The following is a 144179-nucleotide window of genomic DNA, read 5'->3' on the forward strand; positions in this document are numbered from 1 at the left end:
CAAAACACAAGCAAGAAATTAAAACATACTATTAGAATAATTCACTTAACCATTTAAAAAAGTATAAGAGAAGGAGAAAAAACTACAACAAAATTAGAAAATGAATTACATAATGGATGTAGTAATCTTACCTACCAATAATTACCTTGAATGTAAATACATTAAATTATCTAATTAAATGACAGAGTGATGGACTGGATTAAAACAACAACAACAACAACAAAACCCATTTGTTCCTTACAAGAAAACCACTTCACTCTAAGGACACACATAGTCTGAAAGTTAAGAGATGAATCAAATATTTCATTAAAATGGAAGGTAAAAAAAAGTGGGAGTTTTCATACTAATGTCAGATAATATAGACTTTAAAAGCAGTGAAAAAGAGACAAAGAAGGTCATTACAAGATGATAAAGTGATAAATTCAGAAAGAGGAAATAATAATTCTAAATACACAGACACCCAAAATTCGAGCACCTGATTGTATAAAACAAGTATTAATAGACCTAAAGGAAGAGATAGACTCCAATCCAATAAAAATTTGACACTATAACACCCCACTTTTGGCAATGGACTGATAATCCAGATAGAAAGTCAATAAAGAAACTTCAAAGTTAAATTGTATCTTTGACCAAATAGACCTAACAGATATAAACAGAACATTCCACACACAGCTGCTCATCAGTACATGGAATATTCTTTAGGATACTAACATGACAGGCCACAAAATAAGTTTCAATAAATTAAAAAATTGAAATCACATTAGGTATCTTTTCTGAGCACAAAGCAGTTAAGCTAGAAATCAATAACAAGTAAAAGTTTTTACAATATAAAAATACATGGAAATTAAACAACTGACTTTTGAACAACCAATGAATCAAAGAGGAAATCAAGAAATAAATTTAAAAAGTTTTAAGACAAATGAAAATTTATACACAACATATTAAAACCTATGAGGTAAAGCAAAAGAGGTTCTAAGAGGGAAGTTATAGCAATTAATGCCCTCATCACAAAAGTAGAAATAACTCAAATAAATAACCTACTGCTGCATCTAAAGGAACTGGAAAAACAAGAACAAACTAAATGAAAGATTAGTAGAAGGAAAGAAATAATAAATATCAGAGTAGAAATAACATCTTCAAAAAGATAAGCAAAATTGACACACTCTTACTAGACTAAGAAAAGGATAGGAAGACTAAAAAATTGGAGATGAAAAAGGAAACATTACAACTGATACTACACAATGCAAAAGACCATTAGAGATTATTATGAGCAACTATATGCCAATGAATTTGATAATCTAGAAGAAATAGAAAAAATTCTAAACACATATACCTTACAAAGATTGAATCACAAAGAAATAGAAAGTCCAAATGGATAAATGACAAGCAACATGGTTAAATCAGTGATAAAGAGATTTCCATCAAAGAAAATCCCAGGACCAGCTGGCCTCCCTGTATTCTATCAAATATTTAAAGAAGAACTAATACCAATTCTTGTTAATTACTCCAGAAAATATAAGAAGAAGGAATTGTTCCAAACACATTCTCTTAGGCCAGCATTACCCTGCTATCCAAACCAGACAAGGCCACACCCACAAAAAAGAAAACTGCAAGCCTTTCCTGATGAACACAAATGCAAAAAGGCAAACATGCTTAACAAAATCCTATCAAGCTGAATCCAACAGCACAATAAAAAATATTATTTACCCTAATAAAGTGGGATTCATCTCAGGAATGCAAGGATGGTTCAATATATGCTAATCAATGAACATGATGCACCATATCAGCAGCATGAAGGACAAAAATGAAGGTTGTCTCCATTGATGCAGAAAAAGCATTTGATAAAATTTAGCATCCTTCATGATGAAAACACTGAACAACAAGGCACAGAAGGAATGTACCTCAACATAAAGGCCATCTATGATAAGCCAACAGCTAACATTATATGAAATGGGAAAAATCCTGAAAGCTTTCTAAGATTTAGAACAGGACAATGATGCCCACTTTCATAACTTTTATTCACCAAAGAGCTGGAAGTCCCAGCCAGACTAATTAAGCAAGAGGACATCTAAATTGGGGGAGGGGGATAGGAAAGGTCAAATTGTCACTGTTTGCAGATAACATATCTTATATATAGAAAATCACAAAAGTGACACCAAAGAAAACAGCAACTAAAACTAATCAATGAGTCCAGCAAAGATGTACTATGCAAATTGGATATCCATATACAGAAAAATGAAGCTACACCTTTACCTCTCAGCAGTTACAAAAATTAACTCAAAATGGATTGATTGAAAACTTACATGTAAGACCTGGAATTATGAAACAACTAGAAGAGAATATCGGGCAAATTCTTCAGGACATTGGTGTGGGCACATATTTTTTGGGACAATCTCCCAAAGCACAAAAAAATCCAAAGTGAAAATAGACAAATGGGATTGCAAAAAATTAAAAAGCCTATGTATAGCAAATGAAGCAATCAACAGAATGAAAAGACCATCTACAGAACTAGAACAAAATATTTGCAAACTATACTTTAAAAAAGGGGTTGATACACAGACTATATAAGGAACTACAAAACTCAATAGCAAAAACCCATAAAAAATCTGATTAAAAACTGGGCAAATGCCTGAAAGAGACATTTCTCACAATAAAACATTCAAATGGTCAACAGGTACTTTAAAAAAATACTCGACATTACTAATCATCAGGGAAATACAAAACAAAAACCACAATGGGATATTACTTCATCCCAGTGAGAATGAGTAGTTTCAAAAAGACAAAAGATAACAAGGGCTGGTGAGGTGTAGAAAAAAATTTAATTTTGATGGGTATGTAAATTAATATATCCATTATGGAGAACTATATGGAGATTCCTCAAAAAATTAAAATTAGAACTACTCTATGATCCAGCAATCTCACCACTGGGTATATAGCAAAAGAAAATGAAATCATTATGTCAAAGAGGATCAACTCCCCCCACCCTCATGTTCACCACAGCACTATTCACAAAAACCAAGAAATTGAAACAACTTAAAAGTCCCTCAACTGATAAACAAATAAAAACAATGTGGAACCTATAGAAAATTGAATACTATTCAACCATGAAAAAAAGAACAAAATCCTTTCATTTGCAACAACATGTATGGAACTAGACATCATCATGCTAAGTGAAATAAGTCAGGCACAGAAGGCCAAGTAGCATGTGGTCTCACTCATATGTGGAATCTAAAAAGTTTGATGTCATAGAAGTTGATAGTAGAATAGTGGTTACCAGAGGGTGGCCATAGAAGCAAATATGAGAGATGAGGAAAGGTTGATTGAGAAGTATTAGGTTCTAATTAGATAGGAGCAAAATGTTCTGGTGTGCTTTGCATAGTATGGTGTCTATAAAGAAAGAATAGTGTATTGTACATTTCAAAGAACTAGAAAAAAGCATTTTGAGAGTTTTCACCCTAAAGAAATGGTAAATATTTGAGGAGATAAATATATTTAACTTGATTTAAATATTTTGAGATATGTACAGGTATGGTCCTCTGTTAATAGGTAAAACTGATGCTTCATGTATTAGTTAAAAATAAAAGTTTAAAATATTCAGAAATGTACAACTGATTAAAATTTCCTTTTGTTTTAATTGCTGATAGGTCTACACTAAATCTAATATTCACTTAAATTTTGGGTCCGTTAGTTTTCAACTTTCTGGTGTGTGATTTTCACTTTGAATTTCAATTCACACTCCCATGGTGTATTTTTTTAAATTTAACAGCATTACCAATATTTTGCTTTGTGTAGCCGGTATAGAAAATTATCATTGAAAACCCATGCCACAAGCCAAATATTATAAATAAAATGTAAAAATAGCCGTGTTCTCTTGTAGAATATTCCACGTAATTTCCTTTCTTTTCTATCTGGGATCATCTGACAAGATTTTAAAACTTTTAAAATGTACCTTTGGAGCTGACTATTATGAATAACCATGACCTATCCAGGTTGTGAGATTTTAAAGGTAGGTTCAAGTTAAGGAAACTCATTTTCTTCCCTCATTTAGTCTTGTGGAAACTTAATACCTCCCGCAGAAGTTCCTCAGTGAAGCAGTTACTGGCTGCTACCTCAGGGACCCTGGGAAGACACAGGACCCATGCCCACCCATCAATCTCCTCAGACAGGCCTGAAAATGCCCACTCATGGAAACAGGAGCCTCTCATACAAGGACCTCAGGAGCTTTATAAGAAGGAGAGGGAAATATGAAGGCAGTCAGAGTTGGATCGTAAGAACTCGGCCAGAGGAAAATCAATAAAAATGAATAATGGGCCCTGAGATTCAAAATACCAGACGTTTTAAAGTGAGACTCCAGAGAACAGAGCCAGCTCCCACTCGGTATTGAGCACTACATGATAAAAGGCCTATTTTTAAAAATGGAAAAGGAAAAAAAATCTAAACCTAAAAGAATGTTCAAACTGTTAAATGGCTCACTGTCTCTTCCTGATAAACATCCAACACATCTTCCTTCAGTTCTAGGTGCTTTGGAGCTGAGTTATAAGAAATCCTCTGACCTTCAGGGGACATCCCAGGGTGAGTTCACTCCTGTTGACAGGATGCTTCTTTGAGTTTCTTGATATGTGAAATGACTCTGGATGTCCTGTCCTGTGGCTTTCCATTTAAGGTGTTCTTCTTACCCACCTGCTCCCCAAGTGAAGATTCAACTCTTGGTCAGATGTGGTAGTCATGGCTTCTCCCCACTGGGCCCTCGTAGTGACAACTGCAGAAGGCAGACTCCAGCTCTGGAGGAACTGCCCCCTTGATCGTGCCTCCACCTGTATTGGAGGGAAGTTGCTTGACTATCCAGTAAGAGACAGGTCCAGTTCCCAGATGGTGGCAGTAGCCAGCAGAAGCTGCTAGGAGAAGTTGCTTGAGTACCTCAGGAAGCTTCCTGGGAAGGTACCCAGATTGCCACCATAGCCAGAGGGAGGTCAGTCAGTGCTCCCAGCCTGACCTGAGTCACAACTGGTGTTTTAGTCAGCCTTTTCACTGCTGTGACTAAAAGACCTGACCAGAACAACTGTAGAGAAGAAAATGTTTATTTAAGGGCTCATGGTTTCAGAAGTCTCAATCTAATGACAGCAGGCTCCATTCCTTGGAGCTTGAGGTGGAGGCAGAATGTCATGATGGCAGAGTGTGGCAGAGGGAAGCAGCTCTCATGATTATCAGGAAGCAGAGAGAGATTCCACTCACCAGATACAAAGTCTATGCCCCAATGATCCAACTCCTCCAGCCACACCCTACCACTTCAGTTACCATTCAGTTAATCCCATCAGGAGACGAATTCACTGATTGGGTTAAGGCTCTCATAACCCAATCATTTTTTCTCCAAACTTTCTTGCATTGTCTCACAGATGAGCTTTTGGGGGACACCTCACATCCAAACCATAAAAGGTTTTTTTTTTTTCTTTCTACGAAGTAGATGGAGATAGAAAGTACAAACCAATGCCCAAGATTGTGCCCAGGCAGTGTGGCATAGAGATTAGGTTGCAGATTTGGGGGTTCGAATTCCAGGTTTGCCAACTGCTTAGAGTGTGATCTTCAGCAATTGGCTTCACCTCTTAAAGCCTTTGTTTCCTATCTGCCAAAAGGGGATAAAAACGTAGGCACTTCATTAAGATGTGGGGAGGAGTAAAAAACTGCAGCGTGTAGGATACTTAGCACAGTGCTCTGCACGTGGTATGTGCAGCTATAGTGATCATTAACACCACGAAATAAACGGAATATGAAAACTGGTTGTCCTGAACAAATGTATAGCCATCAGTCACAAATGTATGTAACACACACACACACGCACACACACACACACACACACATTCATACAGCAATTAGGTAGCATTATACAGCGGTGTGCTTAACTGTAAAGCTATCAAATAAAAAGCCATGAAAACTAATGTGAATTTTTAAAATAAGGACATTAATGTGAATGGCATAGAGAAAAGGTAATTGCAAACTGAGACTTGAGCTAGACTTTGAATGACTAGGACGGTTAGATGGGTGGACAGAACAGAGGAGGACATTCTGATATCAGGTATGTGGAAGTGAACATAGTGTGTAGTGAGAGAGACATAGAATGGCTTAGGCAGCCAGGGCAAGATGGCGAGAGAGGAGGTCAGGGGCAGGGCCCAAACAAAGGAGCATGGAGAGGGTCTTCTAACAAGGTCAACTTCCTGCTTGATGGAAGTGCTCATAGCCACAAGCCGGTACCCAATCAGACAGACAGTTCCAAACTTGTGCTCCTAAGCAAAGGACCTAATAGAAAAACTGAAACAGATTTGTGGACAGAGAGGGCACCAACGAATAATAGCAGGAAAAGCACTGACAGGGGAGGAGATAAGGAAAGGAAGAAATTCCAGAAACCATAAAAATTAGAAGCCAAAACTCCCTTACCTGATTCCCAGCTCTGGGGCCTCCCCTCTTCAGAGAAGTCTATTTCTCTTGCTTTTGCAATAAACCTTATGTTTGCTTGAGATCTCTGGGTCTTGCTCTTCAATTCTTTTTTTTTATTGGTTGTTCAAAACATTACAAAGCTCTTGACATAATCATATTTCATACATTTGATTCAAGTGGGTTATGAACTCCCATTTTTACCCCGTATACAGATTGCAGAATCACATCGGTTACACATCCTCGTTTTACATATTGCCATACTAGTGACTGTTGTATTCTGCTACCTTTCCTATCCTCTACTATCCCCCCTCCCCTCCCCTCCCATCTTCTCTCTCTAACCCAACTACTGTAATTCATTTCTCTCCCTTGTTTTGTTTTTCCCCCTTTCTCCTCACTTCCTCTTGTATGTAATTTTGTATAACATTGAGGGTTTCCTTTCATTTCCATGCAATTTCCCTTCTCTCTCCCTTTCCCTCCCACCTCTCATCCCTGTTTAATGTTAATCTTTTTCTCATGCTCTTCCTCCCTGCTCTGTTCTTAGTTGCTCTCCTTATATCAAAGAAGACATTTGGCATTTGTTTTTTAGGGATTGGCTAGCTTTACTTAGCATAATCTGCTCTAATGCCATCCATTTCCCTGCAAATGCCACAATTTTGTCATTTTTTAGTGCTGAGTATGTTCAAAACACTAGAAAAACTAGGGATAACAGGAACTTACCTCAACATTGTAAAAGCTATCTATGCTAAGCCTCAGGCTAACATCATTCTAAATGGAGAAAAACTGAAGGCTTTCCCTCTAAAATCTGGAACAAGACAGGGATGCCCTCTCTCACCACTTCTATTCAATATAGTTCTGGAAATACTGGCCAGAGCAATTAGACAGGCAAAAGAAATTAAAGACATTAAGATAGGAAAAGAAGAACTTAAATTATCACTGTTTGTGGATGATATGATCTTATACCTAGAAGACCCAAAAGGGTCTACTAAGAAACTACTAGAGCTAATAAATGAATTCAGCAAAGTGGTAGGATATAAAATCAACACGCATAAATCAAAGGCATTCCTGTATATCAGCAACAAATCTTCTGAGATGGAAATGAGGAAAACCACCCCATTCACAATATCCTCAAAAAAATAAAATAAAATACTTGGGAATCAACCTAACAAAAGAGGTAAAAGATTTATACAATGGAAACTACAGAACCCTAAAGAGAGAAATAGAAGAAGATCTTAGAAGATGGAAAAATATACCCTGTTCATGGATAGGCAGAACTAACATCATCAAAATGGTGATTTACCAAAAGTTCTCTATAGGTTCAATGCAATGCCAATCAAAATCCCAACAGCATTTCTTATAGAAATAGATAAAGCAATCATGAAATTCATATAGAAAAATAAAAGACCCAGAATAGCAAAAGCAATTCTAAGCAGGAAGTGTGAATCAGGAGGTATAGCGATACCAGATTTCAAACTATACTTCAGAGCAATAGTAACAAAAACAGCATGTTACTGGTACCAAAACAGGCGGGTGGACCAATGGTACAGAATAGAGGACACTGAGACCAATCCACAAAATTACAACTATCTTATATTTGATAAAGGGGCTAAATGCATGCAATGGAGGAAGGATAGCATCTTCAACAAATGGTGCTGGGAAAACTGGAAATCCATATGCAACAAAACGAAACTGAATCCCTTTCTCTCACCATGTACAAAAGTTAACTCAAAATGGATCAAGGAGCTTGATATCAAATCAGAGACTCTGCATCTGATAAAAGAAAAAGTTGGCTCCGATCTACATATTATGGGGTCAGGCTCCAAATTCCTTAATAGGACACCCATAGCACAAGAGTTAAAAACAAGAATCAACAAATGGGACTTACTCAAACTAAAAAGTTTTTTCTCAGCAAGAGAAACAATAAGAGAGGTAAATAGGGAGCCTACATCCTGCGAACAAATCTTTACTCCTCACACTTCAGATAGAGCCCTAATATCCAGAGTATACAAAGAACTCAAAAAATTAAACAATAAGAAAACAAATAACCCAATCAACAAATGGACCAAGGACCTGAACAGACACTTCTCAGAGGAGGACATACAATCAATCAACAAATACATGAAAAAATGCTCACCATCTCTAGCAGTCAGAGAAATGCAAATCAAAACCACCCCAAGATACCATCTCACTCCAGTAAGATTGGCAGCCATTATGAAGTCAAACAACAACAAGTTCTCTTCAATTCTTTGCTGAATGGAGACCTCAAACCCAGCACCCCTAGACTGCAATGGTAGAAGGGACACAAGAAATTTATCCCAAAGGACCAGATGTCTTACTTTGAGGCATATGCCGTGGCCAGCATGTGGTAGATGGTCCAGAAACATTATTGCACTGTAGCAGGAGATGAAATGATGGAGGGACTTGGGTGTGAAGTCAAGTATTTGAGCCTCATGTATAGCAAAAGGCAAGTCAAGAAGGTAACAATTTGAGAAGATTATCCTAAGGAGTTCAGCATGATAGACTAACCAAAAAAGAACCCAGAAACAGGGAGAAGACTTATAAAATTACTGTGATAATAAAGATTCCAAAAACTGAGTTTGGTGGTGCACACCTGTAATCCCAGCGGCTTGGGAGACTGAGGCAGGAGGATTGTGAGTTTCAACCTCAGCAACAGGGAGGCTCTAAGCAACTCAGTGAGACCCTATCTCTAAATAAAATACAAAATAAGGCTGGGGATGTGGCTCAGTGGTTGAGCACTCCTGAGTTCAATCCCAGGCACCCCCACCCCTCCAAAAAAAAGAAAAAAGAAAAAAAAAGATTCCAAGAGCTGAACCTCTCAGTGAGAACAGATAGAGGAAGGAATATCAATAGAACTAAGAGAAACAGTTCCCTGCAAACACTTTCTACCCCATTATCTTGTTCTACTGCCTTCAAAATACTTTCACAATCTGCAAGTCCTTTGTTGATATATGTGTTTGCTTGTTTTTTGACCGCCTTCTTTTGAATGTGCTTGGGAGAGCAGAGACCTAACTGCTCCAAGCACACCACTGGATGTGTGAGTTGTATCAAGCAGCTGCAAGGCAGGAAGCACTTTTAAGCTCTATAGAACTACAGTGGAGAGTAACAGAAGCAGAAAAAAAAATTGAGACAAACTGATTTGAGACAAAATGTGACAGTATCCATGGATCTACTCATCCTTTTAACTATGATAGCCACTCAGTACTGATGTGGAAATGAGGCAGATTGGTTGGTGGAGCCCAGAGTCTGACATTGGATGGCTTCCATTTGCAAACCCAGGATTGACCACTTTCTACCTTTGAAGGGACTTTGGGCAAGTTCCTCTGAATCTCAATCTTTACATCTGTACAATGGAGATCATAATAAAATCCACCTTACAGAGTTTATGTGAAAATTAATTGTAACATGCATGCTAAGTTCCTGACACAGTGCTTGGCATTACTAAGGACTCAATAAATGGGACATCTTGTCATTATCTTGTATCAGGCACTGTCCCACATGTGTGAGGTGGCAGAGAGACCTGCCAATGGAAACACTCCAGAAGCCCTCAGACGTGCAAGTCTGGCGGTTGAAATTAGATGTGAGAGCAAATTTGCTTTGACTTCATTCCCCATTGACTTGGGTTACTACTGGTGGCCACGTAACAGAGGAAGGAAGCAGTCTCTGTAGCTATTTCAGTTATATTTTCTGCAAGAGACCCAGGGTAGCAAAAGAAATTACCATCAAGAAATGAGACCTGTAATATAGTTCTTCCAGAAGGAATAATGGAACAAGTTGGACACTGCTTTTTTTTTCTTTTTGGAATTCAAGACAATGCTAGAAAATGTGAAATAATTTCAAAGACAAATGCTATTGGTGTTTTCTGACATAAAAAATTCACACATTTAAAATTCAGGTACTGTGTTCCGCAGGCTCTTCAAATTGAATGGGTACCTGTGTCAGGCAGCAGAGAAAACTAAATAAAGCTCCAGATATTGTGTAGACTAACCCTTCAAATATCCTTTATAACAACTCAGGATAATTTTTTTACTATCAAAAAGATTTTATAAAATATCAAAGAAAAAAAACCGAATTTCACTGCTAATGGTATTTCTTATTTAATGTCTTGATAATTACTTCATTTTAATGTATAAAATTTAATGAACAGGAAATAGATGAACTGGAACCATAACAATAGGACTTTGGGAGTGATTCGAATCTTATTATTCTGCAAATAATGGAACCCAGAGACTGAAGGAGTTTTCTTCAGGCTCACACAGCTTCCAGGGGGCAGATCTGGGACTGGAATCCATCTGCAGATCTTTTTCTCCTTCACCAGTTAGGTGTCCTATGGCAAAGGGGTAAATATCCAAATGTCCAAATTAAGTGACACTGTAAATTCGTGAAGCAAATGGCCATTGCATTTCCATGATGGTTCCTGTGATCTGCATTTATCTAGTCGAGTCTCGATCATTTAAGGGCCAATGTAACATTGAGACACAACCGAGTAACTTTAGCCCCAACATGGCTCTTTCACTCAGCAAGTGGCCAAGCAGGAACCTGAGCGTCATGAAGGTTTCTTTCTCCTCCCAGAACCAACATTCAATACATCTTTTGGTCTTCCTCTCCCACGGTGCTCCTTGACTCCTTCCTCCTCTCTCTACCTCTCTAAATGAGATCTCTCACCTGCAGGACTGCTACAGTCTAACAAGTCCCCCCTCTTCTCTCCATGTTCCCTCCCAGCTTCTTGCTCAGTCTATTCTTCACCTGTGGCAAAAATGACCACTCTAAAATAAAATCTGGTTATGTCAGAACTTTATCAATGACCCTTATTGTCCTCAAGATAAAATCCAAAATCCCCTCACTTGAATTAAAAAGTACTGCAAAAACTAACTCCTGAGGATCCCCCCAACCTCACTTTTTCCTCTCTTCTCTCCCTTAACTGCTTTTCTCATGTTGAATCTGTGCTGTAGCCATACCAAACTTTTTCCCCCAAAAAAATGCATCAAGCTTTCATGCATCTGGGTATTTGCATATGCTCTTCTCTCTGCCTTGAATATTTTCCCCTTATATCTTCACCTGGTTAATTTCTAATCCTCTTCTAGGTCTTTGCTTAGACATCACTTCTTCCAAATAACCCTTCCCTAACCACCTGAGCCATACATCTATCTGTGTAGAATCCTCCTCTCTGATCTAGTAGTATAGAACTTAACCATACTTTTTTTGTATGTCTATCTTTTGTTACTCTCCTTAGTCCATTATTTTCATGGGTTGAAAGTCCTGTACAAAATACTGGATAGAATCCCCAAAATTGTGGTTCCTGGTGGATAACCACAAATAGCTGGTAAGTGGGTGAAGGAGTTTGTCACTTTCTCAAATTACTCATGGTGTTAAGGAAGATTGAATTGAATTGAGGATGACTGAGGAAATGCATGGAGAGAAATATCTAAAAACAAAGTTGGGGAGGAGGCAATACATTTTTTGTTCTTCTCCTTATAATTTTAATAAAGAACAGGGCTGGGAACATAAAGGTGAATAGGATACTGTGTTAAGGATAAACTTGAAGGTCTATTGAGTAAGACTTTGAAGTTGGAGCGCTCTCCTTGTTAGAAATCGTTTACACTGTATTAATGACTTGTGATTACCTTATGAAAGTTCAAAATTCTCCATAATATAAAGTTTAAAAGACTCCTTTGTCTTTAATTCCAGAAAAATGAGAGGGGCAATCATTGGGTCACACGCAAATTGTGACATCTCACATAAAGAACTTGAGTATCTGAGGATTTTGGTGTCTGAGGTCTCAGGGACTTTGCCTGCACTTGGATGGCTAGGTTTGCCTTTTTGTGCATCAGGGATTCCTTGGGAGGACAACATGCTCCATACAGCAGCCTCTATTGTTTCAGACCAGGTCCCAAACTGAGAGACACAGAGCTGACCATGTGTCTCTGGCAATTGTTGATCCATGGAAGATAAGAGATAGGTAGAGCAGATCTGAACCTAACCTGCAACCTGGAATTGGAAGTCACAGTCCAACTTAACTCAGCCAAGTCATGGTCAGCCTGCTGCTAGCAAATGGGAGAACCCATAATTGGGTTTTCAAGTCAATGAGTTTCAGGGTGGCTCATTATTCAATGTTATTATGGCAATAACTGACTACAGGTCATCTCCAGAGACATTTTTCTAACTCCACCTAGTATAAAAATTTCCCCAAATATTCCTTTCCATAAATATCTTCAATAGTATTTGCAATGTAATTTGAATATTTTAAAGTTTTAGGGAAGAATTCTTTTCTCTGCATGGGAAGAACTGAATTGGTAAAAGGTGTTCTAAGTGATGTCTAGAGATGATATATATTGCTTTCTGTCTTCAAAAGATGTAAATGCTGACCATAAATTGTGCAATTGGAATTTGGGAATTTGATACTTATAGGAATTCTGAGAAGCAGCAGTAAATTATGTGTGAAGCTAGAAGTTTTCAGAAATGCTATGCCACTTTTAAATTTTCTTCTCTTGGGTTTGAGTAAACTTTTCACTCATGAGCTGTCTACTTTTCCAAGGAGAAAAAAAATCACATCACAAAGAATGCAAGTGTGAGGAGCAGTTAGTTCCAAACTGCCTGCTGCTTTTCAGCTAGGATTGTGTGCAGTTTATGTCAAAACACTTCAGCAAAGAAATACAAATACAGACTAATGTTTGACTTCTTTTGTTGTGTTGAACTGGAGCCAGCAAAAGTATTTATATATAAATCCACTTGTGAAATGCATAACCCTCTCAATGTGACTTATATGTTTAAGGCTTAAAGAGAATTCAGGTTGATTGACAGAAACTACTGCTCTTACAATGTCAAAATGTATGACTTTGCTTATGTGGAAACTTTTAAATTTGTTCTTTTCATTTAGGGATGTTTATCTTCTAATTAAGTGCTACTGCATTAGCCAGGAACATTTATTTGCCCTACTATGCGTATTGTAAAGCATAAACCTTCAATACACCCATCCTCATTCCTCTCTTTATAAACTTGAGGGAAACAAATCCCCCCAAGCTCCAAGTGTATGCCTAAAATATCTACTCAGACATTGCCTGAGGGCAAAATAAATGGCTTAGCTGTTTTAAACTCTTGAACATAATGTAGGTATAAAAGAAAGCCCTGTCATATCAAGTCAGATATTTTCCTCCTCTTTCTATTACTATACCTACAAAACCCTGTTTTCTTCTCCTTAATTCTGTGAGGAACTAAGACATGCTTTTTTGGAATCTATGATTTAGATGAGCTCCTGTGGATGGAATGAGCAGAAAAGAGCAGTAGCACATTGAATATCTTAGAGACCATGTAGGAATGCCATGTCTCCATTTTTCAAAAGCTGTATCCTCTTATTTTATTGAACTCTGGTACCTTGTTTAAATTTTTATTGCATTCCCACATAGTGTTATGCATAAGTATATAAGAAATGCCATAACGCATTAGGCCAATGGTCCATCTTGCTTGCCTCTGAGGGATGTTTTGTGGGGAGCCAAGGTTGTTTTTCTTGACATTGCTCTGAAATCATTAGGGATCCACAGAGCACATTCCTTACACTCCCTCAATATTCCATTATAGAAACAGCATCTGAGAATTTTCCCAAACCTTTTTTTTTTTTTAAAGAGAGAGTGAGAGAGGAGAGAGAGAGAGAGAGAGAGAGAATTTTTTAATATTTATTTCTTAGTTCTCGGCAGACACAACATCTTTGTTAGTATGTGGTGCTGAGGATCGAACCCGGGCTGCACGCATGCCAGGCGAGCGCGCTACCACTTGAGCCACATCCCCAGCCCTTTCCCAAACCTATTAAAACTTATAGTTTCACTTTTGTTATGCTTTTGGGACAATAAGATCACTTATTTATATGAAAAAAAATTGCTTCTTTCACATTTCCAAAAGACTAGTTTCCTGAGGCCTTGTGTTTTGAGATTTGATGAATAAGTCCCTGTTTACAAAACTCATATCTTCATGATTTCATAGAACTTAGTTATATGGTTAGCTTCTTCTAAAGTGACTCCCAATTTTCTCCAGACCCTGTTATTCATAAACCTATGTGAACTTTCCTCTGGTTGTGCCTGGGCAACCAGAGGAAACTGTCACTTCCATCTTGCCTGCATATTCTCTCTCTCTCTCTCTCTCTCTCTCTCTCTCTCTCTCTCTCTCTCTCTCTCTCTCTCTCCTTGCTTTGAAAAGATAAACTGCTACATTGTTAGCTGCCCTAAAGAGGATCCACATGGCAGAGACCTGAGGGCCTCTAGCCAACAGCCCTTGAGGAACGGGATCCTGCCAGCAGTCACATGGAGTTTGGAAGCTGATCCTCCCTGAGCTTTCAGGTGAAGCCGAAGACCCAGCTGACACCTCGATTGCAGCCTTGTAGAAGACCCTGAAGGGAAGTTGGGTGGTCACTGGGGAACGTTTTGAAAGTAGTCTACCACAATATAAACAGGGGCTATCAAGGTTCCTCTCTCAATATATTTTCATAGTATCTTGGGCACCAATCATTAGTTCTGCCTTGGGCACCAATCGTTTTCCACACTGGTCCTCTGAAAATATTTTGATTTTGGCAATCCTAAGGTGCACTCTCTCTCTCAAATCATTTACTGGCCTTAAAAAAAAAAAAGTTAAGCATGATCCTGGCAGTTGTTGATATGGTGGATGTATCACTTAGTTATTTCTAATAGACCACATAAAAACAATGGCTTTGAACAACAACTATTTAACTCCTGATTCTGCGGGTTGGCAGTTTAGGCTGGGCTCAGCTGGGTAGTTCTAATCTGGGCTGCACTCCTTTATGCCTCTGCCATTCGATGCCGGTCAGCTAGCAGGCTCTGCTGATCTTGGATAGACTCTCTCACATCTCTAGGCCTCAGCTGGGATTAATCAGCCAACCCAGTTGTGTTCCATGTAATGATCATCCAGCAGGCAATTCCAGACTTGTCCACATGGCAATGGCAGGGCCCCAAGAAAATGGACAGAAGCAAGGCCTCTTGAGTCCTAGGCACAGAACCAAAACATCTGTCACACTCAACACATTCCATTGGCCAAAGCAAGTCACAAGGCCAACCTAGATACATGGGGTAGGGAAACAGATTCTACCTCTTTGGATTAAAAAAAAAAAAAAAGATGCAAAGTCAATGGTAAAGAGTGTGAAGATGCAGGGAATAAATAATTGTGGCTTTTTTTTTGGAATCTACCAGTGGTCATGAGTTAATGTGGAGTCTCTTCCCATTACAACACAGAATGTCGTTGTGCTGAGTGTTATTAATACAACCCACATTTAATTCTTATTCCAGTTTTGCAGATTGCCATCTGTATGATTCTGTGTGTCAATTTATTTATCTTTGCATCAAGGCTATTGATAGATCCTACCTCCAAAGATCACTGTGAATATTTAATGAATTAATAGACATAGGGATCTTTAGCTTAGTAATCACTAAAAAAATTGTTGACTCTTATTATTGAGATTGTTGCATTGAAACAATTGTTTACCTTCATATTTGTTTTTCTGCTTGGCCTAGACTCATTGAGGGAGGGAGCTCTCATGCATTTAATCTTTCATTAAAAATTATTGAGCATCAGTTCCATGCCAAGAGTTAGGAGCTGGGGCATAAATGACCCCAGTGGGACATGAATCTGCACCCGCGTTGCTTTCAGGACCACATATTTTCATTTCAGTATCTACCTTCCTCAAACTCCTATCTTTCATTGTCATTGTTTTCTTTCTTTCCCTTTTTGTTTTTGTGATTTAGATCTCTGGAATATTTTCAAACATTTTTGGTGATCTCAGTTATATCCACTGATTTATTCTGTATGCCATTCTAGACTTGCAAACGATATTAGATTAATAAGGCTTTGACTTCTGCTTCTGTATTTCCAAGGACTCTGTTTATATCCTTTGAATCCAAATAATACAGAAAATTGGTTGTCAGAATAGAATTGGGAAGAATTTAACATGATATTCCAATGATATAGAATTTGTGTGATTGACCCAAATGATGGTATCCTCTGTCTTTTCCTTCTCTTTGTGAATGAAGGTAGTCAATATCCATCTGGAGGAAGATACTATCATTTTAGGCAGGGAGCAGGGTTCCTCTAGGCCTCCATATTTCCCTTTGCTTATTGGAAATAGTTTTTTACCTATTGGTTGATAGTAAAAATCAAATTAAAGTAGAAACAAAGCAAGTTAGAAAATGTCCTAACAGGGCTGGGGTTGTTACTCAGTGGTAGAGCACTTGCTTGGCATGTGTGAGGCCATCTGTATAATAAATTAAATAAATTAAATAAAGGTCCGTCAACAACTAAAAAAATATTTTTTAAAAAAGAAAATATCTTAACAATATCTGTCATGGGAATGATCCCAACATTAATTAGGGGGACAACACTAGCTAGACCAATGGAGTTGAGAAATTGGCAAAGATCCCATCAATTCTAGGGACTTCAGCAATCTTGTATCCGTCTAAAGATTTTTGAAAAATAAGTATACAATTTTAGTTAATATTATGGCTCCATTCCTTTTCCATCTTTCCCAACTTTTTTTTCTTCTGCATCTTGAATCTAAATCAAGACTGAAAATGAAAGCTTCTGTATGATGTAAAATTACTGTTGTAGTAACTATAAAATGTCGCATGTACTTCATTTCTGTAAGTACAATGTGTCTGCTTCACTTTTATTTTACTCTATTAGGTATGCAGCCTATTTGCCAGAGTGAGTTATCTCCTCTTAGAGTTTGGTTATATACCTAGTCTATTTTGTAAACAGAATTTCCATTAAAAATGAATTAGTTTTCTTTCTAGCTTATTGATGGGGCTGACACATGGCTAAATTTCTTTTCTGAGCCAAGATTTGTCACCCTGATCAAAAGTTGGCAGAAGGCAGTTCATGATCATTCAAAAGGTACAAGTGGTTGTATGTGCTACAAAAGATTTTCTTAGAGGTACACTTGCCCTTGAATTTCATCTTTAAAGCAATTACCCGGCAGCAACAAAGAAATAGCAACTCCATGCTATGATTCCTCATATAATCTTGGCATTCACTAGAAACACTTTTCTTCATTTAGAGAGACGTGTTCTTCTGACAGACAGTCTGGAACAACGTGTGCATACACACACACACACACACACACACACACACACACACAATGAGTCAAGAGTTGGAATGTAAAAAGAAGAGACCCCAAACAGTAAGCTAAAAATGTGTTATTGGATGCTTGTCAGAAAGATTATATTGTCAGCCTTCTGAGATCCAGCCCATGACACAGATAAGCATGGCTGCCATTAGCAGTCACTCTCCAATACAACCAGAGAAGGATCCGTCTGGTGAGATTGTCTGTCTATGTTCAATTATGTCTGAGTTTTTCAAAAGGGATTTTGTTTTCAATTGTAAAAGTAATACAGGCTCATAATTTTAAAAATGAGAAAAATTAGTTGTGAGAGTAGAATTGGGACGAATTTAGCATGATAGTCCAGTTGTGTTTATTTCTGAGTACAGAGGCCGATTGTTTGTTCAACATATTTAATGACTTAGGTATTGCAAGTCCTTTAATGGTGGAATAAGATGATTTCTATGGCCTCCAAGGAAACAAAAAGATTTTTTTTAGTTGAGTATTTACCCCATTTTTCCAAATGAATTAACATTTACACTATACTAAGCTTCATCTTCATAGCATTTTCCACACACACACCCACCTCCCTTTAGTTTCTCAAAATGAAATCACATTAGGAAAGAGAAAGCCATATGGAATAGGTAAAGAAAAAAAAATGAATGTTCTGAGATGAGTTGGGGAGGTTTGTTTTCACAGAAATGAGGGGGTCAAGATCAGTGAGACTTGGGCTGAATGTGTTGATTTGCAGAAGGAAAAAATGAAAACCTTTTTAATGTTGCACATCAGTAATGATGAGTAGGTTTCTAGAACAAACTCAAGCTGTGCAAAGTTGAGAGTAGGTCTGTAAAATAAAGAGCCTCCTGGGAACCAAGAAAAGAAAACCTTCTTGGTAACTTTGCTCCTCATTAAAAGAGAAGTGCTTAAACAATGATTGTTCACTGAGTGGGGGAGAGATGATCATGGTCCAATCTGCCATGGATGTGCAGCTAGGCCCCTCTTTGGATGGGGGAGGTCAGAGTCCAGTGACAATGAGTGGGAAAGCCACACAGCACAGCTCACAGGCTGTCCATAATGCCACACAGCTGAGGCTTGGGTGGGAGGAGGCTGGACTCCACTGCTCAACTAGAACTTAGAGGAATAGATACCAAAGACGCTAAGGGTAAGTGTTACTGTTCTGTTCCAGCCCTTTCCAAGCTTCAGAGAAAGTGATTTTGTATGTTCACCTACATGCATCTTTCCTTGTGCATTACAAAGTTCCACAAAGAATTTTGGTTCTTGTTCTCTGCCATTAGGATCAATAAAGGACATATATCAACTGTACTTGTTGTAATAGTAATAACGAGGGCAATATGTAATAGCTATCATTAGGGACTGATCACTACATGCAAAACATGCTAATGCTTTCCATGGATCATTTCATTGAATCCTAATATAACACTGTGAGCTATGACCTATTATTACTTCTGCTTTATTGATGAGGAGACTGAATCCTGAAGAGGTCCCCCAACTTGCCCATTGTCATTGAAATAGGTGGCAAAGCTAGGAAGTGGCCCTCTGCAGTTTGATTTCAGGCCCTGCACTTTATTGCTTACCCTAGAACTAAAAATAATATTCTCATATGTTCCCTGCATTTTCCAGGTGACATAAAGCATTCTATGCACCTCATCTTATTTAATCATGACAAAGCTGAAGAAGCAGGTATGAATATGATACCCTATTACAGACCACGGAGTAACTTACCTATGCCAGATGAGCAAGTGAGGTTCCTCCTCTGATTAGTTGAAAGGGTAAAGTTTCTAAGCTACAAGGCCTGAGATAAAAAGTGCTCTGGAAATTTTGCTGAGTTCTTAAAATAATCTCTTCTTGATTAGGAGAGAGACTTGTGTGTTACAATTAAGGTGGGAGTCTTTTGGGAACTACAGCATTACCCCCTTTGATGCTCATTATTTAATCCTCTAAGTCAAAGGGCATTATTATCTTCTTGGCTTAAAGCTTTATATAATGTAATATCATAGTAGTTGTTTCTCTTTTTTAAAAAGGAAACCTGCTTCTATTGTAGAACCACTAGTTTTAATGAAAAGAGGAAACAAACATGGAAGCAATACACAAGTTCAGAGCACAATCCATGCTATGTCAATTAAGCTTTTGAATCCACCAAGAAAAGGAAACCATCCTCCAAATAGTGAGCTTGGATCTCAACTGCAATGCCCTTTCAGGATTGAACTGGTACATGTGTTTGTTTTCTGATATTATTAACTATGTGTTTGATTGTTATCAGTCCTAGAGTCAAGACAAAACAAAGGACTCTGTATATGACAGAAGTAAGGGGTGGCAATGACAGTATAAGAGTGAAACAGTCCATTTTCCTTTTGGTTAGTATATCTTTCACCTTGTACATCCAACCCAGAGTGGCTGAAGCAGGGCTGATGTTTCCTCAAGCTTTGGGCACATTCAGGCTAGTCGGCTTCCAGAGTGACTTGAGCAGGGTTGGTGTCCTTCGGATCTTTGAGTTTCTCTGGTGTTTCCTTCTTCCTGATGCTCAGCTTAAGGGGTACAAATTAAGGAGGGAAAGCTGCAAAAGAATGTGCGTAAGAATAAGAGATTTTATTTTCAGGAGGTTCCAAAGCAGGCTAAAAGGAACAAAGTATTACATAATGTATATCTCTGCATATGTACATACATGCATTGACATATTTGGTGACACTCTAAAAATTAGAGTAAGGGATTGTAGATAGTGCTCTATGTGGGGGTGTGACAAGAGGTGGGGGATATCCCAGGAGGCTTGAACTATGTAGATCTAACTCAATGTAACTTTAAACAAATTTGAAAACAGCCTATAATTTCACAAGCCCAACCCAACATCGGCTTATGATCTTCCATATATTATTTTTTCATCTAAAAAATGAAGTCAATTCAACCGCCTGCTCACAGGTCAGTTGCCTTCCAAAGGTGCACCTCTAAGTGCGTTGACTTTAATCTCAGAATATATTTCTGCATGGAAATCATGTCAAATGCCTTCCTGGCTCCCAAAGTTTAGGTACTGCTCAACAGCTTAATTTTACCCCTGGCTTATCCTCCTCACCAACTTTACTTTACCAGATGCAAACCCAAGGTTGTACTTAGTTCTGCACCCTGGTCAAGGTCACCCAGTTAAGAGGGATTTAAATCCAGCTCTACCCAATCTGAAGTCTTTACTTCTCCTCACACCACCCCTTAGCCAGACAAACTTGCTTACTTATATTTTTCCTTTCTTGATAATCTCTTGGAAGAAGCCAGTGTTAGGCTAAATTTGGTAGATTTGGAGGGTATTTTCCTAATAGGCTATTTTTCCTACAAGTCCAGGTATGGCCAGTCTGGCTGTCCCCAGCCTGCTGCAATGTACTGGGGCCTCACAACACTGCCCAGAGACCCTGTGCCCAGATGACCCTATGTCCAGGACACAGAGTCTCCTCAGGGAAGAGTGGAGGAGTAGGAGAAGGAGACACCACGGAAAGTTCAGGAGAAAGGACCAGAAGGTTCTTCCAGGACTAGACTCCCAGAGCAGCCAAAGATCCCTCTCTATCTTGCCCTACAGGATCAGGTCTAGACCTTGCCAGCAGCTCCCAGGCTCTAACCCCACCCTCTCACCAGTGAGCTGGACCCACCTAGTCCCACCCACTGCCTGCTGTGAGGACTGCAGCCTTTATTTAGAGTGCTCACTTGTTTTTTTGGATGAGTTCTCTGAGTTAGAGCCACAACTCCTCAAGGGTCCTGAGGACTGGTGTCTGGTCCTGGGGTGACAAAAGGCAGGCAGCATGCAGTGGAACTTGGTGAGGTGACTGTAAGGGAGAATGATCAGTTTCCCAGCTCTTATACATCTTGAGCAGAGAAGCATCCTTGGGCTCAATTCACTGCAATGGCACCATCATGAAAAGGTGGCATATGGTGGCAAGAGCAGCATCCAGCTGTTTTGGGCATAGGGCATCAGGCGTCGAAAGTCAGGAGTCGAGTATTGGCGTGGGGTGGGGGTGACTGTGGTGGTGTCAGCATGCAGCTGTCACTTGGGAGATCCTTGATTCCTACTCATGGTGGCAGTGACAGTGAAACAATCCAGAAACAGTGGTTGTAACAACAGATGCATCCAGCCATGAGTGTTTTCATCTGCCATAGTGACAAGGGTTTGGCTGCATTTGCACTGAAGTGGGCACCAGTACTGAGTGTCACTGTCTAGTATCCATGTTAAAGTCTGGTGGCAGCAGGGTGGAGCTCCAGAGTCTGGCAGGGGCCGGAGCAACATGCAGCTGCATCAGGGGTCCATCCTCAGTAGCGGGGTCGGGCACCAGGTGTGGTGTAAAGTACGGTGACATTGGGGCCTTGGTGGGCATTGTTGGAGTCCATCTGGAGTTTGGAAGTTTGAGTGCTGCACAATGGTGGTGGCACCATAAGAGTTCAGAAGCAGGGGCAGCAACAACAGGCAGTGTCCAGCAGTGAGCATCTTCATCCTGCAGAAGTAACTGGGGTCCAGTTGCAGGACAGTGAAAGTGGCATCCAGTGGCCATGTGGGGAGTCTGGTTGGCTGCAGCGAAGAGTTCCAGGCTGGCAGGGCAACAAGGGCATGGGATAGTGGGTGTCAGAGTGATAAGGTAACCAGTAGCTGGGAAGTCCTCTGTGGTGGAGGCTCCAGGCCCTGGTCTTGTGCATGGTCGACTGGCCTGCTCAGGAAGAAGAATGCGGGAGGTGGTGGTACCCAGGCAGCTGCCCAGGACCTTCTGCTTCCCACAGCTGCCATGTTCGCTCTGTCTATGAGCCCACTGTGTGTGTCTGCTCACCCCATCGCCTGATATACCCTCTCTACTGAGGAAGGTTGTCTGCTAGGTTGGGCGGTCTTGAGAGAGAACCTCACCATCCCCAGCCACTTCCTGAGTGGACTGTGGGTGCAGAAAGCAGAGGTCCTAGGACATCTTCACCCCCAAAGTGCATTTCTGTGGCTGGGGGTGGCAGAAGACCAAGACAGAGAACTCGTTGCCCTTAGACTCCCACTGCCACCTGTGCCCTCCACCTTGTCCCAGCCCAGGGATGCACTTGGAGGGTGAGGATTTTCTAGGCCCCCCCACCTCCCACCTCTGCACTCTGCTACCCCAGCCCAGGGGAGATGTAGCTGGGGAGGGTGGGTGCCTTCTCCAAAGGCTGCCCCAGCTGGCAGCAGGCCTACTCATCCCTCAGAGGCTGCAACTCAGGGAGGGGCAGGGTGAACTCAAGGATTAGGTGAGCAGCCTGGTGGGCTCCAGGCCAATGCCAGGCATTGCTGGAATGGGCAGCATAAGGTCCTCAGCAGGTGTCTGGCTACCACCGCCTCCTGCGCCCTGCTTTGTGGGCAGGCAGGCCCTACAAGGAGCAATACCAGTTGCCTGGAGGAGCCACTGCAGAGGCCATCACAGCCTCCAGTCACCCTCTGACTCTGAGGCCTGCTGTCCCAAGCTGTCACCATCACCGCTAACAGAGCTCCACACTGAAGCCACTGGAGTCCCCACAGGGCCACCAGTGATGCCGCAGCCACCATCACTGCACTGGGACCAGACTCCTGCCACTGCCAGAGGATGAGAATGCAACTCTCTGGATGCCTGGCTTGACGTTGCCACCTACAGACTCCTCAGTTGCCTTTGCCACCACTGCCATAACTGAACTTCAGACACCAATACCTCAAGCACAACACATCTTCATCGAATAGCTTAGCAAGACCTTCTAGATAACTTGCAAGAGCTTCTCCATCAGCACTTGTTTTTTTGCCTTGCACGTTTTCTTTATGGAGAGGGGCTTCTTGGCAAAAACATAATGGACCAAACTCTGGCAGTTGCAATGAAGTTGGCCCCAGTACTGAGTGTCACTGTCTAGTATCCATGTTAAAGTCTGGTGGCAGCAGGGCGGAGCTCCAGGGTCTGGCAGGTGCAGGAGCAACATGCAGCTGCATCAGGGGTCCATCCTCAGTAGAGGGGTCGGGCACCAGGTGTGGTGTAAAGTACGGTGACATTGGGGCCTTGGTGGGCATTGTTGGAGTCCATCTGGAGTTTGGAAGTTTGAGTGCTGCACAATGGTGGTGGCACCATAAGAGTTCAGAAGCAGGGGCAGCAACAACAGGCAGTGTCCAGCAGTGAGCATCTTCATCCTGCAGAAGTAACTGGGGTCCAGCTGCAGGACAGTGAAAGTGGCATCCAGTGGCCATGTGGGGAGTCTGGTTGGCTGCAGCGAAGAGTTCCAGGCTGGCATGGCAGCAAGGGCATGGGATAGTGGGTGTCAGAGTGATAAGGTAACCAGTAGCTGGGATGTCCTCTGTGGTGGAGGCTCCAGGCCCTGGTCTTGTGCATGGTCGACTGGCCTGCTCAGGAAGAAGAATGCGGGAGGCGGTGGTACCCAGGCAGCTGCCCTGGACCTTATGCTTGCCACAGCTGCCATGTCTCCCTCTGTCCATGAGCCCACTGTGTGTCTGCTCACCCCATCGCCTGATATAGCCTCTCTACTGAGGAACTAGGTTGTCTGCTAGGTTGGGGCGGTCTTGAGAGAGAACCTCACCATCCCCAGCCACTTCCTGGGTGGACTGTGGGTGCAGAAAGCAGAGGTCCTAGGACATCTTCACCCCCAAAGTGCATTTCTGTGGCTGGGGGTGGCAGAAGACCAAGACAGAGAACTCGTTGCCCTTAGACTCCCACTGCCACCTGTGCCCTCCACCTTGTCCCAGCCCAGGGATGCACTTGGAGGGTGAGGATTTTCTAGGCCCCCCCACCTCCGACCTCTGCACTCTGCTACCCCAGCCCAGGGGAGATGTAGCTGGGGAGGGTGGGTGCCTTCTCCAAAGGCTGCCCCAGCTGGCAGCAGGCCTACTCATCCCTCAGAGGCTGCAACTCAGGGAGGGGCAGGGTGAACTCAAGGATTAGGTGAGCAGCCTGGTGGGCTCCAGGCCAATGCCAGGCATTGCTGGAATGGGCAGCATAAGGTCCTCAGCAGGTGTCTGGCTACCACCGCCTCCTGTGCCCTGCTTTGTGGGCAGGCAGGCCCTACAAGGAGCAATACCAGTTGCCTGGAGGAGCCACTGCAGAGGCCATCACAGCCTCCAGTCACCCTCTGACTCTGAGGCCTGCTGTCCCAAGCTGTCACCATCACCGCTAACAGAGCTCCACACTGAAGCCACTGGAGTCCCCACAGGGCCACCAGTGATGCCGCAGCCACCATCACTGCACTGGGACCAGACTCCTGCCACTGCCAGAGGATGAGAATGCAACTCTCTGGATGCCTGGCTTGACGTTGCCACCTACAGACTCCTCAGTTGCCTTTGCCACCACTGCCATAACTGAACTTCAGACACCAATACCTCAAGCACAACACATCTTCATCGAATAGCTTAGCAAGACCTTCTAGATAACTTGCAAGAGCTTCTCCATCAGCACTTGTTTTTTTGCCTTGCACGTTTTCTTTATGGAGAGGGGCTTCTTGGCAAAAACATAATGCACCAAACTCTGGCAGTTGCAATGAAGTTGGCCCCAGTAATGAGTGTCACTGTCTAGTATCCATGTTAAAGTCTGGTGGCAGCAGGGCGGAGCTCCAGGGTCTGGCAGGTGCAGGAGCAACATGCAGCTGCATCAGGGGTCCATCCTCAGTAGCGGGGTCGGGCACCAGGTGTGGTGTAAAGTACGATGACATTGGGGCCTTGGTGGGCATTGTTGGAGTCCATCTGGAGTTTGGAAGTTTGAGTGCTGCACAATGGTGGTGGCACCATAAGAGTTCAGAAGCAGGGGCAGCAACAACAGGCAGTGTCCAGCAGTGAGCATCTTCATCCTGCAGAAGTAACTGGGGTCCAGCTGCAGGACAGTGAAAGTGGCATCCAGTGGCCATGTGGGGAGTCTGGTTGGCTGCAGCGAAGAGTTCCAGGCTGGCATGGCAGCAAGGGCATGAGATAGTGGGTGTCAGAGTGATAAGGTAACCAGTAGCTGGGATGTCCTCTGTGGTGGAGGCTCCAGGCCCTGGTCTTGTGCATGGTCGACTGGCCTGCTCAGGAAGAAGAATGCGGGAGGTGGTGGTACCCACGCAGCTGCCCAGGACCTTCTGCTTCCCACAGCTGCCATGTCTCCCTCTGTCCATGAGCCCACTGTGTGTGTCTGCTCACCCCATCGCCTGATATACCCTCTCTACTGAGGAACTGGGTTGTCTGCTAGGTTGGGGCGGTCTTGAGAGAGAACCTCACCATCCCCAGCCACTTCCTGAGTGGACTGTGGGTGCAGAAAGCAGAGGTCCTAGGACATCTTCACCCCCAAAGTGCATTTCTGTGGCTGGGGGTGGCAGAAGACCAAGACAGAGAACTCGTTGCCCTTAGACTCCCACTGCCACCTGTGCACTCCACCTTGTCCCAGCCCAGGGATGCACTTGGAGGGTGAGGATTTTCTAGGCCCCCCCACCTCCGACCTCTGCACTCTGCTACCCCAGCCCAGGGGAGATGTAGCTGGGGAGGGTGGGTGCCTTCTCCAAAGGCTGCCCCAGCTGGCAGCAGGCCTACTCATCCCTCAGAGGCTGCAACTCAGGGAGGGGCAGGGTGAACTCAAGGATTAGGTGAGCAGCCTGGTGGGCTCCAGGCCAATGCCAGGCATTGCTGGAATGGGCAGCATAAGGTCCTCAGCAGGTGTCTGGCTACCACCGCCTCCTGCGCCCTGCTTTGTGGGCAGGCAGGCCCTTCAAGGAGCAATACCAGTTGCCTGGAGGAGCCACTGCAGAGGCCATCACAGCCTCCAGTCACCCTCTGACTCTGAGGCCTGCTGTCCCAAGCTGTCACCATCACCGCTAACAGAGCTCCACACTGAAGCCACTGGAGTCCCCACAGGGCCACCAGTGATGCCGCAGCCACCATCACTGCACTGGGACCAGACTCCTGCCACTGCCAGAGGATGAGAATGCAACTCTCTGGATGCCTGGCTTGACGTTGCCACCTACAGACTCCTCAGTTGCCTTTGCCACCACTGCCATAACTGAACTTCAGACACCAATACCTCAAGCACAACACATCTTCATCGAATAGCTTAGCAAGACCTTCTAGATAACTTGCAAGAGCTTCTCCATCAGCACTTGTTTTTTTGCCTTGCACGTTTTCTTTATGGAGAGGGGCTTCTTGGCAAAAACATAATGGACCAAACTCTGGCAGTTGCAATGAAGTGGGCACCAGTACTGAGTGTCACTGTCTAGTATCCATTTTAAAGTCTGGTGGCAGCAGGGCGGAGCTCCAGGGTCTGGCAGGTGCAGGAGCAACATGCAGCTGCATCAGGAGTCCATCCTCAGTAGAGGGGTCGGGCACCAGGTGTGGTGTAAAGTACGATGACATTGGGGCCTTGGTGGGCATTGTTGGAGTCCATCTGGAGTTTGGAAGTTTGAGTGCTGCACAATGGTGGTGGCACCATAAGAGTTCAGAAGCAGGGGCAGCAACAACAGGCAGTGTCCAGCAGTGAGCATCTTCATCCTGCAGAAGTAACTGGGGTCCAGCTGCAGGACAGTGAAAGTGGCATCCAGTGGCCATGTGGGGAGTCTGGTTGGCTGCAGCGAAGAGTTCCAGGCTGGCATGGCAGCAAGGGCATGGGATAGTGGGTGTCAGAGTGATAAGGTAACCAGTAGCTGGGATGTCCTCTGTGGTGGAGGCTCCAGGCCCTGGTCTTGTGCATGGTCGACTGGCCTGCTCAGGAAGAAGAATGCGGGAGGCGGTGGTACCCACGCAGCTGCCCTGGACCTTATGCTTGCCACAGCTGCCATGTCTCCCTCTGTCCATGAGCCCACTGTGTGTCTGCTCACCCCATCGCCTGATATAGCCTCTCTACTGAGGAACTAGGTTGTCTGCTAGGTTGGGGCGGTCTTGAGAGAGAACCTCACCATCCCCAGCCACTTCACCTTGCCCCTCCCTGAGTTGCAGCCTCTGAGGGATAAGTAGGCCTGCTGCCAGCTGGGGCAGCCTTTGGAGAAGGCACCCACCCTCCCCAGCTACATCTCCCCTGGGCTGGGGTAGCAGAGTGCAGAGGTCGGAGGTGGGGGGGCCTAGAAAATCCTCACCCTCCAAGTGCATCCCTGGGCTGGGACAAGGTGGAGGGCACAGGTGGCAGTGGGAGTCTAAGGGCAACGAGTTCTCTGTCTTGGTCTTCTGCCACCCCAGCCACAGAAATGCACTTTGGTTGCGTAGGTGTCCTAGGACCTCTGCTTTCTGCAACCACAGTCCACTCAGGAAGTGGTTGGGGATGGTGAGGTTCTCTCTCAAGACCGCCCAACCTAGCAGACAACCTTCCTCAGTAGAGAGGATATGTCAGGCGATGGGGTGAGCAGACACACACATTGGGTTCATAGACAGAGTGAACATGGCAGCTGTGGGAAGCATAAGTTCCTGGGTAGCTGCCTGGCTACCACTGCCTCCCGCATTCTTCTTCCTGAGCAGGCCAGTCGACCATGCACAAGACCAGGGCCGGGCGCCTCCACCTCAAAGGACATCCCAGCTACTGGTTACCTTATCACTCTGACACCCACTATCTCATGCCCTTGCTGCCATGCCAGCCTGGAACTCTTCGCTGCAGCCAACCAGACTCCCCACATGGCCACTGGATGCCACTTTCACTGTCCTGCAGCTGGACCCCAGTTACTTCTGCAGGATGAAGATGCTCACTGCTGGACACTGCCTGTTGTTGCTGCCCCTGCTTCTGAACTCTTATGGTGCCACCACCATTGTGCAGCACTCAAACTTCCAAACTCCAGATGGACTCCAACAATGCCCACCAAGGCCCCAATGTCATCGTACTTTACACCACACCTGGTGCCCGACCCCGCTACTGAGGATGGACCCCTGATGCAGCTGCATGTTGCTCCTGCACCTGCCAGACTCTGGAGCTCCGCCCTGCTGCCACCAGACTTTAACATGGATACTAGACAGTGACACTCATTACTGGGGCCAACTTCATTGCAACTGCCAGAGTTTGGTGCATTATGTTTTTGCCAAGAAGCCCCTCTCCATAAAGAAAACGTGCAAGGCAAAAAAACAAGTGCTGATGGAGAAGCTCTTGCAAGTTATCTAGAAGGTCTTGCTAAGCTATTCGATGAAGATGTGTTGTGCTTGAGGTATTGGTGTCTGAAGTTCAGTTATGGCAGTGGTGGCAAAGGCAACTGAGGAGTCTGTAGGTGGCAACGTCAAGCCAGGCATCCAGAGAGTTGCATTCTCATCCTCTGGCAGTGGCAGGAATCTGGTCCCAGTGCAGTGATGGTGGCTGCGGCATCACTGGTGGCCCTGTGGGGACTCCAGTGGCTTCAGTGTGGAGCTCTGTTAGCGGTGATGGTGACAGCTTGGGACAGCAGGCCTCAGAGTCAGAGGGTGACTGGAGGCTGTGATGGCCTCTGCAGTGGCTCCTCCAGGCAACTGGTATTGCTCCTTGTAGGGCCTGCCTGCCCACAAAGCAGGGCGCAGGAGGCGGTGGTAGCCAGACACCTGCTGAGGACCTTATGCTGCCCACAGCTGCCATGTCTCGCTCTGTCCATGAGCCCACTGTGTGTGTCTGCTCACCCCATCGCCTGATATAGCCTCTCTACTGAGGAACTAGGTTGTCTGCTAGGTTGGGGCGGTCTTGAGAGAGAACCTCACCATCCCCAGCCACTTCCTGAGTGGACTGTGGGTGCAGAAAGCAGAGGTCCTAGGACATCTTCACCCCCAAAGTGCATTTCTGTGGCTGGGGGTGGCAGAAGACCAAGACAGAGAACTCGTTGCCCTTAGACTCCCACTGCCACCTGTGCCCTCCACCTTGTCCCAGCCCAGGGATGCACTTGGAGGGTGAGGATTTTCTAGGCCCCCCCACCTCCGACCTCTGCACTCTGCTACCCCAGCCCAGGGGAGATGTAGCTGGGGAGGGTGGGTGCCTTCTCCAAAGGCTGCCCCAGCTGGCAGCAGGCCTACTCATCCCTCAGAGGCTGCAACTCAGGGAGGGGCAGGGTGAACTCAAGGATTAGGTGAGCAGCCTGGTGGGCTCCAGGCCAATGCCAGGCATTGCTGGAATGGGCAGCATAAGGTCCTCAGCAGGTGTCTGGCTACCACCGCCTCCTGTGCCCTTCCTCCAGAGCAGGCAGGCCCTACAAGGGGCAATACCAGTTGCCTCGAGGAGCCACTGCAGAGGCCATCACAGCCTCCCGTCACCCTCTGACTCTGAGGCCTGCTGTCCCAAGCTGTCACCATCACCGCTAACAGAGCTCCACACTGAAGCCACTGGAGTCCCCACAGGGCCACCAGTGATGCCGCAGCCACCATCACTGCACTGGGACCAGACTCCTGCCACTGCCAGAGGATGAGAATGCAACTCTCTGGATGCCTGGCTTGACGTTGCCACCTACAGACTCCTCAGTTGTCTTTGCCACCACTGCCATTAGTGAACTTCAGACTCCAATACCTCCACAGATTCCAAATGCCAAGTCTTCACTGCCCAGGCTCCTGCCCATTGTTGTCCTCCAAGCCTGAGTGCAAAACATAAGACTCTTCCTTTAATTTAAAGAGTACAGACCATTACTGAGTCATTAATGGTTCTAACTTCAATATTGTGTCTTGAAGAATAAGAGGATGGTGAGCCGTGATCTGTGGAGCAATAAGAATGTACATATTAAGGTTTTTATCTTATATGAGTGGGATTTGTAGTGCCACGTGACAGTTAAAATAGATCATAGTATGAGTTATAATGGCCTAAAATCTTCAACACTCATTAGTGAGTCCCTCCTGCTCCATAACTGGGGCATCTATCTCACCTCCTTCTGGATGGCCTGTTTGTATCCTCTCTCACAGAACCTATGAGCTCTGCATGGGCTCCATCAGCAGCTAAGCAGTACTGGTGGTGGCACAGCCTGGGGAATGGATTAAGCACTTTTAGGTCAACATAAAAGAATGCCACTAAAAATACTTACAATGCCATAAGAATTAGCATCACAAAAAATAAAATAGAAAAGGCGAAAGATTTTATGATCTGAAGAGAAATAAAATAGATGGTGCAGCCAATTTGGAAAGCAGTATGGAGATTCCTTGGAAAGCTGGGAATGGAACCACCATTTGACCCAGCTATTCCCCTTCTCAGTCTATTCCCTAAAAACCTAAAAAGAGCACACTACAGGGACACTGCTACATCGATGTTCATAGCAGCACAATTCACAATAGCAAGACTGTGGAACCCACCCAGATGCTCTTCAATAGACGAATGGATAACAAACAATGTGGCATTTATACACAATGGAGTATTACTCTGCATTAAAAAATGACAAAATCATAGAATTTGCAGGGAAATGGATGGCATTAGAGCAGATTATGCTAAGTGAAGCTAGCCAATCCCTACAAAACAAATGCCAAATGTCTTCTTTGATATAAGGACAGTAACTAAGAACAGAGTAGGGACGAAGAGCATGAGAAGAAGATTAACATTGAACAGGGATGAGAGGCGGGAGGGAAAGGGAGAGAGAAGGGAAATTGCATGGAAATGGAAGGAGACCCTCAGGGTTATACAACATTACATACAAGAGGAAGTGAGGGGAAAGGGAAAAAACACAAGGGGGAGAAATGAATTACAGTAGAGGGGGTAGAGAAAGAAGAGGGGAGGGGAGGGGAGGGGGGATAGTAGAGGATAGGAAAGGCAGCAGAATACAACAGACACTAGTATGGCAATATGTAAATCAATGGATGTGTAACCAATGTGATTCTGCAACCTGTATACGGGGTAAAAATGGGAGTTCATAACCCACTTGAATCAAAGTGTGAAGTATGATATATCAAGAACTATGTAATGTTTTGAATAACCAACAATAAAAATTTAAAAAATAAAATAAAATAGATAATCTCAGAGGGGAGGGAAAGGATAGCTGTGCTGGGGGTTCTGGCACTGGGTAATGCTCAGGAGCTCACATGTGGGAGATGCCTTTGAAAAGTTTAGAACTAGGGAAGTGAGGATACATTCTAGGAGATTGGAGGACTGTGGCCTAATAGTTTCTTGACCTCCTGCCTCTATTGTTTTGGAATTTATATTGCTGCCAGGAAAGATGGTTCTCTTTCAGAGGATGGGATGGCAGCTTGGAGCACCATATGTACCATACATATATACCAAGTGGAAGATAGTGTTCAATATCCACTGACTTGCTTATTGGCAGCTAAGCTTCCTCCTCTTCTTGAAGGTTCAGTGGCCACTGGTGGCTCCATATCTTCCTGTGTGGTCAATGCTGGTGTCGGACCAACCTCTGATTTTGAGGGCTATTTCTCCTCCTTCACAGGGAATGTGATGATATGCTCTTCCAAATGTGAGCAAGTAACTTGGGCCACAGCTGCTGGAGGCAATTATATCACTTGATATGGTGCTAGAGCTGCGGGAGAAAACATGACTGACTTTCCTTGGGCCTTTCCGAATTCACACGAGAACCCTGCCTCTGCGAATAGTCCTGGCCCTCCTCCACAATTGGCCATCTTCCCAGACTAGGTTCCACCAGCTGAAGGATGTCAGAGTTGTGTGTCTTGGGAACATATGGCAGATCCCAGGGGCACCAGCTGAGATTCCTCTGCACACACCTTCAGTCATCCGCCCCAGACCCCATCATCAGAGAGCTCAGACTTACAGGATCTGTGTTCTTCAGCTGGGGAAGCACATGGAAGTTCCCCTCTGATTCAGGCATAATGATCAACAGGAAGGTCCTGAGAAGCTTCAGGTTGTCCAAGTCTTGGGACCTCAAAAATATTCTGGATAGAGGTACAGCTGCATTTTGATGATGGAGCAGAGGGTGCTGTGGAATGTGGAGTGAAACAGGGAGTCATGATGGACAGGGCCTCTCTTTTAACTGGAACCTCCCAAGGTCCCTGCATCATGGGTTCCCAAAGAGTAGCCAGGCAAGTCCATGCACCAGATCAGAAGGGCAACCTGTGAGGCACATGTGTGGGGAAGGGGCTCCCCACACTTGCTCTCCGGTCTCTGTACAGAAAAGTAGTGGCAACCTGGGTTTGGATTGGCTGTGTTGGAAAGGGATCCCCACAGGGCTTGGCTCTGAGGCCCCAACCACTACTCTGTTCCTTTGGTGCCCAGAATCCAATGCAGAACAATGTGTTCTTTCTACAGGGTAAACCCCAGAGTTGAGTCCTCTGCAGGAAATCACACAGGGTGGAAATTGGGATTTGCCCAGCCATCATTTATAAGAGCTCCCCATGAAACAGGAGCCCTTATAACAGGATTTTGCGGGAGGATTTTGTGTCCACTCCTTATAACAGGAGTGGACACCTGGCAAATAGTAAGCCTGCAGGCAGCACTTAAGACCAAAGACAGGCACAGGGGCAAAATCAGCCACCTCTACTGCAAGGGGCTGTGCTCTAAATGCAGCTGCTCTCACCCCTTCAGTGGGGACATCTGTGGCTTGCCTGCTTGGCTTTCATCTCCCTGTCTCATCATTTACCCTTGAATATTTTTGGTGACTCTTTCTTTCTCTCGCACAATGATTCAGCCCCTCCAGGCTTGACCACTGAGATCAATCCATCCCACCATGATGGGCAGAAAGAAGCAGTGTCCCAGGCTGGCCCATGACCTTCACTATCATCATTAGGACACTGTCTTTTCCTCCAATGCCAAACTAGAAGATTGTGTCTCTAAAGCTGCTTGGCAGCATGCCACCACCCCCAGAGACAGGGTGGGCAAAGAAGGCAGTGTCAGGAGATGGAGAGAGGCAGTGTCCTGATGATGACACTGCAACCTCTGGATAAAGCTGTGCCTGAATCTGTAGTATTCAGCCCACAATTCCCAAACATGTGAACTAAAGCAACGCACTTGTCAGCCTTTCTTTCTCCTGTAAAGTTATGCTTGTTTACTTATTGATCTAGCTAACATTGTTAGGGTTTATCCAATTTGAAATGTGGACCGATGCTTTGCTGCTTCATAGCTGTCTGGCCTTGGCTCAAGTCCTTAAACCCTCAGAGCTTCAACTTCCTTGCTAATAAAGAGGAGTTGCTACTTTCACCTACACCGGAGGAAGTCAGCCTTGTGGATTATAGGAGACAAGGCAAAGCACTTAGGATTGGTGTTTGATGAACTGAAGATTCTATAATTCTAGTCTACTAATTAAGCATAATTGACTGAAGAATAACTACAGGGAATGCTTTCAAAGGCCCCAGTATCACTGAGTGTCTGACTCCTAGGGCCTCAGCTATCTGATTTTTCAATGTGGCCTCGGTATGGCAGCAACTGTTGCATTCCATAGAACACCCACAATCTGAGCTCCTAAAATATCAGGAACAGAAAAAGCATAAAAATATGTATCTTCCATCTTCTCATATCACTAAAAGAAAAACACAGTGACCCATCTGAATTTTCAACTCTGAAACCCCTCCCCCAAGGGCTCAGGACAACTCCATGGCAGGATCAGGAGGCTCCCCCCAAAGAGCTTGCCCCTTTGGATATCAAGAAATACCCCTTGCATTCAACGTATAGCACAGCTCTGGGGCCTGCAGCACCCCTACCAAGGGCTTATCCAGGTGATCAAGCTCATGCTCTGAGAGCATCTGCAAAGTCATCTGTAAGCAGAGGGCAGAAACTGACCCCCTGCAGCTGAGTCCATCTTGCTCCCACTGGAGTGAGCGAAGCAGTCCTTCCTGCATACAGATGGCACCACGAGAACAGGTCAGCAACACTGCTGCACAAGGGAAAAGAGACTGTCATTCCAGAGGTTCAGGTGCTACTAAATGGGCAGGACCACAATTTGAACCCAGGACTGTCTGATTCCAAACTCTGGCCCTTTGCCAACTCCAGCTCACACTCCCAGCATAGGTCACAACCACCTGTGGGCTGTTGGTTGCAGCTGCAGAGCAATGTAAAGCACGGTTTGCAGCCAGATCCCTGGGTGAACCACTCACTAGCTCTGTGACCTTAGGCAAGATACCTGCCATGTCCATGTCCCAGTTTTCTAATGCACCAGTGAAGGTGTGTTGTTCACTCCACAGAGCATGGGGGTGGTTAAATGAGATTGTCTATTGAACAGCTAGGTATCATATGGTAATTTTTTGTTTTGTTTGTTTGTTTTTATGCCTTTATTTACTCAGGATGTCTTTAACTGAATCCTGGGCTTCCTGGAGGGGAGCAAGCCTTATCAGCTGCTGTTTTATGATATCTTAAGTACAGCCTTGGCAAATTCCAGGGAGGACCGGTCACAGAGCATGGTGCCAGCTGGTGGCTAGAACCTAGGGCTCACCAGAGGTGGTGGTCAGCTCTAGAACCTCCTGTGCTTAGAAAGCAGGAACAGGGGGATGTGAGCAGGGACTTTTTAGGAATCACATGGTTGTTAGGGACAGAGGCCTGGGAACAAGGCTCAGGCCATGTCCTGTTGCATCAGGTGCCCGAAGCATTAGCAATTTTGCAGGCCCCTGGGGGTGACAAAAGTGCCCTTTCCTACTTGTTAACCCATGACAAAATCCTCGCCCAAGCTACTACAGCACCTCATGAGGCTTCTGCAGGGAGACCCAACAGCATGGCACAGGAGACACAAGCAAACAAGAAAGCCAGGCCCCTCTTGCCACTCTCACTATTGATAACCAGGAAGATCAAGGCTACCAGACACCCAACACTATCCAAAGCTCCCAGGAGCTGTGCTGCCAGAGTCCTGAAACAGCCTCAAAACACATCATATGGGTGGGACTGCATTATTCATGAGAAGCTCTGCCCCCATGAGCCTACACACAGGCTCAACTGAGTCAATCCTACAGGACTCAAGGGACCCAGAAATGTCCTTCTTGGAAGTTCTGTGCCCATTCAATGAACAAGGATTCTGCCAGCCTTACTCTGAATGCTGAAAAGTGAAGGCTGAGCCTGGGGTTCCCAGCTCAGAGGCAAAATTCTGCAAAGAATAGGCCGAAGTTTCCTCTTTGGCCTGACACCCTAGTGACCGTGCTTCCTTCCTACTGGTCCCTGATACTTCCATGTTCCTCCTCTGGTCCAAACTCCCCCAGAGCTCCCATCTTACCCAGGGTAAGGGCCAAACACCTCAGCAGCCACGAGACTCTGCAAGGTGGACCCTGTTCTTTCTCTGACCGCATCATCACTCTCCTTCACTCTGCTCTGGTTTCATTGGCCACCTTCCTACTCTGTCTTCCCAGCTCAAGATCTTGCAGGTGTTGATAATTCTGCCAGGAACACCCTTCCTGAACAAGCGTATGTTCTCCCTTCCTTCAACGCTCTGCTCAATCATTATCCCCTCAGCGAGGCCAAGCTGACCACCACCTCTGGTGAGCCCTTTCCCTGTCTTTCTGACCTTTATTTCTGCCATGGAACTTACTATTTATCTACCTGTCCTCAGACTGGATTGTACTCTCAATGAAAGCATGTGAGTAAGTGCTCAATTTGCATCTGCACGGGGAGGGGAGCCTCAGTGGTGCTCAGTTCGTCTACCACATGATGCCACCCCTAACACACACACACACACACACACACACACACACACACACACACAGACCAGACTGGCCCAAAATGTCTACACCATGCAAGATCTCGAGCTGACAGCTCACAAGATGCAAACATGGCTGCAAAGGGGTGCCAAGCTGAGCAATGGTGGGGGGTGACAAGAGAAGGGCAAATCTCACACATACATACACACACACACACACACACACACACACACAAATCATAGCCTTATTTATTCATATATACTCATGCATTACACTAAACAAACTCACAAACACAGTTCACACCGATTCACATGCAATGTCAGGAAATGCACTTGGACATCTGCAGACAGATGCACATACATTCTCTTGCTCACACACTGCAGCCCAAACTCCACACATATGCACACCACACACACACACATACACACACACAGCCATGTGTGTACCCATGCACACTCAGTCCAGACCTACAGATGCCATCCTCAGCCCCACCACTATAAATGTTCCCTACCTCTACAGGGACCTCAGAGGTGACTAGCTATAAATCCAGAGGCTGGACTAATCTCCACCATGGCCCAAGGGACAGTAAATGGGCAGCAGGGCAGCAGAAGTCTGTTTGTCATTCTCCTGTGTAAGGTGGTTAAGATGATGGGATGCTGCCTGCCAATGGAGCAGTCCACAGACCTGAGACCCCCAAGAAGTGGCCTCTGTCTCCTGGTGGTGGTGGCTCTGGGTACTGCGAATGTGTGCGTGCAGGAGGGAGTCTTTTTGTCCCCAAACTGAACCTCTTCTTTGCTGAACACTGGGCCCTTTTTGGCATGGTCCTCCCCAAACAGGCCTACCTGTCCCCAGGAGCTTGTCTCTCCTTTAAGGCCCCCTCACTGAGACCCACACAACTGTTCCTGCACAACAGGGGGTCCCAACCAGACACCTCAAGGTATGCCCCCAACCTGGAGGATCTTCACACTGCATCCACCCATGCACACAGCTTAAAGACACCACAGGTACCCCATACCTCCAGCCCCAGAACCCTAAACACATGGGTCACCCCTCCAGGCCTCCAGAGGTAGATGCTCATCCTGGGTGTGCCTGCCTACAGTGTGGCAGCTCCTGTCACCAGGGAGCACCCCTCCAGGAACCATTGGCCCCCACCCAAGTTGGCTGTGCCTTCCCAGATGTGCGGCCTGCACCTACCTTCTTCCTCAAGGTCAGCAGCAGCTTCAATACTCTACAGCAGCTTCTGCCTTATGCCAGGTCTTCATCTCTAGGGGACAAGCCGGTGGGCATGGGTGACCACATGGTAGGAGCATCCAGGGCTGTCCACTCCCCAGCCCACCTTGACCTTCCTTACCTGAGGGAGCAGCAGCCATGGCTCTCACAGCATCCTCTGAACAGAAAGGGATGGGGGACCCTTGGGAATATGTGCCTGGTAAGGGCAGTGTGTTTGGTGTGCTACCACTCAGGTGGGCATGGGTAGAGCCAGGGACTGCCAAATTCTGAACTCAGAGCCAGGTGCCTCCCACTACAGTTGGACCATTCACTAGGAGGGCACCATCACCTAAGATCAGCTTGGAAAGTGTTGGGAAATTTTCCTGGAGACCAAAGCCTTCCTCAGGATCTGAGGATCTCCTCACCTGATCCACGCTGTCCTCACATGGACTCATACCAGCATCACAGAGCAATGGTGCAGTAGCTTAACCACAAGAGGCCTCTGCTTCCTGCGGTGTCACTTCAGCGCCCTCTACTGAGGAAGCCGACAGCGTGCACTGTGTAAATGGGAAATGGTGTAAAAGCCAGGCTATGGTGGAGGAGCAAACACTGAAGGAAGGAAGGAAATAAAATCGGAGCCAACATTAATGAACTTGACAACAAACATAACAACACTAAGGACCAATGAAATCGTTGTTTCTTTAAAAAGGTAAACAAGATTGAAAAGCCCCCATGCTAAAATAACCAAGAAAAAAGCAGAGCCCCTTTCCATTCAATTTTCTACCAGTCTTGGGCATTTAGGTGAAGTCCATTGCCAATATTCAAAACAATATGGCCCTCAAATTGGGCCCACTATTTTTGGCAGCTCTTTCATTTTCAGTCTCTTTTGGACACAGAATTGGCACCCGAGTCACATCTTTTTTCTGTCATAAGCATTCCAATTCCTCAGAAGAGCTGTCTGGATAATTGCATACACATATCTGTTCCAAAATGAGATTTTTGAAGGGACAAAACCAATGTCCTTCAGTGCTCAAGAAAACCTCTTCTAGTGGTAGGCACTTCCCTACCAACTGCAGGAGGAAGTAGAGAGGCATGACCCACAGACCCTTCTGTCTACATCACACCACAGGAACACCAGAGGCTCCCCACTCTCTTGACAAACAGAGAACTCCACTCCTTCACACTGTGGAACTCAATGCCCAGGGTCAGTCCTCACTAGTCACAGCTAGAGATGCAACAAGGAATAGAGGCAATGGAGTGCATCTGGAGTGAAACTCAACACCACACACCAAACCATCCTTAGCTGACTGCACCAGGAGAAGGCAGATGATAAGAATGGATCCAAAACAAATGTGAGACACAACTGGGCATGGCAGTGCCTGCCTTTAATCCCAGAAGATGGGAGGCTGAGGTAGGAGGATTGAAATTTCAAATCCAGCCTCTGTAACATAGTGATGCCCTATTCAAATTAGTGATAGCCTCTCTCAAAATGAAAATGAAAAAAAGTGGCTAGCTCAGTGCTTAAGCTCCTCTGTGTTCCATCCTAGATTAAAAATATATAAATAAAGAAATAAATAGCAGAGACACATCCATCTCAGCGGCAGGGCAAATTTAGCACAAATACAAGAAATTTCACAATACAAGGAAACCTGACACGTCCTACATTCTATAACTTTCTTGGCACTGATGCCAAATATTTGAACTTGCCAGACAAACTATGCAAAACATTAATCTTTTAAAAATATCAATGGAATCTGAGAGAATTCAGCTGAAAGATTGAAGGGGTTTAAGGCAGAACATGAACCCAGAGAGAGAATGTTAGAAAAAGAACCAGACTTAAACAATGAGTCACAATGGCCGCCAGAAGGAACTTTGATTTGAAACCCTGACTGAATTGGACAATTTTTGTTGCTGGACAGGAAAGTGGGCAAAAACATTCAGGCTTTTTGAGATATGATCCTGTCCCCTTCCCTCTACTCTCTGCTCTGTCCTCCTCTCTGTTCTATCTGTTCTCCTGATCCAGTCTTCCTTGCTAGGAAAATCCCAAACTCCTTCCCATTGTTCTTCAACCTCTCTTTCCACATCCTCAGAACCACCCGAGCTGCTCTCAGCCCTACCTTACCTGTCTTCCCCCTCCCAATACACACCAATCTGCTCCTGCCACCCCTCTTACCCCTCCCACCCCTCCTCCTGCCACCACAGCTCCTCCTCCCTCGCTCCATACAACTCCCTCTTCTCCTGCAGCCAAGGCTCCTCTGCCCACCTCTTCTACTGACACAACCTTTCCCCTCCCCCTCCATCTCTCTCACCCCCCTCCTTCCTCCTCTCCTGAAGCCATGATTACCTCCAACCACTCACCCCTCTTTTCTCCTGTCAGTGTCCACACCCACTCCCACCAGACCCTCTTACCAGATAACCCAAAGTTCCTTTGTCCCTTCAGGGAAGTGGCTCATGCTGAAGGGATTGTCCAAGTACATGTCCCATTCTCACTTCAAGATCTTTCCCAGATTGAAGAGCATCTTGGGTCCTTCTCTGCTGACATTTCTACTTATATTTCAAAATGCCAATACCTCTCTCAGACTTATGATCTTATCTGGCATGACATCTCAGTTGTTCTGTCCTCCATCCTTACCCCCATGAGTGAGCCCACATCTAGCAGACTCAGTCAACCTATGATATCAGAAAAAAGCTCAAACAAGCTGAGGAGGGCCCTCAGAACCCTATCCAATATCTGGTGAAAATGGCCTTTAAAGTTTATAATGTCCAGGAGGAGTCAGCTGAACTAGCTAGGTAGGCTCAATTACAGGAAAAGGTAACACTTCAAACCCAGGCCTTACCAGAGCCCTGAGGCCTACAACTCAAGCAAGAGCTCCATGGAGGTTCCATCATTCCTCTACACCATGTACTTGCTTCAAATGTGGATGCAAAGGTCACTGAAATCACCAATGCCCAAAGCCACACCCTCCTTCCAGGCCATGCCCTATCTGTAAGCACACAGAACATTTGAAGACTGACTGCCCCATGGTTGGCCCTTCCTTGTTGCCTCTACATCGGAGTATGACCAGCTAGGTGGAGCCCAGGATAACAGTTCAGGTAGTGGTTAAGTCCACAACCATCCTTGTGGACACAGGGGCTACCTATTCGTTCGTGCCTGCCCACTCTGGGCCTGTGTTTTCTTCCAAGGACTCAGTTATGGAGATTGAAGGCAAACCCTCCTCCCCAAACTGAACTGCTCAGCTGATCTGTGCCCTGAAGGGACACCCATTCACAAACTCTTTTCTAGTCATTCCATCCTGTCCGATTCCTCTCCTAGGCAGAGGTGTTCTCAAATTACTAAGAGCCACGGTCCAAAATACATCCAGAGAATACTACCATCCATGTCCTTCTTCTGCCTCTAATCTTTACCTCTCTAATAACCAGACAGTATCTACTGTGCCATCGTCCCCTGATCTAGTCGATCTCCAGGACTGGGACATCTTCAAGCCGGTCATAGCCTCCCACCACAAGCCAGTACATATTTAGCTGAAACTGCAAACTAAACTTCCTTTATGTCCCCATTTTCCCATCTCCAAAACCTATAGGGAGCAATTTAAACCCATTATAGACTGCTTACTTGCCCAGGGACCCCGCTTTCCTACTGACTCCCCCTGCAACACTCCCATATTGCCAGGATGCAAACCCTCAGGAGCCTATCACTTAGTCCAGAATCTTCGCCTAATGAATGAGACAGTTATTCCCATCCACCTGGTGGTTCCCAACCCTGACACTCTTCTTTCTCATGTCCCCCCTTTGAGCACTCACTTTATGGCCTGGATCTTAAAGATGCCTTCTTTATAGTGTCCCTCCATCCTGACTCTTATTAGCTCTTTGCCTTCACATGGGAAGGTATCATCAGCTGACATGGACAGTCCTACCCCAAGGCTTCAGGGATAGTCCCTATCTCTTTGGGCAAGGCTTGGCATGGGATCTAACTGCTTGTGACTTAGGGGGCAGCACACTCTTACAATCTTACAATATGTGAATGACCTTCTATGCGATTCATCATTCAAGGCTTGTGAACTCACACTGCTCAGCTCCTCAATTTCCTGGGGTCCCTGGACTCTTGGGCCTCTCCAGCCAAAGCCCAGCTTACTACCTCTTCAGTTAACTATTTAGGTGCACTTCTCACTTCAACCTCTAAAAGCCTCACATCAGACAGAATTCAAGCTCTCCATGACCTACAACCACCCAAAACAGTGGAATACATCCTCTCTTTCCTGGGTCTGGCAGACTTTTTCAGGCATTGGGTTCCCCACTTTGCACTTCTTACCAACCCCTTATACAAGGCCACTAAGGAGACCCCTCATTGGACCCTCACCTCCCCTAAGCTAGTAGCCAATTCCTTTCAAAAGCTCAGGAATGCTCTTACATATTCTTACACTCTCTCTCTCTTCATAACCCTAAACACCCTTTCCACCTCATTATGGATGAAAGACAGGGTATCACCACTGGCTTGCTCACTCAGCCAACTGCACCCTCCTATAAGCCGATGGGATACCTCTTCAAGCAGCTTCACTCTATGGTTCATGATGACTACCGAGAAATGTTATAAAATTTTATGTTCTCCTGAGAAGACAACAAAGAGAGCCTAACTTATTTAAAGTTTAAAAATGTTTTACCTCTTTCCCTTAAGAGGGAATTAAAGGCTCTCTTACCTTGTCTGTTTCATGTTTCATATATAATGATAAATTACGTTCACTAGTTAATATTAATTTAAAAATACTGTATAATTTTTCATAAAATAATATTCAAGTAAAAAATTACGATTAGTTTCAAAATCAAAACATCTTGCCTAAGATTGAACAAGTGGTCACCATACCTAAGTTAAAATTCTTTCATATCATTCCAAGTTAAGACAATTATTCAAGTTTATTTAAAATTAAATTCAGAAGATAGGCTTTTGTTATAAAGATTACTCTATTCCTAAAGTAAACAAAAACACTATATATAAATAAGTAAATGTTTCAAATTATAAAAATTATATTCCTTAATTTATAACTATTATAAAATAGTAAATAAGTAAATGTTTCAAATTATAAAAATTATATTCCTTAACTTATAACTATTATAAAATTAAATCTTTTACTCTTATTAGTTTTATATTGTATTATCCTTACAAGTTTTAAAACTATTATCTCGTAAAAAGTTTCAAGATGGTGATATTAAAAGTCTCACTCCTGCTGAGTGACACATGGAGCTTCACTGGGGTGGATGCCCTGGCCAAATTGAATGCCCTCACAGGTCTTCAAGGGCTACAGCATGCCAGACTCACCATCCTATGGTGGAGGTGATAGGATGCCCAGTGGCCCCATGGAGTGGAGGCAGGGCCAGCTGAGGCGCAGCTGAGGGCAGCAGAGGACTGTTGGGATCTAGGCAGTGTCAGTCCTATCCTGGGTAGGGGGGCTGAAGGTGTTAAAGCCCAAGTGCATTCTTAGCGCTTTCTCACGCTTCTTGTTTCTCCACGTGGGCTGATGACCATGGCTCCAAAAGCAGAGATCAGATCTGGGAGCCAGTCTGGGCTCCCAGGGCTCACAGATGGAGTATGGGTGGACATCAAAGTAGAGGTTGGTTTTGAGGATGTGGTGCTGGTTCCCCCAGGAGAGCTTAAGCCTTTCTGTGTGGGCAGGCTTTGGGGGATGGCAGTAACTGTGGCCACACCAGAGGTTGCTTTCCCTGGGGTGTGCCTTGCATTCTGTCCCTTGGTCCCCATGGTGGTGCTCTGGCTAGGGGCACTGGAGGTGTTCTGTTGTAACTGTGCCCCATGTTGCTGCCGGTTGCTTGGGGTACCTCCTCTTTTGGAGGAGATACACAAGGCCTCAAAAGCTACAATGAGTTCAGGGAGCATGTCATGGCTCCCAGATCCTCTCGATGTCATTGGGACCAAAGGGTAACTAGAGGTATCTTTACTGGCTGTCCTGCTTGTCCCGCAAGGTGGGCCTAGGTGTTTCTGGGTGGGCAGGCTTTGAGGAATGGCAGTCAGGGTAGGAACATGAGTGTTTCCTTGCCCCTTTGTTCCCTTTTCTGTGTGTTTCCCCAGTGCCACGGTGGTACTGTGGCTAGGGGCACTGGAGGTGTTCTGTACCAACTGTGCCCCATGTTGCTGCCTGTTGCTTGGGGTACCTCCTCTTTGGGAGGAGATACACAAGGCCCCAAAAACTGTAATGAGTTCAGGGAGCAAGTCTTGGCTCCCTGATCCTCCTGATGTCATTTGGACCAAAGAGAAACTAGAGATACCCTTTGTAGTGCTTGTCTCCTGAGGTGAGTTTTGGTGTTTCTGGGTGAGCAGGCTTTGAGGGATGGCACTCAGGGTAGAAGTTCTACTGTTTCCTTGCCCCTTTTTAACCTCTTTTGTGTTTTTCCTGGGTGCCATGGTGGTACTCTGGCTAGGGGCACTGGAGGTTTTCCGTTCCAACCTTGCCCCATGTTGCTGCCTGTTGCTTGGGGATTCTCCTCTTTGGGAGGAGCTACACCAGGCCCCAAAGGCTGACATCATTTCAGGGAGCAAGTCTGGGCTCTCTGATCTCCTTGATGTCACAGGGGCCATAGGGAGACTAGAGATGCCCTTTTCAGTGGTAGTACTTGTCCCCTGAGGTGAGCTTAGGTATTTCTGGGTGGGCAGGCTTTGAGGGATGGCACTCGGGGTAGGAACTCCACTCTTTCCTTGCTCTTTTTTACCCTCTTTTGTGTGCCCTCTGGGTGCCATGGTGGTGCTCTGGCTAGGGGCACTGGAGAGGTTCTGTTCGAAACTTGCCCCATGTTGCTGCCTGGTGCTTGGGGTTTCTCCTCTTTGGGAGGAGCTACACCAGGCCCCAAAGGCTGACATGAGGTCAGAAAGCAAGTCTGGGCTCTCTGATCTCCTTGATGTCACAGGGACTGAAGACAAACTATAGGTACCCTTTTCAGTGGGAGTGCTTGTCCCCTGAGGTAAGCTTTGATGTTTCTGGGTGGGCAGGCTTTGAGGAATGGCACTCGGGGTAGGAACTCCACTCTTTCCTTGCCCTTTTTTACCCTTTTTTGTATATGTTCTGGGTGCCATGGTGGTGCTCTGGCTAGGGGCACTGGAGGTGTTCTGTTGTAACTGTGCCCCATGTTGCTGCCTGGTGCTTGGGGTTTCTCCTCTTTGGGAGGAGCTACACCAGGCCCCAAAGGCTGACATGAGGTCAGAAAGCAAGTCTGGGCTCTCTGATCTCCTTGATGTCCCAGGGACTGAAGACAAACTATAGGTACCCTTTTCAGTGGGAGTGCTTGTCCCCTGAGGTAAGCTTTGATGTTTCTGGGTGGGCAGGCTTTGAGGAATGGCACTCGGGGTAGGAACTCCACTCTTTCCTTGCCCTTTTTTACCCTTTTTTGTATATGTTCTGGGTGCCATGGTGGTGCTCTGGCTAGGGGCACTGGAGGTGTTCTGTTGTAACTGTGCCCCATGTTGCTGCCTGGTGCTTGGGGTTTCTCCTCTTTGGGAGGAGCTACACCAGGCCCCAAAGGCTGACATGAGGTCAGAAAGCAAGTCTGGGCTCTCTGATCTCCTTGATGTCCCAGGGACTGCAGGGCAACTAGAGATACCCTTCGTAGTACTTGTCCTTTGAGGTGAGCTTTGGTGTTTCTGGATGGGCAGGCTTTGAGGATTGGCACTCGGGGTAGGAACTCCACTCTTTCCTTGCCCTTTTTTACCCTCTTTTGGGTGTTTTCTGGGTGCCATGGTGGTGCTCTGGCTAGGGGCACTGGAGGTGTCATTTCCCAAACTTGCCCCACGGTGCTCTCTAGTTTTGGGGGTTTCTCTACTTTCTGAGCCTGATATTTGCTTGCGTGATGTCCGACCCAAGGACAAGTCTCTCCTCCCATCTGCCTTTGAGGTCACTGAATGTGTCTGGGTGCTGCCACGAGGACCCACAGTGGAGTTTCTATGCTGGTCAGACCCAAGGGCTGAGTAGTTTAGGCTGCCCACGGTTGTTGGGCCCACAGTCAAGGGTGGCATCGGAGCTGCCCCTGGACCTGGAGCTCCTACGTGTCCATGCTGACGACAGCTGACAAAGCTAGGGGCTCCAGGCTTCATCCCACCAGGAACCCCAGAACTGGGTGGGACGGTGGCTCCAGGGGTGAGAGGCTGCTTCCCCTGCAGAATGTGTCCTCGCACCCTTGGAGCTGGAGAGCTGGAGCTTGCTGCAGGTGAGGGCCTGTGAGTACAGTAGGGCTTTGGGCCCTGGTGAGAGCGCCGGAAGCTCCTACCCAAGGTGGAGGGAGGCCCCAGATGTGGGGGCTGTGGAGGCAGAGTGGCGTTGAAGGGTGTGACCCCAAAGGGGGCCACTGGCTGTGCAGCCAAGCCTGCCAATGTGCTGAGAGAGGGCCTGGGAGGAAGGGCCAAAGCAGCAATTGGCAGGCTGGGGGAGAGCGGTCCTGTGAGATTGGTGATGGGAGGATGGCTCTGGGAAGAGACAGCAGAGCTGACCCACACTGGGGTGTGGGCCACCATGGTTGTGCTGCTGGGGGGATGGGGAAAGGTCTGGCTGAGGCCCACTGATGCCAGAGGCCTGGCCCCTCCCGGTGGAGAGGGGACCCCCCCATGGGCTTGTGGGGCCATGGCACAGCTGTTCCCAATGGCCTGGGTCTCACCCATCAGAAGGCCGTTGATGCGCTGCAGAGCTTTCTTCTTCTCCCTGTCTAGGTCCTCAGCCGTCACTGCACAGGCCAGTAACAGAGGTGGTGGCAGCTTCAGAGGCTCCCCTCGGCGGCATTGCAGGAGAGGAAACTTGCGTTTCCGTGGCCTACTGGTGTCTCCCGTGGGTGAGGACTTCTTCTTGGGAAATGGGTGTCCCGCCCTGCCTTCTGCCACCTTCTCACCCTGGGCCTTCTTTGGGGGAATCCCTGGGGATGAAGAACATCCCAGGGGCGGCTCCCCGTTGGATGGGTCTGGAGCCCTCCTCTTCAGGGCTTGGAGACCTTGCGTGGAGCTGTAGGAGCTGCTGATGGGGTTTCTTTTGGGGCAGGAACTCATGCAGATGGCCCGGGAGCTCTCAGCTCTGTCTCGGGAGCTCTGGGTGCAGCGGTTACTCCACAGAGGCCCAGGCCTGGGCACAAAGGCAGCCACACAGCTATGGGTCCCCAGGGGCCTAAAAGCAGATGCTCTTCCAGTGACCTGAGGGCGCCCCCTCTGATGGTCTCTGTCTACAGGGTGCTCTGCTTGCTCAGCCACCACTTGGCCACTGTCTCCAGGGGCTGTGATCACAGTCCTCCCTGGGCAAGGTTCTTGGGCTGCTGGAAGCTGGCAAGGAGCCACTTCCTGCCCCTGCACCCTACAAGGCGGCTGTCTGAGTCTGCAGCCTGGGATGCAGGAATTCATGAAAGCTGCAGTTGACAGCAGCCTCCTCCTCAGGAGACCTGGCATGCGGAGGGAGGAGGCAATAGCCAAGTCTCCCAGAAAAGATCGCAGGGTCCGCAGGACCCTGGAAAAGCACCTAGCAGGCACATTGCGCAACCGCTGAGGAGCAGTTGCAGGATGGCGGCAAGATGACCTGCGAGTGCTGCCACCAGCCCAGGAAGCCCTTAGTAGCCAACGAGTATAGGGATGTCGTCGTCGGCACAGCCCATGACCAGGCTCCTGGTGGGACCCTTCTGGCATGTCTCTGCCCCTCAGCGCCAGGGGGCAGCGGTGAGCGACAATACTTGCTGTGAGAAGACTCCACGGCAGTCTCAGCGAAGGCGCTAGTGGGTAATTGTAGCCTTGATCTCAAGAAGGCCTTCTTCCTTTGCTCACGCAGCTTCAGGCGAAACGGCTGTCAGACCTGTTGCCAGGACGCAGCTGAGGAAGGAATGAGTGCAGAACGTGAGGAAAACCGTTAATACTGGACAAGAGGCAGGCTTGCGCCAGGAACGGTCGCGCGCGTGCAAATTCCGCGTGCATGCAAATTCCGCGTGCATGCAAATTCCGCGTGCATGCAAATTCCGCGTGCATGCAAATTCCGCGTGCATACAAATTCCGCGTGCATGCAAATTCCGCGTGAATGTGCAAAGTCTGCATGCACGTGCAAAGTCTGCATGCACGTGCAAAGTCCACGTCCTTGCACCAGATGCGGAAGAAATAGGCACAACCAATGGACGTGGGGGCAGTCAGAGGGCTGGGAAGGCTCTTGCTGCGGGTTGAGGGTAGCTCTTGGGGCGTGGAGCACTTGCGGACTAGGGTGATGAGCAGGTGTTTGGCTGGCAGTACCTGCGCCTCCGGTACAGGGACAGGTCGGTGCCTCTTCAGGAGTGCTCTTCTCTGATAAGGCTGGAAGTGCCATGGCCCCAATAGAAGCGCCCCCCATACCTCCAAGCTTGAAGCAGGGGGTAGCCTCCCTGGGCCTCTGAAGGGGAAAGCAATGTCATTAGATAGGCGGTGCACCAGCAGGTGAGCAAGTGGTGGTGGCATCTCCAGGATCTCGCTTGCTGAGGCTGGGAAGGACACCTTGTCCTCCCTTGAAGGTGTGAGCTAGTGTTTGTATCTAGCCTTGCTCTGGTGAGGGTGGGCGGGGCTTAGTTTGACAGCCAGGAGCTCTTGCAATGACAGGAAACCCTCAGCCCATGCCCCGCCCCTGAGCTGTCAGAGTTCTGTCTGCTCTCCTGCCTGGGCCAGGAACTGTCGCGCGCATGCAAATTCCGCGTGCATGTGCAAAGTCTGCATGCACGTGCAAAGTCTGCATGCACGTGCAAAGTCCACGTCCTTGCACCAGATGCGGACGAAATAGGCACAACCAATGGACGTGGGGGCAGTCAGAGGGCTGAGAAGGCTCTTGCGGCGGGTTGAGGGTAGCTCTTGGGGCGTGGAGCACTTGCGGACTAGGGTGATGAGCAGGTGTTTGGCTGGCAGTACCTGCACCTCCGGTACAGGGACAGGTCGGTGCCTCTTCAGGAGTGCTCTTCTCTGATAAGGCGGGAAGTGCCATGGCCCCAAAAGAAGCGCCCCCCATACCTCCAAGCTTGAAGCAGGGGGTAGCCTCCCTGGGCCTCTGAAGGGGAAAGCAATGTCATTAGATAGGCGGTGCACCAGCAGGTGAGCAAGTGGTGGTGGCATCTCCAGGATCTCGCTTGCTGAGGCTGGGAAGGACACCTTGTCCTCCCTTGAAGGTGTGAGCTAGTGTTTGTATCTAGCCTTGCTCTGGTGAGGGTGGGCGGGGCTTAGTTTGACAGCCAGGAGCTCTTGCAATGGCAGGAAACCCTCAGCCCATGCCCCGCCCCTGAGCTGTCAGAGTTCTGTCTGCTCTCCTGCCTGGGCCAGGAACTGTCGCGCGCATGCAAATTCCGCGTGCATGTGCAAAGTCTGCATGCACGTGCAAAGTCTGCATGCACGTGCAAAGTCCACGTCCTTGCACCAGATGCGGACGAAATAGGCACAACCAATGGACGTGGGGGCAGTCAGAGGGCTGAGAAGGCTCTTGCGGCGGGTTGAGGGTAGCTCTTGGGGCGTGGAGCACTTGCGGACTAGGGTGATGAGCAGGTGTTTGGCTGGCAGTACCTGCACCTCCGGTACAGGGACAGGTCGGTGCCTCTTCAGGAGTGCTCTTCTCTGAAAAGGCGGGAAGTGCCATGGCCCCAATAGAAGCGCCCCCCATACCTCCAAGCTTGAAGCAGGGGGTAGCCTCCCTGGGCCTCTGAAGGGGAAAGCAATGTCATTAGATAGGCGGTGCACCAGCAGGTGAGCAAGTGGTGGTGGCATCTCCAGGATCTCGCTTGCTGAGGCTGGGAAGGACACCTTGTCCTCCCTTGAAGGTGTGAGCTAGTGTTTGTATCTAGCCTTGCTCTGGTGAGGGTGGGCGGGGCTTAGTTTGACAGCCAGGAGCTCTTGCAATGGCAGGAATCCCTCAGCCCATGCCCCGCCCCTGAGCTGTCAGAGTTCTGTCTGCTCTCCTGCCTGGGCCAGGAACTGTCGCGCGCATGCAAATTCCGCGTGCATGTGCAAAGTCTGCATGCACGTGCAAAGTCTGCATGCACGTGCAAAGTCCACGTCCTTGCACCAGATGCGGACGAAATAGGCACAACCAATGGACGTGGGGGCAGCAGAGGGCTGAGAAGGCTCTTGCTGCGGGTTGAGGGTAGCTCTTGGGGCGTGGAGCACTTGCGGACTAGGGTGATGAGCAGGTGTTTGGCTGGCAGTACCTGCACCTCCGGTACAGGGACAGGTCGGTGCCTCTTCAGGAGTGCTCTTCTCTGAAAAGGCGGGAAGTGCCATGGCCCCAATAGAAGCGCCCCCCATACCTCCAAGCTTGAAGCAGGGGGTAGCCTCCCTGGGCCTCTGAAGGGGAAAGCAATGTCATTAGATAGGTGGTGCACCAGCAGGTGAGCAAGTGGTGGTGGCATCTCCAGGATCTCGCTTGCTGAGGCTGGGAAGGACACCTTGTCCTCCCTTGAAGGTGTGAGCTAGTGTTTGTATCTAGCCTTGCTCTGGTGAGGGTGGGCGGGGCTTAGTTTGACAGCCAGGAGCTCTTGCAATGGCAGGAATCCCTCAGCCCATGCCCCGCCCCTGAGCTGTCAGAGTTCTGTCTGCTCTCCTCCCTGGGCCAGGAACTGTTGCGCACGTGCAAATTCCGCGTGCATGCAAATTCTGCGTGCATGCAAATTCCGCGTGTATGTGCAAAGTCTGCATGCACGTGCAAAGTCTGCATGCACGTGCAAAGTCCATGTCCTTGCACCAGATGAGGAAGAAATAGGCACGTGCTGATGGGCTGAACTCCAATGGACATGGGGGCAGTCAGAGGGCTGGGAAGGCTCTTGCTGCGGGTTGAGGGTAGCTCTTGGGGCGTGGAGCACTTGCGGACTAGGGTGATGAGCAGGTGTTTGGCTGGCAGTACCTGCGCCTCCGGTACAGGGACAGGTCGGTGCCTCTTCAGGAGTGCTCTTCTCTGATAAGGCGGGAAGTGCCATGGCCCCAATAGAAGCGCCCCCCATACCTCCAAGCTTGAAGCAGGGGGTAGCCTCCCTGGGCCTCTGAAGGGGAAAGCAATGTCATTAGATAGGCGGTGCACCAGCAGGTGAGCAAGTGGTGGTGGCATCTCCAGGATCTCGCTTGCTGAGGCTGGGAAGGACACCTTGTCCTCCCTTGAAGGTGTGAGCTAGTGTTTGTATCTAGCCTTGCTCTGGTGAGGGTGGGCGGGGCTTAGTTTGACAGCCAGGAGCTCTTGCAATGGCAGGAAACCCTCAGCCCATGCCCCGCCCCTGAGCTGTCAGAGTTCTGTCTGCTCTCCTGCCTGGGCCAGGAACTGTCGCGCGCATGCAAATTCCGCGTGCATGTGCAAAGTCTGCATGCACGTGCAAAGTCTGCATGCACGTGCAAAGTCCACGTCCTTGCACCAGATGCGGACGAAATAGGCACAACCAATGGACATGGGGGCAGTCAGAGGGCTGGGAAGGCTCTTGCTGCGGGTTGAGGGTAGCTCTTGGGGCGTGGAGCACTTGCGGACTAGGGTGATGAGCAGGTGTTTGGCTGGCAGTACCTGCACCTCCGGTACAGGGACAGGTCGGTGCCTCTTCAGGAGTGCTCTTCTCTGATAAGGCGGGAAGTGCCATGGCCCCAATAGAAGCGCCCCCCATACCTCCAAGCTTGAAGCAGGGGGTAGCCTCCCTGGGCCTCTGAAGGGGAAAGCAATGTCATTAGATAGGCGGTGCACCAGCAGGTGAGCAAGTGGTGGTGGCATCTCCAGGATCTCGCTTGCTGAGGCTGGGAAGGACACCTTGTCCTCCCTTGAAGGTGTGAGCTAGTGTTTGTATCTAGCCTTGCTCTGGTGAGGGTGGGCGGGGCTTAGTTTGACAGCCAGGAGCTCTTGCAATGGCAGGAATCCCTCAGCCCATGCCCCGCCCCTGAGCTGTCAGAGTTCTGTCTGCTCTCCTGCCTGGGCCAGGAACTGTTGCGCACGTGCAAATTCCGCGTGCATGCAAATTCCGCGTGCATGCAAATTCCGCGTGTATGTGCAAAGTCTGCATGCACGTTCAAAGTCTGCATGCACGTGCAAAGTCCACGTCCTTGCACCAGATGCGGAAGAAATAGGCACGTGCTGATGGGCTGAACTCCAATGGACATGGGGGCAGTCAGAGGGCTGGGAAGGCTCTTGCTGCGGGTTGAGGGTAGCTCTTGGGGCGTGGAGCACTTGCGGACTAGGGTGATGAGCAGGTGTTTGGCTGGCAGTACCTGCACCTCCGGTACAGGGACAGGTCGGTGCCTCTTCAGGAGTGCTCTTCTCTGAAAAGGCGGGAAGTGCCATGGCCCCAATAGAAGCGCCCCCCATACCTCCAAGCTTGAAGCAGGGGGTAGCCTCCCTGGGCCTCTGAAGGGGAAAGCAATGTCATTGGATAGGCGGTGCACCAGCCGGTGAGCAAGTGGTGGTGGCATCTCCAGGATCTCGCTTGCTGAGGCTGGGAAGGACACCTTGTCCTCCCTTGAAGGTGTGAGCTAGTGTTTGTATCTAGCCTTGCTCTGGTGAGGGTGGGCGGGGCTTAGTTTGACAGCCAGGAGCTCTTGCAATGGCAGGAATCCCTCAGCCCATGCCCTGCCCCTGAGCTGTCAGAGTTCTGTCTGCTCTCCTGCCTGGGCCAGGAACTGTCGCGCGCGTGCAAATTCCGCGTGCATGCAAACTCCGCGTGCATGCAAATTCCGCGTGCATGTGCAAAGTCTGCATGCACGTGCAAAGTCTGCATGCACGTGCAAAGTCCACGTCCTTGCACCAGATGCGGACGAAATAGGCACAACCCATGGACGTGGGGGCAGTCAGAGGGCTGAGAAGGCTCTTGCTGCGGGTTGAGGGTAGCTCTTGGGGCGTGGAGAACTTGCGGACTAGGGTGATGAGCAGGTGTTTGGCTGGCAGTACCTGCACCTCCGGTACAGGGACAGGTCGGTGCCTCTTCAGGAGTGCTCTTCTCTGAAAAGGCGGGAAGTGCCATGGCCCCAATAGAAGCGCCCCCCATACCTCCAAGCTTGAAGCAGGGGGTAGCCTCCCTGGGTCTCTGAAGGGGAAAGCAATGTCATTAGATAGGCGGTGCACCAGCAGGTGAGCAAGTGGTGGTGGCATCTACAGGATCTTGCTTGCTGAGGCTGGGAAGGACACCTTGTCCTCCCTTGAAGGTGTGAGCTAGTGTTTGTATCTAGCCTTGCTCTGGTGAGGGTGGGCGGGGCTTAGTTTGACAGCCAGGAGCTCTTGCAATGGCAGGAATTCCTCAGCCCATGCCCCGCCCCTGAGCTGTCAGAGTTCTGTCTGCTCTCCTGCCTGGGCCAGGCCAGTCCGAAGGGGAACTGCTGGGGGGCAAGTTTCTTGGCTGAGCAGCATTTGCAGGTGGCGCCAGCTTTGGGATCATGGCCTGTGTGTCTTCCTGCACTTCCTTCTCGGAACAGTGGAGGGAACAGCTGCTGAGAATGCATTTAAGGCATCCCCCAGAGTCCAGCTGAGGGGTTCATCAGGGCAGGCTGGGAGGGAATGCTACCCTCTGTGCACAGTCCTTTCTCTTTGTGTGGAAACCAGAAAAACCCAGCCGTGTGCTCACAAAATCGAGTTTTATTCATATTTGGTTTGCTTTCTTTGAATTTTGGTTATCAAGATTCTCCAATTTTTAAATTTATTTTTTTTTTAGTTGTCAACAGGCCTTTATTCATTTCTGTGCAGTGCTGAGAATTGAACCCAGTGCCTCCCACGTGCTAGGCAAGCACTCTGCAAGTGAGCCACAACCCCAGCTCTCCAATTTTTTGACTGTCTTCATGCTTAGCTGTTCTGGGGACAATACTAGGCCTCCTACTGTTCCTAAAGTGTAAGATATGTTACCTTTCACCAGTCCAATCCAACACAGACACCTACAGACCCAGAGATCCACTCAGCATTCACTCTTTGGAGGTTCCAGTTGTCATGGGTCTTGGCTTTTCCTGGATGGAAGGGCACCCTGCCAGAGTTAGCTGTGAGGTTTCAAGCTCAAGCTTCCCATAACCCACTAAGCAGCCCTGCATGCTCCTCCATGCTCAGCTATTAAGAACTCTCCCTCCTCCCCACTGGTGGAGTTCTGGGCTTGCTTCTGAACTGGACAAAATATCAGTGAGTGGGGACCTGGAGGAGTGAGGTTGGAGGGAGCCTCACCTGGGACTGTTGTCCCAAGTGGGTGCTCCTTGGGCCCCTTCGATTGCCCATGGCCTTTTCTGGGTCCACTGGACCTTCAGTAATCAGTGAAGGCCGCTGGGTGAGGTTGTGGCAGTGCTCATCTCTCCTGGTGGGATAATTCCTGGCATGGTATCCTCCTGAACCCAGTTCGAGGTGCTACCCAGTAGGCTGCATTGGGAATCAGCGTTCTGGAAGTAATGGAATCACCTGATGGGCCAGTGCAGCACAGACTTGCAGTGGGTGACAAAGTTGGAGTTGGGTTGCCAAGAACATGGTCCTGGGGCTCAGTGTATAGGTCCTTCCTCATGCCACACTGCTGAATTGGCACTTATCTTGAACTTTCCTCTGGAGTGGCCAGAACCAGAAGCTCCTTCACTTCCCGAGTGTCATGAAATCATAGTGCTTTTGAGAAAATGGCTGGAAGATGGGTTTATGTCCCCCACCATAGGCCTCCCCACAGGCTTAAAGGCTGGGAAATTCTCAGTTTCCTCTTTCAGTCACCATTTCCTGCTGCATAGGGAGGAAAAATGGACACCCTCCTAGATCTTGCCTGCCTCTGGAGTCAGGGTACTGACTGCATTGATGGACAGGGTGACCACAAATCTGGGCCACACCTGAGTGGTACTGGAGTCTGAGGTTGGCCAAACTCTTTATTTTCTACTAACAAAGGTAAACACAGTCTTTATTTCTTGTTTTATTTCTTATTAAATCAGCAATTCATGCTTGGGTAGATCAGATAGAAAGTACAGATTGCTAAGATTCCTTGGAATGTGGCCTTGGGTTTGAGTCTATGCATAGTGTTGTGTACAGGTGTTGTTCAGTCATTTAAAAGGAATACACATTGTGGTGGTCGCAAACATACACCTGTAGGATGAACTTGCAAATATACTAAGCCACACGAAGGCCTCACTGTGGTTTGTCAAGATCATCCTGATTCACAAGGACCCGTCTTTCCCTCGCCTTAGAGGGAACAGAACCCAAGTCCTGGAAACTGCCTTTAAGACTCCAAATTTGTTTTGGAGAGGGTAAAAAAACACCAATGTTGGAGAGGACTATGATGAGTTTTAGTTAAAATTGATTTCTAAATGTGGAATCAGAATAAAGTAATACATGTATAATATAAGCATATATCGTTGTTTCTAAATTATCATGTTAAATTTCATGCGTATCTATTAGATCTCCTGAAAAGTTGATATCATCAGGAAAAAACTCCATTTTTATCCTCTTCCTGGGAAATATTTTCTATTCCCACACTGAAATTTTTTCTTAAACTTGGTTTCAGCTTTTATTTTGACACCTGTGTTTGTATATTCATTTTTTTAGATCGAGGATTACTTGTATATATCATCCAATCACCTGTTTTTAATTCAATGTAATCATACACACACACACACACACACACACAGACACACACACACATTGATCAGGAGTTATTACCATCCTTTTTCTTTATGAGGCAGCAGAAGCACAGAGAAGATACAGAATATGCCCAAGACTCCACAGTGCATTTCCTACTGAATGTTTGTGTCTCCTCCAAATTCATGTTGAAGCCCTAATGCCAATGTGATGGCATGAGAAGTGGGGCCATTTGGAGGTAACCAGATTTCGATAGGCCGGTGGTGGCGGGGGGGGGGGAGGCGCGGGGCATGTCTCCCAAGATGAGATTAGTTTTCTCAGAATTTCAAAAAGAGACCAGGGCTTACTTGCTCTCCACCAATTGAGAATACAGTGAGAGGCAGCCAGCTATGAGCAAAAAGAGGGCTCTTTCCAAGAATTCAATCTATCAGTACCTTGACCATGAACTTCCCACCCTCCCAAATGGGGAGAAATAAATGTTTCTTAAGCTTAGAGTATTTTGTTGTAGCAGCTAGAACTGACTAGGACAGTCAGTGAAAGGACTTTGTGAATATTCAATGAAATAATGTATGCAAAGTGGTCTATGAATATAAGCTATTGCATTATCACCTTCATCATCATTACCATTTTTCCTAACCAAATGGCATAGGAGCTATTTTTCACACCTAATTCAATTCCAAAAGAAGCCACTGATATTTCTCCAGCAGAAAGAGGTTATGACTGCTCCAGATGAGTTACTACCTAGATTTTCAGGTTGTTTGTGGCCATTTTATGGATCTACATAGACCTTTGGCTGCTCTGTAAATGAGTTTTCTGGCCCATCATGAGATGTATACCCCTGTGCCATCAATACCATCCCCTTTTAGGGTGTCCAATTATGACCAGTCATTTACATCTTGAGCCATTCTGAAATCCATGTGGATTTTCTCTTCCTCAGAGGTCTATAGAAACATGAATGACAGGTGATGTCACTGAACAACAAAGATGGGAGAGGACAGCTTGAAGAGCATGGAGAGGAGCCAAGCAATCAGAGAAAAAATAACACTAAGAGTGGAGGAGGCCAACCTCTGTCCAGAGGGCTCTGGGAAGAGCCAGCCTGATTTACTTCTGGGACCTGCTATTGGGCACTGGCCTGGGCAGGCACCAAGATGTGGTTTCACCAGACTGAGGTTCTGATGGACTTGGTGTCTGGTGCAAAACTTTAATTCAACTGTTAGCTCTAAAAACAGGAAAGCATATTTCTAATCAATAAAATTTTCCCTTTTTGACAATATTATGGTACAAAATTCTGATGTCTTTTTCAGATTCAAAAATGAAATAATATAATCTAATATTATTTCAGCATAATATTTAAAACAACACAAAATGTAAGCATGGCTTTAGATTTCTCACAAAACATATTTTCCCCCAGATTAAATTTTTATTCAAATATATCATTTATATATCTTTATGGGGTATATTATGGCAACTCAATAGACGTAGACAAGTTTTATCATGCAACTTTGATATTACATCCAGGAAGTCCCTATAATGAAACCTGAAATTAGATTCATTGTGATGAATTACTTTTTCTAGAATTCATACTGTGACAGAGTCTGAGAGACTGTCTCTTCAGGCCCTTCAAGAATTAGGACATTCTAGCATTTCAAGCAGGCATTGATGCAGGAAAGATGAGTCTGGACACCTGAGGAATTTGGAGGAAGCAGATTTATTTAAGCTGCAGCAACCCAGAAGGGATAACACCAAACAATCTCTGGACCCCAGGTCTGGAAATTCTCTAACATTGCAGTGGGTGGTTACACAGCACAATGTTTAATATAACTTAACTTTGTTCCACATTCATAGGTTAAACAGAGGTTTCACAATGTTTTACACAGAAAACAGAAATTTTCACACATCAAAAAACTTGATTGGAGACTATTTTTCTTTAGGATGTAGATGAGCACAATACCTTTATTTTTATGTGGTGCTGAGAATTGAACAAGGGGCCTCACATGTGCGAGGCAAGTGCTCTATCACTGAGCCACAACCCCAGCCCTGCAGGCCTAACTCTTACAAGAAAGAGAAACCTGGCCTTTACAACAAAAAGGAGCTCAAAGCACAATGAGTGCTCTGGAAATTTTGTTGACTTCTTAAAATAATCTCTTCTTGATTAGGAGAGAGACTTGTGTGTTACAATTAAGGTGGGAGTCTTTTGAAAACTACAGCATTACCCCCTTTGATGCTCATTATTTAATCCTCTAAGTCAAAGGGCATTATTATCTTCTTGGCTTAAAGTTTTATATAATGTAATATCATAGTTCTTGTTTCTCTTTTTTAAAAAGGAAACCTGCTTCTATTGTAGAACCACTAGTTTTAATGAAAAGAGGAAACAAACATGGAAGCAATACACAAGTTCAGAGCACAATCCATGCTATGTCAATTAAGCTTTTGAATCCACCAAGAAAAGGAAACCATCCTCCAAATAGTGAGCTTGGATCTCAACTGCAATGCCCTTTCAGGATTGAACTGGTACATGTGTTTGTTTTCTGATATTATTAACTATGTGTTTGATTGTTATCAGTCCTAGAGTCAAGACAAAACAAAGGACTCTGTATATGACAGAAGTAAGGGGTGGCAATGACAGGATAAGAGTGAAACAGTCCATTTTCCTTTTGGTTAGTATATCTTTCACCTTGTACATCCAACCCAGAGTGGCTGAAGCAGGGCTGATGTTTCCTCAAGCTTTGGGCACATTCAGGCTAGTCGGCTTCCAGAGTGACTTGAGCAGGGTTGGTGTCCTTCGGATCTTTGAGTTTCTCTGGTGTTTCCTTCTTCCTGATGCTCAGCTTAAGGGGTACAAATTAAGGAGGGAAAGCTGCAAAAGAATGTGCGTAAGAATAAGAGATTTTATTTTCAGGAGGTTCCAAAGCAGGCTAAAAGAAACAAAGTATTACATAATGTATATCTCTGCATATGTACATACATGCATTGACATATTTGGTGACACTCTAAAAATTAGAGTAAGGGATTGTAGATAGTGCTCTATGTGGGGGTGTGACAAGAGGTGGGGGATATCCCAGGAGGCTTGAACTATGTAGATCTAAGTCAATGTAACTTTAAACAAATTTGAAAACAGCCTATAATTTCACAAGCCCGACCCAACATCGGCTTATGATCTTCCATATATTATTTTTTCATCTAAAAAATGAAGTCAATTCAACCGCCTGCTCACAGGTCAGTTGCCTTCCAAAGGTGCACCTCTAAGTGCGTTGACTTTAATCTCAGAATATATTTCTGCATGGAAATCATGTCAAATGCCTTCCTGGCTCCCAAAGTTTAGGTACTGCTCAACAGCTTAATTTTACCCCTGGCTTATCCTCCTCACCAACTTTACCTTACCAGATGCAAACCCAAGGTTGTACTTAGTTCTGCACCCTGGTCAAGGTCACCCAGTTAAGAGGGATTTAAATCCAGCTCTACCCAATCTGAAGTCTTTACTTCTCCTCACACCACCCCTTAGCCAGACAAACTTGCTTACTTCTATTTTTCCTTTCTTGATAATCTCTTGGAAGAAGCCAGTGTTAGGCTAAATTTGGTAGATTTGGAGGGTATTTTCCTAATAGGCTATTTTGCCTACAAGTCCAGGTATGGCCAGTCTGGCTGTCCCCAGCCTGCTGCAATGTACTGGGGCCTCACACCACTGCCCCAGAGAACCTGTGCCCAGATGACCCTATGTCCAGGACACAGAGTCTCCTCAGGGAAGAGTGGAGGAGTAGGAGAAGGAGACACCACGGAAAGTTCAGGAGAAAGGACCAGAAGGTTCTTCCAGGACTAGACTCCCAGAGCAGCCAAAGATCCCTCTCTATCTTGCCCTACAGGATCAGGTCTAGACCTTGCCAGCAGCTCCCAGGCTCTAACCCCACCCTCTCACCAGTGAGCTGGACCCACCTAGTCCCACCCACTGCCTGCTGTGAGGACTGCAGCCTTTATTTAGAGTGCTCACTTGTTTTTTTGGATGAGTTCTCTGAGTTAGAGCCACAACTCCTCAAGGGTCCTGAGGACTGGTGTCTGGTCCTGGGGTGACAAAAGGCAGGCAGCATGTAGTGGAACTTGGTGAGGTGACTGTAAGGGAGAATGATCAGTTTCCCAGCTCTTATACATCTTGAGCAGAGAAGCATCCTTGGGCTCAATTCACTGCAATGGCACCATCATGAAAAGGTGGCATATGGTGGCAAGAGCAGCATCCAGCTGTTTTGGGCATAGGGCATCAGGCGTCGAAAGTCAGGAGTCGAGTATTGGCGTGGGGTGGGGGTGACTGTGGTGGTGTCAGCATGCAGCTGTCACTTGGGAGATCCTTGATTCCTACTCATGGTGGCAGTGACAGTGAAACAATCCAGAAACAGTGGTTGTAACAACAGATGCATCCAGCCATGAGTGTTTTCATCTGCCATAGTGACAAGGGTTTGGCTGCATTTGCACTGAAGTGGGCACCAGTACTGAGTGTCACTGTCTAGTATCCATGTTAAAGTCTGGTGGCAGCAGGGTGGAGCTCCAGAGTCTGGCAGGGGCCGGAGCAACATGCAGCTGCATCAGGGGTCCATCCTCAGTAGCGGGGTCGGGCACCAGGTGTGGTGTAAAGTACGGTGACATTGGGGCCTTGGTGGGCATTGTTGGAGTCCATCTGGAGTTTGGAAGTTTGAGTGCTGCACAATGGTGGTGGCACCATAAGAGTTCAGAAGCAGGGGCAGCAACAACAGGCAGTGTCCAGCAGTGAGCATCTGCATCCTGCAGAAGTAACTGGGGTCCAGCTGCAGGACAGTGAAAGTGGCATCCAGTGGCCATGTGGGGAGTCTGGTTGGCTGCAGCGAAGAGTTCCAGGCTGGCAGGGCAACAAGGGCATGGGATAGTGGGTGTCAGAGTGATAAGGTAACCAGTAGCTGGGAAGTCCTCTGTGGTGGAGGCTCCAGGCCCTGGTCTTGTGCATGGTCGACTGGCCTGCTCAGGAAGAAGAATGCGGGAGGTGGTGGTACCCAGGCAGCTGCCCAGGACCTTCTGCTTCCCACAGCTGCCATGTTCGCTCTGTCTATGAGCCCACTGTGTGTGTCTGCTCACCCCATCGCCTGATATACCCTCTCTACTGAGGAAGGTTGTCTGCTAGGTTGGGCGGTCTTGAGAGAGAACCTCACCATCCCCAGCCACTTCCTGAGTGGACTGTGGGTGCAGAAAGCAGAGGTCCTAGGACATCTTCACCCCCAAAGTGCATTTCTGTGGCTGGGGGTGGCAGAAGACCAAGACAGAGAACTCGTTGCCCTTAGACTCCCACTGCCACCTGTGCCCTCCACCTTGTCCCAGCCCAGGGATGCACTTGGAGGGTGAGGATTTTCTAGGCCCCCCCACCTCCCACCTCTGCACTCTGCTACCCCAGCCCAGGGGAGATGTAGCTGGGGAGGGTGGGTGCCTTCTCCAAAGGCTGCCCCAGCTGGCAGCAGGCCTACTCATCCCTCAGAGGCTGCAACTCAGGGAGGGGCAGGGTGAACTCAAGGATTAGGTGAGCAGCCTGGTGGGCTCCAGGCCAATGCCAGGCATTGCTGGAATGGGCAGCATAAGGTCCTCAGCAGGTGTCTGGCTACCACCGCCTCCTGCGCCCTGCTTTGTGGGCAGGCAGGCCCTACAAGGAGCAATACCAGTTGCCTGGAGGAGCCACTGCAGAGGCCATCACAGCCTCCAGTCACCCTCTGACTCTGAGGCCTGCTGTCCCAAGCTGTCACCATCACCGCTAACAGAGCTCCACACTGAAGCCACTGGAGTCCCCACAGGGCCACCAGTGATGCCGCAGCCACCATCACTGCACTGGGACCAGACTCCTGCCACTGCCAGAGGATGAGAATGCAACTCTCTGGATGCCTGGCTTGACGTTGCCACCTACAGACTCCTCAGTTGCCTTTGCCACCGCTGCCATAACTGAACTTCAGACACCAATACCTCAAGCACAACACATCTTCATCGAATAGCTTAGCAAGACCTTCTAGATAACTTGCAAGAGCTTCTCCATCAGCACTTGTTTTTTTGCCTTGCACGTTTTCTTTATGGAGAGGGGCTTCTTGGCAAAAACATAATGGACCAAACTCTGGCAGTTGCAATGAAGTGGGCACCAGTACTGAGTGTCACTGTCTAGTATCCATGTTAAAGTCTGGTGGCAGCAGGGCGGAGCTCCAGGGTCTGGCAGGTGCAGGAGCAACATGCAGCTGCATCAGGGGTCCATCCTCAGTAGAGGGGTCGGGCACCAGGTGTGGTGTAAAGTACGATGACATTGGGGCCTTGGTGGGCATTGTTGGAGTCCATCTGGAGTTTGGAAGTTTGAGTGCTGCACAATGGTGGTGGCACCATAAGAGTTCAGAAGCAGGGGCAGCAACAACAGGCAGTGTCCAGCAGTGAGCATCTTCATCCTGCAGAAGTAACTGGGGTCCAGCTGCAGGACAGTGAAAGTGGCATCCAGTGGCCATGTGGGGAGTCTGGTTGGCTGCAGCGAAGAGTTCCAGGCTGGCATGGCAGCAAGGGCATGGGATAGTGGGTGTCAGAGTGATAAGGTAACCAGTAGCTGGGATGTCCTCTGTGGTGGAGGCTCCAGGCCCTGGTCTTGTGCATGGTCGACTGGCCTGCTCAGGAAGAAGAATGCGGGAGGCGGTGGTACCCAGGCAGCTGCCCTGGACCTTATGCTTGCCACAGCTGCCATGTCTCCCTCTGTCCATGAGCCCACTGTGTGTCTGCTCACCCCATCGCCTGATATAGCCTCTCTACTGAGGAAGGTTGTCTGCTAGGTTGGGGCGGTCTTGAGAGAGAACCTCACCATCCCCAGCCACTTCCTGGGTGGACTGTGGGTGCAGAAAGCAGAGGTCCTAGGACATCTTCACCCCCAAAGTGCATTTCTGTGGCTGGGGGTGGCAGAAGACCAAGACAGAGAACTCGTTGCCCTTAGACTCCCACTGCCACCTGTGCCCTCCACCTTGTCCCAGCCCAGGGATGCACTTGGAGGGTGAGGATTTTCTAGGCCCCCCCACCTCCGACCTCTGCACTCTGCTACCCCAGCCCAGGGGAGATGTAGCTGGGGAGGGTGGGTGCCTTCTCCAAAGGCTGCCCCAGCTGGCAGCAGGCCTACTCATCCCTCAGAGGCTGCAACTCAGGGAGGGGCAGGGTGAACTCAAGGATTAGGTGAGCAGCCTGGTGGGCTCCAGGCCAATGCCAGGCATTGCTGGAATGGGCAGCATAAGGTCCTCAGCAGGTGTCTGGCTACCACCGCCTCCTGCGCCCTGCTTTGTGGGCAGGCAGGCCCTACAAGGAGCAATACCAGTTGCCTGGAGGAGCCACTGCAGAGGCCATCACAGCCTCCAGTCACCCTCTGACTCTGAGGCCTGCTGTCCCAAGCTGTCACCATCACCGCTAACAGAGCTCCACACTGAAGCCACTGGAGTCCCCACAGGGCCACCAGTGATGCCGCAGCCACCATCACTGCACTGGGACCAGACTCCTGCCACTGCCAGAGGATGAGAATGCAACTCTCTGGATGCCTGGCTTGACGTTGCCACCTACAGACTCCTCAGTTGCCTTTGCCACCACTGCCATAACTGAACTTCAGACACCAATACCTCAAGCACAACACATCTTCATCGAATAGCTTAGCAAGACCTTCTAGATAACTTGCAAGAGCTTCTCCATCAGCACTTGTTTTTTTGCCTTGCACGTTTTCTTTATGGAGAGGGGCTTCTTGGCAAAAACATAATGGACCAAACTCTGGCAGTTGCAATGAAGTGGGCACCAGTACTGAGTGTCACTGTCTAGTATCCATGTTAAAGTCTGGTGGCAGCAGGGCGGAGCTCCAGGGTCTGGCAGGTGCAGGAGCAACATGCAGCTGCATCAGGGGTCCATCCTCAGTAGAGGGGTCGGGCACCAGGTGTGGTGTAAAGTACGATGACATTGGGGCCTTGGTGGGCATTGTTGGAGTCCATCTGGAGTTTGGAAGTTTGAGTGCTGCACAATGGTGGTGGCACCATAAGAGTTCAGAAGCAGGGGCAGCAACAACAGGCAGTGTCCAGCAGTGAGCATCTTCATCCTGCAGAAGTAACTGGGGTCCAGCTGCAGGACAGTGAAAGTGGCATCCAGTGGCCATGTGGGGAGTCTGGTTGGCTGCAGCGAAGAGTTCCAGGCTGGCATGGCAGCAAGGGCATGGGATAGTGGGTGTCAGAGTGATAAGGTAACCAGTAGCTGGGATGTCCTCTGTGGTGGAGGCTCCAGGCCCTGGTCTTGTGCATGGTCGACTGGCCTGCTCAGGAAGAAGAATGCGGGAGGCGGTGGTACCCAGGCAGCTGCCCTGGACCCTATGCTTGCCACAGCTGCCATGTCTCGCTCTGTCCATGAGCCCACTGTGTGTGTCTGCTCACCCCATCGCCTGATATAGCCTCTCTACTGAGGAACTAGGTTGTCTGCTAGGTTGGGGCGGTCTTGAGAGAGAACCTCACCATCCCCAGCCACTTCCTGGGTGGACTGTGGGTGCAGAAAGCAGAGGTCCTAGGACATCTTCACCCCCAAAGTGCATTTCTGTGGCTGGGGGTGGCAGAAGACCAAGACAGAGAACTCGTTGCCCTTAGACTCCCACTGCCACCTGTGCCCTCCACCTTGTCCCAGCCCAGGGATGCACTTGGAGGGTGAGGATTTTCTAGGCCCCCCCACCTCCCACCTCTGCACTCTGCTACCCCAGCCCAGGGGAGATGTAGCTGGGGAGGGTGGGTGCCTTCTCCAAAGGCTGCCCCAGCTGGCAGCAGGCCTACTCATCCCTCAGAGGCTGCAACTCAGGGAGGGGCAGGGTGAACTCAAGGATTAGGTGAGCAGCCTGGTGGGCTCCAGGCCAATGCCAGGCATTGCTGGAATGGGCAGCATAAGGTCCTCAGCAGGTGTCTGGCTACCACCGCCTCCTGCGCCCTGCTTTGTGGGCAGGCAGGCCCTACAAGGAGCAATACCAGTTGCCTGGAGGAGCCACTGCAGAGGCCATCACAGCCTCCAGTCACCCTCTGACTCTGAGGCCTGCTGTCCCAAGCTGTCACCATCACCGCTAACAGAGCTCCACACTGAAGCCACTGGAGTCCCCACAGGGCCACCAGTGATGCCGCAGCCACCATCACTGCACTGGGACCAGACTCCTGGTGTTGGGCCTACATTTCCTTTTAGCAGGTGCAGGGTTTCTGGTCTAATTCCTAGGTCTCCAATTCAGTTTGAGTTGACATGTTTGCAGGGTGAGAGGTTGGAGTTAAATTTTATTCTATTTCATATAGATTTCCAGTTTTTCCAGGACCATTGGTTAAAAAGGCTATCTTTTCTCCAACATATGTTTTTGGTACCTTTGTCTAGTATAAGATAATTGTATTGTGTGGGTTTGTCTCTTTGTCTTCTATTCTATTCTGTGGCCTTCATATCTGTTTTGGTGCTAGCTGTTTTTGTTACAATAGCTTTGTACTATAATTTGAGATCTGGTATTGTGATGCCTCCTGCTCTGCTCTTCTAGCCTAGGATTGCTTTGGCTATTCTGGGTCTTTTATTTTTCCAAATAAATATTATAAGTGCTTCTTATAGTTCTGTGAAGATTGTCATTGGAATTTTGATGGGATTTGCATTGAATCTGTACATGCTTCTGGTAGAATGCCATTTTGATAATATTAATTCTGCCTATATAAGAATATGAGAGATTTTTCCATCTTCTAAGGTCTTCCTCAATTATTTTCTTTATTTTTTGAGGGGGGAGGGTGGTACCAGGGATTGAACTCAGGGGAACTCAAGAACTTAGCCACATCCCCAGCCCTATTTTGTATTTTATTTAAAGACAGGGTCTTACTGAGTTGCTTACTGCCTCACTTTTGCTGAGACTGGCTTTGAACTCACAATCCTCCTGCCTCAGCCTCCCAAGCCACCGGGATTACAGGCATGCACCACCGAACCCAGCTATTTTCTTAAGAGTTCTATATTTCTTATTGTAGAGATCCTTCAACACTTTTGTTAGATTTATTTCCAAGTATTTTTGAGACTATTGTGAATAGAATAGTCTTTCTAATTTATTTTTTAGTTGATTCATCATTAGAGTATAGGAATACGATTGATTTACAAGTGTTGATATTGTATCCTGTTACATTACTGAATTCACTTCTGAGTTCTCAAAGTCTCCTGCTGGAGTTATTTGAGTCTTCTAAATATAGTAGTATCATATCATCAGCATACAGAGATAATTTGAATTCTTCTTTTCACATTTGCATTTCTACAGATTCCTTCTCTTGCCTGAGTGCTCTGGCTAGAATTTCAAGGACTATTTTGAAAAGGACTTGTGAAAGTGGGCATACTTGCCTTGTTTCTGTTTTTAGAGGAAGTGATTTCAGTTTTACTCCATTCAGTACAATGTTGGCATTGGGTTTGTCATATATAGCATTTTATTGTTCAGTTAAATTTCTTCTGTCTGTAGTTTTTCAAAATAAATGGGTGCTGTACTTTGTCAAATGGTTTATCTGCAACTATTGATATTATCATGTGATTCTTGTCCTTAAGTCTATTTTTATAGCAAATTACATTTATCAATTTCTGTATGTTGAGCCAAACTTACGTCTCTGAGATAATACCCACTTGATCTTGATGCACTTTTTAATGTTTTTGTCAACATTGTCAAGATTTTCTAGCTTATTGGGATATAAATTTTCAAAATAGATTCTGTGGTGATTTTTCCTTTTTCATCCTGAATTTTTTTTTTGCCTTCTTTCTTTTTGTTAGTGTTTATCAATCTTGTTTATCCTTTCAAAAAACCAATTCTTTCTTATGTTGATCTCTCCGATCTTTTTTTTTTATATTCTCAATTTCATTGATTTCTGCTCTGGTTTTAATTATTTCCTATCTTCTTCTGATTTTGGTATTGGTGTATTTGTTCTTGTTTTTCTATGACCTTGAGATGTAATGTTCGATTATTTATTTGGTATCTTTCTATTATTATACTATATGAGCTCAATGCTATGAACTTAGAGATTTTGATATGTTGTATTACTATTCTCATTTACTTGTAATTTTTTTAAATTTCTCTTCTGATTTCTTCTACTGTGCATTCATCATTCAAATGTGTAGTATTTAATCTCCTGGTGTTAAAGTGGATTTTTTAAAAAAATATTATCATTGATTTCTAACTTCATTCCTTTATGATCTGATAGAATGCAAGGTATTGTCTCTATTTTGCAAAGATTTGCTTTATGACCTAAAACATGGTCTATTTTAGAAAATTTTCCACTTGATGTTAAGAATAAGAAAGTGAAACAAGTCATTGATTGATGAAATATTTCATGGATGACTATTAGTTCCACTTATAAATTTTATTTTTTAATTCTGTAAAATCCTTATTTAGTTTATGTTTGAAGGATCTATACAGTGATGATAAAGGTGTGTTAAAATCACCTAGTATTAGTGTTTTGTTGATATATAATATTGATTTCATTTTTTAAATTAAAAATTTTGTTTGTTGGATGTATGTAGATGCTCTTTTGTTTGGGGGACTAATATTTACAATCATTATGTTTTTGATATGCTCCCTTAAGCAGCATGAAGTGACCTTCTTTTTCTCTTCTGATTTATTATGTCTTAATGTCCACATTATCTGATATGAGAAGAGCTGCCCCTGATTGTTCATGAGTACAGTTTGAATGGTATGTCTTTTTCATCCTTTTACCTTCAGTCTGTGGATGTCTTTGCCTGTAAGTTGAGTCTCTTGGAGACAGCATAATGTTGGGTCCTGCTTTTTAATCCAATCTGCCAACCTGTGTCTTTTTTTTTTTTTTTACATTCCATATTGTACCTTTATTATCATAAAGTTCTTAAGCACTCAATGTGGTTAAGAAATATTTTAGGCCACTGCCAAAGGGGAAGTGAGCTGAGGCTGGAGCGATGGCCCTGGTTTGGTGCCCGTGGCCACCGCCGCCGTCGCCACTAGCACGTCGGGAGCAGCTGCGGCCCCAGCCAGAATGGGGGCCGAAGTCGCGGCTGGAGTGGGAGCGGCGTGTGTGAGTAGCTGAAGTCGCCCGTGTCGCAACACCTCAAACTCAGCCGGAGCGCTTCAGGTGGGGGGAGCGACGGTCGCCCCCTGAGTACTGCCCCCCGCCCCCCGGCCCAGACAGCAGGGCTGGGGTCTCCCAGGCACCTGACTAGCTGCTGTCGCGCCAGGCCCTCCGACCCAGACTCCCTTCAAACTCTATTAAGACCTTGGAACTCAGAAAGGATAAGAACACTGCATAAAGACATAGGGGTAGTCACTGATGGGGACCTTCATTCCCACGCAGATCCACCTCAGGCCAGGATCCCTGCTCCTTTTCCTACAATGCCATTCCCTACACGGCACAAACAACTTGGACGGAAGTTCAAAGCAATGTTTATCTTTAATATGTGGAGGCAAGAGAGATTTCCAAATTACAAAAGTAAGCAACTGCAGTACTCAGAGCAACTTTGGAGGTAGCCTTATCAAACCTTCTAATTTTTCAGAGATTAACATAGGAGCTTAGAGCAGTTAAGGGGTTTTATTCATTGTTGAGTATAGTTATGGACAGGCTAAATATAGTCTTATTTTGTTTAATTTTGTCTTTATGAGGGTTCTTACCTGCAAATATACTTGAGAAGGTTGTAATTCACCACTGGCAAACTCTTCACCTGCTTTGCTAATTCCTTAACACCCTGAGTACAAAGAAGAAGAGAATTAATGTCATCTATGTATTGGTCTTGTTATTAAAGTAAGTAGAAAATAGCAATATTGTTCTTTATTTCAGCACCTATTATCAGTGAAAGAGTCTTTCCTGAAGATGTTCCACTGTTATGGGGAATATTTTAGAAATATTTTCAGAAATGTATAAGTATTTAAAATATTTCCCATAACTGCAGTCAATATAGTACAATAATGTGCCAATCAATCATGACTACATATAGGAAGGTGGTCCAAAAGATTATATCATCCATCTAATGATGGTATGGGCATCTTAGTTTGTATATGTACATGTTAAGGTATTTACACAATGATGAAACATATTAAAGATGTTTCTCAGAACATATCCCCAGTGTTATGTATTATTTGTAGAGAAACAGACTTAAGTGAAGCTCTTTTAACATTTTTAACAGTTGTTCACAATGACTGATGAGTTTTCAACTCATTAGTTGAAAACAAAAAATAGCATTGTTGTAGTGAAGGTCCTTCCCATTTTCACCATGCCTAGAAGGTTGATAAACACATGCCTACTGACTATTCAATCTCTCTGGATTGGTCATGCCTACAGTATATCATTAGTTGCGACACAAAGAGAGTTGGAAAGCCTGATCTTCCTGGAAAGTTCACAAGGGATTAATTTATTCTGTTCTCATGTAGAACTTCCTCTAAAATGTAAATGGCCCTAGAAAAGCCAATTGATAATGCAATCTGATTTCTTCTTCCTGTAAAGGGTCAGTTAGTAAGTATTTTAGGCTTTACAGGACACATGGTCTCTGTTATAACTACCTGAGTATTCTGTTATTATACAAAAACAGCCACAGTTGATATTATGAAACAACAACAAAAATAAAATTGCATTTGTAAAAACAGGCAGCAGTTTTTGACAATTATGGCAAGAGAGTTCAATGGAAGAAAGAAGAGTCTTCAAAAAAATGGTGCTGAGACTATTGGATATCCACATGCAGAAGAATAAAGTTGGCTCCTTTCCCTGCATCATAACATGAGCTCAAAATGGAACAAAGATCTCAGTGTAAGAGTTGAAGTTACAAAATTCTTAGAAGACCATAGAGGAGTAAATATGACTTTTTCTTAAACACAGGCTTCTTAGACATGACACAAAAAGCACAAATGACCAAATAAAAATAAATAAAATACATGAAATACTTCATCAAAATGAAAAAGGTTTTATGCTTTAAAGGACATCATCAGGAAAATGAAGAGATAATAATTTAAATGGGAGAAATATTAGCAAATCATATATCTGATAAGGAACATGATTTAACTATATAAATTCTTACAACTCAAAAATAAGACAAATACAGTTGGTCCTCCATATTCATGGATTCAACCAACTGCAGATTAAAAATGTTAGGAAAAAAATGTATCTGTACTGAACAGTACTGACATTTTTCTTATCACTGTTCCCTAAACAACACAGAATAACAACTATTAGCACAGCATTTACTTTGTACTATGTACTACAAATAATTTAGAGATGATTTAAAGTACACAGGAAGCTATGCCTAGGTTATATGCAAACACTACACCATTTTATGTAAAGGACTTGAACATTCATGGATTTAGGTATCTGCAAGGAGGCCTGGAATCAATCACCTGAGAGACTGGGATGGTTGTAATGCAATTAAAAATAGGAAACTAATCTGAATAGATATTTTTTTCCAAAGAAAGTATATAAATAGCCAATAAACACCATGAAAAAATATTTAGCATCATTAGCCATCAGGAAAACGCCATTCAAACCTCAATGATACACTCCTGACATGTATTAGAATGTCTATGGTCAAAAAGACAGATAATAGTAAGTGATGACAGAGATGTAAAGAGATTGGAATCTGCACACATGCCTGATGGTAATTAAAAATTCACACTCTTTTTGGAAAAAAAATAGAGCTACATATGGACCAGCAATTCTATCTTTAAGGTATATATCCAAATGAAATGAAAACATATTTCCATGCAAACCTTGGCACATAAATGTTCATAGTAGCATTATTGCTAATAGTCAAATAATGGAAATTTAAAAACTGATGAATGAATAAGAAATAGAATACTGTTTGGAAATTTTAAAAATGAAATACTGATAAATGGTACAATGTGAATGAACTTTGAAAAAGACGAAAAAGCCTAGTCACAGAAAACAACATATTGAATGATCTTGTTTATATAAAATGTCCAGCAGAGGCATACCTGTAGGGGAAGAAATTAGATTAGTATTTGCCAAGAGCTGGGGAAAGGGGAATTCACAGAGGCTCTGAGATTTGTTTTAGGGAAATAGAAATTTTGTAAATATTCTAAAATTGAATTTTAGTGCTGGTTGCACAACTCTGAGAATATATAAGTACTGAATTATAAAGTTTAAACCATTGATTTATAGTACGGTAATTACATCTCAATAAAGCTGTTTTTAACAAAAATAGGCAGGAAGTAGGATTTGGTTTATAGGCCATTATTTGAGATACTTTGGAGGTACTCAACAAAGGAGGTTATGAAACAAGGTGCCCGTGTTCTTCTTGGAAGATATGACCTAATGTAGGACCATGAATCAACCCTTTAGGGGAGCCAAGTGCCATAAAGCACTGATTTCATTCATTCAGCCACATTCTTCTTTCTGATCAGACAGGGAACAGAAATGGGACTTGAGTTGTGCATAGAAGGTCTAAATGTGTGTGATGAAGAGAATGGGGGAAATGTCCAAGAATAGGACAAGAGGAAAATTGCAAATTAAATAGTAAAATCACAGACAAAACCTGCATGCCAAAGCTTATTAAAAACAAATGCATCAACTTACCGCTTCCTCTTCCTTGCTGAGCAGCTTGGCACATGACAAGAAATCTTCATACTTAGCATATGGAATAACTGGTTCTGGAAGTTCTCGAAGATACAGTTTAAGGAGTGAGGCCACCGTGTGCACGTCCATGTTGCTATGGAGACAGAAGTTGAAAGGTATTTTAGGGGGTAACTTTATATCATTTAGTTTATTATTATTATTATTATTAGTGTGAAATATATGCCAAGGAGTCCCAATTCTATCTAAGTTTGCAACTGAATTAGTCAATCCAGTTTCCAGGGAGCACACACTTTTGTAATGTCTATTAGACGCCACCAAGGGTGGGAAAGAGAGAGTGACAAGACACTTTCAGACTCCTTCACGTGGTGTGAAAATAGTTGAAAGTTCAAGCATTTTGCTTAGGTGTGTATTTTTTATTTGTTCTTTTTAGATACACATATCAGTAGAGTGAATTTCAGCATATTATACATGATGTGGAGTTCCACTCATTGTGTATTCATATATGAACGTGGGAAAGTTATATCTGATTCATATGTGTATATTGGATGGCAAGCAAAAGTGTTAGCTTTGGAAAACTATGAGAATATATCAGGCCACAAAATATAATACACTTTACAACAAATACCAAATTTATGTTTGTGTATGTTTGTATTCTGTGTTAGAATTCATTACTTCTGAATCCTGACTTCATCTCTCAAAATGTTGAACTCATTTTAGGGAGACATTGGTGATTGGTTCCAGATACTTGAAGCTTAGTATGACACACTTTTTAAGCACAACTCATTATGAAGATGTTGGCTCTCAGCATAATTGCTTGTCTACTATTCTAAAAGAGTTGGGAATTCTTAGATCCCTCTAGAAAGAGAAAGGAAATCCTCTGAAAATAAACAATTACAATTTTAACATATTCTTTACATAACTCATATAATTTATATTTATCCCCTGCAGAACACCAGAGTGGCAGGATAATTTACTGAATGTGAATGTATATATTCTTCTCTGTATTCCCATTCCATGTTAATCCATGAATATGGATAACAGGAAAGAGGGGAACCAAACTGTTTTTGAGTGGGAGTTATTTATTTGGGGGGGGGAAAGAAGCAGGTTGAATAAGTGAGGCAGGAAATGTGGTAGTGAGTAAATCAGGGGATTCTGTAAGAAGTAAAAGCTTACACCATACTCCCAGTTTCAGGAGTGGGTAAGACCCTGGAAGGCTCTGCCTTTAGGATAGAAGCTGGGATGCAGCACTAGGGAGTACTCTCTTGTCCCAATGGTGATGCCATATGTATGAGCTAGGACAATGTGCCTCTCAGTTCTCAATTTTGAACTCATGGATTGATTTCATCAAGTATTTACTGCGTATCTATTCTGTGTTGGACACTATAGAAAACACAGTGGCTAGGGTCTCAGGAATTAACAAATAAAGGTATTTTTCAAGCCTGCTTATAATTTATAATTTAGGGGGGCAGCAAATATTAAGCCAATGATAATATACTATGTAATTATAGAGTTGTAGTGGGTGGTAAGAAGGAAAACTATAGGATGTTGTTTAATAACAATAGAGGACTAACCAGGCATAGGGTGGGCTTCTCTGAGGAAATGAGGCTTGGACAAAGATTGGAAGGGTGTAGTAGAGTGAACCGAGAGCAGAAGGACGGAGAAGTGCATTACTGCTTAAAGAAAGGAAGGGAAACAGTTTGAAGAGGGAGGCAGCCTTGTGCCCTTAAAGACCTGTTAAAGACTGGGAAATTCAGAGCCTCCAATGGGGGTGGATATGGTTAGAGTGGCAGGGAGCAGCTTCATGAGCCACAGAGCTTTACCTACCTGGGGACAAGCACTGAGGTTTTTTTGTGTGGGTGTTAGAGTCTGTCAGAATAAGCATACCATGAGTGATTTTGAAGATATTAAAATGATGATTTGATCTAATGGGGCATGTTACATTAACTTTATGTTTCTAACAAATAAGTATATTTTAAAAAATTGTCAATGGTAAGGCAATATCAATAAAGAGGTTCTCTTAAAGATTTGTGAATAAAAATCACATCTCAAGGACCTCTTGAAATCTAGGTTCAGGCTTATTAATTTCCAAAAATAATTTCTAATTTTTTTAAAAAAGATGGACCTATAATAGTTTCAGTAGTAAGACAAAAAAAATTCATGTATGTTGTTGTTTACTGGTAAAGCTGTCCATTTCACGAGTATCCAAACCTTCTATGTCTCTGTTCCTATATAGTAAAGTGCCTGCCTTGAAAGAGCAGTCACCAGGAGTAACAAAATTGCAGCCTGAGGCAGGAGAGGCAGTGCAATCAAATGTTCCAATAAACTACTTCCACTTTTTGACTTCACTCTAATTCAACCTACTGTCATGACTGGATGGGATCTGTTTTGCCTCTAGATTCAATGACAAAATGTTGCTAAAGTTATAAGAAGGGAGAGAGAAAAATATAAAATCAAAATACAAAATAAGTACATATATATTTCAATATGTTGAGTGTGTTATATATAATTTATATTTCTATATAAACACTATATTAAATATTTATGAGTAAATGCAATAAAGAAAGAATATAATAAAGAAAAAAAGGAACATATTTAACAGGAAATCTGTTTTAGAATTTCGTTGACGATTTATTCATTCCATTCACTTTCCTGGAACACACTGTTTTTATGTTAACGTCCTGAATTCCTTCCTCTATTATTTCGCTTCTGAAGAAGGGAAACATTTTGGTGTTGAGAACATTCGAACACTAGGTGGCAAGCTTGCAAAGTTAGACTGTGAGGCCCGGAGAAAATTGTGAAGGATGGAAGGCAGCAGAATCATTCTTCCTCTACCAGCAATGTCCTTAACATCAAAGCTGCAGTGATGTTCCAAGAATTAAAACATTGGAGCTATGAATCAAAGTAAGAGAGATGGAGTGGGATGATTATTTTATTCCTTGCCTGAAATAATCCTTTGCCTTAGCTTTTTAATATTATAGTATATATGGCCACAGGTAATTACACCGAAATGAAAATGACATAGAAATAATAAAGAATGATCGTATGTATTTTCTGTTTTCTTTTTTCCCCCCAATTAACGAAGGCTATTCAAGTTTGGTTTAAAGACTTAAAATTTTATGACTTTTGGGGGGGACTTCATTAAACCTAGTTCTTTGTAGAAACAGAGACTTCTGCATTTTTTTCAGCTTTCTCATTTTGGCTTTGTACTTTCCTACTGAATGGAAGGAAACAATTACTTTTGGACGGACTCCAACATGCTTTGCCTCTTCTGATTCATGTCCTGTGGCTCACATTGGGTCACTCTGCCGTGGCTGCTAATAGGCTACCTAGAGCAATGGGAGACTGGGGTTTCTCTGAAAAAATCTCTTCGTAGGTTTACTCTGTGAGATGACAATCTTCCACATCTAACTCTCCAGCCTGATATCTCTGATTAAAAAGCCACTACTTTGATTCATTGATATTTACTTTACTACATACAACTAATTAACTAGATACCAATGTTTTGTGTTAACAGCCTAATGCACCTTCAATGACATGTTATTTTGCCTCAGAGATATTTATCTAGTCTTTGCCAAAGTGAAGTGAAGTGACTAATTGTGACAAAAGTCTATGTATAATGGGGAATAAAAATTGTTACCTGGTTAACAACAACAACACCTCTCCACACTCTAGGCCCTCTCTGTGATCCAACCAGTAGATTCTGTAATTAATCCCATTTGAGGCACTTGAACAGGACATCGCACAGATAGGTTCCTTTGGTAGGACTTCAAAACTACTCGGTAATGTAAAATCACTACATAGACTCAAGATTCTTTCACTCACCTGGTAACAAAATTTGCTCAGAAGTTAGGAAAAATAATCATACACTTTATATCCAGTGATAGAAAAGAGAAAGAGAAAGAAGAGAGAGAGCCTCTAAAATGCTCGTTAAAGAAGCTACCAGATGAGGAGGAGCTCTGTAACATATGCTTACTTGATCAACACATGGGAATTGTTTACCCCTCATATTGTACTTGGACTTTGCTTTTGAAACCTGTTTCCTTGTGTTCACTACCGTTTTCAACCTTGAAGACCTCTATGAAGCTTCCCATGACTGATCTAATTTAGTTTTCTCATGGGTCATCTTTTGATCCTTCTGGAATCTGTCATTCATTCACTACATAGTTCCTGAACACCTATGGTGAGCACTGCCTCAGGATACCTGGTGGTGGGGGGGGAATAGATGAACAACAAGAGACCTTTTTTTCCCTCCCTTGAGCTTAGCTTATATCTCTATCTGGTCCCTGTCAACACATTTCCTTACCATGCTCAAGTTTTCAACTTTATAACACTCTCTGTGTAGTCTAACTTTTAATACCCTGCCAGATATGTGATCTTAAGAATATTCTCTGCACTTCCTGGAAACTTGTCACACTGTTTATAAATCTATGCACAATAGGCTTTTACTAATCTGAATGGGAATAAAAGATCTGAAAACAATCCCTCCTTGCTCATCCTGTAACCCTACTCTTCCTTCCCTAATAAATATACTTATACAGTCTGATAAATCCAAATGCCACCATAATTACAAGTATAAAACCACATAGACAAAACCTTGTAACACTTAAGCTTCATAATTAGAAATGGGAATTTTTCATTCTGGTTACCATGCACAGAACACAGTATAATCAATCCCTTGATTTAACTGAATAGAATGAATTTCCAATGCATTCACATAGGAAGTTATTAAAGATATTGTGGACTTATCGGCAAGAAAATAATAATGTCATCTCTACCAGGCTCCAGGGAGAACATAAATTAAAATGAAGACATGCAACAGCACTGCCCGGATGAACTCTGCCCCCAAATATCTTGCTTAAGCAACCTGCTCCACCCCTGAGTTCACCAAAACACAGAAAAGCTAACCCCAAAGTTTAAGCAGCTCTAAACTAAACTAAACTAAATGCCATTTGGAAGAGTCTGCTTCTGTTCAAACTTATTTATTACTTATCTGTCAAAACTGGTACATTTTTTTTGGCAGTGAAACTTGCATCTTGTTCAAATGTCTCAATTTAGTGAACACTTACATAAGTATCACCACTAAATTATGTACAAAATCAAAAGATTGTTTCACCTCCAGGCCAACTCCTGGAATACATTGAGTTTGTGCTCATTCCAATTCAATTCTCCTGGTTTAAAAGTGCTGATGGCAGAGAACTACACAGCTATCTTTTTGTAGACTGAATCATGTTTCTTCCACATCCAAATGTGGAAGCTCTAACTACAAATATAAAGGTGTTTAGAGATAGAGGCCTTTGGGGGGGGAGAATTAGGTTCTGACAAGGTCATGACAGTGGGGTCCTTGACTGACAGAATTAGTGTCCTTATAAAAAGAGACACTATGAGTTTTCTTTCTCCCTATCCCTTCATGCCCACACTGCAGAAAAATCACATGAGGAGCCAGCAAGAAGGCAGCCACCTGCAAGTCAATAAGAGAGCCTTCACCAGCCCCTAACCATAATGTAACCCCTATCTTAGTTTTAAACTTCCAGAAGTGTGAAAAAATAAATCTTTGTTTTTTAAGCCATCCAGTCTATGGTATTTTGTTATAGTAGTCAGGACTGACTGATACAATCCATGAATCTACATTTGGTGAGCTTTCCTAGAAAACTGTTCATAGTACTATTACAGTATTAAGTAATGAAATATTAGCAGAAAAACAAAAACATGCTGTCAGTTAAATACAGATTAATGGAAACAATGCTGAATAGAGATATAGTGATTGTCAACCTTGGTTTGCACACTGGTATCATCTGGAAAGTATTTCAAAATATTGAGGACTGAGATAGCTAAAGCAAATCTGACTGATATAACCTGAACATGAGATTTTACTCTTGTATGCAACCCATGTTAAGAAACACTGGTATAGAACAAGCATTTGGAGAAGAACTTCTTCCAAGGAAAGGAGGGAATTCAGTGGGCAATGGCTAGCAGTTAAATGTGGCCACAGGATCCTTCCACAGACGCTTGTTTGTCACATACTCATTCCACAAAATTCCCTAATTCAAGAGGAAGTGGAAGTAACAATATTGGGAAAATGTTGTTCATGCTTAACAATAGTCACATTTGCTCTTTTCCTTCCCACTTCTAGAATTGTTTATGTGTATAGAATTACTTGGGTAGAACTTCTCCCTCACAAAGCCAATCATGTAAAACAAACATTTTGACCCTGTGAGCATGAGCATGTGAACACACACACACAAATAGAGCTCCCTTTATACAAACAAGATGATCAAAGTAACAAAATACCTGAAAATATAGCCAGGTAATAGAGCCATAGAAAGAGATGATTGTGAGCAGTTTGAGTTTGGTGCTTCTAAATAATAGACTCCTCAAATAGAAAGTAACTACACCCTCAAATTGGGTAATAAATCTTAGATTTTGGTTTACTCCTGACTTCTAATACTTCTCATGGGCAAGTCTATTTCATTGCCTCTTTGATGTCTCTCTGGTCTTCACCCTGCACCTCCTTAGCTTCTCCTCCTCTAGCCACCATTTTGTAGCCGTATTTCCCAAGCTCCTTTTCTGCTGGCCTCTAGGTGTTACTGTTTTCATGCCGTCCCCAGGATAAATCCATAAGTACAATTATCTACAATGATGACAGTGTACACCTCAATGGCAAACCTTGCTACTGCATGTTTAGGTGTTGTAAACATTGAACTTCACATAAACAAAGCTGACCAGGAGCCACAATACTCCCTGTCATGGTTCGGATATGAAGTATCCCACCCAAAGCTCCTGTGCTACTGCAGGAATTCTAGGTGAAATGATTGGATTGTGAGAGTTATAACTTAATTAGCCCATCCTAGCTTGAATAGACAGACTAGGTGGCAACTGTAGGCAGGTGGAGCATGGCTGGATGAGATGGGTCACTGAAGTCTTGCTATGGAAAGGTGCATATTTCCTGTGGCCCCTTCCCTCAGCTCTCCCTCTGCTTTCTGGCTGCAGTGAGGAGAGCAGCTTCCCTCTGTGACACTCTTTCCACAATGATGTGCTGCCTCAATTTGGACCCAATGCAATGGAGTCAGTCATCTAAGGACTGAGACTTCTGATACTGGGAGCCAAAATATAGTTTTTTCTCTTCTGAGTTGTTCTTGTCAGGTGTTTTGGTCACAGTGATGCAAAGCTGACTAACATGCTCCGCTTGAAATAAAATGTTTCCTGCTTTAGCATTAATCTTCATATAAATAAGCAAGGTACATAGAAGTCAAACTAAATTTTCTTCTTGCAAAGACCCTTAATCTGTGATTAGTACTTCTCAGCCTAACATGTGCATTGGAATCACTTGGGAATTTAAAAAAAAAAAATCCTGATGACTAAAGAGTATGTATTCTGACAAAATACATTATGAATCCATAACCTCTTTAGCAGTCTTACCAACACTGCTTAGGTTCAACTTTATATCACTCACCTCCACTAATAATACCACAGCACCTTCTTGCCACAAGCCTGCCCTCCCACCCCTAACTTTCCTAGCACACACATATAGAAAGTCGTCAACAGTAGCAACTAAATAACAAATTACAAGTAAAATGTCTTGCTGTGTAGCTTATGAATACCACAGCTGAATATAAATGGAAATTACTTAAGTGATATAGATAAATATAAATAACACAAAAATAAACACTTATTTTGTAGAGCAATTATCAGAGTTGTGAGTTTGAGTTAGTATGCTTGAAGGCATTGATTCATTTTCTAAGTAGCTATGTCCTAATTTGTCTAAGTAAATTGAAATTTAGCCTGAAGATTAAAAGTAAACTCTGACTTTTTTCCACTATCTTCCCAGCTATTTCCATGGGAGAGAAAAGGCTAGCAAAATCGAAGAATTTATACAGTTTGAATCAGAATATGCAGAAGTTTCCTGAAATCAATATTATATCATTATAACTCTATTAAGAACAGGCTACCTTGTACATACATATACACTCACAATAACAATGACAAAACATAATTTAAATGTTAAATATTCCAAATGTAAGACCTAAGACTCCGAATTTACTAGAAGAAAATAAAGGGATAAACTTCAAGGCATTGGACAAGAAACAATTTTCTGGATAGGACCCTGAAAACAAAGGAAACAAAAGCAAAAAATGACAAGTGGAATTATATCAAGCAAAAAAGCTTCTGCACAGCAAAGGCAATAATCAATATGATGAAGAGACAACCTTCACCACAGAATGAGAGCAACTATATGTCAACTACTCATATGACAGAGGGTTAGTTATAAAGAACTCAAAAGCCTTTATAATGACAACAAAAAATGAGTAATTTAATTAATAATGGGCAAATGAATGGACATTTCTCAAAAGAAGAAATACAAGTGTCCATCAATTATGTGAAATAATGTTCAATATCACTCTCAGGGAAATTCAGATCAAAACTACAATGAGACATGATCTCATCCCGGCTAGAATGACTATTTAAAAAACAAAACAACAACAAATGCTGGTGAGAATGTGGAGGAAAAAGAACTCTAAAGCACCTTGGTGGGAATGTAAATTAATACAGTCCTTGCAGAGAACATTATGGAGGTCCTTCAAAAAAACTAGGAATAGATCTCCCATATGACTCATCTATCCCACATCTGAGCACATACCTAAAGGAAACAAGATCAGTATACAAACAGATACATGCATGTACATGTTTATCATGGCACTGTCCATTATAGCTAATGTAAGTGATCAGCCTATGTGTCCATCAACTGTTGGATGGATAAAGAAATGTGGTATATATATATATACAATGGGATATTATTCAGCCAAAAAGAATGAAATTTGTATCATTTGTAGCAAAATAGATGGCTCTGGAGGACATTTGGTGGCAAAACATGCCAGAGATACAAAGTATCATATGTTCTTTTTTGGGGGGGGGGAGTTACCAGGGATTGAACTCAGGGGCACTCAACCACTGAGCCACATCAGCAGCCCTGTTTTCTGTTTTATTAGAGACTGGGTCACTGAGTTGCTTAACAACAAAAGCATTCTGGATCCAGGACGGGAATCACAGTGGAGTAATGTCCACATATTAACTCTTTCTTGGACTGCTTTATGGAACACTACTTCCTACCTTCAAAATGAAACATATATTACAAGAAATGTAGGATTAATTTAAAAAGACTGATATCTTATTTTCAATTCAGATTACCTATTTTCAAGTGGAAACAAAGAAATCACTGAGATTAAGAGAGACAAACAGAAAACTCATTTACAGAAATTTTAAAGTTATACTTAAAAATAGCTCCTACTACTTAATGGATTACATGAGTATAATTTGAGAGAGAGTCTGAGACACTTTTTGTTTACTTCTCCTCCCCCGCCCACCCTGGGGAATATCTTTGAAAACAAGACAATTGGGAGAAATAATGTATAATCTCTAAGCACACTATAATTATAAACTTATCTAGTTAGATTAAATAAACGAGGAGCTTTCATACTTTGGATAATTGGAGCATGTTGCTTTTCCTAACATTTGACTCTTGATATGCAGACATGAGGATATTCTTTCATAGACAGTCTACATGACACTTTCAGTTTTCGTGTCTCACACTGGTAAGCATATGTGCTGAAGACATCATCATGTAGCCCTTTCTTGTTTCAATAGCATACAGAATGAGGTGCTTTATGAGCTGTAATTCATACCATCTTCGAAATGTTGGCAAAAGTTAATGAACTTGGCTTAGCCAAAAGAGAGAAATTGCAGCTATATTTAGTTGCTTTACAATTTTATTTTGTCTGCCTTCATGTTTTTTCCTTCACTAAGCTGTACAGAAGATATTTCAGGATCAGCAAAGGAAATGTAACCCTGATAATATATTCAGCAATTTATCTTTTCTCTGAGAGATTTCAGATTATATAACCAAGTACTTCCCAGAGAAGCATTGTTGATGTCGGATGCAAGGAGGCATATTTGTTTCTGTTGATATTCTTATAATTCTATTAGCAGTATACAAATCTATATACATACTTTAATATTTATTTTTAAAAATAAAATAGTGTCAAATATCACTAGTAATTATTCTAGCTAATAAAACTAAATAGCAACTAAAATTTCCCTTCTCCTTTCCTATCTATATTCTTATTAATGTGGCATTGCACACTCTTCCTTCCTTAATTATCACAGATTTGATGAATTGTAAGTACCTGATTCTGGAACAAATCACAAAGGATGCAAACATTCTTTTTTCAGGAAAGGTAGTTTCTTCCAATAAAGTCAATAATGTAGAAACAGCTTTGAACCTTATATGGGAGATGAATAAATAGAGGCCTAGTTTTACAATGTCAAATTGCTAACTTACAGAGTTGCAAGGAATTCAAAAAGATTTTCTGGTTTATATGGATGAGTTGAATTAGTATCAAAACAATAGAAATCCTTACAAAACTTGTCTCTGGGTAGTTCAGCAGTCCTTCATTACAACACAGAAGTATTCTAAGCATATTATCTAGACGATACTATTCTAGTTTCTTAATATGTTTATATAGTTGGATGTGGGGACAAAAAGCAAGGAAGTACTAGTTGTCCTTACGTTAAAATAATGTCATGCTCTCCGTTGGATGGGATATTCTGTCTCCATATATACAGATGTTTATCCTGTTAGGGTTTTCTATTTAGATTTTTTTTTTCTTTTGGTATTGGGGATTGAACCCAGGAGTGCTTAATCACAGAGCTACATCTACAGCCCTTTTTATTTTTTGTTTTGAGAGAGGGTCTCACTAGGTTGTTTATGGCTATGCTAAGTTGTTGAGGCTGGCTTTGAACCTGCAATCCTCCTGCCTTAGCCTCCAGAGCCTGGTTGGATCATTTTTTAAGAGAGTTCAGAGTAAAGAAGAGTGATGAATCAGATTTACTTAAGAATAAGCAAGATTCTTTTCTTGTTTTATTTATTATTTATTTTGTTTTGGTATTTATTGTTATTATTTGGTTACTATTCTTATCAGCCCAAATCTAGTTTTACTCTGGGAGTATAATACACCCATATTCATGAGAGTATTTCAGGAGTAGAAAACAAAAAAAAGGTACTAATCATAATTTAGATCTGTGACTTTCACAGAATAGTGACTTTGCATATATTTTAGTCAGGAATTTTGCCTTAGTTGACAAAAATCTTACTGAAGTGATAAAAATGTTCTGAAACCGATTTATAGTAATGGTTGCCTCACTTGGTAAATTTATGGAAAATCTTTTAATTTTATCCTTGAAATAGGTGGATTACATGAAATATAAATTATGACTCAATAAATCTATTTCAAAAACATATCACTTTAAGGAAGCAACTTTCTTGCAAAAATTCAAGCAGAATTTTAAAATTTTTGAAACAGAATAATTTCCAGTTTATAGAATTTAAATCTACAAAGATAAGCACATAAATACTCTATTATATGACATCAGAAATATCAGCATTCTTTCATTTGGCCAATATTCTTAAAATATAAAAAATATTCTGTTTGAATATCCTTTATTCATTTATTTTAAAAAATTGTTGAGTAACTATATTATGTCAGACATTGTTCTAGGTGATAGAGATAAAAAAGTTGATCAAGATTCACTAATTTCTTTACCTTATTTGGGTTCATATTGTAGTTCTGCAAGTTCTAGTAAGTTTTACCTTGTGACTTCAGAATATTAAATGAATACCTTCAATGACATCCTCATGGTTATGTAGATTCATATTCCCATTTCATTACAGGTATTTATCTCAATCTTGAACATATATTTTTACAAAATTATTATTAATTTTTTAGAGATTCATAAACCATTTTCTTATCAGGATTATCAAGACAATCAGAAAATTAAACATTTTAACCATGTGCCTTTTTAAACAAGGGCATACAAATGACTTATCAGCACAAGGAAAGATAACTCAGCATCAGTAATCATTAGGGAAATGCATCCTAAAACTAACAGAAGATACCATTTCTCACTCATTAGATGGGTTAGGAAAAAACTTGAGCAACTGAGCACACCTGTAATTACAGCTATGGAGGAGGCTGAAACAGGAGGATTGCCAAATTCAAGGCCAGACTAGGCAACTTAGCAACAAGAGCCTGCCTCAAAAAATAAAACAAAAGAAAAACAAAAATAAATAAACAAACAAACAGAAAAACAGAAAGGAAAGAATTAGGACACTCACACATTGTCCCTGGAAATTGAAAGTATTTCAATCCCTTGGAAAATAATTCAACAGTTTCTCAAGTAGTTAACACAGATAAGACCCAGCAGTTTCACACTCAGTTATATACTCAAGGGAAATGAAAACACCCCAATACAACAATCTGTGTACATGAATGTTCACAAAAGCATTATACACAATAGGTCAACGTAGACACTATATAGATGTCTAGCAACTGATGCATGAATAAACAAAAATATAATAAACCTATTAAGTGAAATACCAATAAAAAGAAACAAACTACTATGCTATCTGTTATGATATGGACAAATCTCAAAAATAATATGCTAAGTGAAAGGAGCTGGATGCAACAGAATATTGAATAACTCCAATTAAATGAAAGGTCCAGAAAAGAGAAAATCTACAGAGACATATATTAGATTGATTTTTTTTTTGGAAGAAAAAGGGGCAGGAGGAAACAATAAACTTGCACAGCGGATCTTACTGAGGTGATAAAAATGTTCTGAAACCGATTTATGGTAATGGTTGCCTCAGTTGGTAAATTTATGGAAAATCTTTTAATTTTACTCTTGAAATAGGTGGATTACATGAAATATAAATTATGACTCAATAAATCTGTTTCAAAAACATATCACTTTAAGGAATGCACTTTCTTGCAAAAATTTACAATCTGAATTACAAAACATAAAAACACACACTTTCAGAAGATAAAAGTTTATAGGTGTCCTATTTCTTTTAGTGGAAATTGCCATGGAGATTTCAAAACAGAATGAAGACTTCCTGGATTAAAAATAGTGAATACTGAAGAGTTATGGTTAAGAACTAGTTTCTATCTCATGCAGATTTGAGAATGGGATCCTTATATAAAATGTCAAACTAAATTACCATTGCTATCATCATGATCACACTTATAATAGTGATAAATAGATATATACAATAATGGCAATAAAACTGAGTATCAGAGCCAGTACTGTAGTTATTCACGTTGTACCATTTACCACAGGTGTTTTGTTCCATTTTTATTTATATTTAAGTGAATGAATACAGCAACCCTGTGGGGGTTATATTCATTTTATATAAGAAAAGAGGAGTTTTGAGGAGTAAGTAACTAGTCTCAGGTCATCAACAGAGATGATAAATAGTGGACATAGAAATTAATCCCAAACCTACCAATCACCAAAGTCTGAGCATAACTTCTACAGTGTCCTTTTGAATAAGTAAACAAACACCAACTGATAGGTACACCAAATACTGAGAAATGTCATGACAAACTAGGAATTTCTATTCATAACTTTGCTGGGTATCAGTGGAAATGAGCTCAAATTCAGAAAAGATAAACTGGGAGGAAAACAAAGCTTTTTCCTTACTTCAGGCCTTTTACATAAATAACAAGAAGAATAAAACACAAGGAAATGTGACAGATACCTAGTTTTACAACATACGCCATGTCTAACATTTAGTAAATACCCATTCATGTGAGTATTTTATGTATATAAGATAATTTCCCTTAAAGCTCATTAATTTTTCAGACACTGGTATGTATATTTATTTATAAGAGGATTTCATGGTGATATATAAGCATTGCTCAGATTTGATAAAAAGCCAAGCATTCAAGAAAATTGGACCTGCCAGTGCTAACAGTCAGATCTTCGTAAAGTATGGGCTATTCCTTAGTAATTAAAAGTACCACAAAACCAGGACAGTGACATCAAATTACAAAAAGGAACATTCATCCATTTTTCATTCTTTTTTAACTCTCATGATGATATCAAAGAGGAAGTACCCATTAGTAATGAAAGACATGGTAAAGGGGTAACAAACAGCACTTGCCAATCTCCATTTTCATTAAAAACCCAGATAACCTTAGGGTGAGAGTTTCAGGAGGCAGCTCTATCAAGGCTCATTTAATAACATAGTTTTGTTGTCATCACATTTATGCTGTGTTGACCTTATATTAACATAAGTTTTTCAACTAGAAAATACAGAGTTCCCTGTGCAATGAAATTGATAAAGAAAACAGTCAATATGTTTAAGGAAAAATGTCAGTAAACAATACAGGTGTTACAGGGGTATGGTTAAAGTCACAATGGTAGTATCTAAATGACAGAAGTTTGAGAAAAAGGCAATGGTTATCATTCTGTCACATCATTATAAGTATCAAATCTGCATTAGAAAATAAGGAAGTTAAGACTTGCCATAACTAAATTGCTATTCTGGACTTCAAAGGGCTGGCCCATTTTTTGACTTCAGAGAATTATTTAGGGTTTTGAAAATAGGCAGCCAGTTGACCATTCATGAACTTGGGGCATGCCTTAGGCAAACCACTAGGACTCTGTTCTTTACCTTTCTAAACCTTCCAGAGGTAAATTCACACCTTTTACTTATGCACACCCCTCAAGGTACCACTTGCTTTTACTTGCCTCCATCAAAACCTATCCTTAGATCTTTCATTCACACTAGGACACAAAGGCTTCCTACTTTTATAGTTTGCTACTGAACTCTCTAGCTTTTGCATTTTTACACAAACTGAGACATAAAGGTACAGGATATACTTTTCAGACTGTTATAAAATTTAGGTCCTTTTCAGCAGATAGGAAATTATGCATTGTATACATCAACTTTACTCTCCAGAAAAATTTATCTCTCATGGCTGGGATTGTGGCTCAGTGGTAGAGCGCTCGCCTAGCACGCAAAGGTCCCTGGGTTCTATCCTCAGAACCACATAAAACTAAATGTTTGGAATAAAGGTATTGTGTCCAACTACAACCAAAAAAAATAAAATATTTTTAAAAATATCTCTCCTATCTCACAGTATCATAAGACCTAGGAAATTGCATGGAAATGGAAGGAGACCCTCATTGTTATACAAAATTACATAAGAGGTTGTGAGGGGAATGGGAAAAAAAAACAAGGAGAGAAATGAATTACAGTAGAGGGGGTAGAGAGAGAAGATGGGAGGGGAGGGGAGGGGGATAGTAGAGGATAGGAAAGGTAGCAGAATACAACAGTTACTAATATGGCATTATGTAAAAATGTGGATGTGTAACCGATGTGATTCTGCAATCTGTATTTGGGGTAAAAATGAGAGTTCATAACCCACTTGAATCTAATGTATAAAATATGATATGTCAAGAGCTTTTTAATGTTTTGAACAACCAATTTAAAAAAGACCTACTTACACTAGTCAGAAATAATGTTCCCAATAATGTTGAGAGGTTGATTTATATCCCCACCCCAATTCTTAGGAGAAAACAGAGGCACATCACTTCTCATGGGTATTAGCCCTGTACCACACACTCTGGCAGTGTATAGAGTCTAGATAGTATTTCCCAAGATTTGGTTTTAGGACCATGCATATAAGAATTAACTGGAGATTTGTTTAAAATAAAGACGCCCAGCTTGGAGAGTTCCAAATTTAAAACTAGAATGAGGGTGAGTGGGGTTCTGGCAACTGAATCCAAAGATATTCCTCTAAATTATTCTTATTCTTTTTTTATTATTTTTTATTGTTGGTTGTTCAAAACATTACATAGTTCTTGATATATCATTTCACACTTTGATTCAAGTGGGTTATGAACTCCCATTTTTACCCCATATACAGATTGAAGAATCACATCAGTTACACTTCCATTGATTTACATATTGCTATACTTATGTCTGTTGTATTCTGCTGCCTTTCCTATCCTCTACTATCCCCCCTCCCCTCCCCTCTTCTCTCTTTACCCCCTCTACTGTAATTCATTTTTCCCCCTTGTATTATTTTTCCCTTTCCCCTCACTTCCTCTTGTATGTAATTTTGTATAACCCTGAGGGTCTCCTTCCATTTCCATGCAATTTCCCTTCTCTCTCCCTTTCCCTCCCACCTCTCATCCCTGTTTAATGTTAGTCTTCTTCTCATGCTCTTGTTCCCTACTCTGTTCTTAGTTACTCTCCTTATATCAAAGAAGACATTTGGCATTTGTTTTTTAGGGATTGGCTAGCTTCACTTAGCACAATCTGCTCTAATGCCATCCATTTCCCTCCAAATTCTATGATTTTGTCATTTTTTTTAATGCAGAGTAATACTCCATTGTGTATAAATGCCACATGTTTTTTATCCATTTGTCTATTGAAGGGCATCTGGGTTGGTTCCACAGTCTTGCTATTGTGAATTGTGCTGCTATGAACATCGATGTAGCAGTGTCCCTGTAGCATGCTCTTTTTAGGTCTTTAGGGAATAGACCCAGAAGGGGAATAGCTGGGTCAAATGGTGGTTCCATTCCCAGCATTCCAAGAAATCTCCATACTGCTTTCCAAATTGGCTGCACCAATTTGCAGTCCCACCAACAATGTACAAGTGTACCCTTTTCCCCACATCCTCGCCAGCACTTGTTGTTGTTTGACTTCATAATGGCTGCCAATCTTACTGGAGTGAGATGGTATCTTAGGGTGGTTTTGATTTGCATTTCTCTGACTGCTAGAGATGGTGAGCATTTTTTCATGTACTTGTTGATTGATTGTATGTCCTCCTCTGAGAAGTGTCTGTTCAGGTCCTTGGCCCATTTGTTGATTGGGTTATTTGTTATCTTATTGTCTAATTCTTATTCTAGTGTTTGAGAATCTCTCCCATTTCTCTAGTGCACCCCACTCTCTATTTCTCGTTTTATAACTTGGGTCAGTAAAGTCTAGAGTTCTATTGCTTGCCAGATGATTAAATTATGTCTGCCTTTTCTGTCTTCAAATTTCTAGTTGTCCTCCCATCATATCTCTGTTGACTTGCTGCTTGTTTAGTCACAAAAACAAATTTTAAAAAATACATAAAAGGGAAGAAGAGGAAAAAGAGAGACATGGGATTTCAAAACTGGGTGGGTGTCTGGGGTACCTCGGACAGCAGCTGTTTAGTGGGATTCTAGGACAGAGTGTGTAGAATCCTTGGCTTCATACAGCCTCTGTCCTTGCACTTGAGCTGTGTAGTAAGTGCACAGGATTTGGCTGCCCAGCAGTTAATGCTGTGATATTGACACCCACACTCTATTCTTGACCCTGCCTCTCCAGATCTTCCAAAATGTATCTTCTTTAACAGCTGACACCATCTGGAGAGCTTCGGAAACAAAAGAGCACTCAGTTTCTAATTTGATTTTACTTCTCCTAGATTTCTTTTTTTCTTTCTTTTTTCTTTTTGCTCTTAAATTGAAGCAGTTTAATATAATACATGGTATTTTAACTTTTTTCCAATCCTAAATACAAAGAATAAAGACAAGAATGTCTAGAAACTATGGTACCTGGTTTTGGTTGTTTTGTTAACAATTGACAGGAACTGATAAAATAAAAATTCTTTTAGGTCTATAAGAATGCTCTCTCTTACAAAATCCATTTTTGGTCAGGGAGTCCGAGGGAATATATCACAGCTGTGTAAGTGATAAGTCATGCATATATAGTTCAAGTCTCAAACTTGAACTTTGGAATTGGAAAATAACATTTGATGCAATTAAAGAAGAACAGAAAGTGCATGATTTAATCAAAGCTGGTGCATGTACTTGAAACCCCTCCAAATTCAAATAGTGGGTGCTCCAAAAGCCTTTTTTGCCAACCACTTTTTTTTTCTCCTGTAGGATAAAATATTTCCTTTCACTCAAATCACTCAAATGTGAAATATTATCTTCTAAGCCCCAAATGGATTCATAGTTCAAACGCACTGGTAGATTCATGAACACAGATGCTCTTCAGTAGAGAATTGATATGTGAAAATCATTGAGAACAATAGAAGCAGAATTAAAGGAGCCAAATCACTGCTATGATGAATTATTATGTGGTCTTTGAGATCATGTTTTGTGAAAACTACTTAGTTATCTGAGAAAATGCTCATGAGATAATGTAGAGAAGGTGAGATGCAAACACTGCATAATTCCTATACTTTGTATATACACATATATCTGTATTTTGATACATTTATATGTCTAAATCTGCATAATTACTGCACTTGCTTATATGCTGTTTATAGCAAGAGCTCTCAGAGTTGCTGAATTTTGAAATACTAATCCTTCCTTCTTATGTTCTTCTGTATTCTAAATTGTATATAAATCAAAATATAATTTTTTTTGGTACTAGAGATTGAATTCAGAGGCACTCAACCACTGAGCCACATCCTCAGCCCTATTTTGTATTTTATTTATATATAGGGTGGCACTGAGTTGTTTAGTGCCTCACTTTTGCTGAGGCTGGCTTTTAACATGACATCCTCCTGCCTCAGCCTCCTGAGCTGCTGGTATTAAAGGTATGCACCATCATGCCTGCTTCAAAATATAATTCTAATACTATTTTTAAGAATCTTAACACTTTATACTGTTAGAATTTTAAATATTTTTAAATGTTATTAGAAAAAGTTTACTTTAAAAATCAAATATCAGGGCTTTAGAGTTATTATATCAATGACTAAGAATGGTTTTGGAGAAAAGCTGTGGGAACTTCTTTCCAGACTTTAATACATATATTTTAACAAAGATAAAAGAGAAGTTCTTTTGTCTCTTTGTGAGAAATAAGCACTACTGGAACAAACAGGGAAAAGTATCTATTCATTCTCATTTTCAATGATGTTTCACAGTGGAAAATTTCTTTCTGTAGTTTTTCTTACATTCTGATATTAATTCAAAGCATTATGTATAATCTGTAACACATAATGCTGTGTGTGTAATATACAAATATATACATACACATTGTACACTAGATGAACATGTGTGTGTATTTACACACATATACTTATGTATATATAAAATCACTTTTCTGGTGAACATTGGTGAGATTAACTGGAACTAATGGATGTTCTTGGCAGTTTGTCTCCACTTGCTAAAGACTGAAACATGATTAAGGCTTTACCACATGAAATATCAAACTCGGTCAACTAACCAAAAAAGTGGATGGGGCAAAAAGTATATTTAAACAAGGTCCAGAAAATAACTTCACCATCCCTTGAGAAATTACAGATTTTTCTTACCTTTATCTGATTAGCTCATAATTACATTTGGCCACAAATATGCTATTCTTTCCATTTTAGGTCACTGCTTTTGGATTTTTTTTTTTTTTTGGTATCAACATAATCCAGGAATATGCTTATCAGCCTGCCTGGGACTGAGATTAAAAACATGACAATTACTTATCAAAAGGAGAATACTGAGGCTGCCAGAGTGAGTTATTTTTTTTCGGGGGGGTACTGGGGATTAAATTCAGGGACACTAGCCCACTGAGCCACATCCTCAGTCCTGTTTTGTATTTTATTTAGAGACAGGGTCTCACTGAGTTGCTTACCACCTTACTTCTGCTAAGGCTGGCTTTGAACTCACAATCCTCCTGCCTCAGCCTCTCAAGCTGCTGGGATTACAGTTGTGCGGACCATGCCCAGCAAGAGTGACAATTTTTAAATATGTAAATAAATTTTTTTTCATTTACTTGCTCAGCATCTTTCAATAGATGACCATTTCACTTAAAAGAAAAACTAAAAATCTTGCGATAGTTTGTGGACCACACAGAATCAAACATTTCCAGCTCACCTGTGTGTACATTGGTCACCACTCACTGTGCTCCTGTCACGATGGCTTTCTTTATGATCTTGGAATAAGTGAGGCTGTGCCTGTCCCTAGGCCTTTGCATTTGCTCTTTTTCTACCTGGAAAGTGCCTCCACTATATCTGAGGTATGGCAGGCTGCTTGTCACTCAAGTGTGAACTCAAGTGTTACACATCGTCAGGAAGGAGATGAGTCTCTCTACTGCTTCTCTCACTACTGCATGAGCATGTCAGCCTCATCATGCTATAAAATTATTTCTATATTCACTATTCATTGGTTATCTGCCCACCACTAATAATGAAAAACCCAGAACAGAATGGACCTTGTCTGCCCTATTCACAAGGAGCAGTGTCTGACACAGAAAACGCTCCATTGTTATTGTTATTTGTTGAGTGAGGAATGAATAAAATAGATTGTCTCCAAATATGACTATGAATTTATACCATCTTTGTATATCCATCACACGAATTCTACTGAGAAGTAAAGTTAACTTTCTACTTTTTAAATCTGGGCTGGTCTTGTGATTTGCCTTTGATCAAGAGTACTCAGTAGATGTGACATTTTGCCAGTTCTAGGGCTAGTCCCTAATAGATCTTGTACTTTAATTATTGCTGCCTTAAGTCCTAAGCTGCCACAGAAACATCTCCAACAATTGGATAACAGGTGGAGAAGCCAAAGATAAAAACTGCAAAGAGAAAGCAGAGTCTAACCAGCCATCAGCCATTCTGGCTGATCCACCTTAGCACCAGACTAATGTGCAAAGTTCTCTAGGATACTGAGACGCACGAAACCTATGCAAACAATATCACATGGAACAGACACAGGGTATCTCTGCCATGCATTGCTGCAAAGCAGGATCCAAAAGGATCAGTGTGATTTAAATCGAAAGAACTCCAAGTGATTTTCTCTGCAGCAAAAGATACCCGAAGCAGTCATTCCTACCAGAAACTGGGTGTTGTTGCAACAAAAATCTAAAAATACAAGTATTGACATTGGAACCACACAGAGTAGAGACAGTTGGTAAAGTAAGAGTTGGAAGAACAGTGAAGGAAATGATATTCTAAGCTAGAAAAAGATACTTGCTTTTTCAAAAGTACTAAAAAATGAGTGAGATTAGTGACTACTGTAACTTGGAACATGGAATACATTCCTGATGAACTTGTGACTTTGGCTGAGGCGGATTTCAGGCCAAATGCCAAATGCACTAATAGGCTTCTTTGACTTGCATATGATGGAGTAGTGTAAGAGAGATGAGCTGAAGAAAGAACTGCTTCATTTTGAAGAATTTATTAAAACTATAGTGGCCCTAGGATAATAACTCCAGTTTGTCAAAAATTCTCAAAGTAAGATATGTCCACAGGAAAAAAAAAGTGGTGTTATCAGTAAAACATGACTTAAAGGTAAGCACCTAATGATGTGTTGACTGTAAAACCCCTCATTAAAACTTGGAAAGACCCATCACCTCACACATTTCTCCTGGCGATACAAGTCTGTTGTTATATTTTCTTCTGTTAGTACATGAGGCATTTTACACAAAAATACATACATACATAATTAGGATCACATTTTAAATAAAGATCTCAATATTTCATTGTTATCCAATACTTACCAGGACATTGACTTTTGAGATAATTGCTTATAGGGCACATCTATTTTTATACGATCCCTGAAACACATAAAATATCCCTGCATTCTCCCATATTAGAAAAAAATTTTAAGAACCGAATAATAAAATCCCATGGCAAAATAAGATTTTTTTAAAATTTGTTTTTAGATGTGTATGGAGCTTTATTTTATTCATTTATTTATATGTGGTGCTGAGAATCAAACCCAGTGTCTCACACTTGCTAGGCAAGCAATTTACCACTGAACCACAACCTCAGCCCAAATTAAGTTTCTAATTAATGTGCTTTTCTATCATTTTACCTGCATGAATGTAGTCCACATATAAAAAGGATACTGAAACTTATTATCTCATGACTTGGTAAAGTAAGAGTTGGAAGAAGAGTTCATTGTAGAGGATGCTATATATCCTATCCTATCCTATTCTCTATTCTGAAGATGCTAGTGACAGATTTCTTTCTAATGTTAGTACTAGAAATTTATTCACCCTAGATAACTCATGGTTTATTTGTTGTGGACAGTCCTCAAGTAAGTACTACTTATTTGTTTTTCTTTTTCAAAATATAAAGTAAGACACGTGGCTCCTCTGCATGAAGGACATCTTAGTCTTGAAATTTGTTCTCTGATGTTAGTTTTGAATTCATTTTTTTAATCTTCACATTTTTTTTTCTTTCAGAGGAAATTTATGAATTTAAAAAAGCAATCTCTAATGTTTTTCTAAAAAGATAAGGTATTTTAACTAATTACTGATCTTGTCTTATTTTTTAGTTTATCATTGTGGGCTATAATTTGGATTTTAAGTGTTTCCCAAAGGCTAGTGTGTTAAAGCCTTAGTTATATCAGCTTAGTACTCCTGGGAGGGTTGGAAACTTTAAAAGGTGGAGCCTATGGGCAGGTCTTCCAGTCATGCAGGCATATCTCTGATGGGGATAGTGGAACTACAGTCCCTTCCTCTTTCTTCTCTTTTGTGGCCCTTCCAGGAAGTGAGTGACTTTTCTTTGTCATACACACCCCCACCATAATGTGCTGCTTTACCATGAGCCATAAAACAATAGACCAACTGATGATGGATTGAAACTGGCAAAACTGTGAACCAAAAAAAACTTTTCCTCTTTTTAGGTTGGTTCCCTCCAGAATTTTGTCATAGTAATGAAAACCTAACACATCATTTAATTCACATTTTTCTAAAACTTTAAGTATGTGATACTTTATTATATAAATTCACCATTAATGAATTAACTGTACTCACTTTGGGAGAAAATAAATGAGTTGTCAATTTTTGTTATTATCAAAATTGTCATAAACAATTTTGCACTCAAAATTTTTGCACTTCACATATCTTATTTTTTTCTAGAAATGGAATTTCCTGCTTAAAAGGTCTTTGAATTATCAAATTATTTTAGAAAGATAAAGCAAATCTGGATTCTTGCCATTCGGGTGTCTACCTCAAGTGCGTATCTTGTCAGCACCAAGTATTGTCATTATTTAGAATTAGGGAGATTCTACACTTACAGTGATGCTTCCTTCATCTCATGTTTTCAAATATCTTCTTGTTTATACTGTTGAGCAGTATCTATTCACATCCTAATTCTACACTTTTTAAGATAAGTAATATTTAGTGTGGTGCTATGGTCTGAACATTTCTTCTATATAAATGCATGTGTTGGAAACTTATCATCATCCTGATGATATTAGGAAGTGGGAATTTCTAGGTGATTTAATCTTGATGGTAGAGCCTTCACGAATGGTACTAGCGACATTATCCAAGAGACTCCACAGAGCTACCTTATCCCTTCTACCATCTGAAGATTTAAGAGAAGGTGTCATTTATGGGGCAGACAGGAGGCCCTCAGCAGACATATCATTTGCTGGTATGTCTGAACATTCTAGCCTCCACAACTGTAAGAAATGAATTTCTGGTATTTATAAGTCACTCTGTTTGTGGCATTTTATTAGAGCAGCCTGAATGTGACAGCAGGCAATTTCTAACTTTTGAGTATAAAGATTATTCCTACCCACAAAATGCTAAACTGAGAATCTCTCCTAAGTAAACAACATAAAAATTGAAAATACTTATGTGATTGTATATCTCCTACAATAATATTTATAATAGTGAAAAAAGTCACAAGTAAATGTCCATTAATATTGAAGTGGTTATAAATAATATACCTGTAGAGTAAAATATTTGATTTTAGAAAAAGAGGCTTATATAAGTTGCTACTGATAAAATGTTAAGTAAAATATATTAGAATTAAAGGGCATTTAAAACTTTTAATATGGAAAAAATTCTGCTATATATGTTTAATAATGTTAGTTAAAAATCTTTTTTTTCTACTAAAATTTTAAAAGGAAAGAGAAGGAGGTAAATCATAAAATATTTAAAGTATTGATTGTTAACTTTTGGAGTTAGGGATGCTTTTTATTTTCTTTTTTGGAATTTCCATTATTTTGGGAGTTTCACCATGCTATACTTCTCCTAGTTTCCTTCTTAATCCATACTAGATTAACACATTTATTTTAAAACATCTGTTTATATCTTCATTAAAAATAGTTATTTTCAGTTACATTGCCAACAACCTAACCTCTACTTATCAGTTCTTTTAACATCCCTTAACTGAAAGAATTAAATGAAAACACCAAACAAGAGAGGAGTCCTGTTTCACGAGTTCACTTTTTCAAAAGGAAAAGTTTCATTTAGCTTTAGTTTAGGACCAAATGAAAAGAACAAATAAAAATGTTTTAAGAAGGAGAAAAAAATGTGGAAGAGAAAGACATCTAAAGTGGCACATTTTTTTTTTTTACTTTGTAACTTAATAATAAGAAATCCAAACTGTGTGACCAAATAATTCATCTTTTAAATTCTTACCACACCAATTAAAGTTATGCTATAGCTTAGTGCATCCTTTCAGGGCAGCCTAATTTCTCAATAAAGGTCGGTTCGTACAACCTTGATGCATACCTGTCAAAAGATGGCTTCTCTCCACAATCGAAGGCATCCTGGAGCTCCTTGACAAGATTAGCTTGGCCTGGCAGGCGAAAGAGACCCTCTTCTTTCAGCCCCCTTTGTCGGATAAAGTCCACACACTGCTCCACCAGCATTGGAGCCAGACGGTTCCCATATCTCTTCTCGTAGCGGACAGTGTCTTCTAGTTTCTGTCCAAAAATACCTAGAAAAAATAAGGAATCACAGTGAATTTGAGTAATTTATCTCTTCATATTTTATTTCGTTTTAAAATTCAATATCCAGGAAAAACAAAGAGTAGCATGCTAGTGAGCACTGGACATTTGTATTTCACATTATTATACAACCAAATTCATGTTTAATTCTTCAAATGGAAATGCTTTTCCTAATGCTGCTCCTTTCTGCTGTACTCCATCTGTAGCTCAAAGCCATCATAGAAATACTAAGTTCAGGATATTCACTTTGAAGTAAGAACTATAATATACGTAATTTGAATTTGAGGGTTTCTTTTTCTTTGAGGAAGGGATTTAAAAGCTAAATGGAGAAATTTTTTGAATAGTCAAATTTGGCTTTGGTTACAGTTTTGTCTGTATGCTCAATTTGAATTTGTAGTTCAAACACTGTTCATTTCTCTTTTCTCTTTTTGTTTTTAATCAAGTTGTAATGCCATGACTGTAATTAAAGTGATAACACTAGGAAAAGAAAAACGGAATGTTCTGCCATATAAAATATTCCAGACAATGTTTACTCCTTACAACATTAAGCTATTAATTTATTTGGAAGGTGATAATTAAGTTATGAAGTGGTGAATACTAAAAGTGGTGAGGTGGAGTCATGGTGGTTTGCTCTGGCAGAGGATATGTTATCATTTACCTTGTCTGTAATAAAGAGCAGGCAGATTTTTAGTTTTATTGCTGACTTTAAAATATCTACAAACAAGGCATTCCTTGGTGTACGACCCTGGGACTGAACAGCCTGAGTATTCTACCCTTGGTATCCCATTAATAAAGAGACAATGCTTCTAAAATATATTAATAGTAGGCAGTAACTTTGCAAAGATGTTCAACTTGTGAGAAAAGGTGAGATGGGGGCAAATGTGTTACTTCAACTTTTCCCCATGAAATGAATATCATTAAATAGTTTTAATGATCTAATAAGTTTCATAAAAAGCGGAGAACAATAAATGCTATGTGTTGAAATTTGGAATCCTCCAAAATGTTTGGGAAATTATTTAACAGTCATTAGGTTAAGGATTTATAACAACTAGAGATGCTTTGCCTCTCCACCTATCAAATAATTTATTTATGGATTCAGGAATGCCAAACCATCATAGTCTAAGCAATAAAGACTTGCCACCAAAGGGAATGTTCTTAGCCTAGATAAATACAATAACAACAAACAAAATGGTTCTATACCTAGTATCAATCTAGTACTAGAGGAAGTCATATATATTTCTTTTAGGAAGCAAGGTTGAGTGACCTAATATTACTCAAGCACATACAAAACAGATTTTGTAAAGGACATTTTTTTTAAGGAAAGCAAAGATTAGACAAGGTAAAAGCTTTAATGAGCTTAACCTGTAGACTTTAGAATAAGCAGTTCCTTGATAATGGCATATCAAACATTATTCAGTAACTCAACAGCCTCACTCCTATTTTCTTTTGGCATCTCTACTTGAGAAGGTAGGAAAATAAATAACTTCTCCCACTTCTCCTACAGTGAGGTGATGTTAAGGAATGGTGCTGCCAAGAAGTATCATGGTACCTTTAGGAAGCTTATTTTACTTGGGGAATAGAAAGCCAGAATTGCCAATATCTCCCGTTTCCTGTCTTTCTTTCTTTCCTTCCTTCCTTCCTTAGTACTGAAGATTGAACCCAGGGGTGCTAAACCACTGAGCCACATCCTCAGCCCATTTTATTTTTTTATTTTGAGAGGCTGAGGCTGGCTTTGAACTTGTGATCCTTCTTCCTCAGCCTCCAGAGCCATTGGGATTACAGGCATGTGGCACTGCGCCCAGCCCTGTTTTTTGTTCTTAATGAGCTAAGAGTGGGAAAAGTATAACTTGAAGAGAAATCAAGATGTAGTTATCAAAAGAAAGGTAACAGGTTCTGGGTGGTAATAACAACAACTACTACAAAAAGCAAGGCAAGTATGAGATAAAGAGGTATCAACAAGAACTTTAGGAGGACCAGGAATTAGGGCATGTTTTCTCTCCAGGGTTTGGAATCATCACTTGGATACATATATTTTTATTCAACCTTTAATTGATATGTTAAAAACTATACATATCTGTGGGGTACCTTGTGAGGACTCAAAGCAAGTACACATTGTGTTAAGGCTTAAATAAGATTAAATGTATCTATTTCCTTAAACATTTATCACTTACTTTTAGTGAAAACATTGAAAGTCCTTTATTTTAGATTTTTGAAATGTACTGCACATTACTGTTACTATAGTCATCCTACCGTGCAACAGCACACCAGAACTTCTTGCTCCTAGCTAACTATAACATTGCAGCTATTGATTAACCTCTCTTCATCCCTCTGGTATAAACCATTCTATTCTCAACTTCCATGAGATCAACTCCTTTAGATTCCACTTGTGTGATCACAGGGTACTTGTTTATCTGTGTCCTGCTTATTTCACTTAACATAACAATCTTAACTTTCATCCATGTTGTCAAGGAAAGGATTTCATTCTTTTTATTGCTAAAAAGTATTCTGTGGTATATATTTACTACATTTTCTTTATCCATTCATTGGTCCATGGATGCTTAGTTTATTTCCATTTCTTGTCTATTGTTTACAATGCTGGAATAAACATGGAAGTACAGATGTCTCCTCAGCATACTGATTTCATTTCCTCTGAGTATATAAATACCAACAGAGGGAATGGTGGTAATTTGATTTTTTATTTTTTGAGGCACCTACTTATTGTTTTCCATAATGGCTGTACTAATTTACATTCCCACTGCCAGTGTACAAGGGTTTCCCTTTTCTCCATGTCCTCTTGTTATCTTTTGTCTTTTTGATGATAGCCATTCTTACTGAAGTGTAGTGTCTCATTGTGGTTTTGATTTGCATTTTCCAGATGACTAGTGATGTAGAGCATTTTATCACATACATGTTGGTAATTTGTATGTCTTCTCTTTAGGAATGTCTATTTGTGTCTATTGCCAAACTTTTAATGAGTTTTTTTTTCTATTTAGTTATCTGGGTTCCTTATATATTCTAGATATTAATATCTTTTCAAATATATAGTCAAATTGCAAATTTGCAAATATATTCTTCTATTCTATAGGCTGTTTCTTCACTCTAATTCCCTTTGCTGTGCAGGAACATTTTAGCTTGATGTAATCCCATTTATCTATTTTGCATTGTGGATCTTGTGCTTTTGAGGTCTTATCCAAAAAAATTCTTGCCTATTCCACTGCCCTAAAATGTTTTCCCCATGTTTTCTTCTTGAAGTTTGATAATTTTGGACCTCACATTTAAGTCTTCAAATGAGTTTAATTTCATTTTTGTAGCTGATAAAAAATAGGGTCTAGTTTCATCCTTTTGCATACAGATATCCAATTTTCCCAGTCATCTTTATTTAAAATATTGTCCTTTCTCCAATGCAAGTTCTTAGTATTGAAAATCAGTTGGCTGTAGCTGTAAGGAATGACTCTTTGGCTCTCTATTGATCTTTGGTGTCTGTTTTATCCTAATACCATTCTGTATTGATTATTATAGCTATCTAGTATATTTTGAAGTTCTTTTTTCAATTATAACTGTCACTTTCTAGTAATTTATAATATTAGTAAATTCTTTAAATGAGTTAAATAGTTACCTTTATTATTCTTTTAAAAATGAGAATAGTTAAGCTCTACTTAGTTATACCATGAATGCCACCAGTAGTTCACCTGCATTTCTCTCAGGTAAAGTTCACAGCATCCCATGAGTTCACAGGACCCTTACTATAATTTCATAGCCAAGGAGCTTGAACTAGGAAACACACAGCTAGTAACTGGAGGGGCCAAGATTTGCTCATGGTGGTGGGATTTCAGAATCACACTGTAGTTATGTAATGGCTGAAGACAGTGATGGAGGAAGAATCCTGCCACTTTCTGGCTTTCTGATCTCAGCCCCTTCCCTCACTATGCTGAGAAAAGGTGAATTGAGGGAAAGATCAGAAGAAAAAAATGGAGAAGGAAAAATCTGTGGCACTTCTGTGACCATGCTGCCCAAGGAAACAATTTATTTATGTAAAGCTGATGCCTATTTAGCAACAGTATATAGGAAAGGTAAAACATGTAGAGACTTTGCACATATGTTTAGAAATTCCCATGGAAAATTATAGCTTTCTTCTGTAGGATTGGTCTTACAAAAAATTAGTAAAGACTTTTAAGAGGTGTGTACTCCCAATTCTGAGGCCTTGCAAATAGAATGTGCCCAGAGTGTCTGGCTGGCAGTGGTAGGAATGGGTCAACCTCCTCCATAAGAATATCCTTTGTAAGGAAAGTTATTAATGGAGAAAAATGATTTTAAAAAACACTTTATTTAAAATTTTCTTTGAAGGAGCAGTGCAATTTCAAATTTTAAAATGAACAGAAAAGCCCAAAGGTCCTATGCTATCCCTAACTAGCAGCATGGGGAAAGGACACATTGATTAGTAGATTATTAGCAAAGTTATTCCCTGTGGTGTTGGTTATGCAAACAATCAAATTATGCCCATCTATCTTCCTGGTGAGGTTTCACACTCCCTGACAGTACTGTCCCTGGAATTTCTGGGTGACAAAGGTATGTCATGCATACTTCCCCTGAAAGCACATGGTGCCATAAAACATCAGCCAGGAAGTGACTTTTTGCTGGACTGAAAAAGTAAATCACACAGGTGAATTTATTATACCTGTGGGAAGCTCTTTCATCTGGAGTGTGTGAGACAAATTCCTAACACCTTCAGGATCTGTGAGACTTCTCCTTAACATATGATTCATGCACCCAATAGCTTGGGGCAGCCTGTCAGGTTAGAGAGTGTGATCAGGTTAATATATCCAAATTCCATCCTTTCTAAAAATAAATAAACAAATACAAAGCCAAATGTTCTTGGACACTCCATGCCCTGTAGGTACATAACAATACTCTTTGCTCCTTGATTCCTAGTTAAGCATAACTCTGGCTCCATATCACCATTTTCTATCCATTTGTAATCTATTATTATTTGACTGATTCTGTCATTCGACTAAGTGGCATTTTCTGACCATCACCAACAACTTCCTAATGGCCATATCACTGACAACCATGTTTGTGTTTTTTATTACTTTATGCCTCACTTCCCCTAAAACTCTCAATCTCACTCTTATTCCTGACACTTCCTATTTACATAGTTCTTGATTCTTAGAAGATCCCAGTCTCTTGCTTAATGATGAGACCAGTAGGATTGGTCTTGCAAAAAATTAGTAAGGACTTCTAAGAGATTAGTTAAGCTCTACTTAGTTAAGCTCTACCTAGTTTAAGGATTATCTAAATTCTCTCCCCAGCCTTATTTTCACTTCACCTTGTACAATTTCTCTCCTGAAGTCATTGAATCTCACAGCATATAAATTGTTCCCAGATTTGTATCTTAATTTGGGCTATTGTTATAATTTCTAACATTAGATTTCTAAATGTACATTAAACATTTCAAAAAGGACATAATTAAAACATTCTCATACATCAATGTTTTAAAACAAGCTAAGTCATTTTTTCTTTAAAATATTTTCTAATTCCTGCAGTCTCAATGTTGGTTATTGGTACCAACTGTCCACACACATCATTGCATTGCCATTTGAGAGTCAACCTAAATTCTTCTTCCTTTCATGCCATTTACATAACCATACTGTGTCAGTCAGCTTTTTCACCACTGTGACCAAAAGATCTGATCAGAACAATTTTAGGGGAGGAAAACTTTATTTGAGAACTTATGGCTTCAGAGTTCTCAGTTTCATTCTTCAGGGTCCGAGGTGAGACAGAACATCATGGCAGAAGAGTGTGGCAGAGGGAAGCAGCTCACATGGTGATCAGAAATCAGGGAGAGAGAGAGAGAGAGAGAGAGAGAGAGAGAGAGAGAGAGAGAGAGAGAGAGAGAAAGAGAAACTCTCCACTCTCTAGATACAAAATATATACCCAAGAGCCATGCCCCCAGTGGACCACTTCCTCCAGCCACACCTCACCTGCCTCCCATCAGGGATCAATCCACTGATTAGTTTAAGGCAATAACCCAATCATATCCCTTCTAACATGTGAGTTTGGGGGACTCCAAATCTAAATCATAACAGTTACCTACGAACTCCTGGCTGCCGCCTAAGTGATTAGATGATATTTTTTATATGAGTTTTTGAAGAACAGATATCTCAACCCAGAAAAATGCTGCCACACTGGCCTATCTTTGCAGCCAAACTCTTTCTTCATGAAATAAAGTTGCCATAATCTGATTTTGGCCATTAAATCAAGAAATGTTTAGGTAGCACCTGTTGTATGCCAAGTACTGTACCATATTCACTTTCATTTTTGCTGTATCCTCACAAACAACAGGTTCTCAAACTATACTGAACTATTTGTTGTTTTCTAAATAGAGCAGATCATGTCTTAATGTCCTGTTGGTGTAGGTAGCTCCTGCCTTCATGAATCAGACGAGGAAACCTCATCCAACTTACAACATCTCCTGTGTCAAGTCCTTACTGACATTCCCTCAATCCCCAGATCAGCTTCACATTTTTATTCTTTGATTTCTTAACACATTGTTTTGTAATTATTTATTTAGATGCCCATCTGTACTGGACTAGTCCTTCAATCTTCAAAAGAGAATTACTTGCTGGGCATATTGGCACATGCCTGTAATCCTAGTAGCTCGGGAGGCTGAGGTAGGAGGATTGCAAATTCAAAGCCAGCATCAGCAAAAGTGAGGTGGAAATACAAAATAGGGATGGGGATGTGGCTCAATATTTAAGTGCCCATGAATTCAATCCCTGGTATAAAAATATGGGGATTACTCTTCTACAGTTATTTTAATAAAATAATTATTATTTATATACTTATCATGATTATTATAAATAATATTAAAAAGTTATATACTCTAAGTCTGCCATATGAACTTCAGAGAAGTTTTGGTAAATTTCCCAAAGTACCACAGACACAGGCCTGAAATGGGGTTGCTCCAGGTCTAAAGAACTCCAGGGCTTATATAGGTAGAGGATCCCTTATCTGAGATGTTTGGAACCAGAAGTGTTTTAGATTTCAGATTTTGGAAGATTTTAGAGGATTTGCAGACATACATACATATATATATATATATATATATATATATATATATATATATATATATATATATAAAATGTGATATCTTGTCAATGGTACCCAAGTCTAAGCACCAAATTCACCCATATTCCATTTACATTTTATAGTCATAGCCTGAGAATAATGTTATGCAATCTTTTCAGTAATTTTGTGCATTAAACAAAGTTTACATGGTGTAGAATTTGATTTTGTGTTCTCATGTTATGGATAATCATCCTGTACTCTATTTACCATAGGGAAGTCCTCTGGTTCATATCCCTGGAATTAATATAAAGATGGATGAGGCACAAGTACTCTGCAGATATTTGTGGAATAATGAATGCATAAAAACAAAACACTTTCATTTCCCCAACTTTAGAAAATAAGTGAAAAATTCTATTATAACATGAAACTCTTTAATAGTTCTTTGGTTCTGATGTTAATTTCTGTAAAAATCAAAAACTAAAAGAGTCCTGGGCTTACTGAGGAAAAGCCAGAAATTAAAAACTTCTTGGTTGTTGCTCAAATTCCCTGCTATTGATAATTATGTCTTTTTTTTTTTGTCCCTTCTTGTCTACAGATCACACGTTGGCCATACCAGGAATTCACTTTGCTTTTCCTTCTACTGACCACAGCTCTGCCAGCAGGATAAATATTGGTTTCACCATGACTGTAAGAATTTTTAAAGAACATTCTCTCTTGGAAAATGCACAAGTCAAAATAAGACATCCTTTTTAGTACAGAAAATAAAAAAATAAAACCAGTTAAACCTCACTTTAGTCTGTTAACAGTTTTCTATGTGGCCAAAAAAACTTCTGTAAGTAGAAAAGATTTAATCCAAGCAGGAAAGAGTCATAATAACCAGGGAAATGGTTGGTAAAACTTTGACTCTTTTCATAAGCGGAATGGGGGAAAAAAAGGAAAAAAGGAAAGACCTGGAAAAATGAAGAAAAGTGTTATAAGATGAACATAGTGACCTAGTGGCCTAGGTTTGAGGCTAGTGGAGCAATTAGAGACAACATTTAACTTACCAAGCCAAGGGCCTCTCTTCTACAACCAGAAAAATAGATTCAAGGCTGCTAGGTGACCTGCCACACATCTCCAAAGAAGCAGATCTGGGTTATGAGTCTAGGTACATATAATTCTAACATCTTCTTTGTTCCACCCCGATGTCTTGGTTCAATTCAGACATGATCTCATAGGCGTGCTGAGCATGCTTTCATGATCATATAGGAGAAAATCCAATTTCATGTTCTTCAGGTGAATCACTACCTTTCCAGATAAGCCTATGGTCAGTCTTTTGTTCATGGACACCTAGTATGTCATACAAAATTTGGTGTAGTGTTTTTCTCAAGCTAAGTAATTACTTGCTTATGTTTCTTTAACCTCAACAAATCTATAAATTCATAGATTTGTGGCAACCTGTTTTGTTTATCTTCTTAGCCCCAGCATCATTTGGTAGAAGTTCAACAAAACTTTGATATACAAATGAGCTAATTGTTAACTACATGGTTTAAAATTATATGAATTTGGATAGTAGCATTTTGTTGGACAAATCAATTTCCATAAATACAATTATAGCACAAACAGCCTACAATAAATATTAAAGAGAATGTTGGCCTTATCGACCACCACTATGAAGCTTCTATTTTAATTCATTAGTACCTATGGCTTAGCAGGAAAAGATAGATAATAATACTGTACATCAGGTGTTTGCTATCAATCTTGAATCCCTGATGGAATAGACCTATTGTTATACTCCACTTTGGGAGGAAAGAAACAAGTGTGTGTGTGTGTGTGTGCGCGCGCGTGAGCGCACTCGTGTGTGTATAGCCATGTGAGGTGCTAAAAGGATACAATGGCAAAAAGGCAGCCTATATGACATATAAGGGCTGGATAGTAAGGAACATTATTGATAAACAGAAATGTCTTGAGGAAGAAGTGAAAGCAAATGTTGAACAAAGGGTAAAATTTGGATGCACAAAGGAGGAGAAAGCAGAGGGGACAGAAAACAGATAAAGAGGTGGTGCAAGACGTGTGTAGGGAAAAACAGTAGGTCAGTCTGGGGAAATAGTGGATTCATACTTCAGGTAATAGTTGGAATTGGGTTAGCAGGTAGTGATTGTTAGGCAAAATAGAATTTCCTCCTTTGGGCATTTGGGGTTCATAAAAACTTTTTGAGCTGTGGATTGTTGCTTGACAACATGTTTTAGGACTACAAATTGAGCAATGCTTTATAAAATGGAGTGTGCATTGAAATAATTTGCCAAGAATACTGGTGGTAGATTGGACATGAGGATGAATGCTATCTTGAATAGTCACGGCTCAGGTTAAAGTTGCACGCATGAAACAATCAAGGCAGAGAGAACTAAGGCAAAGGAAATAGAAATGGGGCTCATAGAATGTAAGGAAGGATAAAGGAGTGATGCGTGAGCATTTGGTGACCATAGTGAATGAAAAGCCCCCAGGTAATTGATGACTTATCTCCAAGAAAGGGGCAACTCATGGGAAAACAATAAGATAAAGTCAGTTTAGAAATTTACTCTAGTTTTTCCAGGATCATAACAATCAAGCATTCTAGCCTATTATGGTTGAACCTAAGTATCCAAGACTCACAGTGTTATATATGTTCCCAGGTAACCAGAGCATAGAGTTTTCTCCTGATATGAGTCTTAAAGAGGTAATAAAAATTTAGAGTTTCATGTCCAATGGGGTAAAAAACACATCACAATTTTTCTCTCCCCGGAACACAAATGCAAATTACCACAATCCCCAGTTTCCTGCCTAATAGATGTTTCTTGGCTACTAGGGTTTGAAAACCACTGAGAAAGCATTTTTAGTGACCTTAATTAGTATCAGAACAAAGAAAGAGAGATGAAAAGGGCAATAAAGGACAGCAAAGGTCTCGGGAGAAAGGCACTCTGAGAAGTGAATTTTTTCAGCTTGCACAGCATGACAGCTCTGCTGTGACCAGGGAGGGCTCTGGAAACTTTACCCAACTCCACCCCCCATTCTGAGGGCATTTCTAAAGCTAGTAGAAATGTGGAATCACCTCTTGACTAAATGTATATATATATATCAGGAAAAACAGCTAACAGCTACATCAAAATTTTTCCCCTCTGGGCACTTTTCCTAGCTTCACACACTCTCTTTCCTGCTTTGCTCGAAACGACTTAAGCAGATGCAAGAGGAGTGCAGAAACCCAGGTCGACTTCTCTGAACACTTGAGCACCCAGAGGTTTTAATATAACACAAAAGACACACTCTTTTTAAGGATGACATGGTGTGGGAACCCAGGAACAAGAGGGAAGTTCATTCTTTTTAGCATCAAACCTTCAATGAAGATGAAATGTAAACCGCCTGCGTTTCATGCTCTGCCACCATGACATGTGAGTGCAGCACAGAAACCGCATGGCAGCCATACAGGGAGAGCAGCAGATGGGCACCTTCCTCCCCAAGCCCCACTGCAGAACTGCAGTCACAGCTGCAACCAAGGCACCAGACAGAGGCTGAAGGCTCCCTGCATCGTCTCTTTTTTTCTGGTTCTGACAGAAAGCAGAGTACAGATTGGTAAAGGAAGCACCTCTTAATCCCTGACTCGAATGCCGAACATTCCCCAAACTACTAAGACTACCGAGAAAGGAAAAACTTTAAAAATAGTCCCCTGGGAGATGATAGATGACAGCTCTTTCCTGTGCCTGTTGCCCTGTGCCAGCCCATGGGGATGCAGGCACTGGTATTTAAGGAAAATAGGAAGAGGAGAAGGGAACAGGGATTCCTGCAGACCTGCTGTACACTGAAGGAGGGAAGGTGAAAAAGGTAAAAAATGCCTTACTTTGTCCTTCAAAGTTAATTCAGAATTCCCAAACTTCTCATGCTACTGCTAAGATATATGGGAAAGAGATGAAAAGAGAAATGTCCTTCAAGCAATTAGTCCTTGAGTCTTTTCAATCTCTGTCATTGTCAAATTCTCTTTCAATGACACAGTCTGATAGTATCCATGAAATTCCCCAAACTCGATAAAACATAAGATAAAAACTTTGTATCTCATTTAATTTTCTGTGTAGATGTCAGAGAAATGTGATTCCTGAATTCCTTGCTGCTAACATATGACATGGTCATAGCCAGATCTTAACTACTTAAAGAGAAATGTTCAGAAGGTATCAGGGTCTCATTAATAAAAGTTTCTACTATATTTTGTATATTTGACTTTTCTTATTTTGCTGCCTTATCTTCTTGTTGGCTCCTAGGTAAGGAAGATTAACTAAAAGGTGGTAGATCAAAGAAAAAAGGGAGAACGTCATTCAACTCAGCTCCTGACTAAATTATTGGTTCACTAAGCTTCACATTAAGATTCTAATTACTTGGTTTCTATTTAAACAGCTCATTTTAAGGCAAAAGAAAGTTTTAAAATATTTTTATATGAAAACCTTTTCTTAAAACATTTCCTTGTACTTTTGCTGCACCTTTTAACCCTCTCAAACTCAGTCAATTCTGAAATGTCTCAGTTTCTTTGATTGATCATTAGTTGTTAGGATGGCCCACCCTGCTCTTGACAGCTCGTATCTTTGCACTTTACCAACGTCGTCTTATGAGGCATTTGGAAAGGCAAGGTGGTTCTTATTTCTAGCCAATATTAATTGATACAGTTGGAAGCCCCCTGAAAAGGGGTTACCACAGATAATCTGATTATCAAAATCATCTCAGCAGAGGAGACGAGGCAAACACAGGCAGCTAGAACCAAATCTAAAGTTGTGGGGCACAGAACAGGGATTTACAAGGGACCTGTCTCAAGAGGTCAGAATGGCTGCTTGATTTGGGTCTGAGAAGGGCCCAGGAGAGCTCTGGCCCCTCCTTTCAGGACAGTGAGTCCAGCTTGTTTAGTCCCCTGTCATTCAACGTGATCCTTATAGGACCACCGTTCTTTAAGCCACACCTACCCTGCCCACTCACAGACAGTAATAAACAGATCAATATGAGCCTTGAAAAATAAGTATAGGAAACACCCAAGTTACTCGCATACAGTTCTAAGCTCTTGCTTTCACAAATCCCATTTTATCTGAGCATAAACGGATTTACAGCATGAGAGAATATATGTTTATTTATGAAAAGAACATTAGCATATCATCTACCTACCTTTCCGAAAACTAAAACACCGTTTGATTCTTCTGTATGTGGCTTTAGGGATGAACGGAGTCGATGCTAAGGCACCTGAGGGGCGCACCCCAGAATTTCGGTCTTCAGGCATCATACAGGCCCCAAGTTCTGAGACCCGTTCAGGCTTCTTTAAAACCTGCCTCTGTGTGGAAACTCACAGCCACTCCTTCTCATGTTTGTTAGGTTTGAAGTGCTGATTCCTAGAACTCCAAGGTTTTGATCATCCAGGTCCTGGGTTAAGAATAAGTTACCAACTTGCCCTTACTCCTTTTTGGCAAAAAACAACAACAAACAAAACAAAACAAAAAACCCCTTCCTTTTCTTTTGCCTAATCCAAGGAGTTTTAAAGATAGTTTTTTTTTTTTTTCCAATATCTGCAGACATTCCAAAATGTCACAGGCAAATAACTGCAGCAAAGTATACCCCCATCCAAACAGCAGGGAGTGTTGTGTTTTGTTTTGTTTTATTAAGAACTATCTTCTCAGCTGGACTGAGATTCCTCTGGAAAGGTCAGCAAATAGCCCTGTGCAAGGGGAAAGAGGAACAATGACAAAAAAGGCCCCTCAGGAATACTTCAGGACAGTCCTTGTTGGCTCCTTTCATCTGAGCACAGAGGGAGGAAAATCATGGTACCTTCTCCAAAAAGCATTTCAGTGCATGAAATATCCCTCGCACAGAACTCCCCTGTTCCTTTTATAGCACCCCTCATCCTCTGATGCTCTCTGCAGGCTGCTCCCTTTTCCCTTCTGTCTTCCAGCTCCCCAAGGAATCACCATGTCAGAACAGTCCAGTGCCCATTCCAGGAGGCTCCTGGCTGTGCAGGGAGGCGGAGGCTTTGCAGGGAGCTTCTCCTCCCCCTCCTCCAGCTCCGTCTCCCCTTTTCTCAATGAGAGCTGGGCGGGCACTGGCAGGGCTGCGGCTGCCTCGTCACAGCTGTGGCTGCTGCTGCCTTCAGTGCCCGCTGGTCACATGTAGCAGGTGCAGTCACAACATGAGGGGAGGAGGGAAGCTGCCACACTGCAATGCAAATCGAATCGCACCCCTTTCCTCCTGTTTTGACTTTGCATTGACCTCTTGGCTGGGCTCCTGTCTTGTGCAGCAGCTCTACAGCTGGCTGGTTCAACCCTCCAGAAATCACAGAGCACCAAACTCTCCCTAGGGGTAAACCTTTCGATCCCTCTGTTCTACATGTATTTATTTTTTTCCTGCACAAGATTGACATCTTCTCAGATATTGTATGGTTAAATCAATTTGCAAGTGTGAGTGCTAATGTAAGGTGGATATCCTTAAAACACACATATTACATACATGTCTATGTATATCAGTGTCTATAAAATAAAATTAAATCCACTAGCTAAGAGTCTGTAGGTATAACCACAAAACAAGTCAACTTATGTATGTGTGCATACTAATACACAAATATAAATTTCTCTGGTTATGGTTTGAAAATCAATTCAAATTTCAACCTTCCCCCATGTTCCTGCATACAGCCTCTCTACCCAACCCCCACATTCACCAATCCTTTCAGTCCTACTCACTGAATAATTGACTTGTTGGGTTAATCATTCATCCACCTGGCTGTTCCATAAGCAGATTTGGAATGTTGGTGCTTTAACCCCAAATGACCCCCAAGGCCTCTTTTCTCCTGCCTGGGCATTCAATCAGAGCTTCTCAAAACTGAGGGGTGCTAACAAGTAACTCTCATTAATCACATCACTGCTCTTACTTGCAACCCAGGTGGGTGAGACTGTCATTTAGCAGGTCCAATAAGTGTAACTTGGTACCACTGAAGCAGATGCAGTGTTCACCTGAGAGTATCTGAACCCAAAGGAAAACCCAGGCACCTGTGCACTGGTGTGAAGAGAACACTTGTCACCACAAGATTTTGGAACTGGAATGGTAATACGATTTTTTTCCAGTATTCTTATGTCACTAAACTAAATTTTGATTGGAATTACTAAACTAAAATTTGATTGGAAACTAAAGGCAAGAGAAGTAAAACCAGATTTCTAAGATCACACAGCTGGCCTGTGTCTGAGCAAGTCCACACTGCCACTGAACTAAGCCCTGCCTCCACATACACTGATTATGCATCATGGAAGTTATTAAGAGAATATTAAAAGAATAATTTTACTTTATAGCCAGAACTTTAACTCAATTCTTTACATACTGAGACAGAAATATACAGAAGAAAAAACTAATTTTGTGAGTAGCTAAAGTATGTCTAAACATTAAGCTTTAATGAGCAATTAGTGGATTTTCACACTCCTCTGATCTTGGGCTAAGCACATCCAAGAACACTGCCACAAAAACAATTGGAAAGAAACCCAGTTTACAAATGAACAAATAGCAAACAACAACAATAATAACAGCAAAAACAACAACAAAAAATACTAATCAATGTTTCCAAAGCTAAATAAATGTTTCGACATCCTAATATTTAGATTTACTTTTGAGCAGACCCCACAGGCTTCTTAGCATTGTTAACAGGGAAACAACTGTTTATAGTGGTTTTCAGCAGATAGCACAAAGTTGAGGTATCTAGATTCAGTTATTAGGCTAAGGAATTAAGAGGAAATGTCTACTTTCCACATTTCCATTAATTCTCCTCCCACATCTGAATGCTTATTATAAATTTGTTATACTTGAAGAAAAAAAAGACCTATCAGAATTAATATTATCAAAATGACCATACTACCAAAAGCACTCTACAGATGTAAGGCAATTCCAATCAAAATTCCAATGACATTCCTCATAGAAATAGAAAAAGCAGTCATGAAATTCATATGGAAAAATAAGAGACCCAGAATAGCTAAAGCAATCCTTAGCAAGAAGAGTAAAGCAGGTGGCATCACTATACCAGACCTTAAATTACATTACAGAGCAATAGTAACAAAAACAGCATGGTTTTGGCACCAAAATTGGTTGGTAGACCAATGGCATAGAATAGAGGACACAGAGACTAACCCACATAATTACAGTTATCTTATATCAGACAAAGGCGCCAAAAACATATATTGGAGAAAACAGCCTCTTCAACAAAGGGTGGAGGGAAAACTGGAAATACACATGCAGCAAAATGAAATTAAGCACAATTTCTCTTACCATGTCCAAAATTCAATTCAAAGTGGATCAAAGACCTAGGTTAAAACAATGACCCTGCATCTAATAGAAGAAAAAGTAGGCTCCAATCTCCATCATATCAGATTAGGCCCCTACTTCCTTAATGAGACTCCTGTAGTGCAAGAATTAAAATCAAGAATTAATAAATGGGATGGATTCAAAGTAAAAATCTTCTTCTCAGCAAAAGAAATAATCAGTGAGGTGAATAGAGAGCCTACAGCTTGGAAGCAAATATTTTCCACTTGCACATCAGATACAGCACTAATCTCTTGGGTATATAAAGAACTCAAAAAGCTAAGCACCAAAATAACAAATAACCCAATTAATAAATGGGCCAAGGAACGAACAGATACTCTCAGAAGATGATATATAATCAATCAACAAATACATGAAGAAATGTTCTACATCTCTAGCTATTAGAGAAATGCAAATCAAAAGTAGAATTTCATCTCAATCTAGTCAGAAAGGCAGCTATTAAGAATACAAACAACATTAAGTGTTGGCAAGGATGTGGGGGAAAAGGCACACTCATACATTGCTAGTGGGACTGCAAAATGGTGCAGGCAATATGGAAAGCAGTATGGAGATTCTTTGGAAAACTTGGAATGGAACCATCATTTGACCCAGTTATCCAACTCCTCGGTCTATACCCAAAGAACTTAAAAACCTCGTACTACAGGGACAACAGCCACATCAATGTTTATTGAAGCACAATTCACAATAGCTAAACTGTGGAACCGACCTAGATGTCCATCAGTAGATGAATGGATAGGGAAACTTTGACGTGTGTGTGTATATATATACACACACACACACACACACACAGCAAAGTAATGAGTAATGTTCCATTACATATACATATATATAAGTAATGGAACATTACTCAGCATTAAAAGAATAAAATCATGGCATTTGCAGGTAAATGAATGGAGTTGGAGAATATAATGCTAAGTGAGTTAGCCAATCCCCCCCAAAACAAATGCGGAATGTTTTCTCTGATATAAGGAGGCTGATTCATACTGAGGTTGTGAGGGAGACCATGTGAAGATTAGAGAAACTCTAGATAGGGCAAAGGGGAGGGAGGGGAATGGAGAGGGTAAGGGGTGTAAAAAAGATGGTGGAATGAGATGGACATCATTTTCCTAAGTACATGTATGAAGACACGAATGGTATGAATATACTTTGTATAGAACCAGAGAATATGAAGAAATGTGCTCCATATGTGTAATATGAATTGTAATGCATTCTGATGTAATATAAAAAAATTTTAAAAAGGTAAGGCCTATCATAAAATCCTGTATTTTGTGATTTTTACTACACAGTTTTACATTTCTACAAGAGTGAAGTGCTAGGCAAGGTCCTCAGGAAATTACACTGAGATTTCATCTCACTTCGGTCAGGATGGCAATTATCAAGAATACAAATAACAATAAATGTTGACAATGATGTGAGGGAAAAGATACACTCATACATTGCTGGTGGGACTGCAAATTGGTACAACCACTCTAGAAACGGAGATTCCTCAGACAGCTTGGAATGGAACCACCATTTAACCCAGCTATTCCACTCCTTGGTTTATACCCAAAGGACTTAAAATCAGCATATTACAGTGACACAGCCATATCAATGTTTATAGCAGCTCAGTCCACAATAGCCAACCTATGAAAACAACCTTGGTGCCCTTCAACATGTGTTTCCTATATTTTAATCAGATGTTCATTACTGTTATGTCAGAGAATATTTTGCATGCATATGCAAACTAGACAAAGAGAAGCCTAAGCACCTCATAAAAAACTTTAATTTTTCAAAGACACAAATTATGAAACTGCCACAGTGAAATGCCAGTGCTATAACAGAAACATTTACAATGTACTCAAGGGTGATGTGTCACCTTTTCTTCCATATGTCTTTATGGATGCCAGCAGAACAATGACCACCATAGTTTGAGAGGCAGGAAGGAGAGTGGAAGCCAAGAAATCTTTATTTAGGACAAAAAAGTCTGAGTCTCTAATTAAGACAGGGAGCAAAATATGTTCTCTTTTGAAAGGCAAGTAAGGCAATTCAGATACTTTTTAACAGTTTTGTTGAGATACGGTTCACATACCACAAAATCATTTAAAATATGCGATTCAATAGAGTTTTTAGTATTTTCACAGAATATGTGCAACCATCACCACAGTCAATTCTAGAACATTTTCACCTTTTCAACAAGTAACCGAATATATTTTGACTATCACTCCCCTCCAACCTAGCTTTCCATCTGATCCCTAAGCAACCATGACTCTATTTTCCATTTTATACTTTCACATGAAAGAAATCATATAATCAATGGTCATTTGTGACTGACTTCTTTAACTTAGCATAATGTTTTCAAGACTCATTCTTGTTGTAGCATGTACTTGTGATTCACTTCTTTTGTGATGAGTAATAATCCATTCTCTAAATGTGCAGTCATGCATTGCTTCACAGTGGACATATGTACTGAGAAATGTGTTGCTAGGCAATTTTGTCAGGCAACCATCATAGAGTGGACTTAAACTAAGATGGCTGTGATGTCACTAAGTTGATATCCTCTTATAGGACCGCCATCGTATATGTGGCCCATCATTGACTCCAGTATCTACTTTGCGGAACATGTCTGTAACACATTTTGTTTATCCATTCTTCCATGCACGAACATGTGGATGCTTTCTCCCTTTTATTTTTTTCTATTTTCTTGATGTTGTCAATTCATGCATATTTGAAAGACTCAAATATGTGTTCATGTCTCTTACTTATTAATGACCCTACTTTTAAAAACTTTCATTTTTCATATACTGAAGAATATACTACCCCTAAGCCACGGACCTGCAATTGTGGGACACACAAAATAGATCACACTAGTGTGCTTTAAAGCAGAGGAAGACATGGGTTTTCTTCCTGGTTCTGTTACTCATAGTGTGACCCACAAAATGTGGGACAGAAGAAAAGAAATAAAAACACTGGTTTCAAAATATTCTAACATGTTTCATGAAACATTAAGTAGAATCTCATATAAGATAAAATTTTTAGTCACATACATTTTTTGTTTAAAACTCAAACTTATATCTTTAAATTTTAATTAATTGAGCACAGAACTAATTAATATTAATATGAACATTTAAAACTAAGACAATGGGTGTTAGTTTGCAATATATCAGAGTTGAAATTCTGTTGGTGTTGAATCATGTATTAATTTTTTAAAAATCCTATACTCAGAGGAATCACAAAAGATTTCTTGCAAATTAAATGAGTACCTTAAAAGCTTGCCTTGCAATCTCCTAACACTCTTCAGTTAAATAAAGATAGCCAGGGAAGATTTATTCTTTGGAGTATTGTTTCTATTATGAGTGCTCTGTACAAAAATACATCTCTTAAAAATAAACCCAAATCTATTTGTAAAACCCCTGAAGTACATTATTCCATAGGATAAAATATATAAATTCATTGACTACTAGAATATCACTTCCAGGTACAAAGAATTAAAGATTCATTGGGCTGGGGATGTGGCTCAAGCGGTAGCGCGCTCGCCTGGCATGCGTGCGGCCCGGGTTCGATCCTCAGCACCACATACCAACAAAGATGTTGTGTCCGCCGAGAACTAAAAAATAAATATTAAAAATTCTCTCTCTCTCTCTCTCTCTCTCTCTCTCTCTCTCTCTCTCTCTCTCCTCTCTCACTCTCTCTTAAAAAAAAAAAAGATTCATAGATAGCTCTCACCTCAGTCTTACTGGGATTATTTCTGAGAATTCTGGGCTGATGGTACCACCTATGGCCACTGATTTTGGAGAAGCTAACAGGATCTCATTCATTTCTCTTGAAAATAATATACTTGATGGGAATAATTCCTCAATAAAAATGTTCCTTCAACAGATATTAAGGTTCCTCCTGAACTTAAGAGCCCCAGAAATCTGATGACAGAGGGGACAAGAGGTTCTTTAAAAATAATAGGAACTTTAAAAAGATACATCCTCACGGCCCCCAGAAATTTCTAACCCTGGAGGTGCTAGCAAATTTATACCAGTTGTGTTCATGTCTCTTACTTATGCCATGAGGAATCCTCTGCTACAACATTGGGCTGGGGGCTCAGCCTGTGAGTCTTTTCCAGTGTTTGACATGGTCACTTGCCATTTTAGGTTATGAATGGGGTGGCTACATAAATCGTCATACAAGTTAGGACACTGAGCCAGTGAAAGCTAACACTGTGCATAATTAGCCTGGTCTGGTAGCTGTAAACCAGACTGTTACCAGGCAAGCTGGAATGAATGATCACTCTGCTTAGGAAACTTCCACTTTCCTAACAGAAGACACTACTAAAAAGTAGACAAATTTAGGAATCGTATCATTAATCTAGTCTTCAATTAATGTCTTCAGTGAATCTTTCTGTTTTAATCTCCCTGTTTTGTTTGCTTTCTTGGTGGAGCTGGAATCAAATCCATGACCTATCATATACTAAGAATGCACTCTACCACTGAGCTACAACCATAGCCCAATACTTGCTATTTTAACTCAACCAACATTTCAACTTCTTCAACTGAGGTTTAAAAATTATTCTAAAATAAAATGCTGACTCAGCTTAAGAAGCATCAGCTACATGTGTAGGGAGAAAATTCACTTTGTGAATTCAGGTGCTATCAGTACACAAGAGACTATAAAATAAATATGGGAATTATAATTGCTTTCTTAAATGTGAAAGCAATTTAAAAATTAGTTTCATTTAAAACTATTTTTAACAATATTAACAAAAGAATTAGGCTTTACATTCTTGAAAATACATGTCATTGTAGATATTTTTGTATCATTTTTTGGTTCCATTTATTGAAATTTTTATTTCAATAATTTTGGTTTATATCATTCTAGTTTATATTTCTCACTAGATCAAAATCATATCTTTTATCTTTTCTTCCTCTATTTTGTTCTATTCATAGTAACTTTTAGCTTATTCTTTATATGATGCATTCTCAACAGTGTATTAAGATTTTTTTTTAAACAAACTTACTATAAATCTACACATATCTATATAATTCAAAGAATTTTTTTTTGAAACTCCAACACTCATCAGATTTTCATCAAAAGATTTGGCATTCTGTTTTGATGCTATTGAGCATCTGGGAATTGGGATTTTTTTCCAAAGATATAAGTCAAATTTTGCTTGATAGCTAGATGTTCTTAACTAATGTACATTTATCATATGTTTCCTATTACTGTTTACCATTAGTTTTTTTTTTAAAGAGAGTGAGAGAGGAGAGAGAGAGAGAGAGAATTTTTAATATTTATTTTTTAGTTCTCGACGGACACAACTTCTTTGTTGGTATTTGGTGCTGAGGATCGAACCCGGCTGCACGCATGCCAGGTGAGTGCGCTACCGCCTGAGCCACATTCCCAGCCCTACTGTTTACCATTAGTAAAATGGAAAAATTCGAAACCAAGAAAAGAAAAAGCTTCTTCATTCATTTTTAAAATTCAATGTATTCAGGGAAGAAGTTGGTTATTAATGATATGGGACCTGAATTAAAACTGTAAGAGTTAATATATATGTGTCTGACAATCAGGTTAAATAATTCACTACTGATTTTAACATTCACCCATTTGAATTTAGGAGCTGATTGTAACATTAGCCAGAGGAAAGGAAAGAATGAGTCGGGTCTAACTTTCTGATTTTCTATGACTTTAAAATATGCTCACCTCCTCCAAAAGGTCCCCATATGACTCGGCGGATGGACTTCACCCAGTCTTCCATATCATTCTGGGTGCTCGCCATGAGGAGGTAGCTCTCATGATTTGCTGTCATCCGATCCCGATCACCTCCTGTAAAAACACATGAGCACATTCAGTTAAAGATTCATCCAAAGATTCCTCATCATTAGCCTCCTAGGGAGTCCCTGAAACACAGACTGTGCCTAATACAGTCAGCACTAGGTCCTACCCAGTGACTTGAAAATATTTACCATAGTTTCCAAACGAGGGAAGAAAACTGCTTAAAAAGGAAAGGCTCTAATGTTTCCAGGAGAAAGCTAGAGAACAAATGTCATTTCCTAAACAAAGCCTGGGTTTTTTTGTCCTAGCAACAACCCATAGGCCTGAATTAACTCATAATCCAATCTATTCACACAGCTGCTGAATAGGGAGGAACTGTAGAAACATAATGAAAGAGGGAGAAGATGGAATAGTGGTCCCCAGAGCTTGGATTTTCGTTTGCAGCAGGGGCTGCACACTGCAGGATTCACTGAACACATGGCCAGGCCATTAGGACGTCATGGTTGAGTATGAGAGACTCAACAACACTGGATCCAGAGCTCCTCCCCCGACACCTCCTTTCTTTTTGCAGGGGTGAAGTGGGGTGGGGGGAGTACCAGGTTTGAGCTAAGGGGCACTCAACCACTGAGCCACATTCTCAACCCTATTTTGTATTTTATTTAGAGACAGGGTCTCACTGAGTTGCTTAGTGCCTCGCTTTGCTAAAGCTGGCTTTGAATTCACAATCCTCCTGCCTCAGCCTCCCAATCACTTGGGATTACAGGCATGCACCACCCGTGCCAGGCTCCGCATGCCTCCCTTCTATATGAGAAATCTCATTCCTCCAGGTCACACATTCAGGAGGGCAAAGAAATAATGAAGAGAAAGAAGACACATGGCTGGCCAGCAACGAAGGCCAATTCAACACTCTGATGGCACTCATACTTGAGAGTGAGATTTTGGAACCCCCCGGTTGTGCCTCCCTGTACATGTCCTTGGTTTCTCTTATTTTCCTCCAAATAATTCATGTATTTAAAACCCCCAAAATATCAACTTTGAAGTGCTAGACTACCAAAGCTTGGAATTTAATTTCTTAGAAATCTCTTATTGTGTATTGAATGGTAACCTAGACTTCTCCTTTATAAAACAGGGACAATCACTTCTGATCTTGAAAGTGGTCTTGAGGCATGATTGTCCTTATAACCTTGTTTTATATGAAAGGATTGTTGCTGAAAACAAATACAGTGATGGCACTGCTTCACTCTCTGAAAATAGTGTTGTTCCACAAATAGAATGATTAAAGAAATGGAATAGTAACTAGCTAAAATCTGATAATGTTAATATCATATTGATTTCTCAGATGCTCAAATAGCTATTGACATTTAATTTTCAAGTTTAAAACTAAGAGTTTTAAACTTGCAGCCTTGGGTTGGATTAATTCATATTCAAGTATTTTGTTTGGTTAAGATAGTGTTTGTTTGTAAGTGGATTTGAATACCATTGAGGGAGGGGCTTGCAGGCACAAATTGACAGTAGACACCCCTGTTCCCTACCCTTTCACACTTAACCTAATTCCCGAATAACTCTGAAGGCAAAATGTATATAGCAAGAGTATGTGACCTGAATTCTGTAGGGATATGTCCACTTGTTTCCCTCGGTTGAGAAGTACTGCTATTTTAGCACTAATATAAATTGTAAAAGAGGTATAAAGTCAAGGAAATTCAGTAACTTGCAGCCAACTAGTTGTGCACTAGAGTTGACATTTTACATTTTAATACAAATAGATGGGAACAGGGAAAGATTCCAAAAGGAACCACAGTAAATCGGTTTCTTAATGTTGACAATTCTCTTAAATACACAAGACTAGCCTTCTCACATCAGAGAGAAAATCTCACTATTAGGGAAACAATGATCTTCTTATATCTCAATCATTATTTTAAGCAACTTGAATCTGAAAAACCATAGACAGGAATCAGCAAACCCAGCATCTGCAGTTCTATCTTATACTAGATGTTTGACCTCTGGGGAATTACATAACTTCTGAAAACTCAAATGTCTTAAAAATACTTTAGAAGTAATAATCCCTACATAGTCAGTTTTTGTGAGAATTGAACAGAATAAAGTATGCAGAAATACTAACACCATGTAAGTCTAAAATAGAAATTCTATAAATATTAATTGCATCTTTTTTTTTGTTTTTCTCCCATTTTTCCAATGCAAAAGAGACACATTACATTAAAAATTACCTCAGAGCTATTATATTTAATAAATGTTTGGAAATAATCAGTCAATAACAACAAGAAATTTTTTTTAAAAAATCATTCTTTGATACATATACACATAACATACACATTAGAATTATATACTTCCATGTATGTAAATAGACTACATATTAATATGCATATGCATGGCTGTCTGACATGTAAGTGGCAGAAATAACTAAATGGCGACATAAAAAGATGCTTCATTTGGCATGGCACAGTAAGAACTAAGAATCTATTCTGTATTCTTATTCACTTACACCACAGTTCTGAGCAAAAACAACTACCATTTTGAAATCAGAATATTTTAATTATTGTCTTTGCCTGGAGGATGCTTAGCAATTCAGACAGCAATATCCTGCTGTGTCACTCCCAGCCCAGGCAGAAACAGCTCTAGTAATGAGAATGAGTGACAGCCTCTAGAGCTGGCATTTCTGCCTGAAAGCAGAGGAGAAGAGAATGATAAGCACAACTGGCCATTATTCCCCAACTTTTCATTTGATTCTTTATCTCTGCCAACGGTGTTGTGTGTCTGACCCTGAATCTCATTTAGACTGCCAATCACAGATATAAAATTCCATCTGTGAATTTCACCCATGGATATAAATCTTGATTCCTCAGTGTATTACAAGAAAAAGAGATTTTTCTACAAGTCATGGTGGAAATACAGATTCATAACTAACAATGTAATCAAAACTATTATATAGATTTATACAGTAGTCCCCCCATACCCATACTTTCACTTTCTGAGGTTTTTCTGAGGTTTTTAAATGAGGTCTTAAAATATTAAAAGGAAAATTCCAGAAGAGAACAATTTATACATTTTAAACAACTGTTAACACAATATATGGTTATAAATTTTCTTTTTTTGCTGTTAATCTCTTACTGTACCTAACATAACATGCCCACCAGGAATAAAGTGGAACTACTGGACAGATATAAGCCAGATGGTCTGTACTAAAAATAGGTGATTTCTAACTGAAGATGACATCTGTTGCATAATACCTATGTTCCAAAGCCTAATACTGTGCCTTGTAATTAAAAAGGGCTCCAAAAACAACTTATCAAATATATGATTTGATAAATGAGTAAACTCAGAACTTTGAACCATGTAGGTCAAGTTGGCTCTCTATGGGACTCAATGTTCTATTTAGCTATCTTAGAATTAAAAATATTTCAAGAGTTGAAATTAAAAAAAAAAAACAGCATTGAGCTCCATAATTGGAGTTTTAGTCATCTTCAATCCATATAGTATCCACAGATAAAATAGGTGGGTATGGATTATAGCATGTTATATAAGCCAGCACACATTTTATAGCATGTTATATAAGCCAGCACACATTCTGCATTCTTCAGTTTTGCTTTGCCATACATATCTATGCAGTTTTAATCTATGCAGTATATAAATTACCATAATTTAAATCATTTTACATGATGGTGTCTTACATACATTTTAAAGGATACATTACATTACCTTTTGGATGGTAACTAATATTGGTAGAAATGCTTTAGTGCTATTGTTAACACTTCAAGAATTTGTGATTTTAAGTAAACTAAATCCAATCATTCCATTTTACTTGTTTATATTTAATAAAAAGCATTTGTACATTTCACTGAAATTTTCTGTATGTTTGTGTTTGACATGCATTTTTTGTTTCTAGAAATACAATAGATTCTCAGAAATAAAATGGATACTTAACATTAAAAAAACTATTGAATTTAATAGAAAAGAGGCTTTTATTCTAAAATTAAAAGGTACAGAAAACAGTAAAAGAATGCATTATTCAAAAGAAAAGCTCAAATATCCAATAAATATATGAAAAAATCCTTTAGTAATTACAAAATAATAATTTAAAAAGATTTGAACAAATTTGCAAAGAATTTCTACCACTTGGAAGTAGTATTCCAAGATATATATGATAGCAGCTTATAGGAATATTGATAATATTCCTTATGATACAGCCACTGACAGAATTTTGAAGCTTATTAATATGAGTTTTTATTACACAAAAGTAAATATAAAAATTTTATATGACATCTCAATTTTCATATAGGTAAAAAGAAAATAGGATACTTACTTGAAATACATAATAATTTTCATAATGGTTACCTGTTCATGCTAGGATTGAGAATTCTCTTTTTGTTCCCCCTTTCTACATTTGTGAACCTTCCAGATGTTCAACCTTGCATTATTTTATCCATGTGTTATTCTAGATGTCCCACTAACCACTAGGTAGGTTATATTTGGGAGGATGACCTATGCTTTAAATAACAGTTAATGTGCCTTCCATGTTGTTTTTTGCTTGTTCATTTGTTTCATAGAAGGCTTTTCAGGGACACTTAGAATGAACCAGCCAAAATCACTGGAGTCATCCCAAACTCTCTTTTTTAAGTAACCTGCACTAAACTTGTTATAATACTAAATTCTCTACCCAGAGGTGTTCCCATTATGCCCTTTTTTCTAAATATGTGATGTATGAAGAAATGTGGCTTCCAACTGAGCATAGTCAGGAAGGTACCTTCTCCCCATGAGATGATGAGTGCTTCCTGTGTGTACATGTATGATTATCCCCAGTAAAAGCCCCTTGCTTTCTGTTAGTCAGTTTTTCAATACTGTGACCAAATAACCTGACACAAACAACTTGGAGAAGGAAAAGTTCATTTTGGCTCATTGTTTCAGAGGTTTTAGTCTTGAGGGCAGTCTCCATTGCCTTGGGTCTTAGGTGAGGAAGAACATCATGGCAGAGGACCTTGGGGGGAGAGGGAAGAAGCTCAGTTCATGGCAAATAGGAAAGAGAGAGAGAGAGAGAGAGAGATACATAGACAGATACAGAAAAAGGAAGGAGGGGAGGAAAGGAAGGAAAGACAGAAGGACAAGAGACAGTTCTCAAGGGCACACCCTGTGGAACCACTACATTCTACTAGGTCCACCTCATATTTTTCACTACCTCCCAATAGTCCATTCAAATTATAAATCCAAACTATAATACTTTCTTTGCTCAAGAGATTTGGAAAATTATGTCTGTCCAAAGTTCACCTTATTTGCTGCAAATAAGAAAAAAACCTTTCTTCACTCTTTTATCCCTTGATTGTGTTTATGGGCTTTCCATTCACCAAAAGGTGGACCCACTGTGTGTAATTATGGTTCTACCATCATTATCTATCATCAGAGAAAAAAAGAATTATTTAAAAGGAACAGATGATAGAATCTCTAAGGTCATGAAGACTCTGAAAAACGAAAAGCCAAGGTGAGCTGGAATTCAATTATCATTAACCATTATAGTTTAAGATTGTTCCTTATAAGCCAGGTCTAGCTACTTGGCAGGTGAAGGCAGGAGGATTGCTATTTGAAAGCAGCCTAGGCAATTTATTAATATCCTATCACAAAGTAAAACACATAAATAAATACATAAAAGGGGGATTGCAGCAGATATAAAACAATGGTAGAGTACTTGTCTAGCATGCACAAGGCCATGGGTTCAATCCTTAAAAGCGCAAAATTTTAAAATAAGCATTTTTTTTAAAAAAAAAAAAACAGCATTTAGTGTGAATTCTCATTTATCTATAGAACCTCTTCTTTCTCTTTCCAGATATTGATTCCTGAGTGCATTTTCAAATGGGAATTTTGGGACAGGAGACCATCATTGTTCAAAGTACAGACCATAACTAGGACTTTCTGTATGAGAAAAGGAACCAAAACCATTATATGCAGACCCTTCTATAACTTATACCTAAGGAAATATGTACTGAACTTATTGGGTAGAAAGTTCCCAGAATAGTCACTGTTATGGTTTGGATCTTAAATGTCCTCCTAAAGCTCAAGTGCTAAAGGCATGGTCACCAGCCTGTGGTGCTATTGGAAGGTAGTGGAACTTTTAGGAGGGAGGAAGTTAGGTCACTGAGGGTGTGCCTCTGAAGGGGAAAGTGGGACTTCAGGCTCTTCTTCTCTCTCTCTCTTTTATGTCTTGGCTGCCACATGGTGAGTAGTTTCCTCTGTCATGTGCTACCCACTATGATGTACTGTGCTGTCACAGGCCCAACTACCATGGACTGAAACCTCTGAAACTATGAACCAATATACATCTTTCAACCTTATAACTTGTCTGTCTCAGGTATTTTGTCACAGAAATGGAAACCTGACTAACACAGTCTTAAAGTATTTGAGTTTTGCTATTTTTTCTTTGAAGGAAAAGAAGTTGTCATTCAAATTGTGAAGTAAAAAGTAAAACAATGTGTCAGAAGAGACATACTTATATGTGTGTCTTCTTCAGTAAATAAACTTCTAAAAACATGCCGTGAATCCATCATTAACATTTAAAATTTTTTTAAAGTTGCTTAAAGAAAAATGCAGTCACAGACATTTGAGTTAGTTTCCAAAACATGATCACAGTACAGACCTGAGGGCATTTTATTGAACACCTCTAATGTTGTTAATAATTTCAAGGGTGAAATGTTTCCTCATTCCTAATTGCAAATTAGGTCAGAGCTAGGCTGTTGTACTATCCATTTTATTGTAGATTACAGAAAAATATTTTAATATTCTAAATAGAGTTATTAATTCTCACTCAAGCACTTAAATTTTTAAGCATTACTTTCCTGGATACTTAGTTTGGGTCTTTATTTTTTGGTAGAACTCTAATGATGAACTGTAAGAAGTAAAGTATTTCTGAAGCATTATCAGTGGAAAATTACCGAGATGGAAACAACTTATGCCCTTTTATGGAGACTGATATTTGGAAAACAACAAGAGTTAACATGAATTACAAACAGCCAACTATGGGCTTCTATGGATACTATCACTTCTTAATAAATAACAACAGCAAAATAATAAACAATACACAGTTCACAAAATAAGACCAGAGAACCAACTGAACTCACATTCAATATTTTTTTCACAATTAAATTGTGTTTATTACAGAGATTTTGTCACCTGACAAAGTTTTGGTATGTTTTTCTAATTAAGCTTTTCCAAGTATTTCTAATGCAAATGGTGGTTTAAAAAATAGCAGAAGGGCAAAATTTCAACACACTGTCAGTAAAAAATTTTGATAACTCAACAATAAGAATATTTTAGAATACCTAAGTTAGAAATGAGGATTAGCTAACAGCTTTGTAAAAAGTAAAGTTGTATAACTCTACAGTAAGATTTTTAAAAATATTTTAAACCTCTAAACCAAAAACATGAGAATTAACTAAGGACCCAGTGGCAGTATTATGTTAGCAGTCTGTACCACATAAAAAACACATTAATAAATGGTATATTGTATTATAATAAAGTTAGTAGTACCTTTTAATTTCATGAGTGATTTATCATATCACTTGACATATTACCTATGCCCTGTATTAGGTCATAGAATTTTCATAATAAGGAACCATCCTGTAGTACATAGCTACCTTACATTTAAATTCAAAGTAGCTATAAATGAATATTTACTTGCCTATTATAGATTGATTGGTATATGTTAATCATGGAAGGTTTCTAAGAATTCAATTTCAAAATGTATTCTGCCCAGGTTGCTTCTATCGTGCTTTTCCTCAAATTCCACTATAAAAATATTTTAAAGACATTAAAATTGGAGTGACAATACTGTCTTGATCAAACGACAAATACAAAATATTTGCTGAAAAAGAAGTATTGCAAAATGATTAAGAGTTGTGACAAGAAGGTCAGACTCCTGGATTCAGAAGAGTCTTTTATCAGCTGTGAGATCCATTATCCTCAACTGAGGGTGTGATAGCTCCCTCCTCAGAGTGTTATTGTGGATTAATGGAATGAATCATACTATAAAATACCTCAAGTAGTGCTTGGGATATAGTTGGATCTGTTTTGTTATTACATTATTTAACACTTTTAGTCCTGTATTTTTAATAAATTAAATATTTAAAAACTTAATTCCTTTAAAATGATAGGAAGGCAGCTTATTTTTGGAGAAATGTTATTCTGAATATGTTTATAAAGGAGTCTTTTAATAAGAAAGCACCTATCGATTTATTTTTCAATATGGATTTTTACATTGATCATTTTACAATAGTACAATTATGATATTTACTTTTATTTTATTATTTTTGTAAATTTGTTTTAAATGATTAATGAAACTTCTAAAATTTCAAATAGATTTAAGGGTTATTTTCACATATTTTGAACTCATTCTTTCAAAAGGCATGGTGTTTGTGCCTAGCACATTATTGATAAGAACTATGTAATTTATTATGTTTTGGATATCAATTTCCCAGGTTGTACTGGGAAGTCAACAGGATTTCAAGTTAAGTCCAACAATATAGTTTCACTTTTTGTCAGAGGTTTAGAATCTAATAACTTTCTTCTCAGTATCTAAGTAAATTCCTCTGATTGGAACTTCTGAGAAGGTTGAACATTTCCTTGACAGAGCTGAAGTATCTAAAATTTATGTCATCCTCTAATTTAACTTAACTCAAGTTCAGAGCCAAATGAATTAAAAAAAACCTGATTGGAATAGAAGGATAGGTAGACTAGATGGCATTTACATTCAGATCAGTTTTACTCCAACAGTTATGAGATGGTGTCTCAAGAGAATGTAAGGACTGATAGAATCGTGGTACAAATGGAATAACACTGAGAGTCACAGAAGCAAGACAGGGAGTTTGCTGACTTGCATGAATCTAAAACAAACTTTTTTTCCATCAGAAGGTCTCTTAAGAGTTCAAGTGATGACTTGAAATATGAAAAAAAAAATGGTGAGGAATATTGGCATTTCTTAATAAGCCAGGAGTACAAAACAGAAACCCTTGAGAAACTTGACAAAGAGACAAAATTCCCTAGGTAGGGGGAAGAAATACTCTGGAGTTCTACTGAACTCCATTCTCCCCATAAACCTGGTAATAAACCCTCCACGGCAGTATTTCTCAAAGTGTGATGAAAACTACAGGAGGATAGGAAACAGCCTTAGCAGGACTTGGGAACTTGATAAAAATGAGAATTCTTGGGCTCCACCCCAGATCAGTTTCATCAGAAACTGGCAGTGGGAACTCAGCAGTCTGTGCCTCAAGATTCCTGCCAGGTGAATCTGATGCATGGTGAAGTTTGAGAATGGCTGGTCTTGTAAAAGAATTTGCTGTAGCTGGTTGAGACTATAAACTTTAGAATTCATATATTTCAAATCACTCTAATCCTGTTAGTTTGTATCCATGTCTTATTCTTTCAGTGACAGCCATTCAGTCAGAAAGCACTAAGCTTTAAAGCTATGGATCACATAACTTATCTAATTGCCTATTTGCATTGTAAATGATTAACACTCTGCAACTAGTTCTGCAAGGACATGCCATTCAAGTTGATATTAGTGAGTCTGGCAAATTTGTGAGCCTCATGCATTAAAGATACCTTACTTTTATCAAGCTAAACATTAAGGAGTTTCTTTTTGCATTTGAATATAAATTCATTACTCTTCTTTCCCTGGTGCCTAGAATTTGATGAGTTAAACAGAACATTGAATTTGGAGAGACAGACCACATTTGAAGATTGAGATTAAAATGCTAAAATCCATTTAAAAAATTCCCTCATACGCCTCTCCTTTTATTGTTTTTGAATATTACAAATCTGCAAGGCTAATAAATTGCCAGTTGGCAATTGCAGGGTAAGTTAGTTTACAGATTATCTTTATTTCCCTTGGATTTTGGCGAAGCAGAGAATTTATTCATCTATGGAACATATTTGTGGAGCACCTGCTGTTGTTCCAGTCACTATTCTAGGTTCCAAGGGTACAGCAGAGAACAAAGCAAAGGCTGGGGCGCAGGGTAGGGTCTGGACAGAAGACCCTACTCTGATTTGGAAATTACCAGTGTGTTGCTACTTGAAGACAGTGACCTGAATTATGTCCCTAGGGAAGACCATAGTAAGAATGGAGAAAATGTAGGAGGTAAGAAGAGAAATAGGAAAGACTTGAGTTAAGAAAGACAGCAAGTGAGACTAATGTTCTTGCGAAGGGGAAGTCAGACTAAGACTTAGTGAGTACAGACCAGTGAACTAGGAAAAATAAGGTCACTGGATGATCAACATGTGGATGGCCAGATGAAGCAATATGGAAACTGACAACTTTGAAAGAGCTGCCTCAATCTACCAGGTCAGCATGAATAAAATTCTGAATATTCATAAGATTCTGAAGGACAGAAGAACAGAAACAGCCAGTATAACTGACTCTTCTAGACATTTCCATGTAAAGCAGAGCAGATGAATGTGGGCAGCAGTTAGTGGGTAGGTGAGCTGAGGCACAAAGAGCAAAATACGAGAAATATTAAAGAATGTTTATGTACTTAAGGGAGTTACTCCCTGGATAAGGAAAAATTGACAATGTGGGAGAGAGAGATTTTCAAGATATTGACATTTCAAAGCTATGCTCAAAATTACTCACTATCTTTAGAATTTTTAATAAAGTTTGAAATTAATGTAATTGATCTCTCCTCAAAGTTTGTTACTCCCAAATATATAAAACATCTAGAAAATAATCATTGAAAGAAAACTAAATAACATTGGACAGCTATTTCTTTATACCTCGGTCAGATGGCAAAATAAAAATGGAAAGGGTTAAACTCATAAATAATTTTTAAAATTAAACTTTATTATTTTATTTAAACCTGATTTTTATTATTTATTCAATGAGAGATTTTTGGCAACTTAGATTAATTGGAACAATTTTCTTCATGAATCTCTCTCTCTTAGTTTTAATTGCCATAGATGCTAATTATCCAGTTTTATGTAATAGTTTTACAGAGTTTATTTAGGCATAAAAAAGAGAACTATTTCAAAATAAAATACTATAATAAATACTACAAAATATAATTACTCAACAACTAGTGGTTATTATAATGGTATAAAATTAAGATAAACCTTTGACTTTGGTTTGAATTTTGTTTTTTTAAACAACTAGAATTCTTTTTGCAATCAGAACAGGGCAACTGTGCAGTATACTTTCTCTCCCATAGTTTACATCTCACTCTTCTGGATCTCACAAGTTCTACGTATGTATGTGTTTGGGAGGTCAAGATGTAAAATTCTTCTCAAAGTTCTGAGATTTTTCTCAGTGCTGTAGGTAAAGGCACACTGTTTGACAGGGCACACAGCATCTGCATAGTACATCAAAATATAACATGGACAAGAACATTGGTTATTCAGAACTAATATCTATGAGTGCAGCCAACTTAGTGACTTCACAAAATGTAAGCTATTCTTCCAATAAGAAATGTTTAAAAAAGACTCTATGGACTGGGGTTGTGGATCAGAGGTAGAGCAATCGCCTAGCAAGTGTAAGGCACTGGGTTCCATCCTCAGCACCACATAAAAATAAAATAAAGGTATTGTGTCCACCTATAATTAAAAAATAAATATTAAAAAAAGAGACTCTATGTTTACCCAGTTAATTCTTTAACTTATGTCTGGAGTTAAGGGTCTCACCTAATTATCCCATTCTAATTGCAAATCTTTCCAAAAGGAGTGGAGGTAGAAGGTCATTTAATGTTTCCAAATTAACTAGAGACATAAGTGTTCCTTTAAAGAATATTTCTATCTGTTTGTTTTTAAAACTAAATGTTTATATACTAATCTTACATGAAATTAAGCAAGGAAATGGATGAAAATATGAAATTTTTTTGAAACTGTCATTCTCAAGAACAATTTGCAGGCAGCTGGAAATATTTGCAAAGTCTTATGTTTAAAAATTATAACAAATAATTATTCAAAGATAGCTATAATAAAATTGAAAAAAATATTAAAACATTTTTAGAATCTCCTATGTACCTCTCACAAAAAAAAAACTGAAACTTCTTCTTAAACCTTAAAAAATGGTGACTGTCCTTAGCACAGTGAAGTATGACATTTACCCAAAACAACAAGGTCTTTCAAGTTCTCATAATAATCTACTGATCAATAAATATGCTATAAATTTTAAAAGTCATCAATTTTTCTGTTACTTTGGATACCAAATCCGAATAAACTGTCTCAAAATTAAAGAGAAACAAAGACAAGAAACAGCTCTGAGAAAATGTCTCCAGACCTGTGACATTGCATTCATTTTCTGTTATGCATTATCTTTCATATCTAATTCAAATAAATACTTTTTTGAATTCCCAAAGTGCTAGAATTTTCAAGACACCTGCAATAAATTAAAAATTTGATTCTTCCTTCTCATAGATTTATGCTATGACCCTCATAATTTTAAACAGAAAAGTAATCAGCCACAACAATTCAACCCAGCATATAATTAATTAGCATTTAATGAACATTTATAGATATGTGCAGTAGTATTGGAAGTCAGTAAACCAGTTGATGATTAGGGGCATCTCATTCAATTTATAGGTAATTATCAAACTAAGCCAGGCTAAACTTGTAATACAGATTGGCAGATTGACAGGCAAATTATTAAACTAAAGGCAAGATCCCTTAAAAATACCCAATGATTTTTTTTGTTTTTATGTACACATTAAAATGAATTTAAAAGAAATAAATACAACATATTATCAGGGAAGTTGTTCTGAAAGAAAGGGAATTTGAAAGTGCTTTGATAAACAATGATAACTTTCAAGAGTATTTTTTTCAAATGTAATTGGAGAAAGTCTCCAAAGAGGTAATAAATTTGTGTTATCTTTCCCTCTCTTATCTAGGGTGGACAAACATCCAAATACATACACATTTACATATCCCAAGGAAGAAAAAGAAAGGACACATAGAGCCAGTTATTTACTTATGAAAAACATTTTGTAGTTGAAAGCAAGACTAAATCAAGGTCACTGAATTTCTCTTTGGTAGATTCCATAAATACCTCCAAGTTAGAAAACTCAATAATTTAGATAATAGAAAAAAAGTGAAGCCTATCCAGAAGATCAGAGGCAAGCAACACTTAAACCTTTAACTTCAAAACCAGATCTGGAAGCACAGTCATATGTGCTGATATTAATTTAAGATATTTCTTGATTCAATGCATAGAGAATTGAATGATTATATGGCTCCATTCATTAAAGATATTATTGTTCTTCAACATGTCTGCAAACAGGAACTAAAAACATATCAAAACTCATGTGGGGAAGATCTCCTGAAGTTTTTATGGCATAGTGAACATCAAAATTAATATATGTTCATTTTTCTTAAATTAACTGGACATACTTATAGGTCAATTACTCCTCAGTATTGTTGTGTTCTTCTAGCTCCCTCTCCATATTGTCTATGGCTGGCTCTGTATCTCAATCAAATCTCACTACCTCTCTTCAGAAGACTCTTCTACATGGCTTTTATTTAAAATTCTACCAAGAACTCCCAGTCATTGTCTCCTGAGCTGGACACACGCCTTCACAATCTTGTTTATTATTAAAGGCAGTTTTATTTTGCTATTGGTTCCCTAACCCCACTCATCCTTTCGTGAGTAACTCCTTTGTATAGAAAGCTTCCTCAAATCATCCTACTTCAGGTCTGGCATATTTTATAGTTAAGACTCTGAGTTTGGGTAGGTGATACATTTTATACCCTTTAAAACACATTCTTCTCCATCCTAAAAGCCAAAGTATCTAGCAACTTCACTGCAAATAAACTTACTATTAGTTTAACACTATACCTACGGACACTGAGATACTTTAAGGATTGTGATAAGTTCAAAATAATTGATGACACCATCTATTCACCAGGATCTTACCAAAGAGGCAAAGCATGCAATGAGGAAAATGCTACAGAAAGCATGAACTGAACAATTAGGTCAATTATTTATGATACGTAAAGTAAGATGTATCACTCATTAGGTAGGAAAGAACATCACATGGTACCCCACACATATGTACAATTTAAGCTTTTATGTACACATTAAAATGAATTTAAAAGAAATAAATACAACATATTATCGGGGAAGATGTTCTGAAAGAAAGGGAATATGAAAGTGCTTTGATAAATAATCCCAAAGTTAAGGTAGAAAGGAAGAGGGTTAAAAATGCACATAGAGCATTGTGTACGTGGCCACCTGTCTCAGATGTCTCTTCTAATGCAGCTGTCTCAGGTCAAGTTGACTCTCACCTGCTCTGGACTTTATCCAGTATAAGTTCAAATTCTGAGAGGTTCCCTTCACTCTGCTCTCCCAGCCCCAAAGTATTCCCTTTTATCCCAGTTCCCTGAGTTATTTTTTTGCTCTCCCTGTATCTTACTACCTTTCCCCAGGCTCACTGTTTGCCGAAGCACTTTACAGATTGTCTTTAGCATATCTCAAGAGCCAGCATCACTACTCTTGCATCTTGCATACCAACTATTGAGTCAAATAAGGGTAACTTGAACAAAAGTATTGTGATATGAGGACATTTGATCTGATAACTGATATAACTATCAGGTGACTAACAGGCACGTAGCTACAGAGCTCCTGCGTGGGATGGAAGGGGACTGTGAAATTTTATCACAGTACTCAGAATGACATACAATTTAAAACTTATGAATTATTTCTGAAATTTTCCATTTAATATTTTTATATGGAAGTTGGCCACGGGTAACTGAAAGCTGGAAGGCGAAACTGCAGATAATCAGGCACTAAATTAAGCAACAACTATGCATACAAAGATGACTAAGAGCCAAGTGTGATGGTGCACCACTGCAATCCCAGCAATTTGGGAGGCTGAGGCAGGAGGATCACAAGTTCAAAGCCAGTTTCAGCAACTTAGTGAGGCCCTAAGCAACTTAGCAGGACCCTGTCTCAAAATAAAAAATTTTAAAAAGCTGGGGATGGGGGATGTGGCTCTGGGGTTAAGTGTCCCTGGGTTCAATCTCTGCTACCAAAAGGGGGAAAAAAAAGTGACTAAGAAACATGTTGTTCATAAGTAAGTAGTCTGCTGTCTACTAGAGGAAACTCATAAATGAGTATATGAATCTTTATTTTCTATTCCCAATACAAATAGGCATTCTCTCTCTCTCTCTCTCTCTAGAGAGGAATTATGTACCAGACAGACAAGGATTAATTTGTAGATGAGCCAGTTAGAAAAGAGAAAATATATATTGTTGAAGTTATTCAAGAAATTGTTTCCCAAAACAAGAAAGTGCATGAAGCTTGATAAATAGCAAGATAGTACTTGTTTTATCTGACTACGTCTATTTTTGTTTAATATAATAATTCAAGTAAGAAAAATATGTTGAAAGTTTAAACAAATGTAAAACTTTAAATAAAATGAACTAGAGTTTTATCCATTTTTTAGTTGGCAACTACAGGAATACCAAAGGATAAGATGACCACAGGAGGGCTTTCCTTTCCTTGGAATGTAGGAACACATTAACACTCAGAATATGTTAACAGCTACAGAGGGGATAGCAGCAGTTTGAAAATTCAGGTTAGGTGCTTGGAGGTCGATCAAGGATGCGTCCTTATTTTATAGCTAGATGTCTGAGCAAGCAAGATTTCATGCTATCAGATTTAATTTTCTATTCATTTTGCTCCTGATGAACACAGAATCAGTCAGCTCCTTGTGTAGTCAGTGTCTGTTTTTACTAATACGTGCCTTTTCTGCCAAACCTTGTTTAAAATAGAAATGATGGACGTATCTCTCTGATTCATAAGGAATGGAATCAATTAATGGGTGAAGAAATTTCCTTGGATATGGACTTCTGCTAAGTGTAGAAGATCATAATTTGGAGGCCCTCATTCCTCTCTTTCTGAATCCATGAATCAATGCTATCACTCATGTCCAATGATGCTGATGACTGTAATGGCCAATCTTATAATAAAACTAAAAACTTCTCAAAGCTAGTAATGACGGTGACTTTTATTTCACTATATTTTTTTATAGATATTTGGAGTTTTCACCTATGTCAGTTTGTAGAGCTAAGTTAGGAGGATACCAAATTTAAGGGACACTAAAATATCCAGTCTGGAAGATAAATAATATTTCAATAGCACATTTTAAAAGGTAAATATAAAAAAATCCATGATGAACAAAATAAGTCAGAATCAATATTTCTGATTTTCCTTTTACAATGTTCTAATATCAGTACTAAGGGTCCTGACCCTGTCAGTTTGAATACTATCAACCTCAACTAGTACCTTTTTTGTTAAACCCCATTTCTGCCAAGTAGCACATCACACAGCCAGATGATGTGGGGACTGTCACCATTTATATGACTAAGAAACACCAGAGAGTGCTCTAGGCAGCTTCTTTATGAGTAATGGATTTTATAATGCTGGAAAAATCTATAATGTGTACTTTGTATGCTATCGTGGTTGCTATAATTTTGAAATATTTGTGAAAGGGTTCACTATCTTTCTTTTGTGGGACAAGTGAAAAATAGAAAGGGAGATGTATATCCCCTCTTTATCATAAGGTTCTGCTATATAATACAGCTCCTCAACTGCACAATGTCTTTGGCCCCCAGCACCAGGTTAAATATAGCTTAACTGTCACCTTCATACCAAGATAAAATGAGCTGATGACCTTATTTCAGCTTCTTCTGGCAGAAGTCCAGAGTACTAATTGGCACCCAGATGATAGTGCCATGAAACCAACCAAGGTCAATGAAATGTGCCAAGCATCCTGCACATGCATGCAATCTCATATAATCGACATACTTGACACTTTGTTTTAGTACATATGGGGGAAATTGATCCCGATGGTCCCGCTATTATTATTTCTTAGATTTTAAAGTAAAATGCTCTTTGAATGCATTTAAAAGTAGAGTGCGACAATAAACTTGTGTGCAGCATAATATTCAGTGGAAACCAAACACACACAGCACACATGCAAGTGCGGCTCATTTATATTTTCAACCAGATTTACCAAGTGAATTGCACAGTGGCATTTTCTAAAAGGGAAATTTAAAAAGGAACAACAGAGGAAGGTACAGAGAAATGAAGCAATGAGGAAAGGGAGTATAAGGATATAAATATAAATATATTATGTAAATGTTGATTATTACACATTTTTTTAATCTCCCCAAAAGAAAATTTTGTTCTGTAGGTACATGAGGATTTGAAGAAATTCTCTTCTACTCAAATGGTACACAATGTGCCTAGCCTCATGACCACCCTACATGACTTGATAAAAGTTCAAATCGCCCAGACATCCTCTTTTTACTCTTTTTCATAATATAAAACTAGATTTTTTCCCTTCCTTTGGTGATATTTTTCAGGGCTATGAAAATATTTCTTCAACACATTGGCCCTACCTTGACCTAACTCAGACTTCTCTAATGTTTTTCCTAATGGTAGAAAAAAGCAAATTAACTACCATTCAATGGCTTTGAGCATATTGAATTAAATTTGAAAATCAAGTAATTTTGGTAAATCTTTTGTTACCTGACATACTTTTAGATTTGGTTTTACAATTAAAGGCAATGGTTAGGCACTTGTAATTTGATTTTTTTCCACCAAACTATTTTTGAGGCTTGTGATAAGAAAGAATATAACTCACCAACAAAATACAATCACTTGCCAACTTCAATTCAGCACATATTTAATATTACTGTGACAATAGCACTTTTAGTAGTTTTGTTTCATGGGACCATTATTCCTTTCAGGGAATTACCATCTACATCACTGAAACAATGCACTTTTTGAGTATTTTTTCTTTCTTCCTGATTATTTCATGCAATGAGAAAATAAACCATATAGAATATGGTGAATCTTAAAATTTAGATGCCATGATAGAAATAGTTCATTGATCAATCTAAATAAAGGAAAAGATTTCTTGGTTTTGAAAGTTGCACACCATTGAAGCCATTATATTGCATTATATTCCATTATGCTGATGGAAATAACAATTTGCATCTTGTCAAATTAGGTTTAATATCACCTCTCAAAGAACAGTCTTGGAAAAAAAAGATTCTTGGTATACATACAGATGCCATATGAGAAAAACATTCATAATCAAATACAAGAGTAACTATAGGTAACAAGTTAATAGGTTCTGTTTTGTTTTTCTTTAGGACTTGTCAGTTTTTTTCCAATTAGATATTATATAAAACTCTAAGAAAGGATAATATGCTGATGTCTAAAATGCACATAAAAATTGTCTAGAGGAGTGTTTTAAACAAATTCGGCACCTGAATCCAATTCAGATGCATTGAATTAGAAGCTCAAAGGACAGAGAGTTGTAGTTTTAAAAAGTTGCTAGGGGAATTTGGATGTCCTAAACATCTCATGTCTGTTTTTCTTGTTTTTGTTTATTTTCAAGAAAGCATTAGACTGTAAATTTTAAGACTTAAGTGTTGCACATGGCAGCAGCTTCCTATTCCTAACAGTGGGACTTTTAAAAATATCATTTCATCTAGTTAATTCATTAATATTTTTATAGGTATTAACTTATCTGTTTTACCACATTCTAGAAAGAACACAACAAAAGATAACTGCTACCCAATATGAGTCCTGAAGTGAAAGAATTATAAGATTTTTAATAAAAGCCAAAAAATTAGGAGCCCAGTTTTAGATTGCAATAGTCAAGCTCCAATAAAATCAAATTCAATATAAAATATTGCTCTTAATATTGTCACTTAAGTAGCCTGTATTAGAAGACTTTTAGGTTCTTTTACCCAAAGATCAAGGTGTTTGATTAATTAGAAAAATTCTTTGACCTAGCTTTCCTGCCAATATGGAGTATGAAGTATACAAAGTTTCTCATTTAAGAACAGTGTTAAATACAGTGTTTAGGATCTTGTCAATAATTCAGAGGGGCAAACATTTAAAAAAAAAAAACCCTCAGTGCATCCTCAACTGATTACTCTTAAAGCATATGTGAAAATGACCTGTTTACTGGAGAAAAATACAAAAAGGAAACTGAGATATAAAACAGATTATTTAAATTCTGCCCCAAACCCCAGATCAGTTTCAACCATAAAGTTGCAAGTTTTCATCTAATTTCAAAATTCTGGTTAAAACTGATTGGGTTTGCATGATTCTGTTTCAGACAGTATGGATGGTCTAAATATTCACAACGTAGCCCAAGGGGAACATGTTGCAAATAGGGACAAGGCATAACCACCAGACCATGATCACCAGACTGTGGAGGTTTTATTTTCTTCTCTCAGCCAACCTTAAAAATGAGTGGCTGGCTAAAAGCTGGAAGGTTATTGGAGACAGGGAACTATGGTGTTGTATCAACCTACATTGGAATGTGGAAGGGTGAAGGCCCTGGATCTGCTCAGTGTGACCATTTGGAAAAAGAACTTCCTGGGAAAGAAAATATCATAATCTCTAAATTACACAGACCAATGGGCTACAGTTATTAACCCTGTTCATTCACTGTCTGAAGCTTTACAGAGAATTTGAACATCTTCAGGGTGAAATGTACCCTAAGGACAGGCTTCAGTCCATTATAACCCAAATGCCTCATTAACAGTTCTATATACAGATTACCAGCAGAATGAAGCATTTCTTTTGATTAGTTAAGATACAATAAATATATACTTTCTTTTTGACAAATAAATTACTCCCGAGCTGCAAGCTGAACATTCCTGGAGGAGGAGTATTACAATACAATGGTTAAAGCAATTGGTAAATTATTTGGCTTAATAACTTTACCATATGTGATCTCAAGTTCCTTGCTAAGTTAATAAAATTTCTCTCTCAAAAGGCAAACTACAGCTTAACAACTATTACTGATGCTACTCAAAGCTCTAATAGTTTATTATATTTAAGATTCGAAAATGCTTTGTAAAAATCTGGCCATCCATCAAATGTACTACTAGACTATTATGTGACAGGTGATTAGAAAGTAAAGAAAGACATTTATTACAATTTTAAGGTTCCTGTCAAATGATTTTTGTTGTTGTTGTTCCTTGGGGACTCATAATGGATTCTGGCATGAAAGAAATCAGCAACACATTCTTACTACTTCTCCTCTCTCAGTTAATATAAAGGCAGGTCTCTGTGATATAAATACTTGTCTCTGATTAGTCTGCATCTCAGATTGGCAAGTCATTTATTTTTCTTAAAATTTTTATTATATATTTCTAGAACTAAAACATATTAGGAAATATGATCACCCTAGAAGAAGAGAAGTGAGATAATTGATCCTGAAGAGATTCCTTTTACTCAAGAGAAAAACATCTGGAAAGTTAAGGCATACACAGGTGGTAATGGGTTAACTTGCCTTTGAGAATATTGCTTACATTGGTCATGGAGAGGGCAGACTGAGAGTGTAAGCAAGAAAAAAAAATAACACTGATTGTCTGTTCGCCATATGCAAAAAACATGGTGGTTGGCATTTCACAAATTTAATTTAATTCTTGCAATAATCCTGCAAGGTGAGTTTTGCAATCTCCATTCTACAGATGAGATAACTGAGGCATAGAAATGTTGAATAACTCCTTAGCTGACTGTACTCCATTTTCTCCATGACTGAGGATTAGGCTGATCTCTTTGATGCCTGCATTGTTTTCAACAAGTGGCAATTTCCATGAAGAGGTCCTGATAGTCAGAGGTCTCTTCATGGTGAAGGCAATAATTAATGATAATATATTTTTGGGGATTGAACTCAGGGATACTCAACCACATCCCTAGCCCTGTTTTGTATTTTATTTAGAGACAGGGTCTCACTGAGTTGCTTAGTTCCTCACTGTGGCTGAGGCTGGCTTTGAACCTGGATCCTCCTATAACATGTATTTCAAGGAAGGTTGCGACAACTTAATTTTACTCAGATCCAATTTTACTTTGGATTCTCTAATTCAACCTCTCTGAGTACCAGAAATATCCCTTGCAAAACTTGAGCTTCCCTTTCTCCTCTTCAATCACAAAAGTATAACCAGCTATCACATAAAGTCCATTCATCACTTCTCTCTCCTTATATAATTGTTTATATACCTAGAGATTCCCTTGTTTCTGAAAATGTGAATAGGTAATGCAGGGGGTAACAAAGAGGTGGAAAATTAAGTAATCTGGGAAATGTATAACAATATATTCCCTTTGAGAGATATACAAAATACATCAGCATATTAAAAATGCTAAAAAGTTATTCAGTCAAAAAATGTGGATAACTTTGTACCCAGTAGCATTTCTGAAACTTATTTGCTCTGAGGTATCACTCCCCTTTGTCACCTATAGACAAATGACCTGAAAAACTCAATTTCACAAACAATATTTTATAAAATATACAATACAAAGCATTACAATACAATACAAATACAAAGGGTTCAAATATGGGTATAAAAACAAAAATAGATGTTTCTATAAAATTCAGTTTAATGCTTTGTTAGCCAGGGCTGATTTAAATTAAATTTCTTTTAAATAAGGTGTGGAGTCAGGTATAATGGTGCATGCATATAATCCCAGCTACGTGGGAGACTGAGAGAGCATGATCTCAAGTTTAAGAGCAGCCTCAGTAACTTAGTGAGGTCTTCATCAACTTATTGAGACCCTGTCTCAAAATAAAAGTAAGTAAATAAATAAGGGCTAGAGATGTGAGTCAGTGGTAAAATTCCTGGGTTAAATTCCTGCTACCAAAGGTTGGGGGGGGGGAGTAAGTATTGGCAGGGCAATAGTAATTACTGATGTAAAAAAAATCATACCTCAAAAAACTTAACTTTAAAAACAAATTACAGTAAACAAAAAGGGTTCTGGCCCTACATTATTTTATATACTCAGTAAATACATTATATATGAAAATTACAAGTAATAAATTATGGGAGTAACTTATAAAAAATATGAGGCTAAAATCAGTCACTTGACCTCTTCTCATATAAAATAATTTTGTTTCACATTAAAATTGGGATTTTGGCTCAGTGGTAGAGCACTAGCATGTGTTTGCCTAGCACTAGGTTTGATTCTGAGTACCACATATAAATAAATGAATAAAATAAAAGTCCATCAACATCTAAAGAAACTTTTTAAAAAATTGGCCAATGCATATATCCTTAAACATTTTAAATTCATATAAAATGGTCTACATTATATATGTATCACTTCAGAGTTCCCTAAATTTAACTAGGTTTTTTCTTTTTAAGTGGACCAAGTAAATGAACATCTACTAGTCCAGATGTTATGATTAGATGGCTTAAATTGTATGGCTATGAAGTTATATGAATTTACATGAATTTATTTATTTATATGAATTTATTTCTAAAGGAAATTGCCATTGTCTGCTATTGCAAGAGAAAAATTAATAATGTGGAATTCAAATCTGAGTAGACTTTCAAAGATTGACTTTGTTAAACACAAGGGTATTGCCTTGAAAGCTCAGTATCAGTATTTCCTTATTTCCTTCCTTCCTTCCTTCCTTCCTTCCTTCCTTCCTTCCTTCCTTCCCCAGAGATTGCAGAGATTGAACCCACGGGCACTTAACCAATAAGCCACATCCCCAGCCCTTTTTATTTTGAAACAGGTCTCACCAAGTAGCTTAAGGCATCATTAATTTGCTGAGGCTGGCTTTGAACTTGTGATCCTTCTGCCTCAGCCTCCTGAGTTACTGGCATTACAGATGTGCACCACTGCGCCCAGCCAGTGTCAGGATTTCTGATCTTCGGAATCCCTTCACTTCATGGTGTTAGGAACACTCTTCTGTGTGGAGAAACTCTTGATATTAAAAACAATCTGTAGCATAAGATAACTTTAAATTCTGTACATAATTAATTTTTCATATAAATATATACTGTTTGTGCTAGCTTTCTCTTCCTTCCCAAGCATCAGATGAAATGATCAGCCAGTGGTGCCAGATCCTTTCTGAATAGTTAAGAGAAGAAAATATATTGAAAGAAGGAAGACAATAGTTGGATGTGGAGGTGCACAATGTCATCCCAGCTATTTGAGAGGCTGAGGCAGAAGGATGGTAAGTTTGAGACCAATCTGAGCAACTTAGTGAGAGCCTGCCTTAAAATAAAAACTAACAAGGGCTAGGGATGTGGCTCAGTGGTAAAGCACCCCTGGGTTCAATCCTCAGTACCACCCCCCCAAAAAAATTTTGATATTTGAAATATCTTGATAGTAAACAGTATCTAAATACACAGCTAAGCAAGTAGACATTGTCAAATATCGTAGACCACTATATTAAATTTCTAATCAATACTTTTTTGTGATTACTCCTATTTTACTTTGAACCACAGTTTGGAAGTATATGTGTTTTAATATGCATATTATTTATGTTCTTTTTGTTGCTTTGTTATGTTAGTCATTTTAATGCTATAGAGCTTACTAGATATTTTTCCACTAATAGCTTTATGATCTAAATTATTGTATAAATATCTTTATTATCTGAGGTTCATTACTTTTTTATTATCTTGTTGGATATGGACTATTTTTAAATTGTATTATATATTTCAAATGAAAATGCATAGCATTGGAAAGAAACTAAACTTATAAATTCACTGTTTGGTTGAGATTTCATTTTACCTGGGACTTAATCAGATCTTTCAAAGTATATTTTTTTTTCAACAACTTATTACTTTTGCTATATAGTAAATCTCATTTCTTTATCACTGGATGTTATATTCATACCCTTTACTTATTAAAATAATTTTCCCATTTTCCTTTTCTGTGTTGATTCTATTTCACATAATGGAGAAGCGTATGAAAAGCAACAGTAACTTCAGGAAGTGTGTGGATGAATCAAGTAGGAACTGTAAGAAACTCCTCAACACTGCTTGTGGCACAGCTGAAGTCACTTACTCATTAACTGACCTTGTCCCAAATGCAAGCAAGGTCAATTCTGTGTAGATAGCTTTCTAATTGCTTTCTTTCTAATTGCATTTATGAATGTATTTCAACTTATCTGTCTAGTGTAGGGCTTTTATTCCCCCCAACACTTTTGCTTCACAAAATAAGGATTTCCAAAAGTAAGCAAAAAGAAGTTTGAACCTTAAACATATTACCATAAACATATTAGCTTGTGCTTTAAAATTCCCCCCAAGAAAAGCTATCTGGCTAATCATACTAAACACAGTATTCAACACAATTCTATCCTTAGCTATTGAAAAGCTTATACATATATTAAATCTAACTTTGATTAGAATAACTTCTTAATTTATTTCTGAATGTTTGTGTTTTCCTAAGAGAAGTGGTGAACCAAGGAGAGTCCTGCTCTTCCAGCTGTTCAGCTGTCCTGTTCTCCTGGTTCCATGTTTTTGTTCTAACATGTCAGCCTTTATTCATGTTCACAGCCTGGCATTCTTCTTTGTAAATAATTTACCAAATGCACTTGTTGATCCTTAAAGAAAGGTATCCAAGACCAACTCTATTTAGAACGTGTGTCTTATCAGTTCCAGCCAGAGGCATTCAACTTGTTCTGTCAACGAAGAGTGTTTAGCCACATGAGTATAAACAGACACCTAGGAGAGTGTGTGCACCCATGTTTATGTATGGAGCTGCTAGTGGTCTGGGCAAGGACAAAAGGAAGAAATACTGCTGTCAAGTCAAGAAAATTATGCTGAAGTTCTCCCAGATAGTTCTGTTTGAAGCAGTCATGTACCAGAGGAAAGCTGATGCAACTTTCTTGAGCCTACCTACTCCACATGGGAAACGAAAGTGGCACTTTTTATTTTCTTGGTTGTTATCTGAACAATAGTGAAAACATTGGCTTATTCAAAGCAATAATAGGTAATACAAAGGCATGTAGTAGGAATTTAAAATTTTAGACTCAATTTTATTTAGAGATTTTTCATAAAATTTGAAAAAAACTATGTATATATGTGTGTGTGTGTGTGTATCTATCTATCTATTTATCTCAGATGTAAAGTGGAAATACAGAAACATGTGTATACCTGCTCCATCCTCACCTTCCACTCTACTGACAATGAGTACAACTACACACACACACACACACACACACACACACACACACACTTTACCTTCCTTTCTTGAGTACTGCTTTCCTTCCATCAGTTACCTCTGATCTCATTTTGACTACTTATCAAATTGCAAAATGAAAGAGGAAGATTGGAAAAACATAGAAAAAAATCAATAAGCAATGGGGAAATGTCATAAAGAAAGAACAAGAAAGATAAATGAGAGAAAAACAAATAGAAAAATAGAGTAAGAGAAGAAATAAGTGTAAGAAAGACAACAAAATGAGATCCCCAGGGAGTGAGAGGTGAACAGCTGCTGATCTCACCATCAAAATGGATCAATAGACCTTTCAATCCAAATACTTTGTCTTCATTTCTTTAGATATTTGCATATGTGTAATAATCTAACTCATATGAGAATATCAGATTTTTAAACTAGTAATAATAATAACAACAACAATAATAAACAGGTCCTTAACATTGGCCTGTCAACAGATGACTGAGCCATATGATTGCTTGGAGTCACATTTATTATTATGATTAATAATTTGTGTGAAGTAAATCTACTACATTCATATTATTTTAAAGAATATAAATTTAAGGAGCATATTCTTTTTAAATAAACAAAATGAACTCTACCTGTGCATACTATGAGGAGTGATTTTTTTCCCCCTCACATTTGTCTTTTGTATTATTATTTACTAGAAGTGGGCGGTGCTTCTGCTTGATCACTGATCAGTGCTCACAGTGACATTCAGACAGGGAGTGTGGTGGTGTTGGACTTCTTAATTCAATTCTATATTTTGCAATGCTGAGGACAGAAACTGGGTTGATTTGATGTGCTATCTTTAAAACCTTTCTAGAAAAATACTCATATTTCTTGGGAAGAGAGATTGAGATGTCCAAGTCTGCTCCTGAAAATGACTGCAATAAGACTTCATAATAACACATTTAGCCAATGCAACAATTTCTCTCTATGCTCAAAGTGCCCAACTCTTACCCCACTATTTCTTCAACAAAGCTTCCAAATATTTCTGGAATAAGAAAAAAAAATCTTGATGATTTTACTACCTTCCATATTTTCTAGAAGAAAGTCAAACATTCCACCATCAGATTCAATCTTCCTTTATCACAGGTGTTTATGGGAAGTGGGAAAGGCTGCCAGTGTGGAGTCAACTCCTAGATGTCCTGAGGAGAGCCAGCCCAGGCTGGGGCTTTCTGCCTTCACACTCATCTCCTTTTATCAGCAGAGGGTGAGAGACCAGTGACCACACATAATACCCCTGTAACTCCCCCTTAACAAATGTTTAGAAAGCTAGTCTTGACAGAAACTGATTACTGGGATAAAAATCACACCCCCCTTGTCCCCTCACAACAAAAGGCTCAACAATGAGAAGATTAAAAGACAGGCTTTGAAGTGCTTTACTATCCTCCCAGTCGTCTTTAAAGTCAAAGTAGGCAACAAGTTTGTTTTATTTGTTTATTTTTAAATTTCCTTTTTCTTCTTCATTAACTTTCCAGCATCTTCTTGTTTAAATGGACTGGAGCCTTCTAAGAACAAATGGAATTTGTTTGAAAAAGTTGGAGCAAAAACTTCTTGGAAAAATAAAATAAAATTGGAATTGCCATTTCTCTAATGACCGGGGGAAGTTGAGAGTATTAGTGAAATGACACTAAAGCTTTGTGTTTATTACCAATGACAAATTAACGACGTTCTCAAACAAAATTTAAATATTTGTTACTTTTCCTGAGAATGGATGCTGTAAATAGAGATTTCACACTCTTGTTCTAAATCTCATGCTTTTTTTTTTTTTTTGGTTTAAATTGCTACTTCATAAATAAAGAAATTGAGATATAGGATGTTTTTAACTAAACATGAATGAAAGACATTAATGATTAATGCAAGGAAACTGGAACAAGCAGCCTAGACTAAATTAAAAATGTAAAATCAAAATGCCAGGTAAAAATAAAGATTGTATGACTTCTCAGTTGTGTTACATTTTGCTATCTTCTATTTATGTTTGAATTTTTCACTAAGTAACCTTACCATTTCTCCAGAAACTCTCCCGACCTTTGGTCCTGGGTCTTAGGCTTCCTACACTGTTTTATTTTTTCCACTTCTCTTTGCTTACCTGGTTTGTCAAGGCTTCCTCCTGGGCCCTCTCTGTTTGTCTAATGAGGTGTTAGTTAGTCCCCTCCCCCCCGCCCCCCTGCAATGCCTGAGCATAGGTACTCTACCAATAGTCAAACCAGATGACTCTTTGGTCCTTAATAAGTCTCCTTTGTTTTGAGGTTTTCCTCCTGGCTTTCCCACTAGTTAGAACAGGCCCCTATCACAGTGCCTTTTTAGCCTCAGTTGTGTATCAGAAATCTCCAAAAAGAAGAGGCATCATAACATAATTTGTTTTACTGCAATTCAGGTGATCCAGAATGCAGCCAGAATTAAAAACCAAAAAATCCTATCCCTGGTCATAAACCCTTTCTGCCAGTTATGTCCTATCTTTTGAAATTCTTCTGGCAAATTTCTAATGAGCCTTACCAAATTATTTGTATGAAGATTCCTCCTAGTCCTCCTACTCAATGGTAAGCCTGTCCTGTCTTTAAACTCTGTTTCCTGAAATGATCCCTGCTGATTTTCTTGACAGACCTTGGAGTATTTAAATTCCCCAACGTCTTTCCTTTTAGTCTGTGTCAGTCCAGTAAATTCTTTATCCCTTTTCAGATTGTAGCTCTAGTGTACTAAATTTTGTAGTGGGCAGTCCTGAGTTGTGTCTTGCCCAATACCCGTCTCCAATCCGTTCTGGGCAAACCTTGCTTCAGTCTCTTAATCTTGTTAGAGACTCTAATTTCACTGCAGGACCTCAGTCAATCATAATGATTTGGGGAGTCAAACATTGTCATTGACATTGATATTGATATATTCTCTTTATCATAGTCTAGACATCTATGAAGAACTCTTGGAAAACCTTTACTGAATGCTCCCTGAGTTTCTTGGCTACATGGACACTGCACTGTGACGGGACTCACCACACTGGTGGTCAGCTGGGTCTGCCTCCTGGCCCTTCTATGATTCCACTTGTTCCAGGCCTAATGCCAACTTTCAGATCTGTCCTCACTTCCCTGATGTATTTTGTCTGCTAGAAACTGCCAGGTATTAGGAAAACAAAGAAACAAACAAACAACTGAGTCCTAACGTAGTTAAAAACTTCATCTTATTTAGTTTTGCTGTAACATGTCACAAAGTGTCTAGCAAATCATTGGTGCTCAAACTATGTTGTGAATCGTTTTGTTTTTTTAATTTTTTTTTAGTTATTGATAGACCTTTATTTTATTTATTTATATGCAGTTGTGAGAATCAAACCCAGTGTCTTACACATGCCAGACAAGTGTGCTACCACTGAGCCATAGCCCCAGCC

General features: G+C 40.8%; 1 protein-coding gene and 1 long non-coding RNA gene across 2 annotated transcripts; both read right to left on the minus strand.

Moving 5' to 3' along the window:
- Positions 1-56374: 56374 nt before the first annotated feature.
- Positions 56375-70314, minus strand: LOC144257305 (uncharacterized). Its single transcript, XR_013344423.1, has 3 exons — positions 70201-70314; positions 67293-67366; positions 56375-57506 (listed from the first exon to the last, which is right to left on the minus strand). It is a non-coding gene; the product is annotated as an uncharacterized LOC144257305 (long non-coding RNA).
- Positions 70315-94419: 24105 nt separating this feature from the next.
- Positions 94420-118814, minus strand: LOC144257163 (rho GTPase-activating protein 24-like). Its single transcript, XM_077803124.1, has 3 exons — positions 118811-118814; positions 115768-115890; positions 94420-94694 (listed from the first exon to the last, which is right to left on the minus strand). The coding sequence occupies exons 1-3, from the start codon at positions 118812-118814 to the stop codon at positions 94420-94422; spliced, it is 402 nt and encodes a 133-aa protein (XP_077659250.1).
- Positions 118815-144179: the final 25365 nt, after the last annotated feature.

Source organism: Urocitellus parryii, chromosome 10 (assembly GCF_045843805.1).
Source record: "Urocitellus parryii isolate mUroPar1 chromosome 10, mUroPar1.hap1, whole genome shotgun sequence".
NCBI classification, from domain to species: domain Eukaryota; kingdom Metazoa; phylum Chordata; class Mammalia; order Rodentia; family Sciuridae; genus Urocitellus; species Urocitellus parryii.

What these genes read in the sequence shown, in the direction of transcription:
- LOC144257163 (XM_077803124.1), bottom strand. An exon ending in ATGGGGACCTTTTGGAGGAG is followed by an intron (nt 94,695 to 115,767) that starts GTGAGCATATTT and finishes TATTTTTTCTAG; the next exon opens with GTATTTTTGGACAGAAACTA.